The sequence below is a fragment of the Lithobates pipiens genome, unplaced genomic scaffold, assembly GCF_037356315.1.
Source record: "Lithobates pipiens isolate NorthernLeopardFrog02 unplaced genomic scaffold, aLitPip1_a1.2 Scaffold_8, whole genome shotgun sequence".
Lineage (NCBI taxonomy): Eukaryota > Metazoa > Chordata > Amphibia > Anura > Ranidae > Lithobates > Lithobates pipiens.
The window spans coordinates 552,934,755-553,078,933 of NW_027507903.1; the positions used below are offsets into that span (position 1 = coordinate 552,934,755).

General features: G+C 44.8%; 2 protein-coding genes across 2 annotated transcripts; one reads left to right on the forward strand and one right to left on the reverse strand.

Annotated features, from left to right (window-relative positions):
* The first annotated feature begins 14,070 nt into the window (after nt 1-14,070).
* VDAC3 (voltage dependent anion channel 3) lies at nt 14,071-61,892 on the forward strand. The gene is made up of 9 exons (XM_077469926.1): nt 14,071-14,211; nt 32,177-32,247; nt 33,816-33,865; nt 34,614-34,766; nt 34,882-34,934; nt 40,324-40,551; nt 40,666-40,816; nt 55,379-55,436; nt 61,120-61,892. The coding sequence occupies exons 2-9, from the start codon at nt 32,181-32,183 to the stop codon at nt 61,209-61,211; spliced, it is 852 nt and encodes a 283-aa protein (XP_077326052.1). The 5' UTR covers nt 14,071-14,211; nt 32,177-32,180; the 3' UTR covers nt 61,212-61,892.
* Nucleotides 61,893-68,766: 6,874 nt separating this feature from the next.
* POLB (DNA polymerase beta) lies at nt 68,767-114,997 on the reverse strand. Its single transcript, XM_077469927.1, has 14 exons — nt 114,794-114,997; nt 112,588-112,645; nt 111,121-111,187; nt 110,008-110,082; nt 109,128-109,186; nt 108,771-108,820; nt 108,032-108,083; nt 104,702-104,756; nt 103,035-103,107; nt 100,252-100,322; nt 86,254-86,340; nt 84,353-84,414; nt 77,631-77,770; nt 68,767-72,160 (listed from the first exon to the last, which is right to left on the reverse strand). Exons 1-14 carry the CDS (start codon nt 114,852-114,854, stop codon nt 72,066-72,068), a joined length of 1,005 nt encoding a protein of 334 aa, XP_077326053.1. The 5' UTR covers nt 114,855-114,997; the 3' UTR covers nt 68,767-72,065.
* Nucleotides 114,998-144,179: the final 29,182 nt, after the last annotated feature.

The window sequence follows — 144,179 nt, forward strand, 5'->3', positions numbered from 1 at the left end:
GGCTGTAAAAACTCACTGAAACGCACATAAAAACTGATGTCTCTGCCAATGAAATCTGGGTGGGTTTCCCATCAGTTTTCACGCATGTATGGTGTGAATGAGCCATAAAAAAAACTGTCACTTTACACTAATAAGGCTCCATGCACACTGGGCTTAAAGATTGTTGCTTCTACAGCAGTTTTGTGTTCTGCCTGTAGAAGCAGCTCAATGTTATCCTATGTGTCCATGCACATTAGGACAATTAGAAGCACATTTTGAGCTCAATATTTAGCCCTGGTTCACACTGGAGTGTTTTGACATGCGATTTGACATGTCAAGTCGCATGCCAAATCGGTGACAATTGACTTCAATGGCGCCGTCCTAATGCGACGCCGCACTGATTTCAAAACGTAGTTTCTGTACTACTTTTTGCGATTTCGGGCTGCGATTTACATTGACAGATGACAGATGTCTCTGAAATTGGGACTGACACGTGGGAGAGAAATTGTGCGAGTTCAGCTGAACTCGCGCGGCTTCATTCCCGAAGCTCAGTGTGAACCTGGGCTTAGAGTCAGGAAAAAAACCTTTTTGGTTTGTGTTTCTGATTGGAGCTTACTGGCAGAAAAAAACATAAAACTCTCCTAAACTTTGTGCAAAGAATGCTCTAAGTGAACATTTTTTTACTGCCAGGAGAACAGACTTTTTTAAGCCTAATGTGCATGGATCCTAAAATGGGGTACACGCTATAAGAAAACTGGGCGAACGTTCGCCCGATTTTTCTCAATGTTTCACAGCAAATAGGAACCGATGAACGAAAATTCTCGTATGACAAAGGCTTTTTTTTTGTTGTTTATCGTTTCTGATCATGCGCAGTTTGTTTGTAATCATTCGTTCTGTTCCCGTACGAGAACATTTTTGGAGATTATGCCTTCGGGAATTTTTAGATGAAAATTTCAGAATCGGCTGTCGAAAGTTGTGTACACACTATATATGAAAATAGTAGGAAAATAGTTTGGACAAAAATGTTCTCCTGATTTTATTATAGTGTGTATGGGCCTTTAACCGCTTAAGGACCAGCCGCCGCAGGTGTACTATGGCAGGTTGGCTCCCCTGCGTGAATCACCATCATTGTGTATCAGCCGCTTTAAATAAAATAGCAGCGACGCCAGAGCCGATGCACATGCTGGCGGCTGCAATGTCCGTCGGCCATCAGTGATCGCTCCACAAAGAAAATATGGGGATCTGTGTATGTAAACAGACAGAGCTTTGTTCTGTCAGGAGAGTAGAGAGTGATCTGCTGTTCCTAGTGATTAGCAGGGTCTCTCTACTCCGAGGCAGCCCATCCCACATACAGTTAGAAACACCTCCCAGGAGACCAAAAGGACTACAACCACAGAGGCCTTGATACTCATACATTTTTTTTTCTATATTTTTGAAATTTTTTATTACAGTTATCAATATGAAGAATGGAAATTGAGGCCATCCTGCACTGCTCCTTATGTGCCCTTCACAGATATATATGACATATGTTATTTTTGTAAGATGGACAAGAAAAACGTTTTTTGCATGTTTGTTTTGAGTTGTTTTTCAATAAAAAGTATCTGATTGAAAAAAAGAAACACCTCCCGGGGAACACAATTGACCCCTTCACTGCCAGTGACATTTATACAGTAACCAGTGGCTATTTTTAGCATTGATAGCTGTATAAATGTCACTGGTCCCAAAAAGTGTCAAAAGTGTCCGATCTGTCCCCCGCAATGTCGCAGTCCCGCTAAAAATCACAGATCGCAGCCATTACTAGTAAAATACAAATTATTAATATAAATACCATAAATCTATCCCCTATTTTGCAGACGCGAGAACTTTTACGCAAACCAATCAATATAGGCTTATTGGGATTTATTTGACCAAAAATATATAGAAGAATACATATTGGCCTAAACTGATGAATTTTTTTATTTTAATTTGTATATGTATTATAGCAAAAAGTAAAAAATATTATTTTCTTTCAAAATTTTTCGCTCTTTTTTTGTTTACAGCTCAAGCAATAAAAACCACAGAGGTGATCAAATACCACTAAAAGAAAGCTCTATTTGTGGGAAAAAAAGGACGTCAATTTTGTTTGGGTACAGCATCGCACGACCGCACAATTGTCAGTTAAAACTTTTTTTTGTCAGTTAATTCAGTTAAGTGTCTTATGGCAAATAAAATAAAAAATGACCTGGTCATTAACCACTTGACCACTGGGCACTTAAACACCCTTAATAAACAGACCAATTTTCAGCTTTTGGTGATCTCACATTTTGAATGACAATTACTCAGTCATGCAACACTGTACCCATATGAAATTTTTGTCCTTTTTTTCACACAAATAGAGCTTTGGTGGTATTTAATCACCTCTCAGTTTTTTATTTTTTGTGCTATAAAAAAAAAAAGACCGAACATTCTGTGAAAAAAAATGGAAAATTTTATATCAAATACTTACCGTAATTTTCCTTTCCTGATGGACTCCATGGCAGCCTACGTACGGGTTAATCCCGCCTCTCATACCTCATAGGACCCCACTCACATAAATCTTTGCTTCTAGCCAGAGACTGTGTTCCGTAACTTAGCCTACTCCAGCAAACGGCAGGGAACTCCTGCTGCCATGGAGTCCATTAGGAAAGGAAAATTACGGTAAGTATTTGATATAAATTTTCCATTTTCCTGACAGACTCCATGGCAGCCTACGTATGGAAAATAACTAGCCATACACACCCGGGTGGGCAATTGCTGGATAAAGAAAAAAAGGTTTAATTGGCAACGTCAACAGATAAGACATTCAAACCAAAATTAACCGAAGACAAGGACGCCGGTTCTACACAAAAGTGCATCATAAATGTATTGATTGATGACCATGAAGCCGCCTTACAAATCACTTCTGGAGAAACGTGACGGGCAGCCGCCCAGGATGTAGAAACGCTCCTAGTAGAATGAGCTGTCACCGCTTCTGGAGGAGCCAACCCCCTAGCCTTATAAGCCCCTTGGATGGCCTGAACGATCCAAGCTGCAATAGTTCGGGAAGAAGCACGTAAACCCTTATTCTTTCCGTAGAAAAGGATGAACAGATGATCAGATTTCCGGAAAGGAGCTGTGGCTTTCAAATATTGTTTCAAAGCGTCCCCAACGTCCAAAGGATGAATACCAGAATCTTTAGAGGCCTGAAAGATTGGAAGCACAATCTCCTGATTTTCATGAAAAACGGATGACACCTTCGGATTTGACCCTAACATAGGGATCAAAACTGCTCGATCAGGGAAGAAAGTGAGAAACGGCTCCTTGCAGCCCAGAGAACTGATCTCCGAAACCCTCTTGGCTGACGTAATGGCTACTAAGAAGGCAGTTTTACAAGAAAGTTCTTTAATAGATACTTGATCCCCATGATGTAAATCTTTCTCTGAAAAGTACTCCAGGACAAAGGGGAGATCCCACTTAGAAAACCTTGGTTTCCTCTGAGGTCTGAGCCTCATTGCTCCCTTGAAGAACTGTTTTGTGAGAGGGTGCTTGGCCCAGGAGACACCTGAAAAGGCAGATATTGCGGAAACCTGGACCCGCAAGGAGCTCACCGATAAGGACAAGTCCAGGCCTGTCTGAAGAAAGCCAACAACATCCCTTATCTTCGGGTCTTTACACGAACCGTTGGTTGTGGACAGTCTGCAAATTTTGACCAAATTCTCTGATAGACCCTGTTGGTACCTGGTCTTCTAGCATTCAGTAAAGTAGCGATTGCCATGTCGGGACAACCTAACGCTTCCAGCCTTTCCCTCTCAAAAACCATGCTATCAGATGGAGCTGGGATGGACATGGGTGAAGAGTTGTTCCCTGTGACAAGAGATCCGGTCTGGAGGGCAGAGGAAACTGAGCTGCAACAAGAGTGGGAACCACGGCCTGTTGGGCCAATACGGAAGAACCGCTACTACTTCGACCTTTTCCCACCTGGGCTTCGCCAGAAATCGGAGAATGATCGGAGTTGGGGGAGAGGCATAAGCTTTGTGGAATCTCCACTGGTTCGTCAGGGCATCCACCCCGAAGGCCTGAGGGCAATGACACCTCGTGTAATATTTCTCCAGTTTGAAATTGCATGGGGAGGCAAACAGGTCCACTTCCGGTAGGATCCCCAGAGACAGAATCCAATCGAATACCTCGCTGTGGAGAGACCATTCGTTGTTGTCCAGGGAGAATCTTGAAAATCTGCCTGGACATTTTGAACTCCTGGGAGATAAACCGCCGTCAGATCCCTCAGATTGGACTGGGCCCAGGACATAATCGGGCTTACTTCCCTCAGTAAAGAGAGACTGAGGGTACCCCCCTGTCTTTTGACGTAGGATAAAGCTGTTGTATTGTCCATTCGAAGGAGAACTGAAGCTCCTGACGTCAGGTGAAGAAAGGCTTGCAGCGCTTGAAAGGCGGCTCGTAGTTCCAGCACGTTCGATACCACGCTCTGGACAAGGAAACCCCAACTGCCTTGGGCTACTTCCGAGAGACAGAGAGCACCCCAACCTCTGCTGCTGGCCTCTGTTGTCACTGTTACCCAGGAAACAGGTGCTATGGAATGACAATGAAGAAGATTTTTCCGCTGTAGCCACCAAGGGAGGCTCTCCCACATGGAAGGGGTTATCCGGACGAGATGATCTCGAGCCCTTGGATCCCACTGTTGGAGGAACCCTATCTGAAAGGGACGCATCTTCCATTGTGCCCACTTCACCATAGGGGCTGTGGCTACCATAGTGCCGATTATCTTTTGACATTGAGAGACTCTGAGGAGAGAAAAGATGACATTGCAAGCCGAATCCTGTTTCGGATCACTGGAATTTTCTCCAGGGGTAAGGAGATGGTGCTCATTACCGTATTGAACTGGGCTCCGAGAAAGATTAGAGACTGTGTTGGCTCTAGATGGCTCTTCTCCTTGTTCAGGAGCCAGCCGAACTCCGTTAGGGTAGAAATAACCTGTTCCCGATGAGACAACAGTTGCTCTTTGTCTTGAGAAAGTAGGAGCAGATCGTCCAGGTAGTGATGTAACCGGATGCGTCTGATCCTGATTAAAGCCACGACTGCCAGTAAGAGTTTTGAAAATACTCGAGGCGAAGTAGAAAGCCCGAACGGGAGACATGTAAACTGAAGATGCACCTGATCTACTGCAAACCTGAGGTACTTCTGGTAATCTTCTGTAATCGGTACGTGGAAATAGACCTCAAGGATGCCTATTGAGATAAGCCAGTCGCCTGGTTGAATAGCCAGGCGTATTGTCAGTAGAGACTCCATTTTGAATTTTTCCTTTTTTATGAAAGTTTAGATGTGTCAGATCGATGACCGGTCTCCAGGAGCCATTCTTTTTGAGGACCATGAAAAGAGGGGATTAGACTCCTTGAAACCTTTCCTCAGCTGGAACCGGGATGGCTGCTCCTTGAGCCATCAATGATTCTGTGTATGATACGAGAATCTGTCTTTTTTCTTCTGAATGAGGAAGAACCGTTGGGATAAACTGGTGAATGGGTGGATTGTTGAAGACCCATGAATGTCCTGAGGAGACCGTTTTGATGGTCCAGTAGTCCTGAATCGAGACTGCCCAGATGTGCTGAAAACTGAGTAAATGAGCCCCGACTTGCTCCGTCTGGACAGACACCATATCAAAAGGACTTCGAAGCCTCCCGACCACCAGAAGAAGAAGCTTTTGAGGACTTTTGACCTGAAGGCTGGCTTCTTTTCCAGTTTTTCCTAAACTCGCGTCCAGGTCTGTAACGACGTGCGTCCCTAGCACGTTCCAGTTCTTGCCTGGGGAGAACTCTTCTCTGACCCATGAGGCGGCGATCCTGGGGCAGAAAACCCGATTTACCCCTGGTAGCACAGGTAATAGCTGAGTCAAGTTTGTTCCCAAAGAGGGAAGATCCCTCGAAAGGAAATTTACACCATGCCTGCTTAGAGGCAGGATCCGCAACCCATAGGCGCAACCACAGGGCACGTTTTGCCGTGACCGAAGAGAGCATTACGCGAGCTACCAGACGAATTATGTCCAGGGATGCCTCCCCCAGGAACGCCGAGGCCATCTCCAGTTCATGCACTGGTGAGCTCTTGACCAGCTCTTCGGAAATGCTTCCTAAGGTCGTACCTATATCATCAGTCCATGATTCCATGGCCTTAGATAACGCAGCAAGGGCTAGGGCTGGTTTACAAGCCATGCCTGCAGTAATGTAGATGCGCTTGAGGTCCGTATCTATCTTCCTTTCCAGATCATCTTTGAAGGAAATGGAATCTTCCAGAGGGAGAGTAACATGCCTCACCAACCTCATCAAAGCGGCATCAATAAGAGGGGCCGACTCAAGATGTTTGACCTCATCGCTCTTGAAAGGATACATTTTTGCTACCTTAGAGATCAAGGAATTTTTCCTCTCAACCTCGTTCCACTCATCAGAAATAATTTCACCAAGTTCTTCCAAAAAAGGAAAATTTGGGCGGCCTTTCTTGAGATGCTTCAAGTATTTCCTCTGCTTAGAGGGAGATTCCACTGGTTTATCCCATTTTAAAGCATCTTTGACTGCTCTAACCAGGAACGGAACCTGAGAAAATTCAAAACCTGCGCCAGGTTCATCCGTCTCCACCTCGCTATCGGAGGATCCACTAATAGAAAGACTGATGAGAGGGACCTGGAGCCTCAGGATCAACCACCTCAGTAACTAGGGCTGGGAGCGAAGGAGGATTGAAAGTATGGCTGGAATCCAACTTGTTCATGGATTCCTGGATCACCTTCCTTTTTTTTTTTCACAAAATTTTATTAAGATAATGTAAACATACAAGAGAATACAGGCAATCAAAAAGGTATCACATCAATATAGTCATGACACAGTAAGTAGTCGAGGCTTAGGTGAACATAGAAAGACATTGTAGCTGGTGACAGAACTTAACCAATTTCCATATATGTAAAATACAATAACGATAATCTTAGGTAATTGTAGAGTTGGTTCAAAAGCGGCCTAAAGGGTGACACGACAAGGTAGAAGGGTATTCTAAAGCATCTGAACCATATAATGGGAGAATAGTCCGTGCATTAATATACGTTGTGGGGGGTAGGAAGGGGGGGGGGTGGCAAAGTTAGGGGAGAAGGGGGATATTGAGAGAGGAATAGTCTAGTGTATGAGAGACATTTAGCCAGATTGTGAGGAGTAAGCGTCTGTAAGTTTGAAACGACGCCAGTCATGCCAGGTTGCTGAAAATTTGGTAACTGTGTCGTTGGAGATACTAATTAATTCTTCAAAGGTTTCGGTATTGTTCAATCTACGGAACCATTCAGCTAAAGTTGGTACTGAAGAGGATCGCCAATGACATGGGATGCAGTGTTGAGCAGTATTGATCATAATCATATTGAGGGATTTAAAGTAGCGTCTTTTGGGGATTTTGGTATAGTGAAGTAGATAGGAGGCTGGGGAGAAATCATTACTTTGGGATGTTACTGCAAGTATGGTGTCGTGGACCGACCTCCAAAAATTTTGGAGGGAGGGACACGACCACCAAATGTGGAGCATGGTGCCCTCAGCCATGCCACAGCGCCAGCATAAGTTTGAGATGGCATCTGAGAATTTGTGAAGCAGAGAAGGGGTTCTGTACCATTTGGAGAGGATTTTGTATCCTCCTTCTTGAACCGCTACATTAAGGGAACCTTTGTGTATATAGGTACATATGGTTTCCCATTCCGAGTCAGAAAGTTTGATAGCTAAATCTTGCTCCCATGAGGAATAGGGCTTGCTGGAGAACGCTGATTTGTCCCTGAATGAATCACCTTCCTGACCAGAGCCTCCACATGCTGATCCTCAGATCCTCTTTCCTTCATAGCCCGAGAGTAACATAACTCGCAGAGAGATTTACCCTCTGGGACCTGAGTTTTACATCCCCAGCAAGTCCTTTCCACAGGACAGCTGGAATGGCGGTAAGAATGGTGTCCAGAACCAGACTTTGAGCCTTCCCTCCTATGTCTGGAGGACGATCCGGTATGTCTAGTGCTTGAAGATGAATGATGGCGTTGTGACCTAGACTTGTCACTATCACCGTGTGTCAAGACTTGAGATTCAGACCTAGAGGGGCTGAAAAAAAGAGGATAAATCGTTAACTTGCTCCAGAAACCCAAATACAAACAGGCAGAGGGAAAAAAATTCCATCCTACCTGTGGCATAAGGGTTGGCCACTAGGGGGCGGTGACACATCCATCGCAGCAGAGATTTAAATGGCTAAAACAAACAATTCAAATAAGCATGTAAAAGGTAGGAACATAGAGAGAGCAATGATATGCACACTACCACACAATAATACTCCCCCCCGCCCCCCCCCCCCCCCCACATTGAGCAGAAAAGCCACAAGCACGGGAAGTAGCTGCCTTGCTTGGAAACCTTCCAAAGCATAGCTGTCTCTGACAGCTATTTAAATCTGCCGCCATGATGATGTCATTACGTTAGCAGCGCACCTGCGCTGTAACTACCGACACTCCTACGGCGTCCTTGCGCATCCGCGACCGCCGCCATTTTGTCCCAACTGCGCACGCGCTAACCAAGCCTCGATCTCAGTCGAAGCCATGCAGCTGCGCAGAGAGAGCGAATAGCGACGGACTGCAAAGCGTTCCAGCTGCCATGGCTACACCAGAGCAGTTAAAGATAAACAAACATACAAAAACAGGCTGCCATGAAAATGTTATACATCACCACACTAAAGCCAGCACAATCCATCCTGGGACTGGGAAGGTCGATATACTCTCTGCACAATCGGCACATTAATAAAGGGCCTCCCGCTAATAGCTAGGACGAATGGCCATGATGCAATCTGTCAACCAATGGATGACTTTAAGATCTTCACAGCATCGCTCTTCAGTGCCTATGTCCTCCCTGCTAATAGCTGGGAAATATGGACTCCAAGAATAACCGCCATCATCATCAACGTGCAAACCACCAGGATAGGATTAAAGCTTCCGACAGGTAAGAAAACACCTTGGTCCTAGGAGGAGGACAAAAAATGAACACAGTCTCTGGCTAGAAGCAAAGATTTATGGGAGTGGGGTCCTATGAGGTATGAGAGGCGGGATTAACCCATACATAGGCTGCCATGGAGTCTGTCAGGAAATGCATTTTTCTTCGTTTCTGTTATAAAATTTAGCAGATTAGTAATTTTTCTTCATAAATTTTGGCCAGAATTTATACCACTACATATCTTTGGTAAAAATAAGTACAAATTGGTGGATATTATTTGGTCTTTGTGAAAGTTATAGAGTCCACAAGCTGTGGTGCCAATATCTGAAAATTGATCACACCTGAAGTACTGACGGCCTATTTCAATTCTTGAGACCCTAACATGCCAGAAAAGTACAAATACCCCCCAAATGACCCCTTTTTGGAAAGAAGACATTCCAATGTATTTAGCAAGAGGCATGATATGATGAGTTTTTTGAAGTTGTAATTTTTTCCCACAATTCTTTGCAAAATCCAGATTTTTCCTTTTTTTTTTTTTTCCACAAAATTGTCATATTATCAGTTTATTTCTCACACACAGCATATGCATACCACAAATTACACCCCAAAACACATTCTGCTATTACTACGGCGATACCACATGTGTGAGATTTTTACACAGCGTGGCCACATACAGATGCCCAACATGCAGGGAGCGCCATCAGGCGTTCTGGAGCACCCAGGACATTTCTGACATTTCTCTCCTACATGTAAAAATCATCATTTATTTGCTAGAAAATTACATAGAACCCCAAAACATGATATATTTTTTTTTAGCAAAGACCCTGGAGAATACAATGGTGGTCAATGCAAATTTTTATCTCACACGGTATTTGCACAGCAATTTTTCGAACGCGTTTTTTTGGGGGAAAAAAAAGTTTTGTGCTTAAAAAAAACCCAGTAAAGTTAGCCCAATTTTTGCATAAAGTGAAAGATGAAGTTATGCTGAGTAAATAGATATCGAACATGTCACTCTTCAAAATTGCACATGCCCGTGGAATGGCGCCAAACGTCGCTACTTAAAAATCCCCATAGGCGACGCTTTAAATTTTTTGTACTGGTTACATGTTTTGAGTTACAGAGGAGGTCTAGGGCTAGAATTATTGCTCTCGCTCTAACGTTCGCGGTGATACCTCACATGTGTGGTTTGAACACCGTTTTCATAAGTGGGCCGGGGCTTACGTATGCGTTCGCTTCTGCATGCGAGCACATGGGGACAGGGGCGCTTTAAATTTATTCTTATTTTTTTATTGTTCATTTTACTTTATTTATTTTAGTTTGACATTTTTTTCCCCAAAAATAAATTTTTGATCACTTTTATTCCTATTACAAGGAATGTAAACATCCCTTGTAATAGGAATATGGGATGACAGGTCCTCTTTACAGTGAAATCTGGGGGTCAATAAGACCCTACATCTCACCTCTAGGCTGGAAAGCCTGAAATAAAAAAAAAAAAAAAAAAAAAGATTCTGGCTTTGATCGTATTGGCGAGTTGGTAGAAGCACCGGAGGGCAGTGAGGGGTGGGGGGGGCGTCTATGGCTGGGTATTGCAGGTTATCACCGAGTATGGCTGGGTATCTCCGTGTATGGCTGGGTATTGCAGGGTATCTCCAAGTATGGCTGGGTATGGCAATTTATGGCAGGGTATTGCAGAGTATTGGCGGGGTATTGCAGAGTATTGGCGGGGTATTGGCAGGTATTGCAGAGTATTGGCGGGTATTGGAGAGTATTGGGGGTATTGCAGATTATTGGGGGGTATTGCAGAGTATTGGCCGGTATTGGGGGGTATTGCAGAGTATTGAGGGGGTATTGCAGAGTATTGGCGGGTATTGGGGGGTATTGGCGAGTATTGGGGGTATTGCCGACTATTGGGGGGTATTGCAGAGTATTGGGGGGTACTGCAGAGTAATGGCAGGGTACTGCAGAGTATTGGGGGGTACTGCAGAGTAATGGCAGGGTATTGCAGAGTAATGGCAGGGAATTGAGGGGTTAAATTTCAGTGAACAGATATGTGGGCACTGCAGATGCAGCCCACAGCGCTGCTGACACCGATCTCTTTCCCCTCTGCTGTATCGATCGGTACAGAGAGGGGAGGGAGGAACCGGCGTCATAACATGTTTACAAGTGATCACTCCCTCATTTGACGGAGCGATCACGTGGTAAACGGCCGCGACGAGCCGTGATGCGCCGGGTCCACTGGACCCGGCAGTCACGGATGCTCTCGTGTGCGCGCCCCAGGGGGTGTGCAAGAGCAGAATTCTGGGAGGCCGTTAATTAACGGCCTCTCAGAATTAAACAACTGCCCTGAAGCCGTTAATCGGCTATGGGCAGTTGTTAAGTGGTTAAGGGGGCAAATCCCTCCAGTCCTTAAAGTGATTGTAAACCTTTGTGTTTTTTTTTTTTAAATAACAAGCATGTCATACTTATGTCCACTGTGCAGCTTGTTTTGCACAGAGTGGCCCCGATCCTCCTCTTCTGGTGTCCCCCGGCGGCTCCTCCCCGCATCAGATAACCCCCTTGGAGAAGTGCCGGGGGGGTTACCTTGCGGGCGCGCTCCTGAGTCCATCATTTGCATCCATAGGCACGCATGCCGGACTTGGCCCCGCCCCCTGCATCACTGGAATTGATTGACAGCAGTGGGAGCCAATGGCTGAACTGCTATCAATGTATCCACTCAAGAGCCGAGACCCCACGCAGAGAGGGAGAGCGCATCTCTGCCGAGGGAATGAAGGGGCTCAGGTAAGTAAAACAGGGGGCTGGGGCAGTGTAAATTTTGGCAGCAAATTTTGATTTAGTTTTAGTCTTAGGACTAAAATGGTATTTTAGGTTTAGTCCCATTTTATTCTTCTGCAATTGTTTTACTTTTAGGAGTATTTAGTCGACTAAATCTCCAGTACGTTTTAGTTGACTAAAACTCATTTTAGTTATCTAAAATCTAATGGGTGTAATTAAATTGTAATGCATTAGTTAACATTTCTCTACAATTTCCAAACTCATTATATACTGCTGGAGTGAAAAATCTCTTGTATTATTTAGACCCCTTTCACACCAGGGCGTTTTGCAGGTGCTATAGCGTTAGAAATAGCGCCTGCAATCCGCCCTAAAGAAGCTGCACCATTGTATGTAGTGTGAAAGCCCCGAGGGTGCAGAAACTGACTGGAAAGTGTCTGGAACTGACTGTATTAGTGCAGAAAAAAACGGAACTGCACGGAACTGTATCTGGTGTGAACTGGCCCTTGGTCTTAAGCAGGCCATACACGGTCTAATTTCAAACAAATTTTCTTTTCAAATCAGAAAGTTTTTTTTTTTTTTGTGATCCGATGGTGCCACCATTAATTTTCAAAATTCGGTCAACCAAGCCTTCAATTTCACCTCGGGTTGCTACAGAAAATAATTTTCGTGGCCGGGAATCTTCTTTTCTCTCCGTAAATTTTCGTTTCTTGCACATGCATGTTTTTTTTTATTATTACATTTCTCGCACGATTCTCCCATCATTGATTAGAAAATCAATCATTCTTCCAAAAATTTCCAACATGTCCGATTCCTCAAATTTGATTTACGCAAGAAAATTCTTTCGAAATTCGAGCCGTGTATGGCTGGCATTAGTCTTGACTAAAATGCCATTTTAGTCGTATTTTAGTCATCTCAGTTGTTTTAGTTGTATTTTAGTCAACTAAAATAGTATTAATTTAGTCGACAAAATTAGCACTGGCTGGGGGGGGGGGGCGGTCACTGACAGAAGTTTTTTTTTTTTACCTTAAAGCGGGAGTCCGCCGTTTTTTTTTTTAAAGCCAGCAGCTACAAATACTGCAGCTGCTGACTTTTAAAATAGTGACACTTACCTGCCCGCGATGTCGTCACCCGAAGCCGATCTCTCGATCGTCTCTCGGGTGCTGCCGCCGCCATCTTGGGTATGGCAATCAGGAAGTGGAGCCTTTCGGCTTCATTTCCCGGTTCCCTACTGCGCATGCGCGAGTTGCGCTGCACAATAAGGATGGTCCCCGCTGTCTCTGGGATCCGTGTGTTTCCCAGCAGGCAGCGGGGGACTTTCGGAAAGGGGCGTATATTCTGCGGAAAGGGGCGTACCTTCTGCAGAATCTACACCGGAAGTGGGTGCAGATACCTGTACTGTACAGGTACCTGCACCCCCTCCCCCCTGAAAGGTGCCAATTGTGGCGCCGGAGGGGGGGAGGATTCCAATGAGCGGAAGGTCCACTTTAGGGTGGACCTCCGCTTTAATGCATAGGATGCATTAAGGTGAAAAAACACAAAGTTTAACAACCCCTTTAAGTGATTAAAATAAGTATCAGTAATTGGTATCGGCGAGTACGTGAGAAGAAATATCGCTACTCAGTCTTAAAAACTGATATTGACTTGTTACAATACCAGCCAGGAGGGGTCAGAGGGCCCGGTGTCCTATCATATAGAGTCCCCTATCGGATAGTGTCTGCTGTGTACTGTGCTTCGCAGTACACAGCACACACAGATTCTGAAAATAGCCGAAGATGAACGGCGCCTGCGCCGTGAGTCCAGGTTCTAGCCCCACCATCCAAGTGGACATAGAGTTGGAATATAAAAGAGCCGAGCGCAGCGAGGCCGTGCCCGAAGCGTGGTGAGCGAAGCGAGCCCGCGAGGGGCCCTCTAATATCGCCAGCCCTATGTCCACTTGGATGGTGGGGCTGCCACCTCAACTCGCGGCGCAGGCGCCGTTCATCTTTGGAGATTTCCGAAGCTTCCTCTGCTCCATGCTGTGCATGTGCAGTATGGGGCAGACAGTATCCGATGCCAGGACACTATATGGCAGAAGACCGGCTCATAAGAGGATCTGTGTATCTGTTTTTATTTGTAACTGTTTCCTTAATTGGGGGGGTGGCCTGCTTGTTTTTAGTACTCAATCAGCCATACCCCAACCCCATGGTAACCAACACAAGCCTCTGGCTCACTGCAAACTGTCAGCACTATAGAGAGCCCAGCACAGATAGAGAGGGAGGTTCCTTCTACACACCACGAGAGACTCTATGATGATAACTGCGGTGGGCGGTGGGACGTGAAGTCCTCCGACTCCCTGTCAGCCAATGAGACTAGAGTGCGGCTGGCCGCAAGCGCATGGGGTGGGTGGAGGGGCGTGTCATGTGGTCCTACAGTAGTGTTGGGGGATTCGCGCATGCGCCTGGCGGTGAGAGACGCAGAGACCTTCAGCTGTGGACAGGTGACCGGGGCCGGGGTCGCTTGGGGGGGGACAATGAGAGTGGGGGGACGGAGGTGCTCACTCAGCTCTAGGCAACCTGTGGAGGAGCCACAGTGGCCTGTGCTGCTGGACATGCTGAGACTTGTGGTTCCCTTTACAGCCGGATATAGGATATGTCATGGTAGACTATAGAGGGAGGGAGGGGCTACAGGCCTGAGAAGGGACCCTTATCTATGGGGGAGAGGGGCCTGTCATTGGGGAGGAGTGTCCAGGGATATTGGGGGAGGGGGGGTTATACATGTGTGTGTGTGATATGGGAGGGGTCAGTGTATAGAGGGGGAGGGGTCATCTTGGGGGTGTCACAAAGCTGCTGATGTGCAGATAGTGCTGCCTTAAAGGAATACTCCACCTTTCTTACCATACCCCAACCTTTAGACCGCATTCACACCTGAGTGTTCTGGGAATGTGCTAAAAAGCACAACACTGCGCCATTATTTCTTAATGGCGTCTCAAATGTGGGTAGTAAACCTGTGTTTTTCTGCTTGGCAACATGCAGAACTAAAGAAAAAGGCTTGGCTCAGCGCCATAATAGGCACATGAGATGCTGTGGTATGTGAAGAGGAGCCCATTCCAGTGAGCGCTCTGCCCTGTGCTGCCACAAGACACATGCAGGGAAACCAAGCGAAGCATCCCTGTGAATGCAGCCTAAGGGTGTAATATGAAATGTAGTCACATTCCCCAACCACCCCCCCCCATACCTGAATCTTGGGGTGCTTCTCCCCACAGAGATGTGGTGTTTGGATTTAGTGTGGTTCCGCCTACACGCCCACGTCATGCGTTTACATTGATCTTTGAATGGGAAGACTACAAGTCCCCATGGCAGAGGGATGCACAGATTACGCCAGCAGCGCAAGTGGCATTGCCACTCTTTTCTGGCTCGTTTACACCCTTGATTGGGGGTGTGGTAAAACTCCAGGTTTGAGCTACATTTTTACCTCCGCTCAACCACTCCTGTTTTGCTGCTAAGGCATTGACCCAGGGTGTAGACTAGGGATGAGCTCAGGCGCGTTCGCATACTCCACATGCAGAGCCCGCCAGGAAGTCGGCGCAGCGCTGCGCTAATCACAGGCAGTTAGACATTGCCCCGATGCGCGGCTGTAGAGATTGGGCAATGTCTCACTGCCTGTGATTAGCGCAGCACTGCACTGACTTCCTGGCGGGCTCTGCACGTGGAGAATGCAAACACGCCAGAGCTCATCCCTAGTGTAGACGTGCTGCGACCACTATGCTTTGCTTCCTTGGTGCGGCAGGAATTATCCTCATCACATTATGTGTGTGCGCTACCGTAAATGGGGCCGTGCTGCAACTTCCCCACAACCGGGCGTGATTGTGGTGCGGTTGCCCAGGGTTTAGAGCAGGGATATGCAATTAGTGGACCTCCAGCTGTTGCAGAACTACAAGTCCCATGAGGCATAGCAAGACTCTGACAGCCACAAGCATGACACCCAGAGGCATGATGGGACTTGTAGTTTTGCAACAGCTGGAGGTCCGCTAATTCCATATCCCTGATTTTGAGGTTTACAAGGTCTTCTCGACGCCTGTCTATTACTCTATAAAGAGCGTTCTAAATGCTGATCACACTTCAAACAGCAAAGCAGGTATAAACAAGACCTTAGGGCTCGCTCACACTTGCTTTGATCTCTGACAAGCAGCGTTGTGTCATCACCGCCTGCTTTACCTCTTGAACTCCACACTAGCTTGTCACAACCGCGTGCATTGCACACACACTTGCAGGGCATCCCCATTCACATGATTGGTTTGAGCTTGCCTGCTTAAAGTGGTAGGGGAGGGGGTATAAATCCTTTTGCAGCATGTGTCCACCCCTTGCTACTGCCTTTGCAGCTGAAGAGGGAGTGGTAAAAATGTAACTCAACTGCAGGGCTTTACTACCCCCCTAACTGTTATTGTTAATGTGTCCTTAGGCCCTGCGCACAGCTCTGCCGTGCATTTTCATGAAAGTCCTTCATGTTGCATCTTTGACGGCCTTTCATAAAATGTGAGTTCTAATACAGTTTAATGGCAGCATAATGTATAATGGGGAAAAACTGCATCGCCCTTAGACTGGACATACATTGTACAATTTTCCTATAGATATAATATGAGGTCAAACCGAAACACTTTCAATTTGAGTGCAATCAGGCAGGCTCTTGCACTGCATAGTTCTCAGAAAATCTGGAAGTTGAATAAGAAAATTGTATAATGTATGGCCAGCTTTAGTCCAGGGGTCTCCAAACTTTATAAACCAAGGGCTGGTTTACGGTTTACTGCCCTTTTAAACTTTAGGGGCTCCAAACTGTGGACAGTGGGGGAAGAAAATGTCCCGGCATCAGTGGGGGTAAACAATGCCCCATCATTAATATTAATGGGAGGAATAGCACCCCATTATTAGTGTAGGTGGGGGACATTGTGTCATATTGTAGGAGTCAGTGGCTGGAACTATGGGTGGGAATAATGCCTCAAGGGCCAGATAAAAACATGCAAAGGGTCACAGTTTGGAGACCACGGCCTTAGTCCATTGTTTGCCTTCTCCAGCCCCATAATAGAAGGTTGGTACCTCTGTACAAACCTGGGGCTGGGGGTAGAGTCTGCAGGTTCTAGTGCAAACATGTAATTCACTTTTGCTGCTTATTGTGGGTGCTTTTATTACATTTGTTACAAAATGTGGACTGTGATGTTTGGGGGGGTGAAACCATGTAGTTGAGCTGCATTTTTACTGCTACCCCCTTTAGCTGCAGCAGCTGGGGGTGTATACATTCCGTAGCCGCAATGCACCTTCATGATTAAGCCTCAGGGATGGGGGTTACCGCATTGGGGTTGTGACTTGGATGAAGCACTCTGAGGCTGCTTTTATTTGGTGACCCTATGTCTGGGAATGGTGTGCGGAATATTCTGGTACCTTTGCAGCGGCCATGGCAGAAGTAGTACCCCTGTTTCTTGACCGCAACCCATTCAAATGAACGGGGTAACTCTACAAGCACCCTGCAACTGCATGCAATGTAGTGATCAAGGGGTTAAAACAAAAGGTGAGAAGGTGATGCAGCACCTTTCAAATGTCCACACAGATTTGCTCTTCAGAGAGCACTGCAAGTGTGACCAAGTCCTAGTACAGTGATGGCGAACCTTGGCACCCCAGATGTTTTGGAACTACATTTCCCATGATGCTCAACGACACTGCAGAGTACATGAGCATCATGGGAAATGTAGTTCCAAAACATCTGGGGTGCCAAGGTTCGCCATCACTGTCCTAGTATATGGGACAGATGGAAGTCAGTTTTAAGTTATTCTTTTTATTGTAGGAATGGTATATGTCTGGAGCTGAGGGGGGAGGGGTATACTGTATGAGATCTTGGCATATAGTACATCTAGTGATGTACATACGGGTATTCTAGTATATGGGGGGGGGGGCACTAATCTCGTACATGTGACCTGGATGTGTGACATGCTTAATGATGCTTTGAAGGAATAGTGATTTGGAAAGTGTGGGAAACGTACCTCTAGTTGTGGTCTTTGCTGTTGCAACATGGCAGGACTGGATTCCTGGGCACCGTTTTCGTGTGTGTGTGTGTGTGTGTGGGGGGGGGGGGGGGTGGTTATTGCTTATAAAGCAATAACCATAACAGTTGTGCTTATGTTAGAATCTGAATCTGTAGTTCTTACCCCTTCCTGCCCATTTGATCTGAAGCTGGTTCCATCAACTCATGATCGTTCGTATGGATCGAGAGCTGACTTGGACAGCTCAGTTATTGTGCTAGGAAATTCAGCGAGCACAATATCAGTGCAGAAAGCTCTGCCACCAATGGACACGTGTACGGTGCATGGGCATTAAAGTCCAGCCCTCTTTGCTGCCACACATATACATTACACGAATGGCAAGAGTTCAAAGTAGAAGGAAAGGCTAAGCTATAAACTGTTTTTTAATTGTCGGCATTCCACTGCTTACCTTCGACCTGCATGCATTTCTGCAATCGACTTCAATATCAATTCCTTTTTTTAAATAATTTTTCTATGCGGTCACGTAATCGCAAAGCTTTTTCTGCTCTGTGCGGATTGTGGGAGAGAACTCCCTCCCCCCCCCCCGCCGATGACACCTAGAGCAGTGGACGCTGGTGGCGGGTCATGTCACTGCTCTGTAATTCAGCCCAGTTGTCGGCCTTCACATCGCACAGAGAAGCCAGATCTTTTTGACCATGTGACTGATGAGACAAAGGCAATTTGGAGGTAAGATTTATTAGTAGGTGTATAGTTTAATTTTTCCTTCAAGTTGTAAATCTTCAGGCTCATTGGTGAAAGACTTCTACTTACCTCTTGATTTAGTTTTACTTAGGCTGGTCATAGATGGCTTGAATCTCGACTGGTTCAGCAGGGACCGGCCAAGATTCAAACCATGTGTGGGCAGGCTCATTGTACCTGAGATGACTTCTTATGAGGTCTGACAGTTGTTTCCTTGAACTCGTGCCGATATCATACACGGTCATCTAGCTACTAAGTAACCATAACCAGATCAGACAAATCCAGGCCCTGCAGTTATTTACATTGCTCTTGGCTATGGGGCTCTGCTATGCTGTTATGCACATTTACAAGACATTTGACTTATTTCACAAAACAGAACACAAGGACCAGGATCCTTTTTCACCCAGTTTTCACCTTGTTAGACTCCATTTAAAATAATTGTCTATTATCAAGTATTTTTAAAAAAAAAATTGAACAAGTGTGTATCTATCACAGGGTGGTGTCTGTGGATACACTGATAGACAAAAAAAAAAAAAAAAAAAAATATATATGTAATCGTTGACTGTATGATTGATATCCTTGATCCTATATTTGTATAGATATATATTTAGTTTTTTTCTTTCCTTTTTGGAAATTTGAAATGGATTTTACTATGTTTGATAGGATGTCAATTAGGTCTTAAATGTGTAGTTTTAAGGAGGAAACATTTTCCTTTTTTTGTGTAAAAAGGAAATTGAACTTTCCCCTGTTCTTTTTAAAATATTGTCTTTCTTTTTTTTTTAAAATAAATAGAAATAATTCTTTTTGAATATACTGGTTGTGTTCACAACTTTCTTTATGCCTAAAAAGTCCAACTGAACCCACATTTTTTCTTTTGAGGTCTTTTATGTGAAGGTTCTTTTATTCCTTTTTTTTATTTTTCTTCCTTCCCCTTTTCCCTGTCAATATTTACATTCACTATTATCAAGTATGTTGGTGTGTTGGCCTTGTGAATGGATCTTTCATGTGTGTTATCAGTATGAGGTTAGGGAGCAATTGTTACACCCCAGATGGCCTCTCATCTCAAGGGCCTACTGTCATTCCCAGACTGAGTGGGTTGGAGTTAAAATTTAGGTAAATGAACATCCTAATAGAAAAGAGATTAGAATTGATCTGAATTCTAGCCTTTCAATAAAGCATCTGACAGCCACTTCTCCCTCTTGCCCTCCCATGACTGTCATGTCAGCTGCTTTATTTAAAGGCTAAACGGGGTGGTCGGTGCTTGTACCCCCCCCCCCCCCCTCACTGCCACACAGATTACCCCAGACTGTCCCACTGTATCCTCCTCCGGTCTCTGTCCTCCTCCAGTCCCTGTTGTCCTCCGGGTCCCCCTCTGTGCTCAGCAGATCTTAAAGCGGTATCGGTGGATGCAACGATTGCATGGACACAATCTATTAGAGGCTAATATTAGAGCTGCACAATTAATCGTCAAGAATCGTTATCGTGATCTTGACTAAAGTCTTTCACAATTCTTTCTATGCAAAGAATTCTCTCTGCTCTTCTGAAGCCACAGCCATCAAAACAAAGGAAGAGAAACACTAGGCAGTCTGCCAAGAATCAAAACATTCTTTATCAGTTGAACTTAAGTATAAACATTGTAACAATTTGTCAATGGAATAGACTTTGTGTGTAAGTGAAAAAAGTTTAACCACTAAACCTTTTTCTGACATTTGTTGGTTCAAGTTAAAATCATTTTTTTTCCACTAGAAAATTACTTGGAACCCCCAAACATTATATATTTTTTTAGTATACACACTAGAGAATAAAATGGCAGCTGTTGCAATATTTTATATCACACTGTATTTGCGCCGTAGTCTTTCAAATGCAATTTATTTTTATTTTTTTATTACTTTAATGAATAAAAAAAAAAAAACTAACCAATAAAGTTATTTTTTTTTTGTATAATGTAAAAGATTTTACGTCACGGGAATGGTGATCTTTTTATTCTAAGCAAAAAAAATTGTGATTCTCATTTTAGCCAGAATCTTGCAGCTCTAATGCATATGCATGACAAAGCAGTGTACTGTTTGAAAGTATAAACAGGTTTTTTTTTTTATCAGCAGTTAAAGATTAAAGGTGCTGTGTCTGTCAATGAACGAAAGAGAAAATAGGATTTTTGTACTCGCCGTAAAATCCTTTTCTCTGAAGTTCATTGACGGACGCAGCACCCACCCCTCCTATTTATATTTGTACTGCTTTTTGACGAACTGAGCTGTTGGAAGCAGAGGGGTTATAGCCAGGGTGGTACTGTGCAGTTTTGCTGTTTTTACATGTTCTGCCTAGTCCTCTCCTGAATGTGGCGATATAACCCTAAGGTCAACATTAAAGGTTCTGTGTCCGTCAATGAACTTCAGAGAAAAGGATTTTACGGTGAGTACAAAAATCCTATTATCCTCTGTAAACAAAAACCTGACTTGTCCTGTAGACAATGCGCAAATGTTGAAAGATCCAACAGATAAAAAGTTGGAATTTCTTTTTAACCTCCCTGGCGGTATGATTATTTCAGATATTAGGTGCTAAAAGCGGTACAATTATTTTGCATGAAAATTTGGCGTTTTTATATTGTAGTCCTGTAATTCTTAGGTATAGGAATAACTCACTTAAATCTGTATAAACCAGAGTCTAGCAGACATCCCGGGTATAATAGTTTGAAAAATGAAATTATAATATAATAAATAATTTTATAAATAATTATACCAAATAATAATATAACAATAATAAAAATTATTCAATAATGTAATCAAATCAAAAACACTGAAATTTGCTCAGTTGCAGAATTGTCACTGTCATTACTTTTCAATATTTGATGACGGATCTCCGCACAAATTGCTATCCCTCAATTCTGCAAGTGATTACAATTTATTATCGCTGTTTTCTAACTGGTCTAAAACCATTTTTGATGTAAAGGGACAGTTTTGGTTGCTATGGACAGTCTCCAGTTTCCAGGCATAAAGAACAGTTTTTATTATATAAAACTGCATGCAGGACACTGGGCAGACCACTAGGGACAAAGGGGATGCGAAATAATTACATGCAGCAATGTAATCTGTAAAATTACATTATACTGTATGTATACTGTGTGTGTCACTTTTTGAATTTGGCGTCGATCTCCGTCCCCATGCGTCGCAACGCTCGCAGGGAACGGAGATCAGCTCCGTGATAGATCGAGCGAGACACGGCTCGCTCGTACAGCGCTGGGACATCGCTGGATCCAGGGGAGAAGGTAAGTAAACGTCCTCCTGGATCCAGCGATGCGGTCCTGAGTCTGGCTCGGGGTTACTGCTTTTGGTATAAAAATTCCACCCCGAGCCAGACTCGGGAATATCATCAGGGGGGGTTAAGAACAACATTGCTCTTGCAGGTTCAGTCGTTCAGCCGGTACTAACGGCGATTGGAGTATCTCAGTCCATAAAAGACCAGTTTGTAGAGGTACTCAAAATGATTCCTTATCAGCAGGCCCAGCAGATGGCTGGCATATCAGTAGCACTGTGTTTCACAGTGGATGCTATGAAAGATTCTATTATTCAAGCCTCACAGCTTATGTCAAGGCTGGTACATATGCACAGAGTCCTATGGTTTAAAAATTGGTCAGCCAAAGCACCATGTAAAAAGCTCTTGGCCAGTTTCCCATTTAATGGTGAACAGTTGTTTTACCAGTAAAGAAGTTTAAATGTGCATCTTCTCCAGTGCCAGGAGCATGTGCCTCCTGGCAGTCTCGATGGGCTCCACTGTCAGGTTCAAGAGGAAGACCTCAAGGGCAGTCCCAGGGCCAAAAGAGGACTTGGGGCAGGAAGCCCACAAAGAAAAATACTAAAGCCTCTTTATGAAGGGGCGCCCCCACTTGCTCGAGTGGAGAGAAGGCTTCTACACTTTTTAAAGATCTGGCAGGAACATTGCTAGGACAGATGGGTGGTTGCCTCAATTTCTCTTAAGTTACAAATTAGAATTACGAGAATTCCCAGCTCCTTGTTTTTTATGATCACATGTTCCCCAGAGACCCAGGGAAAAGGAAGAGTCTCTTTCTTTCTGGCTCTGGATCATCTCTTGTCTCAGAAAGGGATATCAGATGTTCCCACAGAAGAGCAGGGATCAGGGTTTTATTCAAACCTCTTCACGGTACCAAAACCAAACAGGGAGGTAAGACAATATCCGTTCCTTTCGCATGGAGTCAATCCGATCGGTTGTCTCCATTCTACAAGGAGGAGAATTTTTGGCATCGATAGGCATCCTTGATGTCGATCTCCATATGCCAGTTTTCCCTGCTCATCAGAAATGTCTGCGCTTCGAGGTAGAAAATCTTAATTTTCAGTTTGTGGCTCTGCCTTTTGGTTTAGCCACTGCACCTCGAGCACCTTGAGTATTCACAAAGAATCCTCCTTTAGCCAGGTTAAGGGATCAGGGTATAACAATTCTAGCCTACTTAAACGATCTGCTCTTAGTAGATCAGTCAGTTACCTGTCTAAACCAAAGTTTAGTCTCAGTCGTGAGTTACCTAGAATACCTCCTCGCCCCCTTACATGCCACATTTGGCATATCATTTTTTGGGGGGGGCAGTGGGGGCTTTGTTAGGGGGACTTCCTGTCCCACTTCCTCCTTCTGCCAAGGCGGCGACTCCTTTCTCCTTAGGCGGCCCCTCCCTCCAGGCGATCTCCTGGGACAAGTGACAAGTCCCAGGAGATCACCTGTCCACTCCGGGAGCGCAGTGCTACTCGCACATGCGTCGTCCGTGAAGCTGAAAGCTGTCACGGCCAGGTGCCCAGAGTGGCAATGGAGGCGCCGGTGGAGAGGACCGGCGCTTCGTTCGGCCGTATCGCTAGACCATGGAATATGTAAGTGTCTGTTTATTAAAAGTCAGCAACTACACTTTTTGTAGCTGCTGACTTTTAATAAATATAAAAAGCCTGGAACTCCGCTTTTAAAACCATCAAGGAGATTGCATTATTTGGGGCTGATCATAGATAGTTCAAAAGAAGGTATTCTTAACCCAGGGAAGGATCAGTTCCATAAAGTAACTGATTTGGCTCAAAACAAAGAAAAATCTTTCCATTCAGCTTTGCATGAAATTTAGGGGTGGCCTCACAACATATTAGATTATAATTGAAAAGTTACAACATGCACCTTCATCCCAAAATGAATTATGAAATAAATTGTTGAAAGAATCTGGTCCCCAGCCAGAAATATCAACCAAGGAGAAAGAGCGGGGGGACTATTACGATGCAATTTACAGGATATAGAACATTGAAAAAACGGACGTAAAAAATATATCAATTTATTTAAATATAAAAACATTTAACAATACAAATGGTCCACAGTTGGTGTAGAAAATGACGTATTTCGACTAGTTTCGCTTTTCAGCTTCCTCAGGAAATACATATGTCTAGGAATATATATAGAGATCACAATTGGATATGTAGTAAAAAGTAGTATATGGTCAAAAAGCTACAATGGGGAAGAGTATGAAGTTACAATATAGAAAAACACTTCACAGGGACTTACCCGAACACCCGTGCCCCCAAGACAGCTCAGGTAGCCAGGAGGAGCCTCCCTCGGCGACTGGGAGAGGCATTTAGCCTGACACAAACCGAGATCTATATAAAAATATTTATATTAAGTCATGATTTTTATTTGTCATCAAACTTTTCTTTGAGTGACACCCAGGCGTGAGATTTATCTCCATCACCAGGAGTAGAACGATGTGATTGGAAAAATGGGTGTGCCAATGAAGTGGAACAAGCAATGTGCTATAAAACAGAAATAGGGTCAACCTCTAGAAAAAGGGAAAAGGAAAAGAATAGGCGACAATGAAAAGGGAATAGGAGGGACGGACGTGGGTATGAGGATGGTGAGGGAGACAAGTGAAGGAAAAATATACCCACACGTAAGAAATGTGAGGATTCAATGCTCATAGTGAGAGATAAAAAACAAAAATAAAATAGAATGTGAGACCCAAGCACAAATATAAATTATATTTGTTAAGAAGCATGTGAGGTTGATTTAATTTGATTATATAAGAAGTGTATAATTCGCTATGATATGGCGGTGCATAGTGTGAGATTAAAAAAAGTCAAATCCCCAAAAGAAATACCCAAGGGTGATGGTGAAGACAATTAGTGATTAATAAAGTGTTTGTGAAGCCTGGGTGCCAAGGACAAAAAATTAAATCTGCTTTAATTAAGTTACCAGTAAATTAGGTAATTTGCTTGCTTTAAGACCCGGAGAAGAATATGAGGCTGTCCATCCTAGAATGGATAAAGAACTCATCCTCCCGAATGGGATCAGAATGTGAGGTAGAGGAACATCCAAAGCATTTAGAGCATTTGGGGTATAAATGATCATCTGTGTAGACATGAGCATGATAATGCATCAATGTACAAACGTTTGTAATATATTAGTGCGACTCCCTATCTGGAGCATGTTCACTCACTGTTCGCAGTGTGACCCCTGGGGTTCTCCGGATCAGCTCGGCGTGCCAGGATAGCGGTAGAACACCTCCATAAATACCTCTCAACCCCGCTGATTGACCCCAGCACCGCGTCACCGGCGCACAGCGTCACGGGGTCAGGGGTTCTACAGCACGCGCGCGACGACAGCCAGCGCGCACACGCCCACCACACCATATGCGCCCAGCACCCGCCATGAGCGATACTGTCTCATGCAGGACTGTGCAGCACCAGGTCTGGGTTGCGCACGCGCAGGAAAGTCGCGCGCACGTCTGTGCCTGCGTCCCACAGCTGATCCATGTCAGCCAGGACACATGCAAGGGGAAAAAAGGGGGGAGCGGAGCACCAGAAGCCATGGTGCCCCACCCACCAACCCCCAAGAACCCCACCAATCGCCGGAAGAGAAACCCACGACCCAAGTCCACAAGGGGGCCAGGTGGAGGGGCAAGAACCTGTAACAGTAGAATAATAAATGGTATAAAGGCATAGTTAAATAGATAAATAAAGGCGTACAACAATTACAAACTATAAGGGAATATCAAGACACACAATGGTGTCACAGGTATTACCATAAAGGAGAATAAATACAGGTAGGGAAAGAGGGGAGGCCCTTCCCTATTTATGCCAGAATAGGGAAGACAGGACATACTTAAGAGTGTGTGGAGATCTAGGCACGACAAGGACAGGCCAAGCCTCATCACTGTTCGTGGATAGATACCCACACTAAGTACCAGGTGTGTTATCCACCTATCGATTCTATGTAATTTAGGGGTGGCCTCACAACATATTAGATTATAATTGAAAAGTTACAACATGCACCTTCATCCCAAAATTAATTATGAAATAAATTGTTGAAAGAATCTGGTCCCCAGCCAGAAATATCAACCAAGGAGAAAGAGCGGGGGGACTATTACGGTGCAATTTACAGGATATAGAACATTGAAAAAACGGACGTAAAAAATATATCAATTTATTTAAATATAAAAACATTTAACAATACAAATGGTCCACAGTTGGTGTAGAAAATGACGTATTTCGACTAGTTTCGCTTTTCAGCTTCCTCAGGAAATACATATGTCTAGGAATATATATAGAGATCACAATTGGATATGTAGTAAAAAGTAGTATATGGTCAAAAAGCTACAATGGGGAAGAGTATGAAGTTACAATATAGAAAAACACTTCACAGGGACTTACCCGAACACCCGTGCCCCCAAGACAGCTCAGGTAGCCAGGAGGCGCCTCCCTCGGCGACTGGGAGAGGCATTTAGCCTGACACAAACCGAGATCTATATAAAAATATTTATATTAAGTCATGATTTTTATTTGTCATCAAACTTTTCTTTGAGTGACACCCAGGCGTGAGATTTATCTCCATCACCAGGAGTAGAACGATGTGATTGGAAAAATGGGTGTGCCAATGAAGTGGAACAAGCAATGTGCTATAAAACAGAAATAGGGTCAACCTCTAGAAAAAGGGAAAAGGAAAAGAATAGGCGACAATGAAAAGGGAATAGGAGGGACGGACGTGGGTATGAGGATGGTGAGGGAGACAAGTGAAGGAAAAATATACCCACACGTAAGAAATGTGAGGATTCAATGCTCATAGTGAGAGATAAAAAACAAAAATAAAATAGAATGTGAGACCCAAGCACAAATATAAATTATATTTGTTAAGAAGCATGTGAGGTTGATTTAATTTGATTATATAAGAAGTGTATAATTCGCTATGATATGGCGGTGCATAGTGTGAGATTAAAAAAAGTCAAATCCCCAAAAGAAATACCCAAGGGTGATGGTGAAGACAATTAGTGATTAATAAAGTGTTTGTGAAGCCTGGGTGCCAAGGACAAAAAATTAAATCTGCTTTAATTAAGTTACCAGTAAATTAGGTAATTTGCTTGCTTTAAGACCCGGAGAAGAATATGAGGCTGTCCATCCTAGAATGGATAAAGAACTCATCCTCCCGAATGGGATCAGAATGTGAGGTAGAGGAACATCCAAAGCATTTAGAGCATTTGGGGTATAAATGATCATCTGTGTAGACATGAGCATGATAATGCATCAATGTACAAACGTTTGTAATATATTAGTGCGACTCCCTATCTGGAGCATGTTCACTCACTGTTCGCAGTGTGACCCCTGGGGTTCTCCGGATCAGCTCGGCGTGCCAGGATAGCGGTAGAACACCTCCATAAATACCTCTCAACCCCGCTGATTGACCCCAGCACCGCGTCACCGGCGCACAGCGTCACGGGGTCAGGGGTTCTACAGCACGCGCGCGACGACAGCCAGCGCGCACACGCCCACCACACCATATGCGCCCAGCACCCGCCATGAGCGATACTGTCTCATGCAGGACTGTGCAGCACCAGGTCTGGGTTGCGCACGCGCAGGAAAGTCGCGCGCACGTCTGTGCCTGCGTCCCACAGCTGATCCATGTCAGCCAGGACACATGCAAGGGGAAAAAAGGGGGGAGCGGAGCACCAGAAGCCATGGTGCCCCACCCACCAACCCCACCAATCGCCGGAAGAGAAACCCACGACCCAAGTCCACAAGGGGGCCAGGTGGAGGGGCAAGAACCTGTAACAGTAGAATAATAAATGGTATAAAGGCATAGTTAAATAGATAAATAAAGGCGTACAACAATTACAAACTATAAGGGAATATCAAGACACACAATGGTGTCACAGGTATTACCATAAAGGAGAATAAATACAGGTAGGGAAAGAGGGGAGGCCCTTCCCTATTTATGCCAGAATAGGGAAGACAGGACATACTTAAGAGTGTGTGGAGATCTAGGCACGACAAGGACAGGCCAAGCCTCATCACTGTTCGTGGATAGATACCCACACTAAGTACCAGGTGTGTTATCCACCTATCGATTCTATGTAATTTAGGGGTGGCCTCACAACATATTAGATTATAATTGAAAAGTTACAACATGCACCTTCATCCCAAAATTAATTATGAAATAAATTGTTGAAAGAATCTGGTCCCCAGCCAGAAATATCAACCAAGGAGAAAGAGCGGGGGGACTATTACGGTGCAATTTACAGGATATAGAACATTGAAAAAACGGACGTAAAAAATATATCAATTTATTTAAATATAAAAACATTTAACAATACAAATGGTCCACAGTTGGTGTAGAAAATGACGTATTTCGACTAGTTTCGCTTTTCAGCTTCCTCAGGAAATACATATGTCTAGGAATATATATAGAGATCACAATTAGATATGTAGTAAAAAGTAGTATATGGTCAAAAAGATACAATGGGGAAGAGTATGAAGTTACAATATAGAAAAACACTTCACAGGGACTTACCCGAACACCCGTGCCCCCAAGACAGCTCAGGTAGCCAGGAGGAGCCTCCCCCGGATGTTTTGTTTTGCCAGCAGGTCCTAAAAAGAGAACATGCAGCGTCAAAATCTACTATTCCAAATGGATTCGTCAAGTGATTGTTCAAGCTTATGGTCTAAAGAGGAAAATTCTTCTTTTTCATGTTAAAGCGCACTCCATCAAAGCCTTTTAGTGCTTCTTGGGCAGTGCATCACCAGGCCTCCATGGGTCAGATCTGCAAGGCCGCAACTTGGTCTTCAGTCCATACATTTACTGGATTCTATCAGATTGACGTAAAAGGTCATGAGGATATCGCCTTTGGTCGCAGTGTATTGCAGGCTGCAGTATAAGTCCTCTAGTCTCTTAATGCCCTACTTTTTTGTTGTCTCCCTCCCTCCAGTTGCCATTGCTATGGGACATCCCACATAGTAACTACTACGGCTTACCTGTAAAATCCTTTTCTTTTAAAGTACATCACGGGACACAGAGGTCCCTCCCTTCTTTGTTATACACGTGTACTGCTTGGCTACAAAACTGAGGTACTTCCAGTAGTTGGAGGGGTTATTTAGGGAGGGCACTTTTTGTCTTGGGGCGTGCCAGTGTCCATCACCTGAAGGTGGCCTATAACCTTCATATTAACTACTATGGTTCTGTGTCCCGTGATGTACTTCAAAGAAAAGGATTTTACAGGTAAGCTGCTATAAAAATCCCAATATTATTATTATTTTTTTTCAAAATTGTCTTTTTTTTTTTTTTTTTTTTTTTTTTTTTTTTACAGTGCAAAAAATTGAAAACCGCAGAGATCAAATGCCACCAAAAGAAAGCTCTATTTGTAGGGGAAAAAACGCAAACATTTTCTTTGGGTGGAGCGTCGCACGACCGCACAATTGTCAGTTAAAGTAAAGCAGTGCTAAGTCGCAAAAAATGGCCTGGTCAGGAAGGGGGTAAAACCTTCCAGACCTAAAGTGGTTAAAGAGTGAATCTGGTTGGCTGCAGTGAGGAGCACAGGCAGACCTCTCAGAGGTGTTAATGGTGAATGAAGCCATATTTCCTCTGGTCGGTTTTGTGTAGAAATTGTACTGTATGCCTGCTGAGTGGACTCTGATCTTTTAAATGGATTAGATCATGAAAAAGTAAGAGGCTTAGTCCAGACTATCTCATGTGGCGAGGAGGGATAACATATCTGTACAATGGAAGCCGTGGTCTGTCACTGAATGCCATTAGTTTAAGTGGTCATGTGACTACAGCTTTACATGCACGGCCATGCCTGTTGATTGTATGAGAAATATTTTTTAGGAGATGGGGAAGATAAATTCTCCATCACTGTAGGCAGGTCACCTCTGTGGCGGAGAGGCAAACATTTTGGGCATCCTAAATAAAACCAATCAGCTGCTTCTGCCTTTCCTTTTTGTTAAGGCATTCTAGATAGAAGACACCGACTGATAGTTGGGTAAATGATAGGTGAGGCCTTTTGTGAGTTTGGATATTCCGTTCACTAAACGGTGGTTAGCAGTTAATGGTTAGTTTCAGCAATGAGAAATTAAAGTGGTATTAAACCCAAAAGTAAAAATGTATTATTATGCAGCTGACCAATAATTGGATGTGGTGGCTGCATTATTTTTGTTTTTTTTCAGCTTTTTCTTAATTTTTACCTGGCAATCTGGCCAGTAATTGTTAATTTCAGCATCCTTTAACAAAGGGGTCCCCAACCATGATCTGTTGATGACCAGACTGACTGCATAGCAGGAGGTGAGCGACGACTGTGGTCTGCACAGGGCAGAGATTAGAAATGCGGAATGCTGGAGAGGAAAGAGGGGCAGACTGCAGGGCCACTGTGATTGCTAGGGGCACTATAATATAAAGGGGACTGCATTGTAATCATTATAGTGCAGTCCCCTTTACATCACATCACATCTCCCCCCCCCCCCCCCTGCATTACAGTGCCCCCTTTACAGAGCAGCCCCCGTTGCTTTAACCACTTTTTAGCCATGGAAGATTTCACCTCTTAATGACCAGGCTATTTTTTGTGATACGGCAACGCGTTAGTTTAAGTGACAATTGCGCGGTCGTGCGACACTCTACACAAACAGTCTTCATCAGTTTAGGCCAATATGTATTCATCTACATATTTTTGGTTAAAAAAAATTGCAATAAGCATATATATTGGTTGGTTTGTGCAAAAGTTATAGTGTCTACAAAATAGGGGATATATTTATGGCATTTTGTATGTTATATAATTTTTTTTTTTTTTTTTTTTTTTTTTTGTTAGTAATGGTGATCAGTAATTTTTAGCAGGACTACGGCAGACAGATCTGACACTTATTTTGGGACTAGTGACATTTATACAGTGATCAGTGCTATAAAAATGCACTGATTACTGTATAAATTACACTGGCAGGGAAGGGGTTAACACTGGCAATGATCAAAGGGTGAAATGTGTTCCTTGAGAGGTGTTTCTAACTGTGGGGACAACGACTGACTGGGAGTACAGGGAGATCGCTGTTCCTAATCACTAGGAACAGACAATCACTCAGTAATTCCCTGTCAGGGATCTGTTTGTGTACATTATCAGATCCCTGTTCTGGCTCTCTGTGGAGCTATCATCGCTGGTGGCCGGCAGACATCATGCAGCGGGCAGGCGGCCGGGCATGCGTGCCTGCTTGCTATGGCTGGGACTGATGTACAGCTACACAGATTCACGGTAATGAGCCGACTTGCCGCAGTATGACGGCTGGTCGGCAAGGGGTTAATGTAAAGGGGCTGTGATGTGAAGAGGAACTGAGGACACATATAAAGGGGGGTTGTAGTGTTAAGGGGGGGGGGGGTTGAGTACTTCATGAATATCCCATCCCTCGACCCATCCACCCACTGTTAGAGGGCATGTCATTTTTCACTGCTTGCATTTCTTTTCTGGCTATTGTTTAACCGCTTGCCGCCCACTTGTACAGGCAAAATCGCGTATCTGTACATCGGCACAGTCTCCCGGGTTCAGAGTGCAAAGCGGGGAGAAGGAACAAACAGATATGTAGTAAAAAGAAGCACATATCACACACACTAACTTCTTAGGGACATAACCCCTTGATTACCCAGAGATGTTAAACCCTTTCTAGCGTCTTTAGTACAGTGACAGTGTATAGTATGATCACTGTATTAGTGTCACTGGTGATGTCAGATTGCTGCCCGCTGCACTATTGCAGTCTCACTAGAAGTCGTTGATCACCACCATTACTCGTACAACAACAAAAAATGTATTCATTAAAAATTCCAGTATATATATATTCCATAGTTTGTAGATGCTATAACTTTCACACAAACCAATTGATATGCACTTATTGGGATGTAGCAGAATACATTTTGGCCTAAGTTTGAGGAAATTTGATATTTTTTTTTTTTTGGTATTGGATATGTTTAATAGCAGTAAGAAAATAGCATTTTTTTTTTTTTTTTTTTAGCTTTTCAGTCTTTCTTCCGTTTTCCATACAGCAAAAAAGATGTATACAGCCATACTTGGGTAAATATTGATGAATTCTGCATCAGTGCTTACCTGCACAGGTGCCTATGGCACATTCATGTTCAGAGAGGAGAGCCATATGTGCATGCAGCACACAGGACCTACTAAGCATTTGTGTACATGAGGTCTAACTCCAAGTATACCATTTTTTTTTTTTTTTTTTTTTTTTTTTTAAGCCTACAACATTTTCTGCAACTTCAGGCTGTTAAAGGAGGTAGAGGCCTTGGTGTAATACAGTAAACATAAGGTTACATTCTTCTCTTTATTAGTCCTGTTAGGAGATCTTTCTATAGTGAAAAATAGAAGAAAGGTGCGAGAACAGATAAAGAGAAAAGTCGGTTAACTAATTATTTCTTTTTACAGAGTCATGGCCGTACCACCCAACTATGCAGACCTGGGCAAGGCAGCCCGTGATGTTTTTAACAAAGGCTATGGTAAGTCTTTTCATTATGAAGTGCCTATAGTCAGCTTAGCACTGCATAGATGGGGTAGATTTATCAGGTGCCCTGTTTACGATATAGTGAATGAATGAATGAAATACTTATATAGCGCACAATGCGAACTGAATCGCCTCTAGGCGCCTATAGTGCAGGTACAACGCTTTTTTTTTTTTTTTTTTTTTTTTTAAACCTGTTTTGTAGGTAAAAGGCACAACATTTATTCCTTTATTTGATTTTCATAATTCATGCAGTGAATCCTTTCTGGCATGCTCCAGTCCAGATGTTTGCATTTCCAGTAAAACTAAACAGTAAACTAAACATTTGATAAAAACACTAATGGGTCTTGTCTGGCTTCTGTCACATTTTATGTGGGATTATTGAACTGCCAGATCCCTAATAGTGAGACCAGGGACATATATTTACACAAGCATATTGCTATATTACTTTTTTTTGGACTGCTGTTAGAATTTTTCTATCTTCACCTATGCTTTGAGTAGATGCCTAGTCAAACTTTTTTTTTGTCTTTTTTTTTTTTTTGTCAGATCAGTACTGTCATTAATTTTATAATTTATTTACCATCAATTTTACGCAATGCTTTACACCTATATATTGTACATTCAAATCCGACCCTACCCTCAAGGAGCTTATAACCTAAGGTCCCTAAATCACCACTGTGTTCTGATCCCAACTCTTACACCATGGTTGCAGTTGATGGCAACAATCTGTACACAGTAATTCAGGGGGGACCTTTAGTATTTTTAAACTGGTTGTAAAGGCTAAAGGTTTTTTAATGCATCAAGGTAAAAAATCTTTTGTGTGCTGCTCCCCCCACAGCCCCCCCCTCTCAATCAGCGATGTGCACAGGAGCCTCGGCTGTCCCTGGATGGTCTCTCTCTCTCTCTCTCTCTCTCTCTCTCTCTCTCTCTCTCTCTCTCTCTCTCTCTCTCTCTCTCTCTCTCTCTCTCTCTCTCTCTCTCCCTCTCCCTCTCCCTCTCCCTCTCCCTCTCCCTCTCCCTCTCCCTCTCCCTCTCCCTCTCCCTCTCCCTCTCCCTCTCCCTCTCCCTCTCCCTCTCCCTCTCCCTCTCCCTCTCCCTCTCCCTCTCCCTCTCCCTCTCCCTCTCCCTCTCCCTCTCCCTCTCCCTCCCCATTGGCTCACACTGCTGTCAATCACAGGCAATGAGGAAACGCATAGAGCAGGGCTCGGAAGCGAGAATGCACCGGTGCCCCCATAGCAAGTGGCTTGGTATTGGGGGCACTGATCAAAGGGGTGCAGCCACGAGTAGCGACGAGGGACCCGAGGAGAGGAGGATCTGGGCTGCTCTGCACAAAAACTCTGCACAGAGCATGTAAGTATAACATGTTTGTTATAAAAAACAAAACAAAAAAACCCCTTTAGAATCACTTTATGCGCATACTTACATGTGTTCATGTACCTGTAATCCACTGTTGAAACGGTACTGAGACCTGAACCTGCAATGACCAGCTCATTGGGTTGTAGGTCAATGAGTAGTTACAGAGTCAAAAGACAAATTAATGTCTGTTGTGATGACTTTCTATTGTAGGATTCGGCCTTGTGAAGTTGGAGCTGAAGACTAAGTCCTCCAGTGGGGTTGTAAGTGGCTCAGTGGATATTTATATATGTATGTCTGTCAATGTGTTTTATTTGTAATGTGAACTCTTCTCCTTTCCATGCGGCCTGGGACACCTACAGATGGTAAGACAAAAAATCCCTTGTTTTTTTCGCTACTGCTATAGCTGTGTAAAGAGGACTTGTGGGTATCCTAATAACAAGTCCCCTGTATTGTGGCAGCTCTTACAACATGTCAGAGGTACAAGCTGGCATCAGTTATAGTTGGCAATACAAACTCTGCCAGTAGAGTTGGGTTAAAGATGCAAGCAGATTTTGAAAGTAGTCAGTGGAGCTGATGATGGGTTGCGGATTGTTTCAGACTTACAAGTAGCTCACGGAATGATTTGAAGCTGCAACTGCTTGATTGTATAAGCTGTTTTGCAGAGTAAAAAAGCACTGAGGCCCTGCAGCAGCCAAGATTACTTTTTTTCTTTTATAGATGGAATAGTTTCTCTTCCAGTTTTAGTACATTTTGCTGTCTCTACATTTACAGCCAGCTACTATTTGTACAAGTGATTGTCTTATCAGCCAGACATTTCTTTAACTTACTCTTTAGATTTACATTGCTCTGATGACCCCTGTATTGTTTTTACACATTCACTATTGGATAAATGTGGGAAGTCTGCTTTATATCAAGTGATTGTAGTGGACTGTTTTCAAAGTGCCTGCAGAAATGGATGCAGGTCAGTCACAAGTAACACCTGCCTTGTCCTCCTATATTTATTTCTAGGAGTTTACCAGCAGTGGCTCTTCAAACACTGACACAGGGAAAGCATCTGGAAACTTGGAAACCAAGTACAAACTACAAGAGGCAGGGATCACCTTTACCCAGAAGTGGAACACAGACAACACCCTGGGGACTGAAGTGTCCCTGGAAGACAAGGTGAGCTACAACAACACGTCTGTCTACAGAGTAGGAAAGTGTTACATGAGTGCAAATGGTTAATGTCTTCCTTGCCTTTTTTTTTTATTTTTTTTTTTTTTTTGTATTTATACAGTTGGCTAAGGGTCTGAAGCTGGCACTGGATACTGCGTTTGTACCCAATACTGGGTGAGTGGCTCAGATCAGGAATACTGTCTTTTATATCAGATGATAGGGAGGCATCTAGTGCAGCAAGGAGAAGTTTAAGAGTAGGGTTTAGGGAGGCTAAGCAAATGTATAAATTAAACTGATTGTTTTGTCTTGTGTGTTTTTTTTTTTTTTTTTGTTTTTTTTCCCCCTATAAAATTAACAAACATATCATACTTGCATGCTCTGTACAATGGTTTTGCTCAGAGCAGCCCCAATCCTCCTCTTCTTGGGTCCCTCTTCTGTGCTCCTGGCCCCCACAACAAGCAACTTGCTATGGGGGCACCCAAGCTGAGTCACAGTGCCCTGGCCCCGTCCCCTTTTTCTCCTGATTGGCTGACTTTGATAGCAGCGGGAGCTAATGGTGCTGCTGCTGTGTCTCAGCCAATCAGGAGGGAGTGTCTCGGGTGGCCAAGACATTGCTGGACAGAGATGGGGCTTAGGTAAGTATTGGGGGGGGGGGGGCCTGCTGCACACAAAAGGCTTTTTATCTTAATGCATAGAATATAATTAAGATAAACAACCTTCTGACTTTACAACCACTGTAGGATTGGAGACCGATCTGGGATGCACTAGTGCTAGGACCATGTGGAAGACTATTCAGTTAGTTACAGGTTATTTAAAAAAAAAAGGCAGACACGGGGGAAACGTGAGGCTTCTTTACCAGAGGGATTAAATCAGTTTTATGCCCATTTCATCAAAATAAGGAGATTATTGTTAGATTCCCAATACTACCTGGGGATATGCCTTTTAAAGTCTCTGCTTTGGGTGTGTGTTTGGGGTTGTTGAGGGTTAATGAGCGGAAAGCTGCAGGACCTGATAACATCCCAGGGATTGTTGTAAAGAAATATGCCTTTGCAGACATCCTTAACCACCTCAATACAGTGCACTTTACACCCCCTTCCTGCCCAGACCAATTTTCAGCTTTTAGCGCTCTCACACTTTGACCATTACTCAGTCTTTCAAAACTTCGCCCATATGAAATTTGCGTCCTTTTTTTCACACAAATAGAGCTTTCTTTTGGTGGTATTTGATCACTAGTGGATTTTCTATTTTTGTGCTATAAATAAGACTGTAAATTTTGTGAAAAAAATGCCCTTTTTCTTTGTTTTCTGTCATAAAATGTTGCCAATTAGTAATTTTTCTTCATAAATTTTGGCCACAAATAACCCAAATTAGTGTATATTATTTCGTCTTTGTGAAAGTTATAGAGTCTACAAACTATGGTGCCAGTCACTGAAAATTGATCACATCTGATCAGGCCCTCAGTACATCAAGTGTATGTCATTTCTTGAGACACAAACAAGTCAGGAAAGTACAAATGCCCCCCAAATTACCCCTTTTTAGAAAGTAGATATTCCAAGGTATTAAGTAAGTAGCATGGTGAGTTTTTTTTTAAGTTGTAATTTTTTCCCACAATTCTTTGCAAAAAATTTCTCTTTTTTTTTTTTTTTTTTTTTTTTTTTTTTAACAAAATTGTCATATCGGGTTATTTCTCACACACAGCATATGCATACAGCAAATTACACCCCAAAATACATTCTGCTACTCTTCCTGAGTATGGTGAGACTTTTACACAGCCTGGCCACATACAGAGGACCAACATTGAAGTAGCTTCAATGAAGTACCTTCAGGTGTTCTACAAGCATAAATTATACATCTCATTTCTCAACCACCTATTACACTTTTTTGAAGGCCCTGGAGCACCAGGACAATGGAATTGCCCACAAAATGACCCCATTTTGGAAAGCAAATACATCAACGTATAATCTATGAGGCATAATGGGTCTTTTGAACGGTTCATTTTTTTCCAGAAGTTTTTGAAAAATATGGAAAAAAAATCAAAATGCGTTTTTTTTTTCTTTACAGAACGTTGTTAGTTTATAAGATATTTCTAACGCATAGCATGTATATAGCAAAAATTACACCCCAAAATACCTTATGCTACTCTTCCCAAATATGGCGATAGCACATGTGAGACTTTTACACAGCCTGGCCACATACAGAGGCCCAACATTGAAGTAGTACCTTCAGGTGTTCTAGGAGCATAAATGACACATCTAATTTCATTCCTACCTATCACACTTTGAAGGTTCTTGAGCACCAGGACAATGGAATTTCCCACAAAATGACCCCATTTTGTGGGAAAGCAAACATCCCAACGTATATTCTATGAGGCATGGGCTGCAAATCTGTACTCTGATGGGCTGGAGACAGGTACTCGGGTAACTTGATGAGCTTCAGACAGGTACTTGGGTACTCTGATGGCCTGGTGACGGGTACTTGGGTACACTGATGGCCTGGTGACGGGTACTCTGATGGCCTGGTGACGGGTACTCTGATGGCCTGGTGACGGGTACTCTGATGGCCTGGTGACAGTTCCTCGGGTACTCTTTATTTGGGGGGCGCACACAATCGGTGTGATTGGTGTACACTGTAAGCGGTAACGAGAAGTTACCACAATCGCCTTCTCACACACGATCGGTGTGTGAGGAGGAGAATCTGGTAACTTCTCGTTACCGTTCTAGGTTTACATTTAGTGTTCGTCTGCCGATCACCTGGTAAACAGCTGCCGGCCAATGGCCTTTTACCAGCGTCGGTGACCAGCAGTGTTCCCGGGAACACGCTGCCACCGACGTGCAGCACGATCAGGCGCCCTGCAAAGTGGGGTGGTACCATCTGTGGTCGGCCGTGACTTCATCACAGCCGATCACGTGGTAAACAGCCATGCCCAATGGCTGTTCACCCCCCTCGGTGGTGAGTGGTGTCTCCGTGATAGGCCGCCACCGAAGGAACAGGGATGCATGCACGTGATCGCTGCGTTCCTTGTTTATATGGATGGACGTCATATAAAGCCCGCCCATAACGAGAGCCGTGCTGCCTGGCCATCATATGACTGCTGGTGGGCGGCAAGCGGTTAATGTTTCTCTCTTCAAATCGTCAATAATTTTTCCAACTCCAAAGAAATTGACTGACTACCATTGGAATGAAGTGGTTCGAGATTAATTTTGCATCTCGTTAAATGGCATATTCACCCAGTGTTAGATAGGTACCAGTTTGCTTTTAGCGGAAATAGATCTGCAGAGGATGCCATTGCAATGGCCTTGCATTCTGTGTTGTCTCCTTTGGAAAATAAGAATAGTTATGCCTGCATGCTCTTTATTGATTTAAGTTCTGCATTTAATACGATTTTGCCAATGAAACTTGTTGCTAAGCTCAACTTTTTGTGATTGAGCCCAATGCTTTGGATTTTGGATTTCCTGAGTGATGGGCAAGCAGAAGGTAAAAGTTGGTAATTGTTACTCATCAATGCTGTCCCATAGTACAGGGGTGCCACAGGGATGTGCGCTAAGCCCCTTTCTGTTTACTTTTATACATTTATGATTTTGTTTCTCACTCCGAGGTGAGCTCTGTATTAAAACTGAAGCTGACACCACGTTATTGGGGAAAATAAGGGGCGGTGATGAGTCTGCATACACCAGGATGTTGAAAATCTAGTTGGATGGTGCAAAGAGAAAAACTTACAATTTAATGTAGCAAAGACAAAGGAGATTATTATTGATTTTAGGAAAGTACCAGAGATTGGCTATGAGGCAGTGGTGATTAATGGGATGAAGGTTGAGAGGGTAGAGGAGGTCTGCTTCCTGGGAACAATAATCTTTCAAAATTGTCGCTCTTTTTTTGTTTATAGCGCAAAAAATAACCGTAGGAGTGATCAAATACCACCAAAAGAAAGCTCTATTTATGAGGGGAAAAAAGGATGTCAATTTTGTTTGGGAGCCATGTCGTACAATCGTGCAATTGTCAGTTAAATCGTCACAAGGCCGAATCGCAAAAGGTGGTCTGGTCTTTGGCCAGCAAAATGGTCCGGGGCTTAAGTGGTTAAAAGTGTGCTAACATATCACATTTCTTTGTGGCAAGGATCATGCACAATCCATGACAAATGCCCTGCAGAGGGTAATAAAAACTGCACAGAAGATTATTGCAGAAATTAGTCAACCATGTATTGATGAACTGGGGGAGGGGAGTTGTCATCGGAGAGTGATTAATATATTGGAAGACACTTCACATTCTGGTAATGCTCCGTATACATTGCTACTGTCTGGTAGGTGATATAGAAATATTAACTCTTACTACCAGGATGCAGAATAGCTTCTTTCCTCGATCTGTGCGGCTCTTGAATGCTAGGGGTCTTGTGCAATAATAATGTATTGGGAGTTACAGTATGTATTGTATGTAAGCTGTTTTTGGTCAGGTGTTTGCTTGCGGGGCATGGAATTTTTTTTTTTTTTTATTTTTTTTTTTTTTTAAATGTTTGTGAGCTACAATTCTGTTTCTTTTTATAATTTATTGTAAAATGCCAAAAAAAAATTCTGATTCTGTATGTAAGTGTCTCAACAATAGACGTTCCTTTTAGTACATGGCGTCCTGTCAATGTCTCTCTCTTGTTAGGGAAGGAAGAATCAGCTTGCTGAGAGACTCAAATACATGATCTTCCTTCAGATGTGTTTTATCACCTCCAGAAAAATGGGGAAGCTGTTTTGCTGCTGAAATAAAATATTTGCTTGAATTCAGAGTGTTAACAGTATTTTTTTCCTGTATCAAATACAACTTGTATGCATTTTGATATGTTTTTTTTTTTTTTTGATGACTGTATGTCTTCTTTAGAGCCTCCTTTTGCAATTGTCCTCGATCGATCTGTTACATTGCTGTTATACATGCCACTGGAACCTATGGAGTCCTGTAGTAGTCCTGCAACATCTTTGCTTCAACTCTACATGCATCTATACAGAACGTACACACACTGCCAGTGCTAGTGGGAAACAATGCCACTGTCAAATACTGCTATGTAAGATGAGGAGAGGCATGACTTTTTGCTCAGTGTCCCTCGCCTGCTGTGGCTGTGTGTGCCGTGCTCTGAATAGCTGCATGTAGAGTTATAGTACAATGCAGGGGCATGCACGGTGAGGATACTCCTACAGGACTTCACAGGTCTTGACAGCACAGGGGGCACACAAAGAATAGGAATGTAGCAGCACAGCCAGGGGACAATTTCAAAAGAAGGCTCCATGGAGGAAATTTTATTTAAAAAAAATAAATAATTGAATGCGAGTGAGTTGCGTTATTTGTAGAAAAAAGGAAAAAAATTTCAACTTAACTTCAAAAAGAGTATTTTCTCTTCTTTGTTTAATGACCAGACTAAATTGAAGGGATAATTAACTTGCATATAGAAGTCAGGTGGTGTTCAGAATCGATGTATATTTTTACCTGATTGTGTCAGTCATAGAGTTGCTTGTTCTACACAATGGCTGCAGTGTTGTGAGCAGGTACAGGCAATGTGCAATCTAGTTAACTGTTTTGTCTGTTCCAGTAAGAAGAGTGCTAAGCTGAAGACCTCCTACAAGAGAGACTATGCTAATTTGGGAATGGATGTTGACCTGGACCTGGCTGGTCCTACCATCACTGGCTGGGGAGTCCTGGGTTACCAAGGGTGGCTCGCTGGCTATCAGATGTCCTTCGACACTGCCAAATCCAGATTGGCACAGAATAACTTTGCCCTGGGTTTCATGGCAGGAGACTTCCAACTTCATACAAATGTGTGAGTGTTATTCACTGCTGCATGTGAAACTGCTGTGTGATGGGGCATGAACCTTTTGTAGTTCAGTTGTAATGTCTGTGCTGTATGACACTCCTCTGGTTCTTCGTTACACAGGAATGACGGCACTGAGTTTGGAGGATCTATCTATCAAAAGGTCAATAAGGATGTGGAGACCTCTGTGAGCCTGGCATGGAGTGCAGGTAGCAACAACACACGCTTTGGCATTGGAGCCAAGTACCAGCTGGACTCAAACACCACCCTCTCTGTAAGTATCCTATTCACTTCTTGTGGCTGCTGGCATTTCCTATAATCCTTCAAGCTTGCAGTTGCAATATTGACATCTCTAGAATAAACTACTTTGTGGTTTTCTAAGTCCAGGACTTCACAGTTGGTTGATGCCTAACTTTGCTGTCCGGTTCTTGGCTGAAAAATGGGAGGGTAGTGATTTTAGAACTTCAGTGCATCTGAGGTTGTTTCATTATTCAAATGTTGCCCTACTCCCACCCTTATTCTAAGACTATTCTATCTAACCCTGTAAAGAATAGATCTGTATACTTGCCTATTCTGATGCCTCTCTGGTGCGGTCACATGATCTCTTCAGTGGCTGGCTTCCATATAGAGGAGAGATCACCAGCAATGACTGAAATTGCCTGGGAGAAGATGTCAGCCATAGGTTTACTATGGGGCATTCATTGTTGGCTGTCCCTCCTCTACACTGATCATGTAACTGTAGCGGCTTCAGAATTGGCAAGTATACAGATCTTTTTCTTAAAGTGATTGTAAAGGTTTGTATGTGTTCTGTGCAAGGGTTTTGCACAGAGCAACCTCGATCCTCTTCTCCTGGGGTTCCCTGGCAGTGCTCCTGGCTCCTCTTCATTGGGTGACCCCACGGAGAGCCGATTTCCCTGGGGGCACCCGTGCGGGCTCACGAGTCCAGCGGCTGCGTCTGTTAACACAGACAGCAGGGCTCATTCCTGCCCTGTGCTGCTCTCGTGTCCCTGGATTTGATTGACAGCAGTGGGAGTCAATATCTCATGCTGCTATCAATCTATCCAAAGAGGATGGAGACAGCACCTGGAGCTGCTGGGCTCATGCTTGTCACTGGAATGAATGAGTTTAGGTAAGAAAAAGGGGGGTTCTGGGGGGCAGCAAAGAAGGTTTTCCCAAGTGTTCTTCCAGGACAGCCCTTGAGAGATGGAGCTCCTCCCATCGACACAGGAAACACATTGCCACAGTTCAAAAGGCGGTCCCTCAGGTCCCTGGTCAGTCATTTGTGTTTCCTCCGTCGGAGGAACATGTTGCCAGGAACCTGGAGGCCCCTCTCAGGGGCTGCCTGAGAATCTGCAAGCCTAAGGGACCGGGTCCTGGTTTATGGCTGCAGTTTGGGTCCATACCTTTTTTCTTTGGCTCGGGTACCGTCCAGCTGAACCGGAGCAGACCCGTTACCCTCCTCCTTCCAGTGCCGAGGTGGCCAGGGGCAGAATGACGCCGGTTTCCCCCAGGAGTGGTGAGTGGAACCTTCCATCTTCCCTCCTCGTTGCAGGGGGTCGGAGACGCCGAGCGTTCACTTCCGGCGGAACCGCGTCATCACTGCGTGCCGAGACTTCCGGTTCCGGGTCTCTAAGGGTACAAGGAGGAGAGGGAGAGCCAGCGCTGTGCCTGTGAAGCCCGACCAGCGTCCAGCTATACCGGATTAGCGGCGGGATTCGGAGCGTCAGAGGGGGACCATGGAGGCTATTCCCCAGGATACTCCGGCGGAGACAGGCACCAGCCAAACCCAGGTAGGCTGCTGGGCATGCTATTACTCTGGTGGAGTGGTGGTGTTTGTAGGCTGGGCCCTGTAGTACCCCACGGTGGCGGTTTACTCACAGTGAGGTTGTTTGTTAGTGGTGATTCTAAGAGGGACATGGTGCTGACGCTAAGAAATCCTTTTGTCTTCTTATTTTCAGGCTAAAGAGATGCCAAGGGAAGACAAGACAGGCCGCAAAAAGTGCCCTAATTGTGGGAATAGGTTGTCCTCGGGCTCTAACAAAGCCCTATGCAAGCAATGCATTGCAAGCTTGCTTAAATCTGAGGCAGATTCCCCTTTAGCAAAGTTTTTGGGCTCCTTTAAAGAGGAAATGGCGTCGACCTTTAAGTCCCTCCGGGAGTTAATCACTGACGTGGGATCAGCTGCAGCTGCCTCCACGAGTAAAACAACTATAATCTCATCCTCACCATGCCTTACAACACCCAGCTCAGGGGAGCCCCGTATGGTCAGGGAGCCTAGCCCCACGTTGATTAGTCCCGAATCCTCTGACACTGACTCGGGTCAGGAAGAGGATCAAGCAGCATCTAAAGCCTCAAAATATAGATTATCTCTCGAGGAAGTAGATGAGCTAATGGGGGCTATCTATGATACGCTGGAAATTGAGGAGGAAGAAACTCAGTTATCCAGACATGATCAAATGTATGAGGCTCTGGGGAAAAAGAAAGCAAGGGTTTTCCCTATACATAAGGTGCTTTCTGACCTTGTCCTTAAGGAGTGGTCTGAACCAGACAAGAAGGTTTTCTTTCCTAAATCCCTTAAGAGAAGGTTCCCTTTTGATGAGAGCCCAGAGGCGGTCTGGAATAAAAATCCAAAACTAGACGCCCCTCTGTCCAAAATCTCAAAGCAGGCTGATCTGGCCTTTGAGGATATGGGCCACCTGAAAGATCCCATGGACAGGAGAACAGACATTGTCTTAAAGAGGGCCTGGGATGCCTCTATGGCAGGCTTAAAACCAGCTCTAGCCACTTCCTGTGTAGCTAGAAACCTGGAGTTCTGGTTATCGCAACTACAAGAACACTTAAAGGCAGGCACTCCTAGGGGGGAGCTTTTGAAATCCTTCCCTATGCTTTTTAAGGCCACCAGTTTCATCTCTGACGCCTCCACGGACTCCGTTAAATTTACGGCTAAATCTGCAGCACTTTCAGTGGCAGCAAGGAGGTCAGTATGGATGAAAACCTGGGGGGGAGACACGGCGTCTAAAACCCGCCTGTGCAGCGTCCCTTTTACAGGAGACTTAGTCTTCGGGCCTGAATTAGACTCCGCCTTAGAAAGGACGGCGGACAAAAAGAAAACCTTTCCCGCAAAAAAGAAAAATTTTCAAAGAAAAATTTTTCGTCCCTTTAAGGAACCCTCTAAATCAGAGAAGAGTTCAACCCCCAAAAAGCATTGGTCGGGACATAAAGGGAAAGGAAAAGGGGGCATACTGTTTAGCCGCCCCAATCAGGATCCCAAACCCCAGTGACGTCAGGGTTCCTGTGGGAGGAAGATTAAGCAAATTTCTTCCTCAATGGGAAGAGACAACCTCGAACGAGTTTGTCTTAAATATAATAAAAAGGGGTCATGCGCTGGAATTTCACAGCAACCCTCCTTCCAAGTTTCTGGTGACAAAGCTTCCAAGTCACTCAGAAAAGGCCAGGGCCTTACCTTTACTAATAGGGGAAATGGTAGATCAAGAAGTATTGACACCAGTCCCTATTCAGGAACAAGGGGACGGTTTTTACTCGCACATCTTTGTGGTAAGAAAACCGTCAGGGAGATTCAGACTAATTATGAACCTCCGTCCACTGAATCGCTCCATCCGTTACAAGAGATTTCGGATGGAGTCCATTTATTCCATAAAGAATCTCCTGCAGAAAGAGACATTTATGGCAACCCTGGACCTAAGGGATGCTTATCTGCACATTCCAATAAGGGAGGAATGCCAGAAATTTCTTCGAATGGCAGTGCAGATAGACACAAAGGTTTACCACTTTCAGTGCAGAGCACTTCCCTTCGGTCTATCATCCTCTCCGAGAATCTTTACCAAGGTTCTCGGAGAGGCTTTAGTTCCTCTGAGGCTTCAATCAGTCTCAATTATCCCCTACCTAGACGATCTGCTCCTAACAGCCCACTCAGAGAGTCGTCTTTCTCAGGACCTAGAATTGACTCAACTCAGTCTGAGTCGATTAGGGTGGATTGTCAGTCAGGAGAAATCCAAGACAACCCCAACACAGGAGATCCTGTATCTGGGGTACTGGATCAAGTCTGTAGATCAGAAAATTATACTGCCGGAAGAAAAGATTTTGAATCTGTGGCAGAGAATATCTTTTCTTCAATGCAGCCCCAAGTGTACGGTGAGGGAAGTAATGTCGGTCTTAGGTCTTATGACGGCAGCCATTCCAGCCGTACAATGGGCCAGGTTCCATCAAAGAGAACTTCAGGGTTTTCTGTTAGAACAATTAAAAGGCAGAGATCTGGAGGAGGAGGTATCGATCCCCTCAAGGGTAAAACGCTCCCTCTGGTGGTGGAAGGACAGGGAGAACCTAAACAAAGGGGTTCATTGGGTCCTTCCTATCACTTCAACACTAACAACGGATGCGAGCAGTTGGGGCTGGGGAGCCCACCTAGGCTCAAGCTGGGTCCAGGACAAGTGGACCCCGGAGGAGAAATGTTTCTCTTCCAATTGGAAAGAACTAACAGCAATCCTGAGAGCTGTTCTAGCTTTCCACCCCGCAATACAGGGTCACCATCTACAAGTCCGTTCAGACAATACGACGGCTGTAGCATACATAAACAAACAAGGAGGAACCAGAAGTCCTCGTTTGATGGTGGTAGCCAGACGCATTCTCCAGTGGGCAGAAGCCAATCTGGAATCCATTTCTGCAGTTCACCTGAAAGGGGAGCTGAACAACAAGGCGGACTTCTTGAGTCGACAAAAGATTTCGAACCAAGAATGGTCCTTACACCCAGAGGCATTCAATCTCATAACAGCTCACTGGGGAGAACCAGAGGTAGACCTTTTTGCGAGCAAGAAAAATGCAAAGGTTCCCAATTTTTTCTCGCTAGACCCAGGAGATCAACCCCTGGCGGTAGATGCCTTGCAAACTCCATGGACTTTCAGTCTGGCGTATGCATTTCCCCCTCTTCATCTCATTCCGAGGGTCCTAGCAAGATTCCTCAAGGAGAAAACCTGTTTGATTCTAGTAGCACCTTTTTGGCCCAGGAGACCGTGGTTCACAACGTTGCTACAATTGACAGACTGTCCGCCTCTAAGACTTCCCTACAGACAGGACCTCCTGTCGCAGGGACCTCTTTACCATCCGCAGGTCGCCACACTGAAGCTGTCAGCGTGGTTACTGAGGAGGAAATCTTAAGGAGTAAGGGCCTGTCAGACGAGGTAATTGCGACCTTACTACAGAGTCGCAAACCAGTCACGAGAGCTATTTACAAAAAAGTCTGGAAAAAATTCAATAGCTGGCTGAATAGCCGGGACATAAATACGGCTAATATTCTACAGTTTTTACAGGAAGGTGTAAAATAAAGCGCTGCGCAAACTGTTGGCGCTATATAAATCCTGAATAATAATAATAATAATAATAACAAGGGTTTAACCCTAAGTACTATTAAAGTACAGATAGCTGCCTTAAGTGTATACCTAGATGAACGCTTACAGGAAAATCCTTTTGTCGCTAGATTCTGTAAGGCAGTCGCTAGACGCAAGCCAGTCAGAATCACAAAAGTCCCATCCTGGGATTTAGCAGTTGTGCTAAAGGCTTTCTTGGGGTCACCCTTTGAGCCTATCTCAGAGGCCTCCCTAAGGCTTATTACCTTTAAGACAGTTCTCCTGGTGGCAATCACTTCAGCCCGTAGGGTCAGTGAAATCCAAGCACTTTCCATCAGGGAACCATTCCTACAGATCCTAGAAGACAGAGTCATTCTAAAGACAGACCCTGGGTTCTTACCAAAGGTAGCATCTAGCTTCCATAGGTCCCAAGATATTGTCCTCCCTTCATTTTGTCAAAATGCAGCAAATGAGAAAGAGGAACGTTTTCATTTATTGGATGTGAGGAGGTGTATTCTAGAATATCTTAAAATAACAAATCCATTCAGAATCTCAGACTCCCTTTTTGTCCTTTTTTCCGGACAGCGTAGGGGACAGAAAGCTTCAAAAGTAACCATAGCTAGATGGATTAGGCTAGCTATAGCAGAGGGGTATAAGGCCTTGAATAGAGATCCTCCTGAGGGTGTTAAAGCTCACTCCACAAGAGCGTTGTCTGCATCCTGGGCAGAAAGAGCTGGTGCCACCCCGGAGCAGGTATGTAAAGCAGCCACATGGTCAAGCTTTTCCACCTTTACAAGGCATTACCGACTGGACTTAATGTCTAGTCAGGATCAGGCCTTTGGGAGGAAAGTCCTCCAGGCCGTGGTCCCCCCCTAATCTGGTAAGTACTTGGGGATCCTCTCAAGGGCTGTCCTGGAAGAACACTTGGGAAAACTGGAGTTAGTACTTACCGGTAACTCCTTTTCCGGTGGTCTTCCAGGACAGCACGATCCCACCCTTTATTTGATTATAGTGATGTACTAATGTTATTACCTGTTATGGTTTATATGTTTTTCAGTTCCATCCTTCGGTTCTTGGTGAATGACTGACCAGGGACCTGAGGGACCGCCTTTTGAACTGTGGCAATGTGTTTCCTGTGTCGATGGGAGGAGCTCCATCTCTCAAGGGCTGTCCTGGAAGACCACCGGAAAAGGAGTTACCGGTAAGTACTAACTCCAGTTTTTCACCTTAATGCATAGAATGCATTAAGGTGAAAAACCTTGAGACTTTACAACTCCCTTAACCAGTTCCCAACCGGCGCACGATGATGTACGTCAGCAGAATGTCACGGGCAGGCAAACTGGCGTACAGGTACGTCCAGTTGAAATTGCCGCCCTGCCCATCGCATGGGTGGCGTGTGCATGCCGGTCGGGACCCTCGTGAGTCCGGTCGGGGAGATGCCGTTGTAAACGGCATCTCCCCGTTCTGGATAGCAACAAGTGACACTGATCTCTGCTCCCTGTGATTGGAGCAGAGATCAGTGTTCACTAACACCCAGCCCAGCTCCCCACAGTTAGTAACACGCCCCTAGGACACACTTAACCCCTACACTGCCACCCCCTGGTTAACCCCTTTACTTACACAGGAATCGGTGCATTTGTATAGCACTGATTGCTGTATAAATGACAATGGTCCCAAAAATGTGTCAAAAATGCCTGATGTGTCCGCCATAATGTCAGTCACAATAAAAATCGCTGATCGCCGCCATTACTAGTAAAAAAAAAAAAATTATTAATAAAAATTCCATACAACTATCCCCTATTTTGTAAACGCTTAAATTTTGCGCAAACCAATCAATAATCTCTTATTTCAATTTTACCAAAAATATGTAGAAAAATACGTATTGGCCTAAACTGAGGGAAACAAAAAAAGTTGTTTTTTTAATATATTTTTGGGGGATATTTATTATAGCAAAAGGTAAAAAATAATGCTTTTTTATTTTTTTTCAAAATTGTCGCTCTTTTTTTGTTTATAGCGCAAAAAAAAAAAAAAAAACGCAGGGGTGATCAAATGCCACCAAAAGAGAGCTCTATTTGTGGGAAAAAAAAGGACGTTAACTTTGTTTGGGAGCCACGTAGCATGACCGCGCAATTGTCAGTTAAATCGACGCAGTGCCGAATCGCAAAAAGTGGTCTGGTCTTAAGCCAGCAAAATGGTCCGTTCTCAAAGTAGTTAAAGTAGTCAAAGTAGTTAAGCAGTACCCTAAAAACTGCTTAGATACTCCTGTGCCTACAGTCTCATAGCAGTATTTCCTTCTATCTGTGACCAATGGCCTAGTATACACGACAAGAAAATCGGACAAAAAATATTGCTTTTGGAGCAGTTGTCTGATAATGATTGTGCTTTCAAGAGCCAAACACGACTGTTCGTTCAAAATTATCAGAAGGGACAAGCACGAAAACTCTTCTCGTACAATAACAATTTTTGTTTAATTTGTAAATTATTCGTCTGTAAAAAATTGAGTGTCCAAGACCGTGCATGCTCGGGAACGAAAGAATACATTACAATACAATACATCGTCATGGGAAGTTCTATTCTTAACCGATTCCCGACTGCCACGCACCGATATAAGTCGGTAGAAGCGCTCATACAGGCAAACAAGCGTCGCTGGCGGCAAGCTCCGTGAGTCAGGTCGTGGGTCCCGCGGACTCTATGTCCATGGGAATTACCGCAATCGTCTCACGGGGAGGAAGAACGGGGAGATGCTAATGTAAACATCTCCCCGTTCTGCCTAGTGACAGTGTCACTGATCTCTGCTCCCTGTGGTTGGGAGCAGAGATCAGTGAAGTGTTGCACGTAGCCACGCCCCCCCCACAGTTAGAATCACTCCCCAGGACATAACCCCTACACTGCCCCCTAGTAGTTAACCCCTTCACTGCCAGCGTAATTTACACAGGAATCGGTGCATTTGTATAGCACTGATTGCTGTATAAATGACAATGGTCCCAAAAATGTGTCAAAAATGTCCGATGTGTCCACCATAATGTCGCAGTCATGATAAAAAGCGCTGATCGCCGCCATTGCTAGTAAAAAAAAAAAACTATTTTTAAAAATGCCCTAAAACTATCCTCTATTTTGTAAACGCTATAACTTTTGTGCAAACCAATCAATAAACGCTTTTTGCGATTTTTTTTTTCTTTTTTACCAAAAATATGTACAAGAACGCGTATCGGCCTAAACGGAGGAAAAAAATGTTTTTTTATATATTTGGGGGATATTTACTATAGCAAAATGTAAAAAATTTATTTTATATTCACGACCGACACAGCTCCTCTCTTAGCCATTGGGTTGTATACCTCACATCTAGGAGAAATACTAGGCAAATACAACACTCATGGAGGCGGTCCCTTAGGTATCAACCCTCCTGCCTGCTAGCAGACCTCCGTTTTATTTTGCCGAGTGATGAAGAAAGACCTAGGAATTCTGCGGGCCCATAGGTCTGTATTTTTTATGCAGAAGCTTCGCTTTTTGTGCAAGATGAGTGATCCTGTGATCTTCTATCAACAGCCGGCTGGGTGACAGGCTGGTTCACTTATCCTTGTAGTCTCCCCAGTCCAGCCATCGAGCGTGTGCAGGTCGCAGCTACGGCTCGGCAGGCCACGACATACCTCAGCTCCAGAGGTGGTCGGTGAGCGTTTTATGCTCCGAGGCGTACGTATGACCGGGCTACTGATGTCTGCGTCCCAGTATGCCAAGGCCAGTAGCCTTCCCTGTACTGAACAGGAGTAGGTCTACAGTGGAATGTCTCCCAGCTCTTCAGGACTGGTAAGTACAGCTCTCCCTGTTCTGACGGGGCTAAGCAGCTGGGCATTCCCTGGAAGGTCGATTCGGGGGCCCCCTCACTTCCCTATCTTCTCTCCCCTGTCCCTATCTTGCCCTCCCTCCCCCCTTCGGGGGGGAAAGCTGCATGTGGCTGCTGAGCAGTGTGTGTGCGCCTATATTAGGGGCTCTCTGTGGGCTCTCACCTGACATGGGGGGGGCTGGCTGAATGGCGGTGGTCCTGGGGCCTGTATAGTATGCCCCTGAAAGGTGCCTGTGAGGGTCTTGCTGGGAATAGTGCAGCACTGTGGCTTTTCAGAGGGTTTTTTATTTCTACCTCATGGCGATGTTAGGCGGCCATTTTAGGTGTGGGCAGAGCAGGCTGACTGTCTGGTCTTCAGCGGCCATTTTCTATGCGATTCCTATTCAAGGCACTGGCGGCCATTTTCTGGAAGCCTGAACACATTTTCAGTGTTTCCTGGCAGCAGCATGGTTCATGTGCTCTTACAGCATTTTCCCCTGTGTTTCCTGTCTGTGTACTGGATGCTGAGCGTCCATTTTATTGAAGCCTGAGCATTTTTTCTGATCGTTTTAGCGATCATTCCAGCAGTTATCACCAACTCAGTTTTTGGTTTCCTCTGCACCTGGGCGCACTCAGGGAGTACAGGCACCACTTGTGGACAGCGCAGAACTCCCAAGGGTGGTGAGTCCGGTGGGAATGAGCCCCTCAGTCAGCGGCAGCAGGGAGGGTGGGACTGTCGCTGTCCTAAGTCCCCTTCGGGTGGCAGACAGGATAGGGTCAGCATGGCTTCAGAAACTAGTGTTTCTTCCCCCAAAGTCCAGGCAATGGCAACCGGATCACCTGCAGACTGCACAGTGCCCATGGACACCCTGATGACGGTCCTCAACTTGTTCATTGCTAGATGAAGGCGGTGCGTGGGAAGATGAGTGCAATAAGGTGGTCCCTATCCGCCACCCCCCCCCCCCCCCCCCCCCCGGTCCTCTGGGGAGAGCTCTGGCACAGACTCGGGCCCTGATGAGGCTGGTGACCCCTGCTCTGTCTTGGCAGATGACGCTGACCAGGACCGTTCGGACAGTAAGGATGGGTCCAGGTGCAAAAAAGCGCTTGTTGGAGCACTTATCACAGCTGTGCGTGATACCCTGAAGATTCAGGAGCCAGCAGGCCCCCCGCTGGCGACCGGCTCTTTGGAGCCTCTTGGATGGCATTAGTAATAATACCACCAGTGGTAACAGTGTATTACTCCCACGGGCCAGGAATGCTAAGGAGCCACGCTGTAGGCAAGGTCGCTCCTTTTTTTTTCCCGTTCACTAACGGCTTTTCCATCCGCATGGAGCTTCGGTATAACATCCCCAGCCGGACAGGTCGACCACGGACAGACAAACGTCCCTGGAACCTCAAGCCTAACAAGCCTGCGAGTATAAGTGCTACCGCATGAAGGTTTGTCCCCACCCATGTCTCGGGTGGGGGGGTCGCCTTCAGGAGTTTGAAGCCTGGTGGTCCCCTCAGTTTTGGACCAATGGATCTGCAATCTGATTTACTCAGGCTACAAGATAGAGTTGCTCTCTTGGTCGCCAAACAGATTGTTCCCTTCCAGCATACCCATATCCCCGGCTCGCTGGGAGGCCCTCTTGGGGGCAGTAAGGGATCTGCTGAGTTGCAGGGTGGTTGCACCGGTTCCAGAATCTGAACCTTTCCAAGGATTCTACTCAAATATGTTTGTAGTTTCCAAGAAGGAGGGGGTACGTCCAATCTTGGACCCAAAAGCCCTCTATCACTTTAAGGTGCAGAGGTTCAGAATGGAATCTGTCGCCCAGTAGTTGCTGCACTCCATCAAGGGTACTCCCTGGTGCCCTTGAACATCCGGGATGCGTGCCTGCACATACCCATATGCCTGTGGCAGCAGAAGTTTCTGCGATTTGCAGTCAGGAAGCCCACTACCAGTTTGTGGCTCTCCTTTTTGGTCTGACATCAGCCCCTGAGTCTTTACCAAGGTTTTGGTTCCAGTTTTGACGTTGCTACGGCAACGTGGGATCGCGATCGTAGGATATCTAGACAATCTCCACCTGAGAGCATCTTCCACCTCAGAGTTAGAGGAGAATGTAGTGATCACCATGCAGACTCTGCGAGAATTTGGGTGGCTGTTGAACCTAAAGAACTCAGTGATTGTACCGACTCAGCGTTTGGAGTACCTAGGCTTGCTGCTAGACTCTATGGAAGCGAGAGTTTTTCTCCCGTCAGACAAGCTGCAGACTCTCAGATCTGTGGTAAGACTGCTGATGAACCGCAGGTGGTCGTCGCTTTGCTTTTGCATGCGAGTCCTGGGGCTCATGGTGGCCTCCTTTTTTGAGGCTGTACCATTTGCCCAGTTCTACACCAGAGTCCTGCAGAAGATCTTGTCTAAATGGGACAAATCTCAGTTGTCCCTGGATCGTCAGATTCAGGTGAGCCAATCAGTCAGTCACTGATCTGGTGGCTGAGGTCCCCGGTGATATAGGCCGAAAGTTGTTCCTACCTCTAAAGTGGACAGTGATCACAACGGACACCAGCCTTTTTGGCTGGGGTGGAGTAATGGTTCAGTCGGCTCAGGGCCTCTGGTCGACGAAAGAATCCGAGTTGCCGATCAATCTGCTCGAACTGAGAGCGATCAGGCTGTGCCTCTCCACATGGTCAATGAGACTGCAAGGACGTCCGATCAGGGTCCAGTCAGACAACGCCACTGCAGTGGCATACGTCAATCGCGAAGGGGGGACAAGAAGCTCCGCTGCGAACGGGAGGTCGCTCACATACTTCGGTGGGCAGAGCGACATGTACCGGTTTTGTCGCCCATTTACATTCCCGAAGTGGAGAATTGGCAGGCGGACTATCCGAGTCACCAGATGCTGGACCCAGGAGAATGGGCATTGCATCCAGAGGTATTCAGGTTACTGTGCCTGAGGTGGGGCACACTAGATGTGGATCTTCTGGCCTCCCATCTCAATCAGAGGGTGCCAAGATTCGTGTCCAGGACAAGAGATCCATGGGTGGACGCGTCAGATGCGCTGGTGGCTCTGTGGGATCGGTACCAGCTGATCTATGCCTTTCTTCCACTGAAGCTGTTACCACGTCTGATTCGCAGAGTGGAAGCCAAGGGGATCTCAGTAATACTGGTGGCCCCAGATTGGCCTTAGCATCCCTAGTATGCAGACCTGGTGCGTTACGAGAGGACCTTCTGTCTCAAGGTCTGATTCTCCATCCTGCTTTACCATCGCAGACTTTAACGGCATGGCTATTGAGAGCCAGGTGTTGCGGAACCGCGGTCTGTCGGAATCTGTGATCCCAACTATGTTGAGAGCACGGAAATCTTCTAGGAAGATATATAATTGTACCAGGACGGCCTACATCTCCATATGTGAGGAGAAAGGGTTAGCATCCGTGCTTTTTTTCCATATCCAGGATCCTGCTGTTTCTTCAGCAAGGAGTAGACCAGAAATTGGCGTTAAGCACTATTAAAGGGCAAGTTTCAGCTTTGACTGTCCTTTTTTTTTTTTTTTTTTTTTTTTCAGCGACCCCTGGCACGTCTTGCTCATTAGTGAGTACCTTTGTTCAGGGGGTCCATTGTGTAGTCCCTCTGGTGCGTCCGTTACCCCCATGGGATTTGAACCTGGTGTTATCGGTGCTTCAAAAACCAGGGTGTTTCCCCTGTTTTTCTCAGAAAGTTGTCTTTCTAGTGGCCTTCACATCGGCCAGGAGGGTCTCGGAACTGGCGGCCTTGTCTTGCAAGTCGTCTAATCTGGTTATCCGTAGGATAAGGTGGTGTTGCTTTCGCAAATGTCCTTTCTACCGAAGGTGGTCGCGGCTTTTCACATTGAGGACATTGTGTTACCATCTCTCTGTCCTAGGCCAAAACACCCTAAGGTGGCCCTTACGCTCTGGGCGTGGTTCGGGCTCTGAAAGTGTATTTGTCTACCACTGCTCCCTTTCGGAAGTCGGTCGCTGTTTGTCTTGGTAGCTGGTCCCAAGAAAGGCATGGCGGTCTCATCAGCCACTATTTCCAGGTGGATCAGACAGCTTGTAGTACAAGTCTATGCCTTAAAGGGGCAGGTGCCCCTCTTTCCGGTTACGGCCCACTCCACAAGGGCAATCGGAATGTCTTGGGCCTTCCGACACCAAGCGTCTGTCGTTCAGGTGTGTAGGGCGGCGACCTGGTCATCTGTCCACACGTTTACCAAGTTCTACAAGGTAGACATCAGTGCATCGGCTGATGCCTGTTTTTGGCTGCAAAGTTTTGCAGGCGGCTATATAGTTGCAATTGAATATGCAATATTTTACCCTTTTTCCTGGTTTTTAGATAAAAACACAGTACCCTTTTAAGTTAATGCACTGTTGCATTACATTCGGCAGTTTTTTGTGCGGTTGTGGGTAGTCAGTCCTGTTGAGGGTACCCTGATTTTGTGGTGGATTTCTCCACGCACTGTTCTTTTTTTTTTTTTTTGTGGGTAAAGTTTTACTTGTTCCCACTTGCCACAGTGGATGAAGTGTGTTTACTGTTTTCCCACCCCTCATTTGGCACTGCTTGGGGACGTCCCAATGGCTAAGAGAGGAGCTGTGTCGGTCGGTGAATATGAGAAAATAGGATTTTTTTTACTCGCCGTAAAATTCTTTTCTCTGCAATTCACTGGCCGACACCGCACCCACCCCTCCTTTTTCTTTACGTTATACTGCTTGTTGACGTACTGAGGTCTGCTAGCAGGCAGGAGGGTTGATACCTAAGGGACCACCCCCATGGGCAGAACTGAAATTTCTGAGTGTTGTATTACAACTTTGCCTAGTATTTCTCCTAGAGGTGAGGTATACAACCCAATGGCTAAGAGAGGAGCTGTGTCGGTCGGTGAGTTACAGAGAAAAGGATTTTACGGTGAGTACAAAACATCCTATTTATTTTTTAAATTGGCGCTCTTCTTTTGTTTATAGTGCAAAAAATAAAAAACGCAGGGGTGATCAAATACCACCAAAAGAGAGCTCTATTTGTGGGGGAAAAAAAGGACGTCAATTTTGTTTGGGAGCCACGTCGCACGACCGCGCAATTTTCTGTTAAATTGACGCAGTGCCAAATCGCATAAAGTGTTCTGGTCTTTGGCCAGCAATATGGTCCGGGGCTTAAGTGGTTAAGAGAATTTTCATAACTCTTTGTAAGCTATTCATTTTTGATATGAGACTAGCATGAAAATAAATAAATTGGACGATCGTTTATCCATATTCTCATTGTGTACCAAGCTTAAGGCACTTTTTTCTCTGATTGCTAGTCTTGATTTGCAGTGAGATTTAGGGATATCACTACTATGCTGCTCGCCTTGCTTGGGGACTCTGACAGCAGGAAGCAAAGTGCTTCTTATACCAAGATGGCCACTCACCTGGTGCAGAAGTATGCATGAGTGATAAAGAAAACTCAGGGAGACCCAAGACAATACAGATGACTAGTGCTTTGGCCATTGCTTGCTTCCAGAGTTTACCTCTATAACTCAGCCTTTCTACTGCAGCCCTGGCAGTGTTTGCTTTGTAATATACCAAGTAGATGTGTCTTTTTCTTCTTCTTTCTTCATATAACTGCAACCCCAACCTACTACAAATTGTGTACATAATTTGTGATTACATAATTGTGTGTTTTTTTTTTTTCTAGGCCAAAGTTAATAATGCCAGTTTGATTGGAGTGGGCTACACACAGACCCTGCGGCCTGGTATGTGCTGGTTTTGCTCTTTTCATCCTCGGTCATGTGTTTCTGAAGTAATCTTATGGCTTGAATTGTTTGGCCTGCTGTATAATAATATAACTGAGGAACATTTGCTGGGGTTTACATTGAAAAAGATTGTTCTAGTTGTGCTGGTATCAGGGGGGATTTGTGTTTCTGTCACATTTTGCTTTGTTCATTGTTGGCATTTAGTAAACCTAATATATTAATACCCAAAAGCTCATTAACCTCTTTAGATCTGCCCCATAGCAGTTTTACTGCTACAGGGTGGCATTTGTGCACCGGATCGTGTGTGTACAGATATGTGATCTGGGTATGGGCACATAGCGGGAGCCAAGAGGCAAGTACTACGGACTCCTATGTCCACCGGCAACTGCCAGTTATTCAGTACACTGGCAAAATGGAATGTAAACCAGGCAGATCGCCGTTCTGTCAGAGAAGGCATGGATCCTATGTTCAGCAGGGACACGGATCTTTGCCTTCCGCTAGTTAAAGTACCTCCCTCACAGTTGGTAAGCATAACCTAGACATACATTTAACCCTTTGATAACCCCTTTCCTGCCAGTGTCATTAGTACAGCGACAGTGCATATGTTTTAGCACTGATCACTGTATTGGTGTCACTGGTCCCCAAAAGCCTCAGTGTCCAAATTGTCTGCCGTAATATCACAGTCCCGATAGAAGTCGCTGATCGCTGACATTACTAGTGGAAAAAAAAATACTTAAAAATATCCCATAGTTTGTAGATGCTATAACCTTTATGTAAACCACTCATTATATGCTTATTGAGATATTTTTTTTTTTTTTTACCAAAAAAAATTTAGCAGAATTCGATTTTCTCTTTCGTTCATTGACGGACACAGTGCTCCATTATTCAGAACCATAGGGTTATACTGCCCCCTACAGGAGTAGGGCACTAGGCAGAAAAAAGACTTGGCTATTCCTATGGGCAGTCCTAAGTGGTATACACACCCCTCTCTGCTATAGGCCTTCAGTTTTTTTTTTCTGCCTTGTCAGGAGTAAGGACCTAGTTCCCTGCTGGGATCTCTAGTCCTGGGAATTGTTTGTTTTCTTTTTTTTCCTGGATTTTCTCCGGTGAGATCTACAATCAACTGCCGGGCTGGGCGATGGGCTGGACACTAAGATCCAGTGGTCTCCGCAGTCTGGCCAATGAGCGCATGCAGACCGCAGCTACACGCCAGGTCGGCCGCGACATAGCCCCACTGGACGGGGGCTGGTCCTGCGAGTTAAACGTCTTGCGAGGTCGCATACGACGAGACTCTCTAGGCTGAGTCACAGCGTTCCTCATGGCCGACATTCCATCCACTTTGATGGCGAGGGGATCCGTCTGAGGGCAATCTCGTTTTTGTGGGTCCTTTAGTTAGGCCCAGGGTGGGTGCTCCCTGTGAGGGGCCTCAGTGGTGCCCCGTGTGAGCGGCATCCGTTGGCGCCCACCTGTGTGGGGCCTCGGTCGACATCTCCTGTGTGGGCCTCAGGTGGTGGGGGTCTCAGTTTGTGGACCCCTCCTGAGTTTTTTGTGGTGGACCTTGGGCATATAGCCTAGCAAATGCCCTCCCCTACCTCGAACGATCCTATATCTGGTTCTGCTGCCATGGACGTGGCCCACCTTGCGGGGTTGGTGGCCACGCTCCCTGTCCTGTGAGGATGATTCCTCCACAACTGCAGTGGTGTACGAAAAGGTGGTGTTGTCGCACTTATTACATCTGTGCAGGAACCTTTCAAGATGGGGGATGCAGCGTGGAGGGCTGGTTCCCCTTTGGCACCCATAAGCCATCTTGCTTCCCTTCTCCCTCCTTATTCTTCCAAATTTGTCCATGAAGACTGGGAGTGTCCAAAGTGCCCTTTGTGCTTCCAAAAAAAACGCTTGCCGTGAGGTACCCCTTTTGAGGCATCCCTCCTTCAGATGTGCACTGTTCCACCAGTAGTGGACCCCCCTGTCTCTAGGCTTCTCAAGGCAACCATGATTCCAATAGAGGAATATTTGGCGTCTAAAGATCCAGCTGACATATCTAGAGGGGGAGCAGAATTCCCCTGCCATGCCTGCTACATTGGCGGACCTGTTGGTCTAGGCGCTGCAGTTTGTTTGCTATGCCTCTTGGCCGCAGTTTCCCTGGTTTCTGAGCTCTGTTTCCGCAGTGGTGGTTAGACATGTATTGTGGGGGGCTACCCTGGATGGCATCATTACGCATCTTGATTTTGTCTGGTTACAAGATGGTTTTCCGGCCTTGTTCCCCAAAGTTGTTTTTGCTTCCAATGTGCGTCTATTGCCGGACCATTTGCTGTTCTCCTCGTGGGGCTGTGCAAGCCCTGTTGCTTCAGAGTGTGAATGTCCTGGTTACCATGTCGGGAACAGTTTCAGGGGTTTTATTCAAACCTGTTCACAGTCCAAAAGATGGAGGGGATTGTACGTCCAGTTCTGGACCTCAAGGCCCTGACCTGCCTTGTGTGGGTACAGAATTTCAGGATGGAGTCCATCCGCATGGCAGTTGCACCCCTTCATCATGGGGACTTTCTGGCTTCTATTGACTTCAAAAATGCTTATGCATTGCATTATCTGCCCAACTCCAGCACTTCCACCGTTTTGCTGTGGGTGTTGAGCATTATCAGCGCATGGCGTTGCTTTTTGGTCTTGCCACCACTCCTTGGGTGTTCACGAGGCGTTGGCCCCGGATCTGGCGTGGTTCCATCAGTGGGGGCTTGAGGTCCTGGGCTGCCGGGACAATCTTCTGTGAGTCCTCAGTTGGCTTCTATACTATCTGAAGTCTGCTTTGGACCCTTCCAGAACAGGATTATTTGAGCCTGACCCGGGCTTCAGCTCTGGCCAGAGTGTTTGTTTCTTTCTTCCCGTGGACAAACTCCAGAAGTTGCATGCTGCATTTTTCATTTACTGTTGCCCAGCAGGTGGTCCACCCTGCGGCCCTGCATGTGGGTGTTAGGTCTGATGATATCTATCTTTTTTGAGGCGATTCCATTTGCACAGTTCCATACAAGCTCCCTTCAGGGAGATCCTGGCATAATGGGACAAGTGCCCGACGTCTCTGTATCGGATTTGGCCGAGTCGGGAAACCAGAGGTTCCCTGGTCTGATGGCTTCGCTCTCTGGTGGGATAAATCCTTTCTTCCCTTGTATTGAACAGGGTGATCACCAATACTAGTCTGTCTGGATGGGGAGATGTCCTGGCATTGAGCTTTGCTCAGGGTCATGGGATGCTGGTGGAAGCCAGACTACCGAGCAATATCCTGGTACTTCAAGTGATCAGACTATGTCTGGATCATGGATGGATCAACTTTGGAGGCTCCCAGTATGGATCCAGTCGGACAATGCAACGGGGGTTGCTTATACCAGTCAAATAGGGTGTTGGCAGCCCTGGCAGTTGCCATTATTCTCCAGGGGGCAGAACGTCTTGTTCCGGCCCTCTCTGACGTACGAATTACAGGAGTGGAATACTAACAGTCGGATGTCTGTCGGCTAGGGTTGGACCATGGGGTGGGCCCTTCGCCTAGCCATGTTTCATTGGATATGTCTCCGATGGGGCACTCCTGAGGTAGATCTGTTTGCATCCTGGCTCAACAGGATGGTACCAAGATTTCTGGCAAGGTTACTGGATTGATTCTCTGGTGGGTACCTCAATCGCTTTGGTGGCCCATGGGGCTGGTAACGTTTTCTCTATGCCTTTCCTCCTCACTAGCTTTTTCGTAGGATCACGGCTGTGGGGATTCCGGTCATTCTATTGACCCTGAATGTGTCCCTTCGGTCTGGGTGCACCGATCGGGTGCTACTGGTCGCTGACATTCCTTGGTGACTGCCTCTTGGGGAGGATCTACTGTCCCAAGGGCCGTTCTTCCATCCTGCTTTAGAGTCGCTGGTTTAAACGGCCTGGATGTGATGACCCAGGTGCTGCATTTCTGACGCTGCTGATGGCTAGGTAGTCAACCTCTAGGACAGTGATGGCAAACCTTGGCACCCCAGATGTTTTGAAACTACATTTCCCATGATGCTCATGCAATGTAGTGCCAAGGTTTGCCATCACTGCTCTAGGAGGTTCTACCTCCCAGTTGTGGAAAGCACATATATCCTGGTGTGAGTCACCAGGCATTCATCCTCGTTCTTTCTTGGTGGCTCCGATTCAGACCTCCCTTCAGAGGGTTGAGCCGGAATGGACCTCGAATACCATCAAGGGCCAGCTGTCAGCCTGGGTGGTCTTCTTCAGCATCCCCTGGTCTCGCACTCCCTGGTGTGTACCTTTTTTAGGTGGTTCTTCGCCCTTTTCCATTGTTCTTTCCTCGGATTTCCTTTTGAATAAGGACATTGTGTTGCCTTCCTTGTGTCCCTGGTCAATATATCCTAAGGAAGTAGCTTTATCTGCCCTGGATGTGATTTTGTGATTTTGGAGATTCTGTGTATTTGGCAGCTACGGAGTCTTTTTGGATGTGAGACTCTGTGATCACGAACTGACCAAGAAAGGGGCTGTCTGCTTCTTCTGCCACTATTTCTGGATGGATCAGACAAATGATGACTCTGGCCTATTCTGTTGGGGATCGAGCTTCTCCCTGTTACGTCGCATTCTTCTTGGGCGCTTAGTGCTTCTTGGGCCTTCTGTCATGAGGCGTAAGTTTGCAAGATGGCCACTGGTCATCGGTGTACACCTTCACAAAGTTCTATGAAGTGGATGTGTTGCTATCTGCGGATGCCTCTTTTGGCCGCAAGGTTTTGCAGTCTACTGTTTAGAGGTTATATTCCCTCTTGAAGGGTTATTGTTCAGGTTGGGCTCCAGCTTGCTCTGTGTTGAGCTCCTGTTACCTGCTTGGCTCTTGTGTTAGCTTTGGGATTTTTCGTTGTCTCACCCCTCATGTTTGGCACTGCTTTGGGACGTGTCTATGGTTCTGAATAATGGATCGCTGTGTCTGTGAATGAACGAACGAGACAATGGTATTTTTTGACTTACCGTAAAATCCATTTCTCTGAGTTCATTGACAGACCCATCACGCACCCCTCTAAGGAGTTTTAATACTTCTGGCACTGCTTGCTAAATTGAAGGCCTATAGCAGAGGGGGGTGTATAGAGCCTAGATCTGCCCATAGGTGTAGCCAAGTCTTCTTCTGCCTAGTGTCCTACTCCTGTACGGGGCGGTATAACCCTATGGTTCTGAATAATCGAGCGCTGTGTCTGTGAATGAACTCCAGAGTATTGGATTTTACGGTAAGTCTCTATCTATATATATATATATATATATATATATATATATATATATATATATATATATATATATATATATATAAATGTTTTTTTTTTTTTTTTTAATAGTCGGTCCATTTTTGTTTATACCGCAAATGATAAATGCAGTGGTGATCAAATACCACCTGGGGCTATGACTGAATTATTTACTCTGGATCAATTTTGTGAAAAAACAAATGTATGAGCTACAATATTATGTATTCTTCCAGTATAAAAATTATGAAGAATCAAAAATACTAGTTTTTCTTTATGCATTATCTTTTAAAACACTATGGTCACTTTGATACCAGATTTTAGCAAGTGACTCCGCAGCATCCAATTCTGGTAAAAGCCTGGGAGATGTGTGAGGGAGGGACTGATGTAGTCCACAGAAGATTTCAATTTTAACCATAAATTCTGGTCTTGTCTATTTACAGGCGTGAAGCTGACCGCCTCTGCTCTGATTAACGCAAAGAACTTTAGTTCCGGAGGTCACAAAGTAGGCTTGGGCTTTGAGCTGGAAGCATAATGAGGCGTTTGGTGTCGTGAAAATCCTGGAGCCCCAGCCCTTCCTCCCCCAGAGACGACCACAAACCAGATGTGATTCACTCGCACAGAGCATGAGATGTACGAGCAGTGCCAACACCCCTTCTCCAGAATCTGCGTGCGGAGATTGTGGAGTAGTGTTACCCTTCCCATGGCTTCAGGAGAGGGTAATACTTCTCCGAGGTTGTCACCTCAACATCCTTCTCTGACACTTGAGATGTAGAAATGGCCATAAATCACCTGACTTCCCTCTAGGGAATTAGGCTGGTTGTGTTGAGTAGCTCTATGGAGATCATAATTTACCCCATTCCTCCGATCTGTATTCCAGCAGTATCAGGCGGTTTGCAATGTACACTACAATCTACCGTCGGAAACCATTTTCAAGGAAATTCCACATAAGTGTTGAGCTAGTTGTCTGATTGCAGTAAGTGGGTCTTGGGGCCCCCCCCCCCCCCCCCCCCCGATAGTTGCTTTTACTTGGAAGTTGTAGCACCTTGTCCAGGGCAAGGCAGGAATTCTGGTCAGGGTCCTGTCTATAATAATCACAATAGTGCTCATCCTACTACAGTTCCAACAATGCACACCCCATTGTCCAGAGTGTTCTCATCATGTAATTTAATATTTGAGATATTGTAATAAAGATGGCCAGTTGCACATTGGAAAATGTTGTCTGTTGGTGACTTGTGTTTCTATTGAGGTTAAATAATGTATTCAATGTGATTCAGGGTTTGGTATTGTCATATAGAAAGATTATGGCATGCTGGAAAAACATTTTGGTTTTAGGTACAAAACGAATGTTTACTCCAGATATTTCGAGGTTCTTTGCCTTCTACGGTCAGTACCAACACTTCTAATTATACAGGACTATCCCACCTAGGCCAGTTCTGACATTTCTCCCATACATGTAAAAAATCTGTATTTATTTATTTTACTAGAAAATTACTTTATACTTAGAATATACAGTGGAGACAAAGTATTGAGATGCCCTTACATTCACTCTGTCATTTGCTAAAATCATTTTAAGTTCATTTTTTTTCCTCATTAATGTACACACAGCACCCCTCATTGACAGAAAAACACAGAATTGTTGACGTTTTTGCAGATTTATTAAAAAAGAAAAACCTGAAATGTCACAACTGCTGACTTTTAATCAGACGCTCATTTGTCCCACGGTCCAGAGATACGGGTGCACAAAGCCGCACTCGTCTCCGTGGCGCTGGCATTGTTACTGTGGGTGCCCGACTGCGATTGGCCTGGCAATCTTCTGGGACCTGTGATGTGTCCCAGAAGATAGCAGGAAGAGAGGGGGAGAGGTGATCTTCCTTCCGGTGCCAGGGAGGAAGTGGGAGCTGGGTGCCTTTAACCGGTTCCCGTCTATTTACTGCTGCACAATGGCTCTCCTAGGTGAAACCCCGTAATGGGTAAGTACTTCCCTTTTAGAGCCGTCAGAGGGCGCACACTTGTTGCATGGTGGGGGGACCCAATGCGTGTGGCCGGCGGGTGTGATTGCCAGAGGGAACACACATTTAACCCCTTGATCGCCCCCTAGTGTTAACCCCTTTCCTACCCGTGACATTTACACATTAATCAGTGCATATTTATGTCACTGGTCCCAAAAATGTGTCAAGTGTCCAATCTGTCAGTTGAATTGTCGCAGTACTGCTAAAAATCGCAGATCACTGCCATTATAAGTAAAAAAAATATATATTATATATAATAATCTTTCCAATAGTTTGCAGACGCTATAACTTTTGCGCAAATCAATATATGCTTATTGCAATGTTTTTTTTTCTCTCCAAAAAATATGTAGAAGAAACATATTGGCCTAGACTGATGAAGAAATTTCGTTTTTTTTCTAATTTAGGGGATATTTGTTATAGCAAAAAGTAAAAAAAAAAATTTTTTTTTTTCAAAATAATCGTTTTTTTTTTGTTTGTAGCGCACAAAATAAAAACCGCAGCGGTGATCAAATACCACTAAAAGAAATCTATTTGTGGGGAAAAAAGGATGCAAATTTAGTTTGGGTATAGCATTGCATGACCGCGCAATTGTCAGTTAAAGCAACGCAGTGCCAAATTGTAAAAAGAGCTCTGGTCAGGAAAGTGGTAAAATCTTCCGGGGCTGAAGTGGGTAAAAAACAAATGTTAGAGGGTCGCCTACTCTTAAAGCAAAAGTTTCATTTTTGAGTGGAACTCCACTTTAAAGAGGAAGTAAACCCTGACGTGTTTACTTCCTATTTCATTCCCTGCAAAGGTAAAGCATAATGGACTACTATGCATCGCATAGTAGTCCATTATGTGTCACTTACCTGACACAGGAGCCAGCGAAGTCACCGCTGTCCCCTGTAGTCCGGCGCATCCATCTTCTCGGTGGGTCTCGCCGCTGTCATTCGGCGAAGCCGCGATGACGTCACTCCCGCACATGGGAGCCGCCACGCGCGGCATATCGCCGTTGACGGGTGCCGCGCTCAGTGCGCCGTAGACAGCGGTGCCTGTCTTTTTTGGCAAATATCTCCTAAACCGTGTAGGTTTAAGAGATATTTCTTGGACCTACAGGTAAGCCTTAATCTAGGCTTACCTGTAGGTCAAAGTGTGTTGTAAGGATTTACAACCACTTTAAGTACCTACAGTATGTGGAATGTCTTCTATTATCATAAAAGTGTAATTGGTTGACACAGGCTTGACAAGGTTTGAGACCTTCATAGAAGGTCTTAAACCTAGTTGTTTCCCTGTGATTTTGATTATCTGAAGTTTACAGCTTTGTTTTAACAGCCTAATTCCCTGCTTGTTATGTCTGAGGGTCCTTGCAAGGGTCAGGCTGTTTCTCGGTCCACTATTTCAAGGTGGAATCCTCATCAGGTTGTTTCTCTGCCCTATGGTCTCAAGTTCAAGATTTCTCCTTTCCAAGTTAAGGCATATTTAACCAGGAGGAATTACTGGGCTATTCAGCATTAGGCTTCTGTTCAAGTTTGTAGGGCTGCTATCTTATTCCCTTACCAAATTCTTCAAGGTAGATGCTTATCCCTCTATGGATTCCTTTTCTTGGAAGTATATTGCTGGACAAGAGATCTCTCCCATTTTCCCCATTAATTGTTAGCTAGCTGAGCTGGGAGGGGCTATGACAGGGTGGGGACTCCTGCCTTTTTTTTTTGGTTGGCGTCTATTCACCTGAAAGTGGCAGCATAACCCAACTAGTCAGTAATTTTTACGTAGTAGGTGAGGTTGAAAAAAAGACACAAGTCCAACCTATGTGTGTGATTATATGTCAGTATTACATTGTATATCCCTGTATGTTGCGGTCGTTCAGGTGCTTATCTGAAACTATCGATGATTTTATTTTATTTTTTTCCCTAGCTGAAACCACCACCTGTGGAAGGTAATTTTACATCCTTGCTGCTCTAACAGTAAAGAACCCTCTATGCAGTTTGCGATTAAACCTCTTTTCTTCTAATTTTAGGGAGTGGCCACGTGTCTTATTAAACTCCCTTCCACAAAAAAGTTGTATCCTTATTGTGGGGTCACCAGTAGGGTATTTGTATATTGAAATCATATCCCCTCTCAATTTTCTCTTCTCCAGAGAGAATAAGTTCAGTGATCACAACCTTTCCTCATAACTAATATCCTCCAGACCCTTTATTCGCTTTGTTGCCCTTCTTTGTACTCGCTCCATTTCCAGTACATCCTTCCTGAGGACTGGTGCGTCAAACAAGGAAGATGCCGCTCCAGGTGAGCAATCAGTCCGTATGCACTGGGGGGGTGCAAGCCAACGATGATAATGGAGAAGAAAAGAACAGCTGCACCCCACAGAAACGTTCCAACGATTTTTTTTCCAAAAATGGCAAATGACAGCCAACAGTGTCTGAACCCAGGAGGTGATTTGCGCTTCACACTGACCACTGTTTCTTCAAACCTTTGAAGAAGCACGGAGGTCAGTGAAATGCACACGTCACCTCCTGGGTTCAGACACTGTTTTTATTTTTGGAATGTTCCTGTGGGGTGCAGCTGTTCTTTTCAGTCTTGTAGAGTGGGAGAATTACCGCTTTTATCTCTGGAGTTAATCCCCTTTTTAATGCATGCCAATATTCTGTTTGCTTTGTTAGGCTCAGCAATGCCAAGCTGCTGCTATCATCTACTAGGTCCTTTTTCCATCCTCAATTCCCTCAGGAAGTTCACCCCCTACTGTATAGATTGCATTCATATTTTTGCCACCCAAATGCATTATTTTATATTTTTCTACATTAAACCTCATTTGCCATGTAGTTGCCCACCCCCATTAATTAGTTCAGATCTTCTTGCAAGGTTTCTACATCCTGCGGAGAAGTTGTCGCCCCCAGCTCACCACCTCATAGAAAAAGTGTAGATTGGTTTGGCAAGAATGATTCTTCATGAATCCATGCTGATTACTGCTAATTTTCATTACCTAAACTTTGTATATAGTTCCTTACCATCCCGTTCAAGAGCTTGCATACTATTGATGTTAGGCTAACTGGTCTGTAATTCCCAGGAATTTATTTTGAGCCTTTTTTTAAACATTGGTGCTACATTGGCCAATCAGCTGGCACCATTCCACTCAGTAAAAATTAGGACCATTGGTCTGGCAATTACTTAACTGAGTTCCCGAAGTACCCTCGGGTGCAAGCCGTGTGGTCTCAGTGATTTATTAATGTTAGTTTTCCCAAATCTATTTCTAATTCTGTCCTGTTAGCCATGGGGGTGCTTCCTGTGATGTGTCATGAGGATAAACACTGCAGTTTTGGTTTACTGAAGCCCCCTGGTTTCCTCGTTAAGACTGAGAAGAATAAATTCAATACCTTCGCCATCTCCCCATCCTTTGTAACCAGATGTCCTTTCTCATTCTTTATGGGGCCAATATGGTCTGTCCTCCCTTTTTCACTGTTTATATACTTAAAGAATTTCTTGAGTTTTTTTTTTTTTTCTCTCCTCCGCTGTGTCTTACGTGTTCTATCTTAGCCACCCTAATTGCACACCTTGGATTCTTTGCAAAGTCTGAATGCTGATGATGCCTCAGCCTTGTATTTTTTTTTTTTGTAAGACCGCCTCCTTTTGATTTTTATATGCATTTTTACATTGGCGTTAAGCTATCCAGGTGTTTTGTTTGCTCTTTTAAATTTATTAGCCAATGCCCTTATTTAATATGCTCTTAAAGCAAACCCATTCTTCTCCGTGTTCTTTGTTTTTAAGATTTCATCCCAATTGATATCGTCTAGCAAGGGTTGAAGTTTAGAGTCCTAGAAATATGATGTACTCCAAGAAAAGGATTTTACAGGTAAACCAAAAGTCTTCACTTCAACCATAACCTTAGTCTTCTGCCCTTTGCAGTTCCAAAAGGAACTTTCTGTATGTTGTCGGGATGGAGTTTAGGCCAACTCTGTCTCTCAGCCATTGTTTATTTCAGGACAACTTTGCTTTTTTGTAATCTTGGATGGACCATATAGTGATGCAGTGTTTCACCATCTCTAGGTGGCTTGGGCAAGACATTGTCTAAGCTTGTTGTCTTGAAATGGAACTTCACTGTCTCAACATTTACGTTTTTTTTAATCCTTATGCTGCTACACTTAGCAAAGAGCTAGAAATAATAGATAAAGTTACTTATTTTTGCCCTTTTAAAAAAAAAAATATATATATTTCTTCAGTTTCTTCCTTAGGCCAATGCTGTCATGCACCCCAAGAGGGGCTCTCAGCTAAGCATGCCTGAGCTAAGGGCAGATGGATTCCAGGAAGTAAATGCTACATGAATTACCTGCGCTTACACAAAATGTCCACGGCCATAAATTCAAGGGGGTGTTTTTCAAAATGATTTCTTGGCAAAATAAAGCTTGGGGACATGGATGGGGGAGTTTTCTTTGAATAATAAAAATGTATTAAATAGTGTTTGGTGTTTAGATGCAGTGTAGTTCGTCTTTTCTGTTAAGGTCCACTCTCTGAGATTTGTGTGGGCTTTATTTGGCATCAAGTAGTACTTCATATTCCCATTGCACACATTCCTGGATGTGCTCTCGGTTTTGGGTACTGTAGCAGCAACCAGCTGGATACTGGCTAAAGTCACAGTGAAGATATTTGCCAGCACACCATGGAACGACATAGATAGCGTCCAAACGGATGATTTATTGCATGATCACAAAACAAGGATAGTGCAACGTTTCGGAGCTGCGCAGGACCCCTTCATCAGGCATGTGACGAAGCATCCGTTTGGACACTATCTATGTTGTTCCATGGTGCTGGCAAATATCTTCACTTATTTGGCATCAAGCCACTGTTTCCAAGATTTGTAATGCTGCCAACCTAGTTTTCTGTTCACATGTTCTCTCAGTTCTACTAGGTAGCGGTTTTGTCCTCATCTGATGCCAGCTTTGGATGTAAGGTTCTTTAGATGTTTCTGAGCTGTCAAAAAAAAAAAAAAAAAAAAAGCCAAGCAATGTTTTATTAACATTGCTCAGCTGCAAGATGAAGAGTTCTTTTTGCATTTTTCTGCAGATGAAATCTATTTAAAGCAACCTGTCAAATATATATATAAAAAATATTATAATTATGAAATGTTCCTGTTTAACCCCTTATTAACCCACTCTAATTGGCCACAATTAACTTCTTCACCTCCATTTAATTATTTTCATGCTGATTTTTTTTATTGCTTCATTTCTATTTTATAAACTGCACGTATTTTGTTTTCTTTGTTCATCAATATTTTTATACCTTTTGCTAGGTTCACACTATTGCGATGCGGGAACGCCGCGAATCCGCGGCGTTTTCCCGCATCGCTCACCTCCCGCCGGCAGTTCACACTGCCCTATGCGGACGGCTGGGGGTGTCAATGTTATGTTAATGACACCCCCAGATCCGTCGGCATATCGCAGTGCGATCTGCCGACTCGCACAGGAATCGGATCGCATGGTGTGAACCCCCATGCGATCCGATTCCGTTGCGGACCCAAAAAAGGGTCCTGTGCGAGTTTGCTGCGGGACAGCTGCGAGTTCAGCCATACTATCTGTATGGCTGAACTCGCAGTGCTACGGAGATCGGATGTGATTTGCTGTGCGAATCACATCCGGTTCTCCCCCCCGCAGCGGTGTGAACCCAGCCTTAATATATTTACATGTTTTCACATTGAAAAAAAGTGCAAAATTAAATAAAAACAGTTGCGGTAGGTTTCGGCGAGTACAATAAAAAACAAAACAAGTTTTGTTACTTGTAAAAAAAAAAATAAAAAAATAATGGTTTTGAAGAATCCCTACAACCAAGCGTTGGCAATAAAACCTGGAAGTGGGTTTCTAGGCAGAAGTGAGCCTGATTTTGTACGCTCCAGCTTTAGCAACTAAACCCCTATGTGACAACCAGAATTCGATCCAGTGGGGTAAGTGAGCATAGTCATCCAGGGACAGAAGTGTGTTAAGGACAGGATTACCAGGTGAAAAAAAAAAAAAAAAAAAAAAAGTAGTTCAGCCACTACTGCCAACCACTGGTAAGCTGTGATATATTACATTTAGCTATGTTTTAACCAAGAGAAATGACAGTAGCCTGCTATTTGTTTGACAGGATTTATTGTATATTTGCTGTCACATCACATTCTAGACCATCCTTATATATATACACACACGTATGCATCTAGTCCATGTATTTTACAATCACACAAGTAGTGTCAGGGTAGCCACATTATTATAAATACAATTCCCCCCCCCCCCCCTGTTCTTTGCTTGTTACTGATGCTACAGTATAAAATATGCCTTGGGAAACATTGGAAGAACTGTACCCTGTATAACACAACGGCAAGCAAGTATTCCTCTTTCTTATGATAAAAACCTTTAAGGGCCAGTTCACACCAGATGCTGTTCCGTGTGCTTTTTTTCTGCACTAACAATGCATGTACAGGGTTTTCCATGTATTCCAATGGCTCTAGTTCACACCATGCAGCCAGTTTCCGGTGCGGAAACTGACTGTATTGGTGCAGAAAAAAAAAACAAAAAACGGAACTGCATCTGGTGTGAACTGGCCCTAAAAGAAAGATGGAGGCTTCTATTTCTGCAAATACTAGGTGCCTGTAACTAGCAGTTCCAGTAAAATATTTGCCATGGAATCCTAATTATATATATAAATATTAAAAAGGCATCACACAGGACCTTGGTACTGACTTCCAAGAATATTACCTCCGCTTCATCACACAAAGCATGTTTTAATTTGTGGTGGGTGTATGTGAGACAGATCGTATGTTGGCTTCTTACAAGGCTGAGACTCCACGAGTAAAATCAGACACCCCTCACCAGGATATTATTAGCATGGCACCCTCCGGCTGCTAAACTTCCCTTTATTCACTCAGTCCACTTTATGAAGAATCAGCAAGAGACTTGAGGACACTTGGCTGCCGTTCTGGCACACACTGGAAACTGAGGGGAATTAATGTGCTTTTGGTGCTCAACAAACACAGCATGAGACCCAACTGTCGCTCACTTTTGTGTGGAGGCTGGACTTAAAGCGGTTGTATACCCAAATTAGTAACACTTACCTCTAGGTAAAATGAATATCTTCTAAACCTGTATGGTTTAGGAGATATTCCCTTTGCACGCAGCCACTAAAGTAAGCAGTGCATGCACTGTGAAGGCCTCTGCCAGCAAAAAATAAAAAATAAAAAAAATCACCAGCGTGCGGGCAAGACGTCATCACGTCTCCGGTCACTCACAGCGCAGAAGACACGCCAAGGGCAAAATGTCAGCTTCCTCGACGTGGACCAGTGAGATACCAACGCCTCATTCTAAGGTAAGCATTTCATAATGCGCTAGTATGCGCTGCATACTAACTCATAATGCCCTTGCCTTACAGGTTTTTCCCTTTTTTTTGTTCCGGCAGGTATACAACTGCTTTAAAGGGTAATTCCACTTTTATAGGAGAAAAGAATTAGTGAATAAAAATAATATAGCATATAAGATTGCGAAATTACTAGTCATAACATATGACTTGTAATTGAATGGTACTAAAAATTACCTTTCAATCTGCAGCCACTGTAATTTTCTGTAAAATGCAATAAGGCTACCTGGAGGCATTCTGTACACAGATTATGTACAGAACACCCCCTGATAATGTCATTTCCTGCTTCTGTGATATTCCCAGCAGTCTATACTAAGATACAAGTCAGATTTTTGGTGAGACATTGCTTAAGGCCCCTTTCACACATGCAGACCTTTTGTCTGTTTTACATCCATCCGTTGACGGATGCAAAACGAACATCAATGCATCTCAATAGAAAAACATGATCATCCTCTTTTGTCAACATCCGTTTTTTTTTTGGAACGGAGCAAAGCCCTATTTTTCTTCTGTTAAAAAAAACAGATCAGACAAAGAACGGATGTAAACTGACAAACGGTCCGTTTTTGAATGGAAAAAATTGCTCTGAGACTTCAGTGGTTAAGAACTTTAGTTTATTTTTTTTTTTATCCTCCAGCTAATGTAAAAACAGATGACAATCTGAAGAAAAACTGTTGTAAAACTTCATGCGCTTTCTTTGCAAAAATGTGACTGAACTGATGAAATGAACTGTTTGCATGTGTGAAACTGGCTTAAGGGAAATCACATCTAAAGGGATACAGACCCTGCAGGTGCAGCAGCTGATTTATAATTATAAAGACACTCCCATTAGATGCACTGGATACATGGACACAGACAAACATCTATCCCTTCAGAACAACAAAAGGTAGGAATCTACAACGAAGTTTGTTAAAATCCTTTCTAATGTACATTGATCAGATCCCAGAGGGGAAATTCTTTTTTCTATCAACAAAAGCAGAAGTCCAGGCACATTTATGAAAACATATCAGATGTACAGGATTGCTGCTTTGTGCTTGAATTTTTATTTATAACAGAGACAGTATAACTTCATATATAGAAGGGCTATTGTTTATATATCCTCCCTTCCCTTGGCAATTCACAAAGCACCTCAGAAGAGGCAAATTATGTTTACCTACCCCAACTTAAAAAAATAAATAATAAAAAAATGCCGATGGCTGCAGTTCTGCTTTAATACCAGTAATCATTATCCAAAATACAAGTTTGGGTTAGTGGTATTTTTATGCTGACCAACTCTGTAAGTACCATCTGCCACACCACTAGCCATGGTTTTTAAAATGTAAAAAACAACAAAATGCAGCCATATCCTCTGGAAACATGGACAAGTGGCTCTGGTCGCTATGCACATTACCATGAACACACACATGTTGCTGTCTGCTACTGAGGTTTGTTTACCCTCATGTAACTTAATAAATTAGAATACTTTCTTTTAAGCTAAAGCTGCACCTATCCTTTGAAGAGATTATCACTTTTCCCATTCAAGCCCCAGATGCACTTACCAAATTTTACATCACAACACTGAAACTTATCCACATAGGAGGTGCCTGTGACCTCCTTGCAAGATGCAGTGCTCAGACCAAGCAGTGACAGAGGAAAAAAAAAAAGTGTCCAGAAATGCCCCAATGGGCAAGGGGACCATCGCTTTTAAAACAAAATCTTCCTTTGGCAGAAAGTGTTTTCCCAGTTAGAACTAAAATAGGCCAAAATGCCAAATGCTGAGAAATTTCAAAATAAAAAAAAAGACCTTTAAATAAAATAATTCATATGTAAACAGTTTAGCTACATCTTGATTATCTGAGTTTCTACTACATTACTATTTATCCAGAACACTCACAACCTACACACCAGTATGACCTCATTAATACACACAAATTATACACAGTATCTCATTATATTCTACAGATCGTCCAGGAATTGGTGATGCTCCCTCTGGACGTGGCCATGCATGGATAACACTGCAGCTTGTAATGAAGACTGACCATCTCTTCTCACTCACTCCGTTCTTTTGGCTCACGATATTTATACTGGATATAGTCAAAAATGTCCTTCTCACTGTCTATTGGGAGGGGCTCACCGGCTACTCCTGTGAGGGGAAAAAAAAAAAAAAGCTAAAAGAATTAGATGCACATATACATTACTGCCACAAAAATATATTCCTATGTCCAAGGCAACCCAGGACCCAATAGGAATCACTATATACCAACAATAATGCTGTGGGAAAAAATAAATAGCAGAAACACCCTGTAAAAGAAATACCAGAACTATGAGGGGCAACTCTGATCTTAAGGCCTCATGCACACTGGACGTTATAATAATAATAAGGTTTAAAAATGCCAGTAGCTTTGCAGCGAGTTTTTCAATGTTTTTGCAATGGCGTTTAAGCAGTTTTCTTCAATGGGATCAAAAACTCGCTGGTAAGCCGCATTTGACATTAGAGCGTTTTTACAGCTGAAATACTCCTGTCAGAATCCACTGGTTTTGTGTTTTTTTTTTTTCCCATCAGCTAAAAACTGTTGATAACAGCTTATGTGTGCATTGACTCATAGGATAACATGCTGGAGAGTTTATTGACTGTAGACAAAAATCATCTGAAGCCAAAAACAGCTGCTGTAAAACGTTGTATGCATGAGGCCTAAAGCTATGTCAGCAGATGGTGTTCAACATTTGAGTGTCAAATATGTCTAAGATGGCTTTCACACCAATTCGGCAGTAAAACGCCACTATTAGCTGCATTTTACCGTCGGATTTCGGCTGCTAGCGGGGTGCTTTTAATTCCCGCTAGCAGCTGAGAAAGGGTCAAAACCGCCCGCAGTAGCTGCGTTTTGCTGGTGGTATAGCCGCGCTGCCCCATTGATTTCAATGGGCAGGAGCTGTAAACACACCGCTCCAAAGAAGCTGCTGGCAGGACTTTTCCTGACATCCTGCCAGCGCACCGCTCCAGTGTGAATGCCCTCAGGCTTTCACACTGAAGACAATGGAGCAGCACTTTGAGGGCGGATTGCAGGCTCTATTTTTAACGCTATAGCGTTTTAACGCTATAGGACACAGAATTGTCCAACACCAGCTAAAGCTTTGTTTACATTATGTGATTGGGGTTTTTTTTTTTAGCAAATTGAACAGCCCATTTGATTTTAGTAAATCAACCCCCATGTTTGTAGAGAACTGCCTGAGGGAGGTCATGTACTGGCTAAGTCTAGAGGCAGAGATGGGAAAGACTTGTAGCAATGATTTAAATTTGAAAGCATTAAGGGCTTGTTTACACTTGCTTCGGACACCCTTTTTTATAAGCTCTCTGAATGCCAATTATAGCCCATCACTAAATAAAATAGTTAGATTACAGTCCTGTTTACATGCTGCTTTTTCTTAGCTTCACAAATTATACCCCATGTCACTTTAATGGTGCTTCAAAGCCTCCAGTCTATGACAAAGCTCGTTGATGCACCTGCAGCTTTTGAGAGGCTTTAATTCAGCTTTGCTTTGTTTTGAAGGTATTTCTGGTATGAGAAATCAACACTCATAGGGCATCTGCCAAGCGCCAAAAAAAAAAAAAAAAAAGATACTTAACTTGGTGTTAATGCAAAAAGTGGAGTGCAACACTTCTCAAAAAAATTATCCACCTCAAAATGTGTACTTCTAAAACCATCTGGAACAGGGGTGCCCAACCTTTTCAAGAGCAAGGGCCACAATGAGCAGATGATAGGTCCATGTCCACTCTGTACAGGAGAAGTGGACACAGCCCACTACTCTACAGGCTCTCCGATCAGCACACATGGAAAGGGATGGATCCCATTCTGTTTTTTGAGTGAAAGGAGTCTAAGGCTGCTTTCACACTGATACGCTGCAGTTTACTTACACAGTGGGTGCATTGCACCTGTGACTTTCCTGCGAGTAAGCTGTACTTTGCCATAGACTTCTATTATATCCTGCAGGTGTAGTGCACTTTTTGAAAGCAGAGTAAACACGCAGGTAATAACAGTAGTCTATGGCTCAGTGCAGGTAACCTGCAGGTGCCCTTTCTTGCACCTGCGGATCAGTTTGAAAGCAGCCCAGTAACCACTCGGCTACAGACACGCCCATAAATACACTGTGATTTTAGTAATAAACTTACCTTTAATAACAGCCTTCTAATTCCGCTATTGCCGGTTGTTGCTATCCCAGGCAGAGTGCATTTGGTATCAATCCACCTGTGATAGGAGCTGGCGATATACAGGAAGCATTGGCTTATGTGCCTCTGCTCCACAGCTGCTCGCTTCCTCTACCGCCGACCTAATTCACAACCCTGATGCTCTGGAATGGCGGGTCGGCAACCAGCCATCCCAGAACAGGAGGTCATGGGCCACTGGTTGAGCACCTCTCATCTAGAACATCAAATACATTCAAAAGTCCACACACAATAATAGCATCAAATGATTTGCAGTGTCCATCAAGTGTTAAAAAATCCATTAAACACCACTGTGTCTGTATAGATGCTTCACACTCTTGTGTTCTCTCACCATCAGGTGAAATGCAAGCTTACCCCCCAGGGATAGATAAAACGCATGTCTTAATAGTCACCTTCACCGTGTATCTTCCAGAATCCACTCCTCCATCCCTCCAGTCAATGCAGAAAAGCTGGCTCCTACTCTCATGGAGGGTCATACAAAGATGGAAATCGTGGATATAGTGTACTTTGCTATGTACCTTTATTTGCCACAAATAGCAATAACACTTACTAGATAAAAAACATCCATAGCATAGAATACTCGTCCTCCGCCAACTCAACAACACAGGCCGGAGATCGGCATGAAGTCACAGGCTCAACTCCTCCCTACTATACGCATTGCACCCCATGATTGGGCTTCTTCAGTAGCTACTAAAGAAATAGCCTGGAGGGTGAGTAGTCTATTCTATGCTGTGGATGATTTTTATCTATATGTTTTTGCAGCAAATAAGGTACATAGCAAAGTACACTATGTCTGCGCTTTCTATCTTTGTATGACTCTGCATGAGAGTGGGAGCCTGGTTAAGAGAGTAAGGAGGGATGGAGGAGTGGAGTAGGATCCTACTGAAGAAGCCATCCTATTGGCGACATGCATATAGGAGGGAGGAGCCCAGCCCTGAATCATTACGTGATCACTGAGAGGTGTGGTGAGTGCACGAGCGAGATGTTAGGAAATGCTGTTTTTTTAAATTGAACTTCTTGTAAGTGCTCACGCCGATATACGTTGGCACTTTGAAGAGGGGTATCGTTGTTATTGGCAGCAGCTAGCTACCATAACCCCGGTAGCCTCTTCTTCAGTGAGCGGTCTGGTTTTGGATAAAAGTGGTCTCGGTGGTGTTGTAGCGGCGAACGGTTCCTCTCCCTTGCTTGGTATGGAGACGAGTGAGGGGAAGATGGCCCCCACCCGTCTCCATAACATTGCAGGGTGGAAGAAACGTCACTTCCACCCATAGCTCTTAAAGTAACACTTTTTTTTTACCCCAGATCTCATATTTAAGAGGTCCTGTCATGCTTTTTTTTCTATTACAAGGGGTGTTTACATTCCTTGTAATAGGAATAAAAGACACTTTTTTTTTTTTAAGAACAGTGTAAAAATAAAAAAGGTAAAATAAATAAGAAAAAAAAAAAAAAAACTGACACTATTCTGTACTCTGGACCCTTCGGCTGCCTTTGACACAGTTGATCAACCTCTCCTCCTCAAAAAAACTTTTCTCCCTTGGTCTCCGTGACTGTGCTCTTCAGTGGCTCTCATCCTACCTATCCCAATACACCTTCAGTGTCACTTACAATTCTACTTCCCCCACTCCTCTTCCCTTCTACGCTGGGGTCCCCCAAGGTTCTGTTCTTGGACCTCTTATTTTCAATCTACACCTCTTCCCTGGGTCAGCTGATAGCCTCTCATGGCTTTCAATATAATTTCTACGACACACAAATCTATTTCTCCACCCATCAACTCACTCCATCAGTCTCCTCACGCATTACTAACAAACATATTTGTATGGATGTCACACCACTTCCTCAAACTCAACTTGTCCAAAACCGAGCTCATAATATTTCCTCCCCCATGTGCCGGTTCCCCTGACTTATCTGCCAAGAGTAATGGCACAACCATGCACCATCCCCACGTCTGCGTGCTAGGAGTTATCCTGGACTCTGAACTCTCCTTTTCGGCCCCACATCCAATCACTTTCCAAAGCTTGCCGCCTCAACATCTCTAAACTACGTCCCTTTCTAACCAATGAAACCACAAAGCTCCTGGTTATCTCTCGCCTTGACTACTGCAACTCTCACCTCATCGGCTTACCTTTAAAATAGACTATCCCCCCTTGAGTCCATCATGAATGCTGCTGCCAGACTCATACACCTTACAAACTGCACAGTGGTGTGTGCTACCCCTCTCTGACAATCCCTCCATTGGCTGCCACTTGCCCAACAAATTAAATTCAAAATACTAACAATAAGTTACATAGCCATACAAAACTCTGCCCCCAGCTACATCACTAGCCTAGTCTCAAAATGCCAACCTAATTGCCCTCTTCGTTCCTCCCATGAGCTCCTGCTCTCTAGCGCCCTCATCATCATCTCCTCCCAAATCCCCTTTCATGACTTCTCCCGAGCCTCGCCCATCCTCTGGAATTCGCTACTCCAATCTGTCAGACTGTCTCCAAATGTATACACTTTTAGGCGATCCCTGAAAACATTCCTCTTCAGAGAAGCCTATCCTGCCTCCATCTAACAAATGCACCATTTTCTCCATTAGCTCATCCCCCATAGCTATTACCCTTTTGTATAACTTGACACTCCCTCCTAGATTGTAAGCGCTAGCAGGGGTCTCTGATTCCCCCTGTATTGAATTGTACTGTAATTGTACTGTCTGCCCTAATGTTGAAAAGTGTTGCGTAAACTATCAGCGCTATATAAATCCTGTATAATAATATTGTTGTCACGTGCAAACAATGACTACTCTTTGTCATACATTTCTGCAACTGCTTCAGAGTTGCTGTATGCCTCTTGGTAGCCTCTCTGACCAGTTTTTCCTCCTGGCTCTTCCATCCAGTTAGGAGTGACGTCCTGATCCAGGGAGGTTCTGTGTTGGAAATCTTGACAGGGAGGTTCTGTTTTGGAAATCTTGACAGTGCCTTGCCACCCATAGTTGATTGTTTGCTGCAATTACACTATTAGGGACTGAAATGCTCCAGGAAAGCTCTTTTCATGCTGAGCTAATCAAAATGACCAAAGCTGATCGTCAAATGGCTTTGTGTGAAAAGGTGATTAGCTACACCCAATTGAGTTTACGAGTCATTATTAGGAGGTGGTGATCCTTTTTCCAACTCAGTGATTTTATTTTTGAATTTTATTTTATTCTGACATGTTAGTGTTTTATCTTTCACTTGGATGTTATAAGTTGCACTGAGTAAATACAGCTGGATAAAACCAAAACTGTGTCTTCATTTCAGGCTGCAGAGCAACATAGTGTGATTATTTTAAGAGGGGGGGGGGGGGGGTTCTTTTCTATACCCACTGTATGTCATAAGGTTAACAAGAGACATGTGAGCCAGAAAACATGGCTGACCTGTGATTCCCAGAGGCCTCAGCGTGTATTCATTCAGGGTAAATCCTTTTTCTAAAGCATGGGTACGCATGTTCTTGTTGAAGATATCACTGCCAGTGAAGTACAGAACTCCGCAATAATACTGGTCCTTGGGGATTAGCCTGGAGTGAGAAAGAATTCAGAATTCAAAAGTCCATCATGCTTTACATACATTTAGTCTTTTATACTAAACATGAATTGTAGTCCTCTCAGGAAAACTGGAAGCAATTAAATTCCAGAGCGTCACAAATTATCTGACATAGGCTAACCATATGTTACAATCTGCCTGCATAACCTTTAGATCCAAATTACAATACAGTTGTTATATCTAAAGAAGACTGTACAAAATTGTACAATCAAATTTTAATGTGTATGGCCAGTTTTATGTTATAGTACAGCATTTTCTACCAAGTCTGCCTTCAGTATACTGCAGTGCAAAGGGAACTAACCTGGCACTGGTTATGGAATTTCATGAACCCTGCAGGCAATCCACATGCCAATCTATGAGTGTAATGGAAATGATGCAGGACACCAAGCAATATATGACAACCCCAACACTCTTTTTGTACACTCTACGTTAAATCATGTACATGGGCTGGCTGTCTCAAAAAAAAAAAAAAAACCTCAAAAAAAGGTTCAGAGGCTACTTTTTGGCGACATGCTTCACACCGCTGATGTGGGTTGCCGCTATTGCAGTGTGATTTATCATGGCAGAATCGCAGCGCAACTTTAGGTGCCATTTAAATGAATGGCATCTCAAATGTGGTTTTGCGATTTGTCATTCACACCTCGGCACTTTGAAATTGCGGGGTGTGAATGCAGCCTAACAGTTATGATTTACGAAAGTTTAAGTTCATTTTCCCTTAAGTGTATGTAAACCCTAACAACGTACCTCTCTCATTTGCTGCTTTTTAGTCGGTTATATTTGTTTGACAAATGTAAAACATACCTGTTTATCAGAAACCAGAAATGCAGAGCAGTGTGTTGTCTGCTCACAACAAGAAAACGGGAGTTGCCTAGTTTTGTGGCAGATCAGCATCTATATTTCTGTACTTGTAGGGTCTTTAGGAGGAGAACACATGGGGAAATGTGCATGCATTGCAGAGTGTACTGCATTTTTTTCACTTTAGGCTACATTCACATTAGCCTCATGCTTTAGTTGATTTAACCACTTTCAGACCGGACCATTTTGCTGGTAAATGACCAGAGGTCTTTTTACACTTTGGCACTGCGCTGCTTTAACTGGTAATTGCGCGGTCATGCAATGTTGTACCCAAACAAAATTTGCGTCCTTTTCTTCCCACAAATAGAGCTTTCTTTTGATGGTATTTGATTGCCTCTGCGATTTTTATTTTTTGCGATATAAACGTAAAAAGACCGCAAATTTTGAAAAAAAATGATATTTTCTACTTTTTGTTATTAGAAAAATCCAATAAACTCAATTTTAGTCATACATTTAGGCCAAAATGTATTCAGCCACATGTCTTTGGTAAAAAAAAAGTCAATAATTGTATATTTATTGGTTTGCGCAAAAGTTGTCACATCTACAAACTAAGGTACGTTTTCTGGAATTTACGCAGCTTTTAGTTTACGACTGCCTATCTCATTTCTTGAGGTGCTAAAATGGCAGGGCAGTACAAAACCCCCCCAAATGACCCCATTTTGGAAAGTAGACCCCCTAAGGAAATTGATAAGAGGCATGTTGAGCCCATTGAATATTTTATTTTTTTGCCTCAAGCGATTGAATAATGACAAAAAAAAAATTTTTTTTTTTTTTTTACACAAAGTTGTCACTAAATGATATATTGCTCACACATGCTATGGGCGTATGTGAAATGACACCCCAAAATAAATTCTGCTGCTTCTCCTGAGTATGGGGATACCACATATGTGGGACTTTTTGGGAGCCTAGCCGCGTACGGGGCCCCGAAAACCAAGCACCGCCTTCAGGCTTTCTAAGAGCGTAAATTTTTGAGTTCACTTCTCACTACCTATTACAGTTTTGAAGGCCATAAAATGCCAAGATGGCACAAAACCCCCACAAATGACCCCATTTTAGAAAGTAGACACCCCAAGCTATTTGCTGAGAGGCATGTTGAGTTCATGGAATATTTTATATTTTGCCACAAGTTGCGGGAAAATTACAAACTTTTTTTTTTTTTTTTTTTTTTAACAAAGTTGTCACTAAATGATATATTGCTCATGCATGCCATGGGCATATGTGAAATGACACCCCAAAATAAATTCTGCTGCTTCTCCTGAGTACGAGGATACCACATATGTGGGACTTTTTGGGAGCCTAGCCGCGTACGGGGCCCCGAAAACCAAGCACCGCCTTCAGGCTTTCTAAGGGCGTAAATTTTTGAGTTCACTTCTCACTACCTATTACAGTTTTGAAGGCCATAAAATGCCAAGATGGCACAAAACCCCCACAAATGACCCCATTTTAGAAAGTAGACACCCCAAGCTATTTGCTGAGAGGCATGTTGAGTCCATGGAATATTTTATATTTTGCCACAAGTTGCGGGAAAATTACAAACTTTTTTTTTTTTTTTTTTTTTTCCACAAAGTTGTCACTAAATGATATATTGCTCACGCATGCCATGGGCATATGTGAAATGACACCCCAAAATAAATTCTGCTGCTTCTCCTGAGTATGGGGATACCACATATGTGGGACTTTTTGGGAGCCTAGCCGCGTACGGGGCCCCGAAAACCAAGCACCGCCTTCAGGCTTTCTAAGGGCGTTACAGTTTTGAAGGCCATAAAATGCCAAGATGGCACAAACCCCCCCCAAATGACCCCATTTTGGAAAGTAGACACCCCTAAATTTAGGGGTACACTAGTGAGACTAGGTAATAAATGGCGGGTGCCCTGAAACTATAAAAAAATAACTAACCAACCAGCGTCACCTGTAACAGTTATATGGTGATCACTGGTGAAAGGGTTAACTAGGGGGCAATTAGGGGGCTTTATGCGGTAGTATATGGGGGTCCCTGGCGCTATAAAAAGCTGCAGCGAACCTAAATACCTACCTGCCTAACTAGCGTCACCTGTGACACTAATACAGCGATCAGAAAAACGATCGCTTATTAGGCTGGGTTCACACTGGAGCGATGCGGGAACGCCACGAATGCGCGGCGGGTTCCCGCATCGCATGCCTCCCGGCGGCAGTTCACACTGCCCTATGCGAACTGCTGGGAGTGTCAGTGAAATGTTACTGACACCCCCAGATCAGTTCGCATATCGCAGTGCGATCTGCAAACTCGGATCGCATGGTGTGAACACCCATGCGATCCGATTCTGCTGCGGGCCAAAAAAAGGGTCCCGTGCGAATTTGCGGCGGGTGCGGCGAATGGCTGAACTCGAATCGCACAGAGATCGGATGTGATTTGCACTGCAGTGCGGTGCGAATCACATCCGTTCTCATAAACCGCTGCAATGTGAACCCAGCCTTAGTGACACTGGCGAAGGGGGGTGATCACGGGGTTAAACCTTTATTGGGGGGGTTAGGAGGGTACCTTAGAACTAAAGGGGGCTAACCCTAACTGCCCTAACAGTTATTAGTCACAAATGACACCCGCCGGGTGATCAGGGGGTTAAACCTTTATTAGGTAATAAATGGCGGGTGCCCTGAAACTATAAAAAAATAACTAACCAACCAGCGTCACCTGTAACAGTTATATGGTGATCACTGGTGAAAGGGTTAACTAGGGGGCAATCAGGGGGCTTTATGCGGTAGTATATGGGGGTCCCTGGCGCTATAAAAAGCTGCGGCGAACCTAAATACCTACCTGCCTAACTAGCGTCACCTGTGACACTAATACGGCGATCAGAAAAATGATCGCTTATTAGGCTGGGTTCACACTGGAGCGATGCGGGAACGCCGCGAATCCGCGGCGGGTTCCCGCATCGCATGCCTCCCGGCGGCAGTTCACACTGCCCTATGCGAACTGCTGGGAGTGTCAGTGAAATGTTACTGACACCCCCAGATCAGTTCGCATATCGCAGTGCGATCTGCAAACTCGGATCGCATGGTGTGAACACCCATGCGATCCGATTCTGCTGCGGGCCAAAAAAAGGGTCCCGTGCGAATTTGCGGCGGGTGCGGCGAATGGCTGAACTCGAATCGCACAGAGATCGGATGTGATTTGCACTGCAGTGCGGTGCGAATCACATTCGTTCTCATAAACCGCTGCAATGTGAACCCAGCCTTAGTGACACTGGCGACAGGGGGTGATCACGGGGTTAAACCTTTATTGGGGGGGTTAGGGGGGTACATTAGAACTAAAGGGGGCTAACTCTAACTGCCCTAACAGTTATTACAGTCACAAATGACACCAATGCAAAAAAAAAAAATAAAAAAAAAAAAATGACATTGGTGTCACTGTGACTGGGGGGCAGGGGTAATTGGGGGGGTGATCGGGGGGTAAAGGGGGGGTGTGAGTGTGCCTGGCATGTTCTACTGTGTGTGTAGAGTGTTGGTGCAACTTACTGATCCGCTCTCCTCCGTGTCGGAACGAAAAATACCGACACGGAGGAGAGAATACATCACTTCCTCTCCTGTGTTTACATTACAGGAGAGGAAGTGATGTCACCGGGGATTTCTATTCGTCGGGAGCGATCGCGAGGGGGTGGCCATGAATGAATGGCCGTCCCCTCGTCCGGGATCGCTCCCGTACGAATACCGACCGCCGCAGGCACCGGGCGGGGGCCCGATCGGGCCCCCGACCCGCGGGAGGCAAGGGACGTACATGTATGTCCTTATGCCTGCCCGTGCCATTGTACCGACGTACATCGGCGTGCGGCGGTCGGCAACTGGTTAAACAACTTTAGGTCTCCCAAACCAGGTTCTCCTGCACTTGTGTTTACATGCATTTCCATTTGTTAACGTGTATTTAGATGCGTTTAGATTGTCTAATCTGCTCCTTGATGCACAGAATTAATTTTTCTCTAAACATAGCTGAACTGAATGCACCAAAACAAATAGGTAAACATACAGTGTGCATTATATCATTTAAAGCCATTACATGCATTTACAAATATCCAATAAATACGTGTAAACACTTTATGTCATTGCCAGTATGAATGAGGCCCTAAAGTTCAGGTATTCTTCCTGACCTAAAGTAAGCCACCCTTCCCTGCGCTGGATGTATTCTTACCTGAATCTCACATCAGCTACCTGACACAATCTTTATATCCTGTGACAAAAACACTTCTTTTCACTACCTGTACCTGCACACAGCTGATCCCTATAGTATTCCATAGGGTCATCTCCTGAGGCATGAAGCACCAGGATGTAAAGATTGCATCATGCCACAGCCATGGGATTCAGTAATATATAAGTATATGCCTGGGGCAGAGAAGTATTATTTTAGGTCAGGTAGCACTAGGCAGAAAGTATAAGGCTCCAGGCACACTAGCTCATTTTTCTGTTTTAATCTTTTCATTTAATATTCAGAATTACAGTAAAACATTATGTACAAAACAGTGCAAAATGTCTCTGACCATATAAACAGTGAACAAGACGTCAATAATGATGACACACTAGCTTAATCTTAAACTCCTAGCAGCTGCTTTGAGCGATTTTTTCATCTGTTAGAAGCGATTATCCTATGTGTCCATGCACAATATTTTAGGCTAGAAGCATTTTTTCAGCTTCAGCTTATACAAGCAGGGGAAAACAAAAAAAAAAAATTTTTTGCATTTTTGGGAGTGATTTACCAGCCGAAAAAAGCCGCCAGCTCCTAGAAGCAACTAAATGCTGTTAACCGCTGCTAAGCAACGGTTTACAGCACGTTTTTTTTTCCCCCTTAGCAGTGGCCCGCCTGCGTCCTTAATAACCAGAGTATAGCTGGTTGTTAAGGAGCGGGCCAGGAAGCTGGCTGCCACATCCTTAACAATTGATGACTCATCTGAAACCTGCTGACAGCTGATTGTAAATAATTGCTAGCAATAATGAATGAGAAAAGAAAGAAAACAGTGTGGAGTCCCCCCCCCCCTCAATCTATACCAGACCCTTAGGTCTGGTAAGGATTTTAAGGGGAACTCGAAAAGGTCTGGTATGGATTGGGGAGAGCCCACGTTCTTTTTTCTCAATTATTTATTGCTCGAAATTGTTTTGTTTACATTCAGCTATCAGCAAGGTTCCCTGATGAGTCATCCATTGTTAAGGATGTGGTGCCTGTCTTCCCAGCTATTTACTGGTTGTTAAGGACACCAGCCTCTAAAAAATTTTGAAAAGGCTCTTAAACGCGGCAAAAATGCTAAATATTTTTTATCCAGTGTGCATGGAGCCTAAGTGAACTTTTTACATAAAGGGCACTAATCTTTTTAGATGGATAGCTGCAAGGACAGCCCTTCCCTGGCACAGTCCAGACTCCCACTGAAGACCGCCATTGTGTTGGAGTGGTACCAGAACACTTTTCAGAATCAAGGAACAAAGCAAGCTTCCAAGAGTTGGTCAGCAGCAGCCTTTAGCATGGAGTCTCTTAGCTGTGACAGTTAATAGTTGTCCCCACAGAGTCCAGCTCATTCCTATGTTGGATTGCCGTCTCTCTAAATTCTGTAGTAATGGATCTACTTTGAATCAGTCTGAAAATAATCTCAATATATATCTAGAGATAGATACAGTATATATGAGATTTAGAGGAAGGAAGCAGAGCTCCCACCTCAGGGCTATCGCTGAATTTCCATTACCTTACCTTATATCAAGTCTCCGAAAGGGGAACTGTTTGCCTCCCTCAGATGGTAGCTGGCACACACCCTACGAAAGGACAGAACATGAGCTCCATAACAAAAGTATACAGACAAGCAGCATTCTATGGATAGTGAAGGTGGGACGCTAGGAGAAAATGACAATTTGATGTAGCTGTGCGGCCCAGAAGCCCAGGCACAAATCTACAGTCAGCGGATTTCCGTTCCAACTCTGAATTGAGTCAGCATTCCCAACACTGCCTCGGCCAATCAACAAATACATTTAAGAGAATCTACTGGCTGTATTAAGAAGACCTCTTTAAAAGCTTTGTCCACCTCTGTGACCATACACTTTCTTGAATTGTGAGGTGCTTCTCCCTGCAACGCTCAGATTTTTTTCCATCCATTCAAGGATGTGCCACCGAGACTCACAGATCTTAATGGAGCACAACTGTGGCGACATCACCAGACTTATAATCCACTGAGTACTTCCTCCAGTCCCATAATGGTAGGTCCGTGCCTCTGTATGGGCCTAAGGCTGTGATATAAACCATGTAGAAGCCTGCGCATGGCATTCATGACACACTGATCATATCTGCAATGCTCTAAAGGCTTCAATACAAAAATTTAATTGATGCCCATTTTTCCTTTATTTAATGTGGGTACTTTGCTATGTTTTTGCAAAAAGTGGAGAATCCCTTTAAATAATGTGCTGAAGATCACATGGGGCTCTGTGGGAATATAGGAAGTTATTAACCCCTTGGCGCCGATTTAACACAAAAATGTGGCCTCACTGGACTGGGCTTTTTGCCATAGGGCTGTATATTTGCGCATCTCCCTTTGTACTGTGAGAGCGCCGCACGGCCCACTCCCTGCACAGTGACCGGGGTCTCACCAAGAGCCCCGGGACACCATTCTAACGGAACGTCTGATTCTGGGTCACCCGATCACTGCGATAGCTTCGGAGAAGCCTACTCCTGTGTTTTCTGTCTCTGAATGTTTGAGACTGTATCTCTCTCTGTCCTTGCAGAGATAGAAAAAAAAAATTATAAATAATAATAAAAAAAATAATACCTAGATTAAGGTTTTATCTACCATGTTTCCCCTGAAAATAAGACCTAGTGTGATTGTCGATGATGGCTGCAATATAAGCCCAACCCCCCAAATAAGCCCTAGTTAAAGTCCTTGTAGGTCTTATTTTAAGGGAAACAGGGTAGGGCCTATATTGCAGCCATCACCGACAATCACGCTAGGTCTTATTTTCGGGGGAAACAGGGTGGGTCAATCCCAGGGTTAGTGTTTGACTGCGACCTGACTCAAAGTTTAAATGTCAGGGTCACTATTTTTTTTTTGGACAGAATTTATTTATTTTAATTAGTATCAGTGTGTTTTGGGTAGGAAAAAAAAAAAAAAAAAAAAAAAATACAAAAAGCAAAAAATGCACACTATTGTTTCTGGGCTGTACTACAGGTACATACAACTAACATACACATATGCGGTATTGTTGCGATTGTCAGGAGTGAGAGAATTTGTTTTCAATTGTACTTTGGTAGAAGGCTATGGTAATAGCAAAAAAATATAAGCGAAATTTAAAACTTTTTTTTTTTACTATTTTGGGTTAGTTTTGCTTTGATAATTAAAAAAAAATGTCCTGAAAAAAAACGAGGTATATAACTCACCTGGATACATAAAGTAGTTGGGATGATGTATACGGTTTTACTAACATGTCAAAGTTGCAAAATTGTGCTTAGGCATTAACATGTGTTTTACCATTAGACGCAAAGGGGTTAAAGATTAATAAAAATGTCTGCAGTCAAAATTGAAGAAAAGTCAGAATTTGATAAAAGGCTCAGCATCACAGCTAAAAAATAATAATTTCGAAAAACTCCTTTGTGATCGGATATCTTACCATGAATTTAGTGTCTCCCTTCACTAGTGTGTCAGTGATAAATTTGCAGTCTTCCAGACTCTGCACTACCTGGTGTAAGAGGTGTGGCTGTGAATATATAATCAGCACAGTATATGGTTAGAGGCCAATACGGACAAAATTAGGAAATGGTAATAACAGATAAAACATTTATTAAATAATCTCTGCGAACAGCACTAGATAAAGTCTCTTGTTTACCAAAATCTGGAGTATCCATTTTCAGTCAACACTGACAGATTCATCCTACTGCTATCTATACAAGCCTCTGCATAAGTATTCATTTCCTTGGATTTTGTGATTGTTACAACCTGAAATCATTTTGGATAATGGATGTAATTGCAAAGTTTACCACCTGATTTATACAGCATATGTACTACTTTAGGGGCTTTTTGTGTCAAACACAAGATTTTTAGTTCAAATGCAGCACAGCAGTTTAAACGCTTGCATTTGTACACAAAAAGCTGAATCTAACCTGCTTTGTCTGCAATAGGACATGCTGTGTTTAGAGATGTGCAAAGAAGGACAAATGTCGTCACACTACATTATTAAAACTAAATGGGAATCTCATCGCATTTCAAATGCAGGTCAAACACAAGTAAACAGTTCTCATGCACACAAGCCTTTAACGTGCAAACTTTTTTTGTCACAAAAAAATACATCTTTAGCTTCCCAGTTCACTCGCCCCTCCTTGAACCTCCAGCCATTTTGCCCTCCATTGTGACCAGCATCCCCACAATCTGATGAGCAGTGGTGGCTTTCCACATCATGTTCTGCGCCAAGGCTAAAAAGTTCAATTAGACATCACATTAGAGAACATTTCCTGAATGTTTGCTTTGTCCATGACATGGCTTGTGGAAAGCTACAAACAAGATTAGATGTTTGTTTTAGCACTGACTTTACCCTTGCCACACTTCAATAAAATTCTGGAAATCCAGCTTGTTCCTTCTCAGTTAAGGATCTCTGCAGTTCATTTACAGTTACCTTTTCCTTTTGTTGCTTCTCTGATTAATGGCTGGTACACAGGAGCCGAATCAACAGAAACCAGGTGACATTTGGCCAGTGTGTACAACCGGTCTGGCTTCTGTTTAACGGGCATGCTGGAAAATCAGTAGCCAATGGCTGCAAATGCGGAACAATGTGTCCTGGCAGAGGGGAGGGGGTTGAATGGAAAAACAAACTTACACCCTGCATAAAGCACTCTTTCCATAATCACTAAGTGTTGGTGGATGGCTTTCTTTGGGGGCAGTCACAGCTGTGGAAGTGATCAGATTCTGGAATTCGATTTTTACATCCCCACCTTCTTCTGATAACTCGGACATAAAAGATATGTACTTAAAGCCGGAGTTCCAGCCTGTAGTAAAAAAAAAAAGTTAAAAGTCAGCAGCTACAAATATTGTAGCTGCTGACTTTTAATATAAAGAACACTTACCTGTCCAGGGAGCCTTCGCTGTCAGCACCCCAAGCTGACCCTTCCATCGGCTTTGCGTGCAGGCACCGGCATTCTTACTAAGGCAATCAGAAAGTAAAGCATTGCGGCTTCACAGCCTGTCTTCTACAGCGCATGCGCGAGTCACGTTGCACTTTCTGAATGGTCCTGCTGTCTTCTGGGACTTCTGTGCATCTCCCAGAAAGCAGCAGGGGAAGGAGGAAGGGCTGTAAATTACGTAGGCCTTTAAGAAAAGTGTAATGCCTAGTACACACGATGAGAAAATCGGACAAAAAATACCGCTTTCGAAGTAATTGTACAATAATAAGTAACAGAAAAAATGATTTTTGTTTAATCAGTACAGTATTTGTCTGGAAAAAATTGTAAGACCAAGGTCATAAATGCTTGGAAATGAAAAAATACAATACAAAATATGACATCACTTCCAAAGTTGTATTCTGTCTTACAAGACAAAACACATATAAAAAAAAAAAGGGGGGGGGGGGGGTAGGCCAGGCGGCAGAGGAGGGAAACAGGGGATGAGAAGGAAAAGTAAGTGGAAAAGATAAAAAGGGGGGCGCAGAGGAGATCAGTTAGGAGAGGCCTAGGCTGGTCGGATGCAAAGTTGGAGGAGCGTAGGACCACCACGAAGTCCACAGCTTAAAGTGGTTGTAAACCCACGAACAAAAAAAAAAAAAAAAAAAGGAAAAATACACAAGACAAAGGCACAATGTCATTATGAATTACTTACCTTAGATCGAAGCCCCCCACAGCGGTCCACACCGGCCAGAGACATCGCTCCCAGAGTTACTTCCGGGTATCGCAGTGATTGGCAGTAGCCGCGATGACGTCACTCCTGCATGGGAGCAGCCGGTAGTGGCACACTCACTAAAGCAACGGCACATACATGCCATTGCTTCAGTGCGCATGTGCCGATGGCACATGCAGATACAGAGGATATCTCCTCAACCGTGCTGGGGTAGATACAAGTAAGCCTCATTATAGGCTAACCTGTAGCAAAAAGTGGTTGTAAAGGGTTTACAACCACTTTAAGGAATTTAGCGTGGGAGTCGTGGAGGACACTAGACATCTTCTCATTAATCACGAGTCGTTAAGATGCTCTTCACCTCCGCAAACGAGACAGCCAGCCTCTTCCAGGCCCTTGCTATTGCACACTTCGCAGTGAAAAACAAATAGGTGGCCAATGTCTGCTGATAGGAGAAAAGGCCTGGGATTGGACAATGGAGTAAGGCCAACTTGGCATCTTTGCGGGTGGACACATGGGAGAGTAAACAGAAGACTGAATACCCTCGACCAGTATCCCACTAATCGGGGGCAGGACCACCAGATATGAAGTTCATCTCCATGCTGACCACAGCCTCGGAAACATCTATCACTGTATGATTTGTCAATAGGGGTTGGGACCCAATACCAGCAGAAGAGTACTTTATAGGCTGCCTTCAGGCCTTGCTCCAATCCGCCAAATTGATGGGGGATAAGTCCCGCTCCCATTGGGGGACATAGGATAAGGAAGTTGGGATCCCACTCGAGTTGAGAGAGCAGTCAATTAAGGATATGGTACCAGGGGATCCTGAAGAGTGTAGGCATGCATGTTCAAAAGCTGTTTTCTGGTATGGAAAAGTGTTGTGGCACCTGAGTGAGGATATCCAGTGTCACAATTGGAGATAACTAAAAAATTTCATTGGGGGAGCTTCATGAATCTCTTGGCGTGAAGCTGAGGGGGAAGGTGCAGGTTCCAAGAAAGCGCCAGACCTGGGAGAATCCATGGACAGGCCACAAAGAAAAAACATGGGGTTGTTCTAAGCTGGGGGTGAAACATGGGGTTATTCGGAAGAGGGAGGAGCGGAAGGAACAGGGACTAGAGCCCACCAGAGTACCGAACTGTGTCCAAAAGCTTCAAGCTATGTGCCATTAGGAGGCTGAATGGGGGGGGGGGGGCGCAATTTAGGAGCAAGCCATAAAAAGGGCAGAGATGGGGACCGGTGCACAATTGGGGATTTCCAGGAGAGCCCAGAGTGGAATATCGGAGGTAGCCTGGAGCATCTTGAGCTGGGAGATTAGTGCAGCCTGATAATATTTTGTGATATTTGGGACTCCAAACTATCGACCCTCCAGCTGTTGCAGAGCTACAAGTCCCATGTGGCATTGCAAGGCTGACAGTTACAAGCATGACTCCTACAGGCAGTTGCATGATGGGACTTGTAGTTCCGCAACAGCTGAAGGTCCACCAGTTTAACACCCTCCTCTAGAGTATGGTCTGGTAGAGTGAAGTCAGCCGACAGCAGACTTTAGCCTGCTGTTGGCTGAATCTGGATCAGAGCGAAGCTACTTCTATGGGTCACTCCTGTGACCCAGAGAAGTAGGGCCAAGAGCTTTGCCCATAGTTCTCCTTTAATTTACCTGTTCAATTCTTTTGTTGAGTGCATCACAGGATGCAGGATACTTCATATTCATGACTACTTAGGTTATGCTGCCCACCTTCAGGTGAATGGACACTGGCCAAAAAAAACAAACACATAAATCCCCGCCCAGGCATAACCCTTTTCAGCTCAGCTAAGCCTCAGTTTTTAGCTAGTGTGCCTAGATGATGGATGTGTCTACAGAGAAGTCTCAAGATTTATTTTTGTGGGCCTAGTCTGCACCCCCCGCTGGGGAAGGGAAAGGCTTTATCCGGATCAGTTGCCTACAGACCCGAGGGACTGTACCCAGACCCTGTATGCAAGAATGGGATGGCCTGTAATGTTGACATGAGGCTGACAATGCTGCTGCTATTTTCAATGCAGTAGCTTAGAATTATCCCCTTGAAAAGGAAGTGCTATTAGTGGCAGGTAAGAAATTTTGCAACAGGTTAAAAAAAATGAATCACCCAAAGAAAACTGTATAATGTGAGACACGATGCCAAACATGAAAAATTCTGTGTTCAGGTCAATGTACCATGTAGAGCTTTCCCAAAATGCACTGCAACTCAACATTCACATCTGAACTGCTTTTCTTCGCATACAAATCCATAAAGATGCAAAAGCAGCTTAAAAGCAACCTGAACTCTAATAGTGAAAATTTGCTTTGGTTAAGGCTACTTTCATACTGGGATGGTCAGAGCGTTGGCAGTAAAGCAACGCTTTACCGTTGTTTTAGCGGCGCATTTTAGCCCCCGTTAACGGCACCGGAGAAGGGGGTAATACCACCCTTTGCAGGCGCTTTGGCAGCACTGCCCATTCATTTCAATACACTGCTCCTAAACTGCCCCAAAGATGCTGCTTGCAGGACTTTTTCTAGCATCCTGCAAGTGCACCGCTCCAGTGTGAAAGCACTCAGGAGAGTGACAGGAGAGGCGCTATTTTTAGTGTTAAAATACATGTACAGCGCCTCATTATGAAAGGGGTCTTAGGGATAAGGCCATAGAAGATTTTTTTTTGGTTCGGCTAGTGGCTGAACCAAGAAAAAAAAAACCCCAAACAATTCATCTACAAATCAAGGTGGATAGAGTAATCCTTCCCCCAGTGCAACTGTATTCCGATAAAAAAATGTTTTTGACACAAATTAGTTGTCAAATTTGTCTGTGCTTTACCAGTCAAATTTCAATCCACCTGTTTTTTTTTTTTTTGCTTTAAAAATAACAAACATGTTATACTTACCTGCCCTGTGCAGTGGATTGGCACAGAGCAGCCCAGATCCTCCTCTTCTCAGGTCTCTCTTCGGCTCTCCTGGCTCCTCCCTCCTGTTGAGTGCCCTCACAGCAAGCAGCTTACTATGGGGGCACCCGAGCCAAGCCACAGCTCCCTGTGTCCATTCAGACATGGAGCTGCAGCCCGGCCCCAACCCACCCCCTTTCTCTACTGATTGGCTGACCGAGTTTGATTGACAGCAGCAGGAGCCAATGGTGCCGCGCTGCTGTCTCAGCCAAAGAGGAGGAGAGTCCCGGGTAGCTGAGACAACACTACAACAGTGCTGGATAGAAATGGGGCTCAGGTCTGGCCATTACCAAGCTTCCCATTTCATTGTAAATGGACGATGGCCATCCGCATGTGATCTTGCGAGTGGGCCCCTTCCGTCTGGACTATTGGAGGGCTCTCCAACTCTGCCACTTTCTTAAATCAATACCTCCACCCCGTAGTATTGACCAATCATTAACTGCTCTTGAATCCTTTTGCACGGGGCAGGGTGTTATGCCTCACACCCTCTCTGCCACCTACCAATTACTGATTGAGCCACCGGATGACCACCGGCTTTGTTGCCTACAAATGTGGGAGAAGGAGTTGCAGTGCACTTTCACGATGCATCAATTGCAAAATATCCTTCACTTTACGTACAGATCCTCCATTTACACAAAAACTCAAGAGACCAATTACAAAATAGTCACCAGATGGTATAATACCCCTGCAAAGCTACAGATGATCTTCCCTTGCTGTTCGGACAGGTGCTGGAGGTGCTAGGCAGACAGGGAACACTGGCCCGGTTTGGAGCAGTTCTGGAAGACCATCCAGCTTACGATGCAGAGGTTTACTGAGAGCCCCTTACCGGCAGACCCTGCCCTTTACGTACTTCATGCCTCTACTAGCTCATGTAAAACCTACAAAAAATTATTGATCCCCCATTTACTAGACACGGCCAAGGCCTGCATCCCCTTATGCTGGAAGTCCACGTAATCTCCAACTATTGGCTTGTGGCTTAAGAAGGTAGAGGAGATCAAAAAAATTGAAGATTTAATACTCACGGACCACCACCAAAGCGAACGGTTTACCAAAACATGGTCCATTTGGAACATGTTTATCTTCTCAGATGAAGGACGGGCCCTTTTGGAGAGTGACACATCAGATTAGAACGTTTCTTCAGAGTCCATTTGTTGCTTGGACTGAGGTGCTAGCCTGGTCCCGCGACTGGAGCTGGACGCGTTGGCTGCGCCCCTGGCCAACCCGCCCTGCCTTCCTTCCTTCCCCGTCCCCCCATACTTTCCCTTTGACTCCCCCCCCCCTCCCTTTCTCTCTGCTTTTTCTGCTCTTACACGAAAACAAGAAATAAGGGACGAGATCCACAGAACCATCCAGTGGTTTAGAAGTCCCCCAGGCAGAAGCATACCTCACACTACAGCTTGGGTTAGGGCTCATGGGCATTATTACTTTTCCTCACTCTGGTGAAACCCAAGGCCCCAGGAGGGCTTGGGTGACGCCTTAGAGACCAACTGTTCCTAATTGTCATTGCTCACCACACATATGTTACGTGGGATTTCTCTGTTCATTGTATATCATGACCTTGACCTCATGACCATTTGACCTTGATATAAATAAAAGATTTGAAAAAAAAAAAAAGAAATGGGGCTCAGGTAAGTAAAAGGGGGGCTGCTGCACACAGAAGGCTTTTTATCCTAATGCATAAAATGCATTCAAATGAAAAAACTTCTGCCTTTACAATCACTTAAAGCAATACTTAAAGTTACCTTTGTCCTGATTTCCTCCTGAAAACAGCAGTGCACTTCCTGCTGGGTGGGACTGCCTAGACATTCTTTTGGCTGGTTATTGTATTCAAAATCAGCTGCAACACCCACAGCTACGTGAATACCCAAAAATGAATACTTCTGATAAAATGCAGTCAACGTTTGGCCAAAAAATTTCTAGCTCTTTCAATGTGTGGCATATGGCTCGAAGCATGTATGGAAGGGCTTTGGGCTAAGGCTGCATTGACACTATAGCGTTTCAGTAAACACACACAAAATCACTGTCTTGCTACATGCATAGGGTAACCCATTCAATTCAATGGGCTGTCCTAAGTGCAACAAAGTAACTCATGCACCTTTTTGAGCTTGAAGCATTGCGCAGAAAGCAGAACGTTTACTGCATTTGGGGTGCGATCAACAACGAGCGCGGCATGCATTTTTGCACATTTATGTAAAACTATAGTTAGAATGCAGCCAAACAAAAATGTAATGCTTCTAAAAAACGCTATTAGAGGTGCCCTTTTTTCATTGTTCTTTGCAAGCATCCACCCTATTTTTGTCCTTTGTCCCAAGCGGCATATTTCCATTGACAACACTATTCCAAATAACCATTTTAGGAAGGGACACAAACTGTTGCATTCAGTATATACATATATTCATAATATATATAGTATACACATATTATATAGTGGCATATTTATAAACCAGTCAAGCTGACATTTGCCAAACATTCACTACTGCAGTTGAATCTTCCAAGTGCATGCATTTTAAATGACAATGATTGATTCACCACAAGTAAATGTTTGAAAAAAATAAAAATCACATTCCCTGCTTCATAACAATGCCCCATAGTGTTGCAATACTGATATAAATGTATATCATATTAATGTAGATGTTTCAGTGAATTGCAAAGCTTCTGCTGAGTTCACTACAAAACCCCAAGTTCTCCTAACAAGATGCTGAAGACCAACGTGGCGTGCTCTACAACTGAGGTGTGACGTGCTCTACTATGTAATGAAGGCCTGCCAGAGACCAGTATAATACTCATTTCACTCAGCAGAGCTGCCTGAAGAACGGTTCATACTTTTGGAAACTGAACTCCTCATTGTTGAGCCATAATACTACTGCACTGCTCCGTCAGGATGCGACTTGTCATGCATAATGTAAACAGCCCATATAGGAGAGTCCATCATGTCTAATTTTGTAGCAGAGGGGCAGACAATTGTCTGAAGTTCCACTGCACAGGAGTAGTGTTGGAGGGCACAATTTACAAAAACAGGTAAACGTGGAGGAAAATATGGCAATTTCCATAACAACCAATCATATTAGCTTTCTTCCTGGTAAGCATTATTCTCCATGTAATTATTTTAATATGGATGATTTTAATATGCCCCCAGATTTGCATTAGCCCATTCTAGCACAAGCATGATGACTTTGCAAGATGGATTCATCACATATTTTAATATGAATCAATCCTCTCCTTCTCTTAAGAATCACTTGTTTGGCCTTTCTCCATACAGTAGAATATAATGTCGATTGTGGACGTGCTCTAATTATTTTCATAGATCTCAATGGCAGGCTCATGTCATCTTGTCATCTGACCCTAGAGCAGCTCACTACTGCCCTCTATGTGACACTTTTTTCTATAGACTGCAATGCTTTTTCAGAGCTCAGCAACTGTTATACCGTATTTTTTCGTGTATAAGACGCTACTTTATCCTTAAATTGTTAGCCTGAAATTCGAGCAGCGTCTTATACACGGTCAGTCAGCCTGGGAGAGAGCCGTGCGGGTGCCTAGATGGTCATAGCTTGTGAACGGCTTCCTCCAATCACGAGCCATATGTTAGTGACGTCAGCTGGAGGTAGAGGAGGAGGTGGAGAGTGCGCAGATACGATCCCGTTCGACGTGGAGACTGCGCAGATGCAGAGAGCAGAGCGTTTTGAGCCCAAGATGTCACAGAATAATAAAAGTAAGAGACTGTCTTATTCTGCAAAATTTAAACTCAGTGTAGTTAGCTATGCAAAAGAGCATGGGAATAGAGCTGCAGAGAGACAGTTGACTGTGACTCAGAAGACAGCAATGATGCAAAAGAAGAATTCTGTCTGGAACTAGTGATGAAGAAGAGAACATTGATGCAACAGAGGTTGAATAAAGTGATATGATGCATAATATACTGGTATGTAAAAGTTAATTACTAAATAAAACTGTGTTCTGTTTTACCTGTTTAAAATATGGATTTCTTAATTCTGGGTTGCAAAAGTGGGGGGCGTCATACATGGGGGCGTCTTATAGACGGAAAAATATGGTAAGTACAGTATTAATACCCCTTGAAATTTTCCACATTTTGACTTATTACAACTAAAAACGTAAGTGTATTTTATTGGGATTTTATGTGATTGAGCAACAGAAAGTGGCACATAATTGTGAAGTGGAAGAAAAAAAAAAAATAATTAAAACCATTTATCAACAAATGTGTGAAAAGTGTGGCGTGCATTTGTATTCAGCCCTCTTTACTCTGATAACCCTAACTAAAATCTAGCAGGAATAATTGCCTTTAGAAGTCACCTAATTAGTAAATAGAGTCCACCTGTGTGTATTTAATCTCAGTATAAATATAGCTGTTCTCTGAACCACTCAGAGGTTTATTAGAAAACCTGTGTGTGCAAACAGCATCATGAAGGCCATGGAATGCACCAGACAGGTCAGGGAAGTCGTGGAGAAGTTTAAAGCAGTTTTAGGTTATAAAAAGAAAAAAAAAAAATATTCCAATCTTTGAACATCTCACAGAGTACTGTTAAATCCTTCATCCAAAAATAGAAAGAGTATGGCACAACTGCAAACCTACCAAGATATGGCTGTCCACCTAAACTGACAGGCTGGGCAAGGGGAGCATTAAATACACAAGCAGCCAAGAGGCCCATGGTAACTCTTACACTCTTTCACTACACACGTGGTTTTGATTTATAAGAGACTTTGTATCTCTTTTGGTTTTTTTCTTATTCCACATTATTAGTGTTTAATACACATATGCATATGTTTTATATATGAGTGTATATTATTCTTCATAAGAATGTTATAATATGCCTGGTTTTAGCGCTACACTTTTGTATAGAACTCTGGAGGAGCTGCAGAGATCACAGCCCAGGTGGGAGAATCTGTCCACAGGACAACTATTAGTCTTGAATTCCACAAATTTGACCTTTATGGAAGGCAAAAACAAAGCCATTGTTGAAAAAAAGCCATAAGAAATCCCGTTTGCTGTTTGCGAGAAGCCATGTGGGGGGCACAGCAAACATGTGAAAGAATTTGCTCTGGTCAGATGAGACCAAAATGTAACTTTTTGGCCTAAAAGAAAAATGCTATTTGTGGCAGAAAACTAAAACTGCACATCACCCTGAACACACCATCCGCACCGTGAAACATGTTGGTGGCAGCATCAGCTTTTCTTCAGCCAAGACAGGGAAGCTGGTCTGTGTAGATGGGAAGATGGATGCCAAATACAGGGCAATCTTGGAAGAAAACCTGTTAAGAGTCTGCAAAAGACTTGAGACTGGGGGCGGAGGGTCAACTTCCAGCAGGACAACAACCCTAAACATACAGCCAGAGCTACAATGGAATGGTTTGGAACAAAGCATATTCATGTGTTAGAATGGCCCAGACCTAAATCCAATTGAGAATCTGTGACAAAACTTAAAAATTGCTGTTCACAGGCGCTCTCCAACCAATCTGACAGAGCTTGAGCTCTTTTGCAAAGAAGAATGGGCAAAAATGTCCCTCTTTAGATGTGCAAAGCTGGTAAAGACATCCCCAAAAAAGACTTGTAGCTGTAATTTCAGTGAAAGGTGGTTCTACAAAGTATTGACTCAGGGGGTCTGAATACAAATGCACGTGACACTTTTCACATATTTGTAAAAAATGTTTGAAAACCATTTATCATTTTTCTTCCACTTTACAATTTTGTGGCACTTTGTGTGTTGGTCTATCACAGGGGTCTCCAAAATTTATAGACAAAACTGCCATTCAGACTTTACAGGGGCCGGACTGTGGCCAGTGGGAGTAGAAAAGGTCCCGATGTCAGTGGGAAAAATAATGCCCCATCACTTGTTTCACTGAGAGTAGTTGCGCCTCATTATTATCATTATTGGTGTGAGTGGGAGGTATTGTGCCCCATCTTGGTGTCATTGGGAGGAATTGTGCCTCCTTTCATTGGTGACGGGGGGGGGGGGGTGGATTTTGCCCCATTGCTGGCATCAGTGGATAAAATAATGCCCCAAGGGCCAGATAAAAGCAAAGAAAGGGCCACATCTGCCCCCCCAGGCAGAAGTTTGGAGACCACTGGTCTATCACATAAAATACATTACGTTTTTGGTTGTAAAATGACAAAATGTGGAAAATTTCAAGAGGTATTAATACTTTTTCAAAGCCGTTGGAAAGGGTACCGCTTTCTTGGCTGCCTGACACCACAGCTAGAAAGGAGACACATTTGCTTTGTTTTGTAATGCAATGCCTGTCTCTGGCTCCAGGGACTTGCCCAAGACAGGAAGCTGATAATAATGGTTAAGAAAAATCCTATAATCATTGGGGGCCAGTGGCACTTTTAACCCCTTCCTGACTAGAGGTCGACCGATATATCGGCCGGCCGATATTTGCCGTTTTTTAAATAATCGGCATCGGCCGATTTGTGCTGATAAAAAGCCGATTTAGAACTACAGCGGGACTTTGAAATGACTTCTGTAAGAAGTCAGTCTAAGTTGACTGAGTCGTCATAGAAACACTTTCCTCCACTCTGGGCAGGCTGCCAAGAAAAGAACTAAATGATACAATGTTTACACTTGAATGAATTAAGTCATCTCTGTGTGTAGAAGTTCTCAGTTTAACCATTTAAAGACTACCGTATATATATATATAATTTTTTTTTTTTTATCTAAATCATACATACAAGTAAACTGATTGGAGGTTTGTTTTGTTTAATAAATGTTTAAGTGTAAGAAATTTTCTGTATCACGTATGAAGGCCGCTTTCACACTGGAGCGCAAGTTTTAGCGGCTCTTTACCATCATTTTAGCGGTGCTATTTGGCTGCTAGTGGGGCACATATAACCCAGCTAGCGGCCAAGGAAGAGGTTAAATGCGCCCATGAAGCACCGCTGCCAAATCGCATTGCATGCGCTTCGGCAGTGGTGCCCTTCATATAAATGGGCAGGAGTGGTGGAGGAGCGGTATACACCACTCCAAACGTGCTGCTTGCAGGACTTTTTTTTAAGATCCTGCCAGCGCATCGCCTCAGTGTGAAAGCACTCTGTCTTTCACACAGACTGCAGGGGAGCCATTTTACAGGCACTTTACAGGCGCTATTTTTAGCCCAAAAGCGCCTTAAAACGCCCCAGTGGGAAAGGTGTGTTAGATCAAGGGGGATTAAAAATAAATAAATAAATAAAATAAAATCGGCCTAACATATCGGCCCAAAAAAATCGGCATCATATATCGGCTATCGGCCGCCATGATTTCTAAATATCGGCATCAGCCAGAGAAAAACCCATATCGGTCGACCTCTATTCCTGACCAGGCCACTTTTTAGCTTTCAGCACTGACGTACTTGGACTGACAATTGTGCAGTCATGCAGCACTGTACTCAATCAACATTTTTGCCATTTTTTTGACACAACTAGAACTTTCTTTTGGTGATATTTAACCATTTTTTTTTGCTAAACAAACTAAAAAAGATCGAAAACGATGATAAACTTTTTCATAGTTTGATATAACATTTTGCAAACAGGCAATTTTTCTCCTTCACTGATGTGCGCTGATGAACGGCACTGGTGGGCGATGCTGATGAGGAGGCACCGCACTGATAATAAGGACACCGATAATCAGTGCCCTGATTATCAGTGTACATGTCCCTTTTAAAGAAAGCCTGGTATGGGCTCTCTTCTCTGCTCCTCATGTTGTCATGTACCCTGGACTAGGGATGAGCTCAGGCGTGTTCGCATGGAACACATGCAGAGCCCGCCAGGAAGTCGGCGCAGCACTAATCATAGGCAGTGAGACATTGTCCGATCTCTGCAGCCGCACATCGGTGCAATGTCTCACTGCCTGTGATTAGCGCTGCGCCAACTTCCTGGCGGGCTCTGCACGTGTTCCATGTGAACACACCTGAGCTCATCCCTACTCTGTATATTGATAACAAAGCGCGCCATATGATGGCCTCCCAGAACCAGCCATCATTTGGCTATAGCACGGTCGGCAAGTGGATAAAAGCCCCCTCCCCACCTTTGAAACATGGTCCCAAATTCATTGGTGGTGAATCCCAAGCCTTCTGCTGCTGCCAACTTTCTTCTCCTCTCCATCCCTTTCCTCTGTTGTCAAAGGAAGTGGAGGGATGTCAAATGTAAACACAGGCAGTGTTTCCATTTGTAATCACTGTGATTGGCCATCACAGGGATCATAGAGCCACTCCAATTGGCTGTGTGGGTTTTGCCTGTAATATCCAATGACAGCTCAGTCACAGAGCCCTACCATGTCCATTAAAATGAAAGAATCTGTTCACCCCACGCACTGCCACTTTTTGAAAAGAACACGGCTGTATGAGTCTCCGTCCACATGGCCACGTCATTCTGGACTATAACTACCATCAGCCATTGTGACTGATGGCTTGTAGTTCTAAATGAACTGTGAAGGAAGGCACTGGTGAGCTCCTGAGTAGGTCATGGACTTTTCCTGCTCTCAAGCAACTGCCTGCCTGTATGATGAGCAGAAAGTTATCTGTCTATCTGAGAGTCTGCAGGAGCCAATGCACCTATGATCTGCTGATTGCAGGTGCAATGCTCTGCAGGCTCCCGAGGAAAAAAACAAAAATGCACTTTTTTTTATCTGCAAAAAAAAAAAAAAAAATGATATTTTATGAAAAGGTGAACTTATCCTTTAACAATCTGAACAGCAAAATGCAAGAAATTAGTCAGCAGTGTATGTGCAATCAGGATACCAATTAGATTTGAGTGTCAGAGTGATATATTAATTGAATGTATTTGCAGTAGAATTGATCACCTGTAGATTATTTTGTGCTTCACTACTAAAAAAAAATAAAACATGGTAAATTACTGACCTGTTTTGTAGAGTCTGAGGTGAAGTCAGGATGAGTGAGGAGAATATCCATATCCCCACTAGATTCTGCACCTAAAGGAAACAAAATAATAAAAGATTTCAGGATATGTAAATTGAGATGTATTACAAATAGGTACCAGAAAGCTTCCTGTGCAAAAATAAAAATAAAAAGAGCGGGGAGAGAAATGCTTACATTGCCTACCCACTTGCTTTAAAACATTTTCTTCCCCGTATGGTCACCAGTCAGTGTCCCTGATCAACACCACACCAGTTATATGATGATGCTGTACTACACTACTACAAATGATCATGTACATATGTGAGCAGGTGATCACAGACATATGTGTACAGATAATCATTGGGACATGTGATTTTTAGTAGGACATATGTGGGGGTCATGTTTTTATTATTTGGGGACATGTGTGTTTTGGGGACATTGGTGTTTATACTGTGTGGTGATGTGTGCTTTCACTAGACTGCTGATCAGTGAGTAAAAAGCTGTAAAAAAACAGCTCATACTCACTGATCACCAGCCGGCTGCAGCAATCTGCTCTCCTCAGCGACGACTTCCGTGTGAGAGGAGGAGCCGATTGCCTAGCAACCGGCTGTTTACATCACATGACGGCCGTGATTGGACACGGCCGTCATGTGATCAGGAGGGCCAATCACAGAGCCCTCCTACCGATCCGAGATGCTCCATGTTTGGGTGACACGGGCGCATCGGGATCGCACCGCTGCGCGGGCACGCGCCCGATCCCCCTACTTCTGATGGGCGTTCAGGAACGTCCACTCAGTAGTAGAGAGCTCCCACCCGGCCGTATATGTACATTGGCCAGGTGGGAAGTAGTTAATTTCTTAATTTTCCAAAAAATTGAGACAAAAATTACAAACCCAAAAAATATCCGCCATGCCTCTTACTAAATATCTTGGATTCTATTTTCTAAAAAGGGGTCATTTGGGGGGTATTTGCACTGTCCTAGCATTTTAGGGCCTCAAGAAATTAGATCTGTCAGTACATCAGGATTGATCAATGTTCAGATACATGCCATAGTTTGTGGACTCTTGCTACAGACTAATATACACTGAAAGCTGTATAACAGAAACAAATGAAAAACATGATTTCCCCCCCCCCCCCCAAATTTTCAGTATTTTTTCATTTATTTAGCAAAAAATAAAAAACGTAGTGGCAATTAAATACCACCAAAAGAAAGCTCCATTTGTGTGGCAGAGCTTTATTTTGTTGGTATTTAACCCCTTAATGCTGACCGTACGCAAATATGCATTCTCGGCTTGCAGGGGTTATACTGGGGTCGGTACGTTTTTTTTTAAAGCAAGCGGTTGGCTTTTTAGTGATAACAACTGATGATAAAAATACAAAAATCCAGTGGTGATTAACCCTTTCACGCCTAAGCCCATTTCTGACATTTGCTGCTTACAAGTTAAAATCAGTATTTTTTGCTAGAGAATTACTTAGAACCCCCAAACTATATATATATAGCAGAGACCCTAGAGAATAAAATGGCGTTCGTTTCAATCTTTTGTGTCACACGGTATTTGCGCAGCAGTCTTTTAAACACAATTTTTTGGGAAGAAAATACACTTTCATGAATTCAAAAAATAAGACAACTGTTAAGTTATCCAAATTTTTTTTATACAGTGAAAGATCTTGTTATGTTGAGTAAATCGATACCCAACATTTAATGCTTTAAAATTGCGCCCGCTCGTGGAATGGCAACAAAATCTCCATAGGCGCCAAATTTCTACAGGTTACCAGTTTTGAGTTACAGAGGAGCTATTTAACTAGAATTATTGCTCTCGCTCTAACAATCGCAGCGATACCTCACGTGTGGTTTGATCACCGTTTACATATGTGGGCGTGACTTACATATGCGCTCACTTCTGCGCGTGAGCACTGGGGACGGGATGCTTTACATTTTGTTTTTTGTTTCATTTTTTATTTTTACACTGTCCCTTAAAAAAAATAAAATAATTTGGATCCCTTTTATTCCTATTACAAGGAATGTAAACATCCCTTGTAATAGACAAAAGGCATGACAGGATCACCTTAATGTGAGATCTGGGGTCAAAAAGAACTCAGATCACACATTTACACTTAAATGCAATAAAAAAATGTTTTAAAAAAAGTATTTTTTCAATAAAAAACAAAACAAAAAACTCCCTTTAAGGCCATTAGGTGGAAATTACGTTTGACATCGCTTCCGTCATCTAACACTCCCTCATTCGACTGCTTGCCAAGCAAGGGAAAAGATTGGATCACCTCCGCCACTACCGACGACTCCGGTAAGCGAAGGGAGGAGGGTGGGGGGTAGCTCTCCTGCCACCGATAAAAGTCATTTCACGGAGACCACTTTTATCATAAAGCGAACCGCCCACCGTTTAGAGAATACCGGGGTTATGGCAGCTATCTCTCTGTATTTAACGTCAAAGTACCGACTTATAATGACAGCGGGTGGTCCAGATATGGTTAAACTGAATGGATTGTTTTACAAGGTAAAAGGTTCACATATACTTTATTCATTGATGAAAACTGAAGAATTAAGCTGACATGTTACCTGCACATATTTTTTCATTCTGTCTGGATTGTGTCCTTAAAGCCATGAACTGCATTCCATTTTTTTTATTGCCTCAATGGTGAATTGACTTCCACCAAAATTTTGCCCTGCTGTGTGTATATCTGTTGTAAGGATATTAGACTGTATGCTCCACCAGGGTCAAGGACTGGTGTATATGTCCAATAAAAAAACAAATAAAATGGATGAATACCTCTTCTGAAGCTACCACATACTGTGCCGATGTACTCTGAATCCAGAGTATTTAGTTTTTCAAGAACAATTTCCTAAAAAGAAAAAATATATAAACACATTTTAGTGACCATAAAGAGGACAGAGAATGGCACTTTATTAAACCATTTATTAAACCATGTGATGAACATTAACCTCTGTAGTAAACAACTACGCCCAGATATCTGATGGCGACTCTGGTAAGAGTTTATGCTATTCTTCTCTAAAATTCACCACATTACAATTGTTTTAGATTGACTATGTAGTACAGGGGCTTTCTTGTTTGTATACAATTTGACTGCATAGTTTAGGCTCTGTTCACATCTAGGTGTTTTTGGGCATTTTTCTGCTGTATGCCTCAGCTATAAAAAACACCCAACAAGACAAATCCCATTCATTTCAACGGCCCCTTCTCACATCTGAGCATTTTTGTCACCTGAAGCTCAAAAAAAGTACAGGAGCTTCCTTTTTGGCAGATTACTGGTGTTTTCTGCTTTTTACATTAGTGACCTTTTGACCTGTACAAAATTGCAGGAAAAATTGCACGACTTTCTGCCTGAAAACAAAACGCCTAGGTGTGAACAGAGCCTGAAGTATGTCCTCAAATTACATAGTTGCAATAAATCTTAACACAAAGATTGTATTGGGGTCAGAATGTAATGTGCAGGAATCAATCCCACTCCAAGCAATTACCAGGAAAATCCTACTGTTACCCTAAAGAACTACTAAACCCACCAATTTAACCATTTCTCAAAAGAAAGCTTGAGCTAGAAATGTTCAACAAAAGTTATTATATCTGTAATCAAACATACCGCTGTTATTTTCTGCATTTATATTCAGACGACTAACACATCCACAGTGTATGTAATATACAAAGCATGCCTCTCATAATAATGGTCACAGTTGCCAGGGTGGTCATGTTGGCTCTCAAGCTCCGAAATAGCTGGTGGCATAGCTAGTCATCTGTGCAGCATCATGGCAACCGCAGATCTAAACAGAGACCAAGATCCTTGGTGGATTAGAGTGTTTAGTTCGACTTTAAGCCCCCTTTCACACGATCGGCCCATCTGTCCGTTTTTCGGCCAGATCCGAGTGGGCCACCCATTGATTTCTATGGGAAGACGAATGTCAGCAGAGATGTGTCCGCTGACACCCGCCTGCCAGACAAGATCCGCTCAAAACAGACCGATGGTTATACGCTCGCCATCTGTCCAGTGGATCGGATGTAAAACTGACACGGTCCGTTTTCATCTGATCTCCCCATAGAGAACAGCGGAGCTTTGACAGATCTGTCCTTGCACAGTGAGTGGAGACAGACCTGTCATCCGCCTGCTCAGCAGGGATCAACAGAGCAATCCCTCGTTGAGCTAGCGGAGTACATCCAGCGGATTCGCCCCATGTAAAAGGGGCCTAACTGATGGGTTACTTTCCTAACCGGGATCCCTTGTGTATAGGTGTACCACAAAAAATCTCTTATCCATTTGCTGGTGTGTTTTGTGCGTGTAGAAAGAACTTGTCAGAACTTCAAATGTAGATGGTAAGGTTTCATTACACACATATTGAAAAATATATATTTAAAAGGTATTTATGGTGATGTGGTCATAAACAATGCTTGCCCACATGCACTGTATTCACTGAACAAAGTGTTACCTGCATCTTTAACATTTCATCTCTGGGAATCCGCATCTCAAAATCCTCAAAGTATCTGAATAAAAAGAAGAGGGAGGCCTGAATTTTTCATCTATTCATTGCTGACCACAATTACTTTAACTTCTGTTAATGTGGAACTTCACTCTCTCAAGCAACATTGATTATTTTTTTTAACCTTATGGTGCTATTATTATTAAATAAAAAGGAAAGTATATTATATTTTACAGTCAACAAAGAGGACAAGGGGGCACTCTTTACGTCTAGAGGAAGAGAGATTTCATCTCCAAATACAGAAAGGTGTCTTCACAGTAAGGCTGCGTACACACGGGCGGATTGTCTGCCCAACTAAGTTCGTCAGACAATCCGACAGACAGTCCGTTCAACTTTTGAATGAACGGACTTGACCACACATGATGAACAGACAGTCCGCTGAAAACTTGCGCGATGACGTGTACAGCACGTACGACGGGACTAGAAAAACTACGTCCAATACACTGCAATGCAACCTTCGGCCGTGTAAATCCTTTCTGAGCATGCGCCATACTTAGTCCGTCCAACTTGCCTACACACGAGCGGACTGTCCGCTGAAACCAAGTTTGGACGGACAAAACCAAGTTTGGACGGACAAAATTACGGAAATTACGAAAGACTAAGTCCGTCAGACTGTCCGCTGAAAAAGTCCGCTGAAGCCCACACACGAGCGGATTGTCCGCTGAAACACGGTTCAGCGGACTAAGTTGGGCAGACAATCCGCCCGTGTGTACGCGGCCTAAGAGCTGTGAAAATGTGGAATAGACTCCCTGCAGAGGTGGTTCTAGCCAGCTCAGTATATTGCTTTAAGATAGGCCTGGGTTATTTCCGAAATGTACATAATATAACTGGGTATTAACATTTAAAGGTAAAGTTGGAAGGAATTTTTTAACCTGCTTTAGCAAATTGGAGCATGCTCTGCTGGGGTTTTTCACCTTCCTCTGGATCAACTGTGGGTATAGAATTGGGTATATGGGATTGTATGATATTTTTTTATTTTTTTTGTGGTTGAACTGGATGGACTTGTGTCTTTTTTCAACCTAACTATTTAACTATAATTATCTTGTTTTTATATTTATTTTTTTACATTTCTTCAGTTACTTCATGGAATCCAAGCGTAAGAAAATTATGTCATACATCCCGGGGTCTTCAGGAGAAGCTGAGCACACCCTCCTGCAAGCAGGCCTCAGCTAAGGAATAATGGATTCCAAGAAGTAAATGCTACATGAATCATCTGCCCTTACTCAAAATGGCCACGGCCAGAAATGCTAAAGGTTGTTTTGCAAAGTGATTTCTCAGCAAATCAAAGGATAGAGACATGGATGGATGGGGGAGTTTGCTTTGAATGTTAAAAATAAATAGTGTTTGTGGTACTGCAGTTCCTGCAGTAAGGTAAAAAATTTCCCTGTACGTGCATCACCCTCTTACCCACCTTATACTTACCCCTTTCTTGATTCAATGCTGTGCCCGTCTGCAGCAGCTCTCTCCCCTCTCTCTTTGTGAGCAGAAAGCAGGGAGTGATTGGCCACAGCTATCACATAGTACATGACCACTGTGACCAATCACAGAGATCTAAAACAGTAAACAATGTTATCATGAATGGACACAGCGATCACGTGGTACCTGGGCCAATTACAGTGGCCCACCATGGACAACTGTAATCTGCTGTGTCTGGTGGTCCATGTTTGACGGTGGGGATGGTGTTCTATGGTCATGGGCAGCATTCCCCCCTCCTCCAAACACAACGAGTTGAGTTTATGCCAAAGAGCTTGATTTTGATCTCATCTGACCACAACACTTTCACCCAGTTCTCCTCTGAATCATTCAGATGTTCATTAGCAAACTTCAGACGGGCCTGTACATGTGCTTTCTTGAACAGGGGGACCTTGTGGGTTCTGCAGGATTTCAGTCCTTCGTGGCGTAGTGTGTTACCAATTGTTTTTTTGGTGACTATGGTTCCAGCTGCCTTGAGATCATTCCTCCTCATTCTCATGATCATTGAAACTCCAAGAGATGAGATCTTGCATGGAGCCCCAGACCGAAGGAGATTGAGTATTATTTTGTGTTTCTTCAATTTGTGAATAAATTGCTCCAACTGTTGTCACCCTCTCGCCAAGCTGCTTTGCGATGGTCTTGTAGCCCATTCCAGCCACGTGTAGGTCTACAATCTTAACCCCGACATCCTCACACAGCTCTTTGCTCTTGGCCATGGTGGAGAGATTGGAATCTAATTTGATTGATTGCTTCTGTGGACAGGCGTCTTTTATACAGGTAACAAGCCGAGATTAGAAGCACTCTCTTTAAGAGTGCTCCTGATCTCAGCTCGTTAACTGTATAGAAGACACCTGGGAGGCAGAAAACTTTCCAACTGATAGGGGATTATTTATTTCACTCATTAAAATGCAAATCAATTTATAAACTTTTTGAAATGCGTTTTTCTGCATTTTTTTGTTGTTATTCTGTCTCTCTCAAAATCAGCAGGGGATCAAATACTTTTTTCCCCTCACTGTAGTCTCCAACCTCCATACTATACACCGAGCCTGGTTTACCATTTCAATTATATACAGCTGCCTTTCACCTGCATACTATTATTATTATTCAGGTTTTAAATAGCGCCAACAGTTTGCGCAGCGCTTAACAAAATAAAGGCAGACATTACAGTTACATTACAATTTGGTACAAGAGAAATCAGAGGGCCCTGCTTGTTAGAGCTTACAATCTTAAAAATACTATACATTGAATCTTGTCTTTTACCTGAATACTATACGTTGAGCCTCATCTCTGACCTTAATATCCATTGAGCTTGTCTTCCGACCTCTTTAATGCACATTAAGCATGTCATCCTGCCTTCATACTGTACATTGAGTGTGTCCTCCCAACCCTATACTGTACACTGAGCCTGGTCTCCATATTCCACACACAATATGGAGGGGAGAGCCCAAGCTTACTATGCAAGAAGCCTAGCCTCTCACTTCCATAATATAAGCAGCAGCCTGTCCCATCTCTATTCTGTACATTGAGCCTCACCTTCTACTTCCATAGCATATACAATGGTGTGGCCTCCCATCTCCTTACTATAGGTGTTGTCTGGTCTCCAACCTTTATACTTTATATTGAATTTGTCCTCCCGCTTTCATAGTGTAAAAAGCAACAGGTTCTCCTATCTCCATACTATTGTAAAATAGATCTACAACTGTCATAGTTTACACATGATATACAGTCTGTACAACCATTATGTAGAGTCCAGAGCATCATACCCAACTTTAGAGACCCACAACAATATTATTCAAGGGTACTCACTTTAAACCAATCCGTTGATGATGATTTAATTTATGTTCATTGTTTCTTAGATCTGCAGAGAGAAAAAAGTGATGTATTACCTTGAAAACCAGAACTCAAATGCTATACATGGACTCCTATGTCTGACTGCTAGTCAAACATGCGTCTCACCCAGAACAGTGTCTAAAATGCATAAGTCCTGATAAATTAGTCATTTTTTCAATTTATGACAGATCCATTGTTTTAAAAATGATTATGTATCAGATCAACACTACTACTATCTACTACTTATTATTGTTAGAATGAATGCAAGGTTAAGAGATGCTTTTGAGATCATTCCAAAATTCATACAAAAAGGGTCATTTGACCTGCAGGTGACCCCTTCTGATCTCCTTCAAACTAATTTTGCATTCCCATACACTTGTAAAGGAATAGAAGCAGTTCTTACATGAACAAAAGCCCATTGGCACAGGCCTTTACACTGTCAAAGGCATCAGAAATTGCACAAAGCACTAAGCCAGGGGTGTCCGAACTTTTTTCAAAGAGGGCCAGATTTGATGAAGTGAACATGCGTGTGAGGTACTGGTTATCACTGCTGGCTGAGGCAGCAGAAAGAGCAGATGAGCACTGCCAAAGTTTCAATGGTTTGGTAGGCCCATTAAACAGATGCTGCTCTGAATGGGCAAGGTGACAGTGTCTCTTTAAGCTGATGGTCGTTTACTTGTGTTAGGATTTAAAACAAATATGCAATGAGACTCACCATCTAAAGTCTTTATTCCTTCTTCTACTAATTTGCGAGCAGCTGCCGGCCTGTAACAGAAGTCATGATAGGTCAAAGAAACACATCTGTGACTAAATTACATACTATTTATTTGTGCACAATGCTATGGAGACTGCTTACAGCAAAGGTGACATCAGCTTCTACACAATTAGAGGTATTGTGTGCCTCGGACGAAAATAATTCCATTGTGAAGGTCCTCTCTCAATGAAGAGGAATAGTTTTTACATGTCAATACATTTTTTTTTATGAAAGCATACTGTACTTCTATTCCTTTGGCCCACTACACCATTAGCTGAATAAAAGTAAAAATTTAATATGTTAAAAAAATGAACTCACCCGATTCCAGTAACCCTTGTGAGGAAATTGATAGAAGAGCTTGTGTCATCTTGTCGAATCTATGAACCATGCAGAGAACAATTTTAGTCCTGTGCTTTGACATGGATGGGTCTTTCAGCATGACAATGACCCAAACCATACAAAGACAAAAAAGGAGTGCCTCAAGAAGAAGCCCATCTAAAGGATTAAGCTCCAGACCTTAATCCTACAGAAAATTTTTTGGAGGGAGCTGAAACTTTGAGTTGCCAAGCGACAGCCAAGAAACCTTAAGGGGTTAGAGAAGATCTGTATCTGTAAGAGTGGACCAAAATTGGTCACCAACTACAAGAAACGTCTTACCTCTGTGCTTGCCAACAAGGGTTTCTCCAAGTACTAAGTCATGTTATGCTTGGGGATTAAATACTGATTTACTCACTGAACTGCAAGTTAAAGAAGTTGTAAACCTCCCTTTGTAACTTTTACCTATAGTTAAGGCTAGAATAAGGCTTACTTATAAGTACTGTAAATATCTCCCAAGCATGTGTCGTTTAAGAGATATTTACTGCTCCAATTATGTCATTGGTGCATGAGCTCTGAAGGAACGGCCACCTGTGCAGTGACCGGCGCCTCCCGCGCACATGCGCATGATTGACTACACGCGGCTCCGGCCAGTCACAGAGCTGGAGTCCGCAGAACCGGAAGGAAGATGGCCAAAGACGGATGCGGCCTGTAGCGGGGACGACGCAGGCTTCATTTGAAGGCAAGCGTCAAATAATGTGCTAGTATTGATCGCTGTAGTAGTGTTTCTACAGCGGCCCAATAGGTATGGAATATGTACACTTACACTGGTCCAAGCTGGATCAATGTGATTATGAGTCGAGGTTTAATAACACCTTATTACCTTTTCAAGTTTGCGCAATTTTCCTGTAGCCAAAAACTCATCTATCTTCTCTGCTATTTTGGCTCCAACACCATCCTGAAAAAAATAAAAAGTAATAATGATTGCATAAACAAATCAATAAAAGTGCAGACTGTCATGTCTACCGATATAAAAACAGACTGGGAAAACATTTTAAATACGAGCAAAGCTTTGCAAGGCCTGAGACATAAATCATTGAGTAAATACGACCTTTTTTTTTTTTGCTATTGCTGGAAGCTCAATAACAACTGTCTGTAGTCAACACATTCTTATTCAAGCTCTCGGTTTCCAATTGATAGTAATAAAGTGTGTGTAAACCTTTAAAAATGAACTTTTCTTATTTGCTCACCTTTGGTTTGTTAAATATAAAATTTAAGCACTTCCAGCCAAGCCAATTCTGGCATTTCTCTCCTACATGTAAAAATCATATTTTTTTGCTACAAAATTACTCAAAACCCCCAAACATTATATATGTGTTTTTTAAATGGGCAATAAAATGGCGTTCATTGCAATTTTTTGTCCATTGGTATTTGCACAAAAATATTTCAAACATGATTGTTTGGGAAAAAAATATTTTATGAATAAAAAAAAATAAAGAAATCAATATTTAGCCTTTTTCTATAATGTGAAAGATGATGTTATGCCGAGTAAATAGATACCCAACATGTCACGCTTTAAAATTGCGCACACTCGTGGAATGGCACCAAAATTCGGTACTTAAAAATCTCCATAGGTGACGGTTTACATTTTTTTTACAGGTTACCAGTTTAGAGTTACAGAGGTGGTCTTGTGCTAGCATTATTGCTCTTGCTCTAAAGTTTGCAGTGATACCCCACATGTATGTTTTGGACGACGTTTACATCTGCGGGCGCGACCTACATATGCATTTGCTTCTCCGTGCGAGTGTGAGGGGATGGGGGCAATTTAAGTAAAAAAAAATTACACACCGTTTGGCTACTTCGCCCTAGGTGCTAGATGACCTTGTCCTGGCACTGGTTACAACCCTATGGGGAGCTTGGGCTTAGGATCCAAGGATCAAATTAATGACTAAACACAGACCTGCATTTGTATACACACACATGCATTAGTACGCACCAATTTTTTTGCCTCTGTTCCACTCTTGATTTTTGTGGGGTACTTTGCAATCACAGAGGCAGCTTTCCTGCAAAGGCAAGGATGAGGTTACAAAGTAGTTATTAAACAATACACAGCTCAATTCATTCTTGTAAGAATCTAGCAGAATACAATAAATGAATATGCTTAGCATATTACTAGCATTTTTTTCGTATCAGACCTTTTAATAATAGCCCCCATGTGGTATTGTCTGTGTTTTTTCCTAGGAGCTAAATTATGGAAATTGAAACACATGCCAAACAACTGCCCAGTACAACCATTCTTTCAATGGCTAAACAAGTCATTCAATCGCTTAACTAGTTGAGGACACTGGATGTGCTACACATGCCCAAAAAACATAATTGAAGTACAAAGGATGTGTGTAGTACTTCCAGTCCTTCTGTCCCTCTACCATGCCCCCCCCCTCCTCCATCCCCCATTTTCAATTGCCATTAGGTCTTGTTCACATGGCTGATTACTTGCGTGCCCCATGCAGGCCTGCGTTTTGCAGACACAAGGATGCACAGGTGTTGCATACAACCCCATGATGCCGGCAGTCCCACAGATGTCTATTGGGAAGTGCAGCTGCACGGACACAGCTGCTGCATCACAATATGACATCCGTGTGGGAGCGGGTGCGTTTGAGGCATTAAATTGATACTATAGGCAAGAGGGTAGGGAGGGTGATTACTTTTCTGGGGACAACTCAAAATGTATGATTTCTTTTACTTTCACCAATAATGGTAAATGGGACAAATAGAGAGTGTGAAACTCGCTAATGAGGGCACAGCTATAAAAACTGACAAGCATTCTAATCCCTCTGCACGCCAAAATAAAAATAAACTTTGCCTTTAGGTATACCTTAATTTTCAGCTCTGAAAATGAAGTCAGGAGTTGCTGTGTAAATAAAACAGCATTAACAGCTGCAGCTGTCAAAAATAAAGAACCATCTGACTTGGTGTTTATCAACACAGTTGAAGATACAACGTAAGATTGTTCATTGTTGCTTTTGTCTCATTCATCTGCAGATCAAAAGGGCAGAACTTGATCTTCATGCGGTCAGTTAAAGTAAGTAAAAATGGACACACACACACAGCCCGGCTAGGGATCGACTCCACCTGAATTCCCCCATAGACAGCGGCTCACTCTGGGGGCACTCAGAGAAGAGAAGGAGCCAATATTTCTGGCAGGGGACCCCAGGGGAGAAGGTTCAGGCCGCTCTGTGCGCAGGACAAGTCACACAAGTGTGAAAGGGGCCTCAAGCACCAGCTCTGCCTCTGCTCAGGTTTTCATTAAACAGGCCTTAAAATATCTGATTATGTGCCATTTAGATTTGGAAAAGCTTACGGATACCAGTATATCTGATCAGAAATCACAGCTATGCTGTAACCACTTGAAAGACAACTACCCAAAAAGATGTAGTTCAGTGAATAACACAAATGTTCTCACCTGTAGGCATTGTACTTATGGATGGCTCTATTGACATTCCGTTCATAATTAGCCAGTTCTAAAAATACAAACAAAGGATATAATAATAAATTGCATGTCATTGCTATAAAGTTTGTAATAATTACACCATACCCTGCTATTACCAGATGTATCAATTTAGACAAAATATGTCTAAAGGAGTGACTGAAAGGTGCTTCTAACGGAAATCGGGTAATGTAATTGTTTGGATCAATGTGCAAGTTCGATATATTAATTGTTATTATCATTTTTTGCTGTGTCCTATTGGGGACACTTGCTTGCCTTTAGTTCCGGTCTCAAAGACAAAAAGAAGTGCAAGAAAATCTCTCCACACTGAAGATCCCTATATTAACTGTTACCAGAACAGGTGGTCCCATTGAAAGATTTTCCCTCTGTACCTGTTCTAAGTGACAACTGTAAAAATGTTGTGTGTGTTGCGTTGATAAATTAAAAAAAAAAACACATAGGTCTTTTAACACCTGCATTGTGGAGCAATAAAATCAATGGGCTCCTCCAAGAAAGATGTAGTCGGCAACTCCAGAATCCCATTGAAAAGCTTTATTTGCTACACGAAGATTAAAAACAGCTGAAGTGTTTTGACATACAGCCTTGTTCACAGCATATTCACAAAATGAATGACAGAACATACAGAGCCTTGAAACAGTATCCCCACCACTTGAAACTTTCCATATTTTGTTATGTTACAACTAAAAAAGTAAATGTATTTTATTGGGATTTTATGTGATAGATCAACACAAAGTGGCACATAATTGGGAAGTGGAAGGAAAATGATAAATGGTTTTCAAATTCTTTTATAAATAAATATGTGAAAAGTGTGGAGTACATTTGTATTCAGCCCCCAATACTTTGTAGAACCATCTTTCACTGCAATTACAGCTGCAAGTCTTTTTGGGGATGTCTCTACCAGCTTTGCACATCTAGTGATATTTGAGTGAAATTTTTGCCCATTTGTCTTTGAAAAATAGCTCAAGTCTGTGAGATTGGATGGAGAGAGAGTCTGTGAACAGCAATTTTCAAGTCTTGCCACAGACTCAATTTAATTTAGGTTCTGGACTTTGACTGGGCCATTCTAACACATGAATATGCTTTGATCTAAACCAGGGATATGCAATTAGCGGACCTCCAGCTGTTGCAGAACTACAAGTCCCATGAGGCATAGCAAGACTGACAGCCACAAGCATGACACCCAGAGGCAGAGGCATGATGGGACTTGTAGTTTTGCAACAGCTGGAGGTCCACTAATTGCATATCCCTGATCTAAACTCTTTTCTTCTATAAAACATATCCAATAAAAAAAATCGAATTTCTTCATCAATTTAGGCCAATGTGTATTCTTCTACATATTTTTGGTAAAAAAAATCCCAATTAGCCTATATTGATTGGTTATTGCGCAAACCAATCAATACAGGCTAATTGGGATTTTTTTTTACCAAAAATATGTAGAAGAATACACATTTGCCTAAATTGATGAAGAAATTCAATTTTTTTATTGGATATGTTTTATAGCAGAAAGTAAAAATTACAACACATGTGCACCACGGGAACTCCAGGCACGCTGTGTGGCTTTGGGACATGGCAAAGACCTGCGCACAAAAAAAAAGCTGCTTATGTCTGTGCATGCGCAGGAAGCCCCCCCAAACGTGCGGAGGATGACCCCCACACAGGAAGGGACCCCCCACATGTACGTAAAAAGCTTGCCCCCCCGCACGAAGCTCCTCCTCTCGCGTACGCAGGAAGGGCCCCCCCTCCCCGCGCGTGCTCAGGAAGCACGCCCCCATCCCCGCGTACGCAGGAAGCGCGCCCCCATCCCCGCGTACGCAGGAAGCGCGCCCCCATCCCCGCGCGTACGCAGGAAGCGCGCCCTCCCCCGCACACACGGACCACCCCCTCTACTGTGAGTCTCTGCTGGGCCCTAAAGCGGAGACAACCAATCAGAAGCCTGGCTTCCTTCCTCTCACACATATCATCCCCTATATGTCCATGCACAGGGAGTGCAGCCATGGTCTGTATTCTTCCATCTCCCTGCCAGGCTCAGACTTGTCCTGGAGTCTGTCAGCAGCCCAGTGAAAAGGGCGAGCTGCTCACCCCAAGTGTTCCCACACACAGCATGCCCACCCGGCTTTGTTATCTCCATACAGATATATAAACGGTCATTTCGTCCTCTCACCTACGAGGAAGTCGGTTATTCCCTCATTCGGGCTCTCCTGGGGTGCCTTCCTCTTACTCATTTTTTTAGCCCGGTTTGAGAGGCTCTGATATCGGTACCAGCAATCACTATAGGCCGCGGATCCTACTCTCCATTCAGGCCGGAGAACGTGGCGTACGACGTAATTCCGCTGTGATAGTGATGACGTAAGGGCGGCTGGTTAGGAGGATGCGTTGGACTTGTGTGACCTGAGCAACGACGCAGTGGGGGCATCGCTGGTTCCTGGATGCCTACTGCCATCTGGTGGCGGTAGCGAGTAGAGCCATCGATATAACGCTAAGCAGCTGTGAACCTACAAGTATATGAGTGGGATCTATGTGATGCTATGGAGGTGTTTGAGAGGTGATATGTTGCCGCCTCACTTCTTGTTTTAAACCGTTTAACCGATTGCTGCCCAGCCTATGGGATCATAGATAGAACTTCTATATGTAAAACCAAATAATATTCAAGACTCAATAACCTGTGGGTGAATATACCCTTTATTATAGGTATAATAATAATAATAATAAAAAATAATCATTACAATTATTAAATTTGATAACTCAGTACTTATATCATATAGTAAATTATTAACCTCTTCCGGACCTCTGCGCGCCGATGTACGTCCCTACTTTGAGGACGGATATCGTTATGGCAGCAGCTATCCCCGTGTTCAGCCAGCGGTCCACTACAAGATAAAAGCTTGTGCCTGAGGACCATTTATTGGTTAACTGTCAACATTTCTCACCAATCTCAGGTATTATTATTATTATTTATATATTTATGAATTATTTAACCACTTGCAGCTCCGCCCTATAACAAAAGCACGGTGGCAAAGTGGTTTCAAAATCCTGACCGGATGTCATATGACGTGATCAGGATATTGAGCCGTTGCGTGCCCCCGGGGGCGTGCATCGCGGTGATCGTTGTTGCGGGTGTCAGTCTGACACCCCGCAACTACGATCTTGGTAAAGAGTCTCCGACGGGGAGACTCTTTACCATGTGATCAGCCGTGTCCAATCATGGCTGATCAGTGTAAATAGGAAAGAGCCGGTGATCGGCTTTTCCTCACTCACGTCTGTCAGACGCGAGTAGAGGAGAGCTGATCGGCTGCTACTCTGACAGGGGGGGTCTGTGCTGATCGATTATCAGCGCAGCCCCCCCGAGGATGCCCACACTGGACCACCAGGGACGCTACCAGACCACCAGGGATGCCCAGCATAAGGTATGCCACCCTAAACCACCAGGGATTCCAGTCAGTGCCCACAATGGATGCCAATCAGTGCCCACAATGGATGCCAATCAGTGCCCACAATGGGCATCACTGATTGGCATGCATTATTGTTTGGCACTGATCCGCATCCATAAGTACAGTATAAAACAATACAATGCCGCCTATCAGTGCCCATCTGTGCCGCTTATCAGTGCCCATCTGTGCCGCCTATCAGTGCCCATCCATGCCGCCTATCAGTGCCGATCCGTGCCCATCTGTGCCACCTATCCATGCCCATCTGTACCGCCTATCCATGCCCATCTGTACCGCCTATCCATGCCAATCCGTGCCAGCTATCAGTGCCAATTTGTGCTACCTATCAGTGCCCATCCGTGTCACCCATCAGTGCCGCCTATCAGTGCCGCCTATAAGTACCACATATCAGTGTCCATCAATGCCACCTCATCAGTGCCACTTCATTGCTGCCACCTCATCAGTGCCCATCAGTGCCGCCTTATCAGTACCCATCAGTGTAGCCCCATCAGTGAAGGAGAAAACATACTTATTTACAAAGTTTTGAAACTGAAACAAAAAAAAACATATTTTTTTTCAAAATTTTCGGTATTTTTTTTATTTGTTTAGCAAAAAATAAAAACCGTAGAGGTGATCAAATACCACCAAAAGAAAGCTAAATTTGTGGGAAAAAATGACAAAAAATTCATTTGGGTGCAGTGTAGCATGACCGCACAATTGTCATTCAAAATGCGACAGCGCTGAAAGCTCAAAATTGGTCTGGGCAGGAAGGTGTTTAAGTACCCAGTATTGAAGTGGTTAATATAACTTTATATATATATTAAATCTGTCTCTCCTGATCCCATATGTGGTGGGGGTGGGGATGTGTTATGTCCCACCCCTCACTTTTATTGTACAATAACGGCCTTGTTCTGGGAGGACGTCTCATTCTTGCTCTCATGTTATCTCATTCTTGCCATCAGTGGTGAGCTGTTGTCCCCCAGATACAGAACCTCATCAATCAGGGTAAAGAGCCAATGATGTTGGCTCTTTACCATGTGATCAGCCGTGTCCAATCACAGCGGATAATATGTAAACAAATGCCGGTTATCTGCATTACCTTTCATCACCACTGTCACTGGCTTTCCTATGACAGGGCACATTTACACTGATAATCAGGGCACTGACTATAAGTGTAGCCTATCAACGCCCATCAGTGCATCCTCATCAGGGCCCATCCATGCAGCCTCCTCAGGGCCCATCAGTGCAGTCTCCTCAGGGCCCATCGGTGCAGTCTCCTCAGGGCCCATCGGTGCAGTCTCCTCAGGGCCCATCGGTGCAGTCTCCTCAGGGCCCATCGGTGCAGTCTCCTCAGTGCCCATCGGTGCAGTCTCCTCAGTGCCCATTTGTGCAGTCTCATCAGGGCCTATCAGTGCAGTCTCCTCAGGACCCTTCAGTGCAGTCTCCTCAGGGCCCTTCAGTGCAGTCTCATCTGCGCCCTTCAGTGCAGTCTCACCCATCAGTGCAGCCTCATCAGCGCCCATCAGTGCAGTCTCATCAGGGTCCATCAGTTCAGTCTCATCAGGGCCCATCAGTGCAGTTTCATTAGCACCCATCAGTGCTGCCTCATCAGCGCCCATCAGTGCAGTCCCATCAGCAACCATCAGTGCAGTCCCATCAGCGCCCATCAGTGCAGCCTCATGAGCGCCCATCAGTGCTGTTTCAACAGCACCCATCAGTGAAACCCCATCAGCGCCCATCAGTGCAGCCTTATCAGCGATCATTAGTGCTGTTTCATCAGTGCCCATCAGTGCAGCCTCATCAGCGCCCATCATGCAGCCTCATAAGTGCCCATCAGTGCTGCCTCGTCAGCACCCATCTCTGCTGTCTCATCAGTGCAGTCTCATCAGTGCAGCCTCATCAGCGCCCATTAGTGCTGTCTCATCAGTGCTCATCAGTGCATCAGTGCAGCCTTATCAGGGTCTATCAGTGCAGCCTCATGAGTGCCCATCAGTGCTATTTCAGAAAAAAATACTTATTTGAAAAAAATCTTTTTTTGTTCGTTTAGCAAAAAACAAAAATAAAAAAAACCCAGCGGTGATTAAATACCATGAAAAGAAAGCTCTATGTGTTTTTTAAAAAGTGCTAAAAATTTCATATGGGTACAAGTGTTACATGACAGCTCAATTGTCATTATAAGTGCAACAGCACTGAAAGCAGAAAATTGGCCTGGGCAGGAGGGGGGGGGGGGGGGGTAAAAGTGTTCACTATTGAGGTGGTTAAATGCTGCACTAGCACTCTGCACTGCATTGCACGCAATTGTGGGGCTGTTTCAGGGTAGCCCGATACCTTAGTCACTGTTGGTGGCAACAACACCTGCTAAAAGCAACATGCTGTTTTGTTTTTTTCTGCAGCTGTGAAGCACAGCATGCAGGCTGCGGCATGTGTATATCTGTGAGCAGCTATATGTTGTAGTTTAGGTGGGAAATCAGAAGGCTTAACTGCCCGGCTATACTGCACATGGGCTCATTTACACTTTCAGTGCCCTCAGAAGAGCAATTTGTGGTGGATTGTTCTTCAGAGTGTATTTGACAGGTGATAAGGAGACGTTATGTTTTTCTCCCTACCACCTGTTTTAACCCCTAAAAACTCACACCGCCATACCACAACCACATGCATTGCACACGTCTGTGGTACAGTTGCAGTGCAGCCCCATTTAGTTGAAGGCATCGTGTTCAGTGGGTAGATCTGCCTGCCAAGGGGATACATTTTGCCATGATGCAGAGCATTGTGGCTACGCATATCTCCCAACTTTCTAGAATGGGAACGAGGGACACCTATTATCCAAAGTATGTAGTCATGAAACACCCCCTGTCATGCCCCTTACAGCGGCAGGGGTGTTTTTTTTAAGCACGTGATTAGAGCCATAGGCTCTAATAGGCTTCAAAATAGGGTGGACTCCTGATGCAGAGCATTGCGCTCGGAGCCCACCCAGGTGTGTTAGAAAAGAAAACGAATATTCGCTTTTCTAACACTGAACCGCCTCTCCACCAATCAGGAAGCGCGGGTCTAATACCAGTCCCCTGATTGGCTGAAAGGACAGGCGCTCTTATCGGATGTCTAGCAGGAAGAAAGAAGAGATGCATGGCGGACACAGCTTGCCGCTGCCTGACCTGCTGCCCGTCCCACAGCTCGCCGCCACCCCCCGCTGCCTGACCTGCTACCAAGATGGGGTAAATGCCTGTCAGACAGCGAGCAGGCGGGCGGGAGGACACAGTGGCTGCATTTGATGGGCACAGGGGCTGCGTTTGATGGGCACAGGGGCTGCATTTAATGGCACAGTGAGGCTGCAATTGTTTTTTTTTCTGACTTTTTCAGTTTGTTTGCACCCCCCCCAAAAAATTTTGAGCACCAGCCCCCACTGAACCTGTCCTTACAATACCCACTCACGAAAATTCACGTTAAGCCTGGGAGCCATGGTCTTAAACAAACTCTGCCTGACCCAAGGTGGAGTCACATGCTGTGGCAGCATCCAATCAGATAGCTTCCCCAGTGACCCAGGAAATAATAGAAGGACCATGTCCCTATTGACTTCCTCTCCTGCAATGTCGCTGTGGCAGAGCGCCACCTGCGGGAAAAGAAAGTAGATTGCATACACTACAGTTCCCAAAGTGCACTACTGTCTGACTCAGTCTATTGAACTCTTCCTGCCCAGCAGCTCCCCCCTTTTGCTGATATAGCTGTTAACCAGTTTAGTACTGCAGGGCAGCAACGACAGGAAGCAGCTACAGCCAGTGTTTTTCTTACTCTCATTCTTAGCCAAGCACCTGGCTACACTGATGTTCATCTGTTCTGATCTGCACAAGTTTTAAAGTAAAGCTTTCTACGATCTGCATGTAAGTAGGGATGAGCTTCGTGTTCGAGTCGAACGTACGTTCGACTCGAACATCGGCTGTTCGGGCGTTCGGCGAAATCCGAACTCTTGGTCCGTTCGCGTCAAAATTCGTATGGCGCGCGCGGACCACAATGCACTGCGATGGCGCAGTGCATTGCTGGCTCATGATTGGCCTAGCATGCACTGTGACCCCGCATGCTTGGCCAATCGCAGCGCCAGCAGCGAGGAGAGCCATGATTGGCCAATCATAGCTCAGGCTGTGTAGTGCACGCCCCACACTATATAAGGCTGCCTTTGAGGCGGCCTCGTGTAGTGTGTTGGCATCTGAAGCAGTGGGTGTTCTGTGTACCTTCAACACAGTTACACACCAATCGTTTTTGGCTGATTTCCTATCTTGCTCTTGTGTAGTGGTTATTGTCTGTGCCCTGACTGCAGTATACACCACTATATTCACCTCACCTATATAGCTAGTGATCTAGCTTTAATAATAGAGCTTGCAGTCAGTAGTGTCAGGAGATAGTGCGTGCTGTCTGCGTGCTCTGTACCCAGTACATACCGCTATAATCCACCTACATAGCTGTTCTCTATTTGGGCCCAATTGCCATCTGCAGGAGTTATTGGAAGTTGTGTGTGCTTCCAGCACAGCACAGTATACATCTGTATATTCCCCTTTAACTCTGCTGTTTTCTGGTTATTGTCTGCGTGCCCTGACCGCAGTATACACCGTGATATTCACCTCACCTATATAGCTAGTGATCTAGCTTTAATAATAGAGCTTGCAGTCAGTAGTGTCAGGAGATAGTGCGTGCTGTCTGCGTGCTCTGTACCCAGTACATACCGCTATAATCCACCTACATAGCTGTTCTCTATTTGGGCCCAATTGCCATCTGCAGGAGTTATTGGAAGTTGTGTGTGCTTCCAGCACAGCACAGTATACATCTGTATATACCCCTTTAACTCTGCTGTTTTCTGGTTATTGTCTGCGTGCCCTGACCGCAGTATACACCGTGATATTCACCTCACCTATATAGCTAGTGATCTAGCTTTAATAATAGAGCTTGCAGTCAGTAGTGTCAGGAGATAGTGCGTGCTGTCTGCGTGCTCTGTACCCAGCACATACCGCTATAATCCACCTACATAGCTGTTCTCTATTTGGGCCCAATTGTCATCTGCAGGAGTTATTGGAAGTTGTGTGTGCTTCCAGCACAGCACAGTATACATCTGTATATACCCCTTTAACTCTGCTGTTTTCTGGTTATTGTCTGCGTGCCCTGACCGCAGTATACACCGTGATATTCACCTCACCTATATAGCTAGTGATCTAGCTTTAATAATAGAGCTTGCAGTCAGTAGTGTCAGGAGATAGTGCGTGCTGTCTGCGTGCTCTGTACCCAGTACATACCGCTATAATCCACCTACATAGCTGTTCTCTATTTGGGCCCAATTGCCATCTGCAGGAGTTATTGGAAGTTGTGTGTGCTTCCAGCACAGCACAGTATACATCTGTATATACCCGTTTATCTCTGCTGTTCTATAAAAAAGGCATCTGCAGGAGTTAGTGGGTGTTGTGTGCCTCCAGCACAATATAAACTACCCAACTACTGTTTTACCCAACTCCCTTCAGGCCATTACCATGTCTGGAAGGCCAGCAAGGAGAGGCAGACAGGCGCGAGCCGATAAAAGAGGGCAAGCAGGCTCTGTGTCTAGAGACAACAGTGCTGGTCGTGGACGCGGTGCATTGTCATCAGCACGTGGCCATGGGACATGCTTGTCCTTCTTTTCTGCAGCTGGACATGTTGAACCGCAACATGCCAACGACTTGGTAGAGTGGATGACCAAGCCCTCTTCATCCTCCTCATCCTCTCTCACCCAGTCTCAGGGTAGTAGCAAAGCAGCTGCCAACACATCGTCTTCCCTCCTCTCAATGTCATCATCAGTGACTCCTTCCCTAGACCCACCACTTCCTCCTGAGGAGTCTCCTGAACTCTTTGAGCACAGTGTTGGGTACATGCTCCAGGAGGATGCCCAGTGTTTGGTGGGCTCTGATGATGACACTCAGCTAGAGGAAGGCAGTAGCGTGAGCGCAGAGAGAGGGGATGCTCAAGAAGGACAGCAATCTGGCAGTCATGTTCCACAAGCTGCAGCATACTGCCAGGTTTGCTACAGCGATGAAGAGGGAGGGGATGATGAGGGCACTGACTCCACGTGGGTGCCTGGAAGGAGGGAGGAGGAGGAGGAGGAGGAGGAGGAGGAGGCACATGTCCAACGAGGCAGGATGCCCTCCGGGGGCCAGCTTAGGGGCAGCACACCGACTGAATCACACCGCAGAGCTCCGCCTGCGCAGAGCGCTTCCTCTGCGCGTTATTCTAAAAGTTCTTTGGTGTGGGCCTTTTTTGAGACGAGTGCATCAGATCGCACCGCTGCTATTTGCAACATATGTCTCAAGCGTATCTCACGTGGCCAAAACATCAGCCGCTTGGGCACCACATGCTTGACCAGACATATGTTGACCTGCCATGCAGCTCGTTGGCAAGCGTACCTCAAAGACCCACACCAAAGAACAAAGCGGACCTCTCCTTGCCCCTCATCAGCTGGCATCTCCAACCCCACTAGACCTTCAGTCCTCTCTGAAACCTGCTCTGAGAGGAATGAAGGTGTAGAATTAGGTGTGTCACAGCCAAGTGCTTCCGGGAACTCTGCTAGTGGTACATCCACATCCGATTATAGCAGGCAAATGTCCCTGCCCCAGCTGCTGGAACGGCGGAAGAAGTTTACTCCCAGCCATCCACATGCCCAGCGGTTGAATGCTAGCTTGGCTAAATTGCTAGCACTTCAACTGCTGCCTTTTCAGTTGGTAGACTCGGCCCCCTTCCGTGAGTTTGTACAATGTGCGGTTCCTCAGTGGCAGGTCCCCAAACGCCACTTTTTCTCACGGAAGGCGATTCCGGCTCTCTACCGACATGTGGAAGGCAATGTCCTTGCCTCGCTGGACAGGGCGGTCAGCGGTAAGGTGCATATTACCGCTGACTCATGGTCCAGCAGGCATGGACAGGGACGTTACCTGTCTTTCACGGCCCATTGGGTCACTCTTCTGGCTGCTGGGAAGGATGCAGGACAAGGTGCAGTAGTGTTGGAGGTTGTTCCGCCACCACGCCTCCAAAATGCTACTATTGGTTGTGACACACCTCTCTCCTGCACCCCCTCCTCTTCTTCCTCCATGGCCTCTTCCAGTGCTCTGTCCTCAGAACCAGCGGTGCTCCGTAGGCGTTGCAGGGGCTACGCAAGTACGCAGGCAAAACTATGCCATGCCGTGCTTGCGCTGGTTTGTTTGGGGGACAGGAGCCACACTGGGGCGGATGTTTTGTCAGCTCTGCAGGGGCAGGCCGAGAGGTGGTTGACGCCACGCCAGCTTAAGCCAGGAATGGTGGTTTGCGACAATGGCAACAACCTCCTCTCCGCCCTCCGACAGGGACAACTGACCCATGTGCCCTGTGTAGCTCACGTCCTTAACCTAGTGGTGCAGCGGTTCTTGGGCAGGTACCCCAGCTTACATGATGTCCTGAAGCAGGCCAGGAAAGTCTGTGTGCATTTCCGCCGATCATTTAATGCCTGTGCTCGGCTGGCTGAGCTCCAAAAGGAGTTGAACCTGTCCAAGAACCGCCTTATATGTGACATGCCCACCAGATGGAACTCAACATTGGCCATGCTGCAGCGGCTGCACACGCAGCAGAGGGCCATCAATGAGTACCTGTGCGACTACGGCACCAGGACAGGGTCAGGGGAGCTTGGTTTTTTCTCACCACGCCAGTGGGGCATGATCAGGGATGCATGCACTGTCCTGTCACCATTTGAGGAGGCCACAAGGATGGTGAGCAGTGACAGTGCATGCATCAGTGACACTGTACCTCTTGTCCACCTCTTGGAGCATACGCTGCGTGGAATAATGGACAGGGCACTTGAGGCAGAACAGAGGCAGGAAGAGGAGGACTTCCTTGCCTCTCAAGGCCCCCTTTATCCAGACAGTGTTCCTGCTGTGCCACCCATCACACAGGAAGAGGGTGAGGAGGAGGAAGAGGAGGAGGAGGATGATTGTGTCAGCATGGAGGTGGAGGCTGGCACTCAGCATCAGCAGCAGCAGTCTTATAGGGATGATTTACAGTCCTAAGAAACACGTGGACTTGTACGTGGCTGGGAGGAGGTAGCTGCGGATCATGTTGTCCTTAGTGACCCAGAGGACTCCGGACCGAATGCGTCAGCTAACCTACGCTGCATGGCCTCCCTGATCCTGCAAAGCCTGCGGAAGGATCCTTGTATTCTTCGGATTAAGGAGAGGGACCATTACTGGCTGGCCACTCTCCTTGATCCACGGTACAAGGGTAAGGTTGCCGACCTTATCTTGCCATCGCAGAGGGAGCAGAGGATGAGACATCTCCGGGAGGCCTTGCAGAAAGCTCTGTGCAACGCGTTCCCAGAGACTGGGAGGTCACAAACTCCTGGTCCTGGACAACGTGTTGCTGAGGCATCAGTCAGAAGGAGCGGTGGAGAAGGTGGCCGTCTGACTGATGCTTTCAGACAATTTTTTAGTCCGCAGCCCCAAGGTATGATTGGTTCCAGCACCCATCGCCAGCGTCTAATTTACATGGTGCAGGAATACCTAGGGGCAAGGTCAGACTTGGACACCTTTCCCACTGAAAATCCTCTGGCTTACTGGGTCTTGAGGATGGATCACTGGTCAGAGCTTGCACAGTATGCAATTGAGCTACTGGCCTGTCCTGCATCCAGCGTTCTTTCGGAACGCACCTTCAGTGCTGCTGGTGGCTTTGTTACCGATCACAGGGTGCGCCTGTCCACCGAATCAGTTGATCGACTGACCTTCATCAAGATGAATCAGTCTTGGATCACCCACAGCTACCAAGCACCTGAAGCTGATGTAACCGAATAATTTTTTTTGAAATATCACATCCCTTCAAGACTGCCTATGCTGATGCTGAGTGACTGTCCTGTTATGTTGATTGTCTATCCTCTTCCTCCTCCGCTGATATGTTGGAAGAACATTTTTGGTTCTGGGTGATGCCAGCAGCCCAATTTTTCTGCCCATGTTTAACAGGGGCGTTTAAGTACAATTTTTGATGCAATGCTTTGCAGCAGGGCTAATTCCTGCAATAAAACTAGAGTATATGGCAGAGGTTGCAGTGTGATGGCACCAGCACCAGTGCCTAAGGCCCAATTTTTCTGCCCCTGTTTAACAGGGGCATTTAAGTACAATTTTTGATGCAATGCTTTGCAGCAGGGCTAATTCCTGCAATAAAACTAGAGTATATGGCAGAGGTTGCAGTGTGATGGCACCAGTGCCTAAGGCCCAATTTTTCTGCCCCAGTTTAACAGGGGCATTTAAGTACAATTTTTGATGCAATGCTTTGCAGCAGGGCTAATTCCTGCAATAAAACTAGAGTATATGGCAGAGGTTGCAGTGTGATGGCACCAGTGCCTAAGGCCCAATTTTTCTGCCCCTGTTTAACAGGGACATGTAATTACAATTCTTGATATAATATTTCACAGGAGGGCCCCTTCCTGTGCCCACCCAGAGTAACGGTGAGGACTTATAGTGTTGTGGCACCAGCACCACAACCACCAAAGGTCAATTTTTCTACCACTGTTCAACAATGGCATGTAATTACAATTCTTGATATAATCGTTCACAGCAGGGCGCTCCAGCGCCCACCAAGAGTCACTTTGAGGGCTTACAATGTTGTGGCAAAACCAACACCTTGTTCCGCCATTTCTGCAGAGCATATAGCCCCTACTTTCAAACATCCAACTTACAAACATCTCCTACTTGCAAACGCAAGGAGACAGCAGAAAGTGAGATGAAAAAAGATGGACGACAAAACAAATTATACAGGGGTGATAACCCTTCCCTATGTTTTCCAAAAAGCTTAAAAATAGTTTTTTTGACTGGAGCTACACTTTAAAAATGTACCAGTTGAAAATTACAAACAGATTCAACTTAACACAACAAACCTACACAGTCCCTGTCTTGTTTGCACCGCCTGTATACTGCTGTTCTGAGTATATAGGGCCTGGGGGCCACACGCATTTCCTTTTTTTAATATGGGTACAGGGTTCCCCTTAATATGCGTACAAGACCCAAATAGGCTGGTAATGGGCAGGGAGGGCTACCCATGCCATTTTTCTGAATGATTTTCAACCATATTGCAGGAACCAGATATAACATTAAAACCGCAAGCAGTTTTAAATGGTGTTATTTCCGTTTAATGTCATTTTGTGCAGGGACTGTTCTAAACACGGGAAACACATGGCACTTCACAGGCATACTACAGACACCCCCCAGGCACCATATTTAAAGGAATATTTCACTTTTTTTTTTCACTTTAATCGTCATTAAAATCAGTGCTCCCGCCAAAACGGCCGTTTTTTAAAACTTTATTTTGCATTGACCCATGTCCCCTGAGGCAGGAGCCAGGTCCCCAAACCCTTTTTAGGACAATATCTTGCATATTAGCCGTTAAAATTAGCACTTTCCATTTCGAACGTTCGAGTCCCATAGACTTCAATGGGGTTCTAACGTTCGTAACGAACGCGGGGTCCGTTCGAAAGTTCTGGTGCGAACCGAACCGGGGGGTGTTCGGCTCATCCCTACATGTAAGCCAGTGCAACTACTTAGTCTGCTACTAGGTGGCTCTGTCCCTGAATAGTGTGTGGTGACAGAGGACAGTGTAATCAAGTGCTAGGTCCCTTTTAGTTAGAGCCCTCCTGAAGTGATATCATGGATGAGTCAGCGCCCATTAGGGATGAGCTTTCTGTTCGACTTGAACATGAGACATCGGCTTTTCGATCGTTTGATGAAGATCAAACATTATGGGCCTTTGGCCAATTATGGCTCAGGGGGTTAAGTCCACACCCCACACTATATAAGGCCCTCTGCACGTCGGCCTTGTGTAGTGTGTTCTTGGTGGAGAGAGGGATAGAGAGGGTGTCATTTCATTTACTTTAAGCAGGCAGTTTACTCAGTTAGCTGCAGTGTATTTAATATTTAATATATATATATATATATATATATATATATATATATATATATATATATATACATACATACACACAACCTGCCTAAGAACCGCCTCATCTGTGACATGGAACATGGAACTCAACGTTGGCAATGCTGCAGCGGCTGCACACGCAGCAGAGGGCCATCAATGAGTACCTGTGCAAGTATGGCACCAGGACAGGGTCAGGGGAGTTTGGCTATTTTTCGCCACGCCAGTGGCTAATGATCAAGGATTCATGCACTGTCCTGTCACCATTTGAGGAGGCCACAAGGATGGCGAGCAGTGACAGTGCATGCATCAGTGACACTGTACCTCTTGTCCACCTCTTGGAGCATACGCTGCGTGGAATAATGGACAGGGCACTTGAGGCAGAACAGAGGCAGGAAGAGGAGGACTTCCTTGCCTCTCAAGGCCCCCTTTATCCAGACAGTGTTCCTGCTGTGCCACCCATCACACAGGAAGAGGAGGAGGAGGAGGATTGTGTCAGCATGGAAGTGGAGCCTGGCACTCAGCATCAGCAGTAGTCTTCAAGGGATAGTTTTCAGTCCCCAGAAACCCTTGGACTTATACGTGGCTGTGGATCATGTCGTCCTTAGTGACCCAGAGGACTCCGGAACGAATGCCTCAGCAAACCTACGGTGCATTGTCTCCCTGATCCAGCAAAGCTTGCAAAAGGACCCTCGGATTCGTGGTATCAAGGAGAGGGATCAGTACTGGCTGGCAACCCTTCTTGATCCACGTTACAAGGGTAAGATTGCGGAACTTATCCAGCCTTCACAGAGGGAGCAGATGATGAAACATGAAACATCTTTGGGAGGCCTTGCAGAAAGATTTGTGCAATGCATTTCCAGAGCCTGGTCCTCCAATGTGTTACTGAGGCTTCGGTCAGTCACAGAAAGAGCAGAGGAGAAGGTGGCCGTCTGACCAATGCGTTCAGACAATTTCCAACTGAAAATACACTGGGTTACTGGGTCTTGAGGATTGATCACTGGCCAGAGCTTGCACTGTATGCAATTGAGCTACTGGCCTGTCCTGCATCCAGCTTTCTATCTGACCGCACATTTAGTTGCTGCTGGAGGCCTTGGAACTGATCACAGAGTGCGCCTGTGCACAGACTCTGTTCATCGGCTCACCTTCATAAAAACGAATCAGTCTTGGATCACCAGCTACCAAGCACCTGATGCTGATGTAACCGATTCATTTTATTATGAATGTGAGATCCCTTGAAGACTGCCTATGCTGATGCTGAGTGACTATCCTGTTATGCTGAGTGACTATCCTAATCCTCCTCAATGTTCATGTTGATAGCTTCTAAGAACAGTTTTGGTTCTGGTCACCACCACCACCACCGCCTCCTAAGGCCCAATTTTTCTGCCCCTGTTTAACAGGGGAGTGTAATTACAATTTTTGATCTAATATTTCACAGCAGGGCTTGTTCCTGCGCTAACCAACAGAATCTGTGAGGAGTTACAGTGTTGTGGCACCACCACCACTGCCTAAGACCCAATTTTTCTGCCACTGTTTAACAGGAGAGTGTAATTACAATGTTTGATCTAATATTTCACATCAGGACCTGTTCCTGCGCCCACCAAGAGTAACTGTGAGGGCTTACAGTGTTGTGGCAACACCACCACACCACCACCAAAGGCACAATTTTTCTGACCTTGTTCAATAAGGGCATCTAATTACAATTCTTGATATAATATTTCACAGCATGGCCTCTTCCAGCGCCCACCAAGAGTAACTGTGAGGGCTTACAGTGTTCTGGTACCGCCGACACCTAAGGCCCAAATTTCTGCAGAGTATATAGGGCAGATCGTATAGTATATACAGGAGGTCCCCTACTTTCAAAAATCTGACTTACAAACAACTCCTACTTACAAACGGAGGGAGACAACAGGAAGTGAGAGGAAATCTACCCCTAGGAAGGGAAATTCTCTCCTGTAAGAGTTAATATGGGAAAAAGGTGTGTCCACTGATGCTTTAACACTAATCCTTGTTTCCCTAAAAACCCAAAATTTTTCAAATCCAATGGTCATTGGGACAGAAAGTGAGGGGACATTTTCTGAACAGGGGCACAGACAGCAAAACAAATGTTACATGGGTGATGATAACCCTTCCCTATGTTATCCAAAAAGCTTAAAAATAGATTTTTTGGCTGGAGCTACACTTAAAAAATTTACCTGTTCCAAATTACAAACAGATTCAACTTAAAGCGGAGGTCCACCCTAAAGTGGACCTTCCGCTCATCGGAACCCTCCCCCCCTCCGGTGCCACAATCGGCACCTTTCAGGGGGGAGGGGGGTGCAGTTACCTGGATAATCCAGGTAACTGCACCCACTTCCGGGATAGCTCTCTGTGGAAAGGGGCGTAACGTACGCCCCTTTCCGCAAGTGCCCGCCCCTTCCCGCAAGTGCCCCGCTGCCTGCTGGGAAACACACAGATCCCAGAGGCAGCGGGGGAGCGTCCTTATTGCGCAGCGCGATTCGCGCATGCGCAGTAGGGAACCGGGAAATGAAGCCGAAAGGCTCCATTTCCTGATTCCCATACCCAAGATGGCGGCAGCAGGACCCGACAGGCGACCTAGAGATCGGCTTCGGGTGCCGACATCGCGGGCGCGCTGGACAGGTAAGTGTCACTATTTTAAAAGTCAGCAGCTGCAGTATTTGTAGCTGCTGGCTTTTAAAAAAAAAAAAAACGCGGAGTCCCGGTGGACTCCCGCTTTAAGAACAAACCTACAGTCCCTATCTTGTTTGTAACCCGGGGCCCGTCTGTATACTGCTGTTCAGAGTATATAGGGCCTGGGGGCCCCACGCCTTTTCTTTTTATAATTTGGGTGCTGGGTTACCCTTAATATCCATACAAGACCCAAAGGGCCTGGTAATGGGCTGGGTGGTTACCCATGCCTTTTTTCTCAATAATTTTCATTCATATTGCCGGGACCCGACATTACATTACAGCCGCAAGCAGTTTTGAATGACTTTTATTACTTTAGAAATGTAATTTTGTGCAGGGACTGGTCTAAGCACGTGTAACACACATCACTTTACAGACATACTATAGAAACCAGGTACAATATTTAAAGGAATATTTCACTTTTATTTTTTTCACTTTAAGCATCATTAAAATCACTGCTCCCAAAAAACGTTTTTAAAACTTTCTTTTGTATTGATTCATGTCCCCTGGGGTAGGACCCGGGTCCCCAAATCATTTTTAGGAAAATAACTTGCATATTAGCCTTTAAAATCTGCACTTTTGATTTCTCACGTTCAAGTCCCATAGATTTTAAAGGTTTTTGAATGTTTGCGTGAACTTTCGGTCCGTTCGCATGTTCTGGATGCGAACCGAACCGTGGGGTGTTCGGTTCATCCCTAGTGCCCATATATAAGCCTCAGGGCAGTTGGGGGCATGGAAGCCAGATACCCCACAGTGTACAGATGTAGTCACCTAGTGCTGGGGCCCTGGATATGGCAGAGGAGGCAGGGTGAGATAGTTCTGCACCCAGAAGAGCCAGCTGTAGTCTTCCTGTCTCTTATGGTGCTGGAGGCTAGAGTGGGCTTTTCAGGCCAGGCCAAGTGTTCTCTGAATTGAGTCTATCCCCCGAAGGTCCCAGGAGAATTGTACTGGAGCTAGAGGTGCAGTGGCAGTGTTCCTATCTCTGGAACAACAAGCAGGGAGTTGTGAGCTGGACAAACATAGCCTAAGGCAAGAAAGAGCCCTCTGAGTGAGCACTAATGACCCTGGGAAGGAGAGAGACTGCGAAAAGGGAAAATGGCTTTAAAGTGTTACAAAACAGTAAAATCAGTCTGTATATGCAGTAAAACATGCTTATTATACTCATTGTGGAACCTAAGGGGTTAATCCTCTGCATTGTGTAAAAAGGCTGTTTGATCCTGTCCTTTCTTAATCCTCCCCTTATTCCACTGTCCCCAAACCATCTTCTTATAGTACAGAGCTTTGGGGACATGCTCAGTTTGGTGTGTATTGCTAGAGATTTTATTATTTTTCTTGGGAGAGCGCATGTGATCAGTACAGGGCCAAACAGCACTGTCCAGACAGAGGGTCAGGGGTCCTACAGCCTCGGGATAATCAGGGGAGAACGAAAGCTTTTCCTACAAGCATTAACCAGACACTAATAGAAGTCAAAAGACTGCTATATACTGCTGATGAGAAAAGGTATTTAGTAGTTTATATTTACAAAAACAATTGCATTTCCTTGTACTGTGGGAGACCAGATATAATGAATGTAGGCTCCTGGGTTTAGTAACACTTTAAAGGTGAAGTGTTGTATCCTGCTTTAACTTTTGATTGCTGCTGATCATCAACTATATGTGAGTGACAAAGTACTGTCATCAAGTGACCCCGCATAGTAATCTGTAATTGCCATCTTATGAAGTAACACCAGTAAAGTGCAGCAACTATACTTAAATAGTTGCCAACATTATGGAAAAATGTAAAGGGATACTTTTTTTTCTGTAGGCAGACAATAATTAGGGGGTGGGGCATTCATTTGTATGCATGGTGTGGCGGGGGGTTGAAAAATGCAGCACGTGTAGCGCATAGCAGAGAGAAATGGGCATGGTTTAAACTAAATATTGGGCGTAGCTTAAAGGGGGTGTGTTTAGAGTCTGAGGCCGCGTACACACGGGCGGACTGTCCGCCCAACCTTGTCCGCTGAACAGTGTTTGGGCGGACAGTCCGCTCGTGTGTGGGCTTTCAGCGGACAGTTTCAGCGGACAGTTGGACGGACAAAGTCTTTCGGAAATTCCGAAAAACTGTCCGCTGAAACTGTGTTTGAGCGAACAGTCCGCCCGTGTGTGGGCTTGTCCGCTGTACTTTCGAAATGAGCGGACTGTTCCCGCTCGGAAAGTCCGCCCATTTCGAGCGCGTGTACAGGTAGGCGGGGCCCGCGAAGGAGACGTCGCGGGCTCCGCCGCCTGGAATGGGCTTAAAGGGGAACCCCAACGCCGAAAAAAATCGGCGTGGGGGTTCCCCCAAAGTCCACACCAGACCCTTGTCCGAGCACGCTACCCGGCCGGCCAGGAAAGGGGGGCGAGCGAGCGCGCCCCCCCTCCTGAGCCGTACCAGGCCGCGTGCCCTCAACATGGGGGGGTGCCTTGGGGAAGGGGGGCCGCGCGGCCCCCCCACCCCAAAGCACCTTGTCCCCATGTTGATGAGGACAAGGGCCTCTTCCCGACAACCCTGGCCGTTGGTTGTCGGGGTCTGCGGGCGGGGGGCTTATCGGAATCCGGGAGCCCCCTTTAAGAAGGGGGCCCCCGGATACCGGCCCCCCACCCTATGTGAATGAGTATGGGGTACAATGTACCCCTACCCATTCACCTGTGAAATAAAGTACAAAAAAAAACACAACACAGGGGAAAAAATATTTTATTGCACAGCTCCGGGGGGTCTTCCGTCTTCGGGGGTCTTCTCGCCGGACTCCTCCGCTATCTGTGTGTAGCTCTTTTACTAGCGGAGGAGTCCGGCTTTCTTCCTCCCCCGCCGCCGGCCTCTTCTCCCGACTTCGGGGGTCTTGTCCCCCTCTTCGGTTCTTCTGCCGGGCCACCGCGCCTTCTTGTAGCTCTTTTACAGGCGGTGGCCCGGTCTTCTGTCGCCGCTGTCGTCGTCGTCGCCGCCGCCGCCGCCGCCGCCTTCCGTTCTTGTTCTTCTTCTTGTTCTTCTTCTTCTTCTCCTGGAGATGTTGACTCGACGATCTCTCCGGCCGGAATGCCAGGGACACGCTCCGCTGCCACTTATATAGTGACAATGGGGCGGTGTCACATGGTATATGTCACATGGGTTGGTCACATGGGTTGATGTCACATGGGGACTATGACATCGTAAGGGGGCGGGGTCACCATGTGACCAACCCATGTGACATATACCATGTGACACCGCCCCATTGTCACTATATAAGTGACCGCACAGCGCGGCTCTGGCATTCCGGCCGGAGAGATCGTCGAGTCAACATCTCCAGGAGAAGAAGAAGAACAAGAAGAAGAACAAGAACGGCAGGCGGCGGCGGCGACGACGACAGCGGCGACAGAAGACCGGGCCACCGCCTGTAAAAGAGCTACAAGAAGGCGCGGTGGCCCGGCAGAAGAACCGAAGAGGGGGACAAGACCCCCGAAGTCGGGAGAAGAGGCCGGCGGCGGGGAGGAAGAAAGCCGGACTCCTCCGCTAGTAAAAGAGCTACACACAGATAGCGGAGGAGTCCGGCGAGAAGACCCCCGAAGACGGAAGACCCCCGGAGCTGTGCAATAAAATATTTTTTCCCCTGTGTTGTGTTTTTTTTTGTACTTTATTTCACAGGTGAATGGGTAGGGGTACATTGTACCCCATACTCATTCACATAGGGTGGGGGGCCGGTATCCGGGGGCCCCCTTCTTAAAGGGGGCTCCCGGATTCCGATAAGCCCCCCGCCCGCAGACCCCGACAACCAACGGCCAGGGTTGTCGGGAAGAGGCCCTTGTCCTCATCAACATGGGGACAAGGTGCTTTGGGGTGGGGGGGCCGCGCGGCCCCCCCCTTCCCCAAGGCACCCCCCCATGTTGAGGGCACGCGGCCTGGTACGGCTCAGGAGGGGGGGCGCGCTCGCTCGCCCCCCTTTCCTGGCCGGCCGGGTAGCGTGCTCGGACAAGGGTCTAGTGTGGACTTTGGGGGAACCCCCACGCCGATTTTTTTCGGCGTTGGGGTTCCCCTTTAAGCCCATTCCAGGCGGCGGAGCCCGCGACGTCTCCTTCGCGGGCCCCGCCTACCTGTACACGCGCTCGAAATGGGCGGATTTGCCTCCTCCTTACGTGGGCGAGTCCGTTCATTTCAAAAGTTGAGCGAACTGTTTGCCCAACCTTGTTCGTCAAACAGTCCGCTCGTGTGTGGGCAAGTCCGCTCATGCAAATTTTGAGCGGACTGTTTGCCGAAACTGTTTGACGAACAAGGTTGGGCAAACAGTCCGCGCGTGTGTACGCGGCCTGAGATGAACGAGGGATGGAGGGAGAAAGGGAGAGAAAGAGAGAGAAGGAAGGAAAGAAAGAGGGATGGGGGGACAGCAGATACTACACCTCAATAGCAATATGTGTATTCCTAGATTGTAAGCTCTAATGAGTGGGGCCCTCTGATTCCTCTTGTACCAAACTGTAACATAACTGTAATGTCTGCCTTCATTGTGTTAAGCGCTGCACAAACTGCTGACGCTATATAAATCCTGTATAATAATAATAATAATATTCCAGAAAGTTTAACAATCAGCAGATAAAGATACTCCAAACACCTGATGTCTGTGTTTCAATCATCACGACAACCTGGTTGATATGGTGTCAGGATGACTGAAGCACAATATTTCTATTATGTAGTGCCCTGAGGTTTAGTCAGGGAGCTCCTCACCAAATTCCTTGTCAGGAGTAGCTACTGTAGATAAGTTGTTAGAAGTCCATTGATTTCTCCCTAAGTTTGGCCTTGTTGTACTTCTCTCTTCTGCCACTGGCAGGGCACTTGGTGGCAGTAGATGTGATAAGGACATTTCAAGGTCAAGTTATGCGTATATGGAATATCTCAGTCAATGGGCAGGGGTTTTCTTGAATCCCTTAGCCTTCTGGGAGAACCTATTTATTCGGGTGGAGTCAGGTGATCTATGTTCTGTGCCACCCGGACTGCCGTCTGGGTGGACGTGTGTCGTCTGCCCCGGGCTACTAAGCTGGAGATTGGGGCTATCCCAGGATATCTGGCTGCCAGGCTGTGTGAGGGCCTATCCAGAAGTAAGAGGGCAGCGCAGGGTTGGGAATGCAGCTTGCAGTCCAACCAAAAGTGACGATTCTGCCGGCCGGAGAACCTGTCGTGGTCAGAGGTAGAAGGGAAGCCGTCGCCACTAAGGGACCAACCACCTTTACCAGGGACCACAGTGAATAACTGAAGCAAGTACTGGAGTAACATTCTGACCAAACGGGCATGGTCGAGAAATCGGGAAAATTCAGGCGGTGATGAAGTCAGGGACCCAACCAGCGGAGGTGACGCTTGCAGAGCTGCCTTGTGTGTCAAGCCAGGCACCAAGCCAGTCAGAGGGGGTGAAGCTTGAAAGGTATCTGGAGTGCCAATCTAGGGACCCAGCAGGGAAACGTGGGTGACGCTTGAGGGGGATACCACCAGAAAAGCCTTGAGGAGCTCACAGAATTTAGAGTCAGTGAATTAGAGAGTCCATTGAGAGACTAGGAGCTCAAGGGGCTGAAGAATTACAAGTGGACAATGTAGTGAAGCTGAGAGAACTGTTGAATACTGTTGCCCTAGGAGACAGGAAAACCTGCACGTGCAGAAGTGGCACCTTGCTGGGCCTTTTCCCTGTAGGGCTGTCTTCCTATTGAAGTCTCTGAGTTTGCCTATTGAAATTGCAACCACTTAAAGGTGTCCTGATCCAAACCCTCTTTCCCTTGCAAAATATAAAAAGGATTGTTAAAAGAAATAAAACCTCTTTTGCATCCAAGAAATGCAGAATCAGTGGGAGCCCTGAGCATGTCACTTGCCATGTCGCCTGCCACCAGATGCAGCTTGTCACTTGCCATGTCACCTGCCACCAGATGCAACTTGTCACTTGCCACCAAATGCAACTTGTCACTTGCCACGTCGCCTGCCACCAGATGCAGCCTGTCACTTACCATGTCACCTGCCACTAGGGTTGCCACCTCTTCCCTTTAAACCCAAACAAATAGTAATTACACAGGTTCTGAGACTAATTTAATGCAGATAAGGCACCAAGTGAGATTAATTACCACCTTAATCAGCCACAGAACCTGTGTAATTAATATTTGTCTGAATTTAAAGGGATGAGGTGGCAACTCTACCTGCCACCTGATGCAACTTGTCACTGGAATGCAGCTTGTCACCAGAATGCAGCTTGTTACCAGGGGCCAGCACTGGTGATTTGATCTTTAGGGCTTAATTTTACAGAGAAGGCCAGCTCTCATGGAGGCCAAAATGAAGAAACAAGAGGCTTAGCCCAGGTGGCTGCCAATAGAAAGGGAGCTGCCGCCAACCCCCCACCCCACGGCCTTTCCCACAACAGGTCACGGACCAGCAGCAGGCTGCGGGGCGGGAGGTTGCAGCAGCTCCACCTCTATTGGCAGCCACCCGGGCTCTGCCTCTTGTTTCTTCCCCTCAGCCGCCACGAGAACTGGTTCTCTGTAAAATGGTTGCGGAGTGAAATTATTATTATTATTATTCAGGATTTATATAGTGCCAGCAATTTACGCAGCGCTTTACAATATAAAAGGGAGACAATACAATTACAATACAATTAAATACAAGAGGATTAAGAGGGCCCTGCTCAGAAGAGCTTACAATCTAAAAGGGTGGGGCAGGTGGTACAGAAGGTTATAACTGTCGGGAATGAGTTGATGGAAGTGGTAGGAGATTAGTTTGATCTCCATTAGAGAAATCTCCAGTGCTGTCCCAGACCTCTGTATAGCGGCGGCTCTGGCAATACACTGCAAGTCAGGACAAAGCCAATTTCCCATGAAGCGGGATTTTGGCATGTATGCACTTCTTGTGTATATTCACTTCTTCGGAAATATAAAGGCTAATGGCTGGGGATGTCACTGGGTGTCTTTGGCACGGAGTTGGGCACAAGATGGTGGAGGTTTAGGGCTTTAAGCAGGTGGGGTGTTTGTTCTAGAAAGAATTAGTGGAGCAAGGACTTGTACTCTTTGGCTCCAACTCTCAGCGATTTCTAAACCCCCTTACATGCAGGATGCCATTTGTTAAAATATCCAAGTGCACTTCACAACCTCTTAGGTATGCTCAACAACCCCCTGTTTTATTGGTGTATATTAAACACCGAAAATATAAAAACACCCACATTTTGCTGCAGCATGCTTCACACCCCCCTTTCACATCACTCTTTAAACTGTTTTTCATGATGGACATCTCTGCTGAAGACACATTGGTATATGCTGCAGGGTAGTTGTATTTACAGAAAACATGGATATAGTGATAAATGCCGCTCATAACACAGATTGACAGGAGATTGGCCAGGGAACAGTGCTACCCCAGTGCTCCTTTGTCTGTAATCCCCCACTGCAAAGTACCAAGTGCTTCTGTGTATGGGGAAACAAGGAAACCAACCTTTTCAATAGATCAGCAATGTTAGGCCCATTTTTTACTCGTAAACGATTTACTTTAATCGATTGCGGACCACCCCATGCACATATACTGCAGCAGGGCAGCCATTCTGTGCCAGATCACGTACCTAGTACATGGTCTGACACTTCCAGGTCTGGCGTGCGCTCTGCCAGTGACCTGCTCCCGCTGTGATTGGACATGGTGGGAGCCAATTAGTGGGTCTGGCGGACGCATCAATCGTTTGGGAGACAGGCAGAACGGCGGTCTGCCAATGTAATCAAGGCCAACTGCCGTTCTGTCAGAGGGGAATCTACTGATCCTGTGTCAAAGCACCTCCCCCACAGTTAGTAAGCAGTCCCTGATGTTAACCCCTTCCCATCCAGTGTCATTAATACAGTGACAGTGCATATTTCTGAGCACTGATCACTGTATTAGTGTCATTGGTCCCCAAAAAGTGTCAAAAGTGTCGGTCGCAGTCCCGCTATTAGTCGCTAATCACCGCCATTACTAGTAAAAAAAAAAAAGAAAAATATCCCATAGTTTGCAGACGCTATATGTAAGAAGGCCAGTATGGTGGCCTGAATTCATGGGAGGAGCCCAGGGGGTATTTAAGCAGTCCACTCGCCTGTGGTCTTTGTCGGTTTCCTGTGCGTGATACATTTTGTCACTAGGCCGACTCTAACTCGTTGGCGTTTGTTTGAAATTTCAGAGGCTTTTGGTTCCCATTCGCAGTTTCTGAAAGGTTTCCGTTCCCATTCGTAGTTTTTCGTACAAACGTGTCTGGCTCGGCTGTCGCAGGTAGGGTTTCGTTGACACTTCTTCATTTCATGTGTCACCGTTTTCTAGAGATCGTGTGTCGCCCGAACCCTGATACGGAACTTACGAGTCATTTGTTAAGAATTAGATTCATGCCTCTATAATTTCTAAAAAGAAAAACATTTAATTTATTTTTACGTACCTCACTCTGATTCAAATCCAGTTGCGTCCACTTCGCACCGGTTTGTCCAGGTGTGTCTCAGTTGTTCTTGTCTCATGTTTCATACCATGCTCCACAGTCCAGTTCGTTATCAGTCGTGATTGCGGCACACCGATTTGTGCCTCTATCATGGCTTATCATTTCAATCATTTCACTATCATGTACCACTCTCCGATTCGAATCTAGTCACATCCGTGATACAATGATTCGTCCCCGTGTGCCCCAGTTGTTTTTTGGCCTCATTTCAGTACATACTCCAGAGTCCGGTCGTTGCCAGTCGCAGTTTGCGGCTCACTGATTCGTATCTCTGTCATGGGAAATCCTTTCACTGTCACGTATCATGTTCCGATTCGAATCCAGTCGCACCTATGATGCACCGATTAGTTCCGGAGTGCCCCAGTTATTTTTTCGGCCTCATTGCAGTACATGCTCCAGAGTCCGGTTAGTTGGCAGTCGCAGTCTCAGCACACCGATTCGTGCCTCTGTCATGGCAAATCATTTCACTGTCACGTACCATGCTCCAATTTGAATTCAGTTGCATCCGTGATGCACCGATTCAGTCCGGAGTGCCCCAGTTGTTTGGCCTCATTTCAGTACATGCTCCGGAGTTCGGTTTGTTGTCAGTCGCAGTAGGAACGAATTATGCTTCTGTCATGGCAATCATTTCATTCATTTCACTGTCACGTACCGCGCTCCGATTCGAATCCAGTGGCATTCGCGATTAATCGATTTGTTTTCCGGTGCCCCAGTTTGCTTGGCCTCATTTCACTCTGTGCTCCACAGTTCGACTCATTGTTTTTTCGCAGCCACGACATACCGATTCGTGCCTATATCATGGCAAAACATTTCACTCATTTCATTTCACACACTTATCATTTGAGTTGAATCCAATCAAACCAACAACGCATTCCCCTCAGGTCTGGCAGTCAATTTACAAAAGATTCGTATCCGTTTAATTTCAAACACGCTACAGCCCGATTCGAATCCAGTCGCGTCATCGGCACAGCAATTCATATTGGATCCATTTTGTACTCACAGTCCGATTTATATTGGATTAATTTTGTACACTCTACAGTCGGTTCGTATCAGATTAATTTCATACAACTGATTCATATAGGATTCATTTCATACTTACAACCAATGCATACTGGATTAATTTCATACACATCCAAGCACAACTTCTTGCAATCATTGCAAGCATGCATCCTAGCATAACTCCCCGCAATTGTTGCAAGTAAATGTCCAGGTACAAACGTATTGCTATCGTTGCTAGCACACAGTTCTGGCTAGCTCAGTATATTGCTTTAAGAAAAGCCTGGATACTTTCCTAAAATGTACATAATATAACGGGGTAATAATATTTATAGGTAAAGTTGATCCAGGGAAAATCTGATTGCCTCTGGGGGGATCAGGAAGGAATTTTTTCCCTGCTGTAGCGAATTGGAGCATGCTCTGCTGGGGTTTTTATCCTTCCTCTGGATCAGCTGTGGGTGTAGAATTGGGTATGTTTTGGTTTGGACTGGACGGACTTGTGTTTTTTTTTCCGACCTAGCTAACTATGCATCCTAACATAACTTCTTGCAATCGTTGCAAGCACGCATCCTAGCATAACTTCCTGATCATCACTGCAAGCATGCATCCAATCACGACTTATTGCAGTCATTGCAGGTACGCAACCAAGCATAACTCCCGGCAAGCGTCGCAAGCACGCATCCAAACATAACTCCTTGCAATCATTGCAAATACGCTTCCAAGCATAACTCCTTTCAATCATTGCAAACACACACTCAAGAACAACTCTTGCAGTCTTCGCAAGCACATGCAGTAATATGAACTTCTCACAGTCACTACAAACACATCTCCAGTGACATAAACTCTCTTGCAATCGTTGCAAGCACACATTTAAGCACAACTTTTGAAATCTTTGCAAGGCTCGCACCTTAGCATAAAACATCCTGCAGTCATGCAAGCGCATTCCCAGTGGCACACAAATAGCCACATATAATTTTCAGTGGCACTTAATTGGCCACTTGTCTCCAGTGGCATTTTCATACGAGCCACTCGCCATTTCCTGTCTGTCATTTCTTCCTTAGGACAGTTCCGTCCTGCACCAGGTATCATGTCGCCACATGCAGCTGGCTTCTTCTCATAACACTATTAGGCTATACCTAGCCAGCATCCAGCATTTCCTATCCTTACAGGACCCTGGAGAGCCATCTGTGTTTACAGCCCATACAGTAAGATCCCTTCTACGTGACATCCTGAAGCATCAGCCCGTAGCCAACGGCAAATGCTTGCCCATCACACCTGCCATCTTTAGGGACATGTAAAAAATCCTTGCACGTTCCCCAGTCTAGTCATCCAAGCAGGCTTCTACCTGGCCCTTTACGGTTTTCTACAGCCTAGCGAATTCATCATTAGTGCCACTGGCAGCCAGGTACTATACTATACCTGACTCTCTTTTAAAAACCATTACGTCCTTCAGCTTACCGTCTCCAAAACTCAACAATTCGGACATTAACCTCTTTCGTACTAACAACTCCATGCAGGCCAGCCTCCCCCTTGACAAGCTGACCCCCATCAGGTTAGTTCTCCAAGACTTCACCCATACACAGGGGGTGTACCAAGAAGCAGCTTCAGTCTCCCTTGAGAATGCTCAATTCTGCAATACGAGTCATTCCCCAGGGTCAGTCTTTATGTGACGCCTCCTGGTCTAACTCTCCCAAACACGGGACCTCGATCAGATCCTTATTTAGACAACGTGGCAGTAGCGGACCTATCAATGATGGAGGGTTCCGTACTACGTGGAATGGTATATCAATGCTTATACCGTCAATATCACCCCTATCACCCCAGGTAGTGACAGATGCCACAGCCTCCATGGGGTTCGCTGCAATTTTTGGCCACCATTTGTGTACAGGACCATGGCCTCTGGAGATACCCCTAAATATACTTAGCCGGTGGCCAGCACTTTCTGGTCTTACCAGATCCCCAAAACCATATTTGGACGCATCCCATATGATCCGAGCCATCTTACGCTGCATCCAAGATGACAATGCATGAGCAATGCCAAATGTCTGCCCATAACAAATGCCATCTTCCAGGATGTGTCTACTATCCTTGCTAGTTCACCATTTGGTCTTCTCCCCAGCCTTGTCTACCTAGCTTACTACGAGTTCTTGCGGCCGGCGAGTTTACTCACAGCAACCCTGCCGGCCAAGTTTTGCGTAGGCGTCACCTGGCTCGCTACCAAGACCATTCCATCATACACCTTGCAGTATCTAAAACCCAGCAATCAGGGTCCAGGGTAGACATTCACCTCTATGAAACAAACAATGTCCAGTGTCCGGAACCATACTTGACTGCCTACTCTCACTCCTACCGCAACAGTTAAACTCTAGTCCCCTACTACCTTTTCCGACCAAACTCTTGAGTGCCGGCCGGTTCATCAAACATGTGAGAATTCTTCTTCGCAAACCTACACATCAACCGCACTCAGTATTCCGATCACTCTTTCCGTATCGGAGCAGCCTCGACCGCGTCTCAGCATGAGGTCCCAGTTCATATCATTTAGACACTAGGTAGGTGGAAGCCTGCCTGCTCCACCTGGTAGATCCCCAATCCTCAGGTGGAAATGGCACAAACATTCACTAAACTTGCTCAATTAATAAACACTGAAAACGAATAAAACTTCACCCCTACTTGAATGTTTTTGCCCCCTTATTTTGGCATACCGTCCATCAGGCCAGGGCACACTTCAGGTCCATTTTCATGTTATAAGTCTTATGGTAAGTCTATCTTGTATGATGGCCTGAATTTATGGGAGGAGCCGGAGGGGTATTTAAGCAGCCCGCTCACCTGTGGCCTTTTTAGTTTCCTGTACGCGATACCCACCCTCCCACCCCCTTTTTCAGGGCATTTCTCAAATTAATTTCTCTTCACAAATATTAATTTCTAATCTTGGGTATGCCCCCTTATTTTGGCATACCGTCCATCAGGCCAGGGGACACTTCAGGTCCATTTTCATGTTGTAAGCCTTATGGTAAGTTTATCTTGTACATATCCATATCGGCCAACGGCCAACCATATATATATATATATATACATACACACACACACACAATCAATATAAGCTTATTGGGATTTTTTGTTACCAAAATTATCTAGCAGAATACATAGTGACCTAAATTGATGAAGAAATTTGATTTTTTTAAAAAATTTTATTGGGTATGTTTTATAGCAAAAAAGTAAAAAAGATTGTTTTTTTGTTTTCAAAATTGACGGTCTTTTTTCATTTATATCATAATAAATATAAACCACAGATGTGAACACATACCACCAAAAGAAAGCTCTATTTGTGGGGAGAAAAAAAAGGACAAACTTTTTTTTTGGGTACATCGCCACATGATCGCGCAATTGTCAGTTAAAGTAACGCAGTGCCGTTTTGCAAAAAATGGACTGTCATGAAGGGGGTAAGTCGTCTGGAGGTCAAGTGGTTACTGTGTGCAGGGCCGATCCTGGACGGGTGCACGGGGAGCACCGCAAAGCGGGGGGGGGCTACAAAGTGCCAGGGTATCATCAGTCTTGAGTGTGCTGCTTAGTGCCCACTGCAGTGTGCACATTCCCCACCCCCGGCGCTCCCTTGGCAGTGTGCAAATTCCCTGCCCGCGTGCCTGCTGCAATCCCCTACCAGGAGCCTGCTGTATATTCCGTACGAGGAAGGAGGGGGAGGTAGGCTAGGTCTGCTCCACCTCCTCCCCTTGTCCCTCCTGTGCCTGCCCACAATCCCTTCATGCAGCCAATTTGTGACTGGGAAGGGGGTGTGGGCAGGAGATTCCAAACCAGCCATTGATCCTACCTGATGTCGCTGCCTGAGTGCCTGTGCCTCTGAAGACAATGCAGCCCTGTGTGAGTGATCTCTCCCCTCAGTCTCTTCTCCAAATGTGCCATAGTCTTCCATGTACCATAGTTTTCCAGCTTTCCATGTCCCATAGTCTTCCATGTGCCATAGTTTTCCAACCTTCCATGTGCCATAGTCTTCCAGCCTTCCATTTGCCATAGTCTTTCACATGCCATATTTTTCCAGCCTTCCATGTGTCATAGTCTTCCAGCTACCCATGTGCCATAGTTTTCCAGCCTTCCATGTGCCATAGTTTTCCAGCCTTCCATGTGCCATAATCATCCAGCCTTCCATGGACCATAGTTTTTCAGCCTTCCATGTGCCATAGTCTTCCACGTGCCATCATTTTCCAGCCTTCCATGTGCCATAGTCTTCCAGCCACCCATGTGCCATAGTTTTCCAGTCTTCCATGTGCCATAGTCTTCCAGCCTTCTATGTGCCATAGTCTTTCACGTGCCATAGTTTTCCAGCCTTCCATGTGCCATAGTCTTCCAGCCTTCCATGTGCCATAGCCTTCCATGTGCATAGTCTTCCATCCTTTCATGTAGCATAGTCTTCCATCCTTTCATGTCCCATAGTCTTCCAGCCTTCCATGTCCCATAGTCTTCCATGTGCCATAGTTTTTCAGCCTTCCGTGTGCCCAAGTTTTCCAGTCTTCCATGTGTCATAGTCTTCATGCCTTCCATTTTCCATAGTCTTCCTGCCTTCCATATTCCATAGTCTTCCTGCCTTCCATGTATCATTGTGATCCTGCCTTACATGCACCATACATCCTTCTTTCCTGCCTTACATGCACTATAGTATTCCCCCCTACCTTTCTTCCATATACCATAGTGATCATGCCTTCCATGTATCCTAGTGATCCTTCCTTCCATGTATCATAGAGATTCCTCCTTCCTTTCTTCCATGTACCACAGTGATCCTTCCTTCCTACCTTCCATGTATCATAGTGATCCTTCATTCTTGCCTTCCATGTACCATAGTGTCCCCCCTTTCTTCCATAAATCATAGTATTTCTTCCCTCTCCCTCTCTCTCTCCCTAAGGGTACATACTGCAGCAATTATTCTTTGGCTCCAGCCCGGGTTCCTCAGATCCTTTATAATCCTCCATTTTAAGCCCTCTGTCTATTTTCAGTTTATACAAAACCAGATGTACTGGAAGTATTTTCTAAATGATTTTGTTGAGGTTTATATGTAT

Bases quoted from the DNA above. Each gene is read 5' to 3' on its own strand.
- VDAC3 (XM_077469926.1), top strand. From the start codon at position 32,181: ATGGCCGTACCACCCAACTATGCAGACCTGGGCAAGGCAGCCCGTGAT. The intron at 32,248-33,815 runs GTAAGTCTTTTC...TTTCTATTGTAG, and splicing joins TGTTTTTAACAAAGGCTATG to GATTCGGCCTTGTGAAGTTG. The intron at 55,437-61,119 runs GTATGTGCTGGT...GTCTATTTACAG, and splicing joins CACACAGACCCTGCGGCCTG to GCGTGAAGCTGACCGCCTCT.
- POLB (XM_077469927.1), bottom strand. From the start codon at position 114,854: ATGAGTAAGAGGAAGGCACCCCAGGAGAGCCCGAATGAGGGAATAACC. The intron at 112,646-114,793 runs GTGAGAGGACGA...TTGTATTTTTAG, and splicing joins AATAACCGACTTCCTCGTAG to AACTGGCTAATTATGAACGG. The intron at 111,188-112,587 runs GTGAGAACATTT...TTGCCTTTGCAG, and splicing joins CATAAGTACAATGCCTACAG to GAAAGCTGCCTCTGTGATTG.